The 101,198-nt window shown below is 37.5% G+C and overlaps 5 protein-coding genes across 5 annotated transcripts; 2 read left to right on the top strand and 3 right to left on the bottom strand.

Annotated features, from left to right (window-relative positions):
• The first annotated feature begins 12,813 nt into the window (after positions 1 to 12,813).
• Positions 12,814 to 17,582, top strand: aip (aryl hydrocarbon receptor interacting protein). The gene is made up of 7 exons (XM_022758537.1): positions 12,814 to 12,957; positions 13,520 to 13,702; positions 13,786 to 13,974; positions 14,720 to 14,896; positions 15,030 to 15,171; positions 16,060 to 16,289; positions 16,433 to 17,582. The coding sequence occupies exons 1-7, from the start codon at positions 12,859 to 12,861 to the stop codon at positions 16,436 to 16,438; spliced, it is 1,026 nt and encodes a 341-aa protein (XP_022614258.1). The 5' UTR covers positions 12,814 to 12,858; the 3' UTR covers positions 16,439 to 17,582.
• Positions 17,583 to 17,953: 371 nt separating this feature from the next.
• Positions 17,954 to 22,971, bottom strand: cdk2ap2 (cyclin dependent kinase 2 associated protein 2). Its single transcript, XM_022758539.1, has 5 exons — positions 22,904 to 22,971; positions 21,698 to 21,853; positions 21,100 to 21,191; positions 19,498 to 19,618; positions 17,954 to 18,686 (listed from the first exon to the last, which is right to left on the bottom strand). Exons 2-5 carry the CDS (start codon positions 21,750 to 21,752, stop codon positions 18,619 to 18,621), a joined length of 336 nt encoding a protein of 111 aa, XP_022614260.1. The 5' UTR covers positions 21,753 to 21,853; positions 22,904 to 22,971; the 3' UTR covers positions 17,954 to 18,618.
• A 20,605-nt stretch (positions 22,972 to 43,576) lies between these two features.
• On the bottom strand, positions 43,577 to 58,886 carry gpr83 (G protein-coupled receptor 83). Its single transcript, XM_022758597.1, has 5 exons — positions 58,641 to 58,886; positions 57,855 to 57,980; positions 45,330 to 45,463; positions 43,704 to 44,294; positions 43,577 to 43,637 (listed from the first exon to the last, which is right to left on the bottom strand). Exons 1-5 carry the CDS (start codon positions 58,884 to 58,886, stop codon positions 43,577 to 43,579), a joined length of 1,158 nt encoding a protein of 385 aa, XP_022614318.1.
• Positions 58,887 to 64,194: 5,308 nt separating this feature from the next.
• On the top strand, positions 64,195 to 69,900 carry ankrd49 (ankyrin repeat domain 49). The gene is made up of 3 exons (XM_022758551.1): positions 64,195 to 64,268; positions 66,060 to 66,300; positions 69,164 to 69,900. The coding sequence occupies exons 2-3, from the start codon at positions 66,067 to 66,069 to the stop codon at positions 69,638 to 69,640; spliced, it is 711 nt and encodes a 236-aa protein (XP_022614272.1). The 5' UTR covers positions 64,195 to 64,268; positions 66,060 to 66,066; the 3' UTR covers positions 69,641 to 69,900.
• An 18,422-nt stretch (positions 69,901 to 88,322) lies between these two features.
• Positions 88,323 to 92,186, bottom strand: LOC111231396. The gene is made up of 4 exons (XM_022758471.1): positions 92,134 to 92,186; positions 90,244 to 91,073; positions 89,716 to 89,970; positions 88,323 to 88,576 (listed from the first exon to the last, which is right to left on the bottom strand). Exons 1-4 carry the CDS (start codon positions 92,184 to 92,186, stop codon positions 88,323 to 88,325), a joined length of 1,392 nt encoding a protein of 463 aa, XP_022614192.1.
• Positions 92,187 to 101,198: the final 9,012 nt, after the last annotated feature.

Genomic DNA, 101,198 nt, shown 5'->3' with positions numbered 1-101,198 from the left:
TAAGGACAAATATGTTATATATATATGACAGTATACTGAGGCATAAATAGTTATAGTATAATAAGGCATAATAAATCATAGTATAATGAGGCATTAGGGTCAACAATTAAACTAATGTCCATGTCTCTGGACTGCAGGCCCAGAGTTTGAACCCAGAACCTTCTCAATGTGAGGCAACCATTGTAATACCGTGCCACCCCATGACAAACTCATAGTGTAGTAAGGCAAAAAAAACAAAACATCGTAGTATAGTAAGACATATGAATGTCGTGGTATAATAAGGCATGAAAAGCAATAGTATAGTAAGGCATTAAAAATAATAGTATAACAAGGCATAAAATAGTCATAAAAACGTCATGAGGCATAAAACATCGTAAATAGGTCATGGTATATTAAGACATAGAAATATAAGAACATAATATGGTGAGGCATAAAACGTCATGTAGACGTCATAGTACAGTAACGCATAAAACATATAAAAGCATGAAATGTCAAAAAACATCAAAGTATAGTAAGGCATAAAAATGCCAAAAAACGTCATTTTATAAGAAGGCATAAAACATCATTGTATATTAATTCATGAAATGTAATAAAAATGCCATAGTATAGTAAGTTAAATGTTTAAAATGTTAAAAAAAAAATAAAAAAACGTTATCGTATAGTAAGGCATAAAATGTCATTGTATATTAAGGCATAAAATATCATAAAATCGTATTAGTATACTAAGCTATTTAACGTCATAGTTTATTAAGGAATAAAAATGTCATACTATACTACGGCTTGAAAATATAAGTAAGAAATATAATGTCAAAAAAACATCATAGTATACTAAGGCATAAGAGGTCATAGTATATTAAGGCATGAAACGTCAAAAAACATCATAGTATATTGAGGCACACAACATCATAAAAACATCATAGTATATTGAGGCATAAAAGGTCATAAAAACATCACAGTATGGTAAGAAGTAAAACGACTTAGTATAGTAAGGCATAAAAATGTCAAAAAACATTATACTATATTAAAGCATAAAAGGTCATAAAAACGTCATAGTATGGTAAGGAATAAAACGACATAATATAGTAAGGCATAAAAATGCCAAAAAAACGTCATAGTATAATATGGCATAAAATGTCAAAAAACAACACTGTATAATAAGGCATAAAAATGTCAAAAAACGTCATAGTATATTAAGGCATAAAAGGTCATAAAAATGTCATAGTATGGCAAGGAATACAACGACATAGTGTAGAAAGGTATAAAAATTTCAAAAAACGCAATAGCACAGTATGGCACAAAATGTCAAAAACACATCATAGTATATTAAGGCATAAAAGTTCATAGAAATGTCATAGTATGGCAAGGAATACAACAACATAGTATATTAAGGCATAGAAATGTCAAAAAATGTCATAGTTTAGTATTGCAGAAAAATGCAAAAAAAAAGTCATAGTATAGTAAGGCATAAAACGTCAGAAAAACTTCATGGTATATTATGGCATAAAAGGTCATAAAAATGTCATAGTATGGCAAGGAATACAACGACATAGTGTAGAAAGGTATAAAAATTTCAAAAAATGCAATAGCACAGTATGGCACAAAATGTCAAAAAAGTCTTAAAAAGCTCATTGTATAGTAAGACATAGTATAGTAAGGCATAAAAATGCCAAGAAATGTCATACTATAGTATGGCAAAAAAAATGTTAAAAAACGTCATATTATAGTATGGCATAAAAACGTCAAAAAAACATCAGAGTATATTGTGGCATAAAAGGTCATGAAAACATCACAGTATGGAAAGGAATACAACGACATAGTGTAGAAAGGTATAAAAATGCCAAGAAATGTCATAGTATAGTATGGCATGAAATGTCAAAAAAACATCACAGTATATTAAGGCACAAAAAGTCTTAAAAACCTCATTGTATCGTAAGACATTAGACGACATAGTATAGTAAGGCATAAAAATGCCAGGAAATGTCATACTATAGTATGGCATAAAAATGTTAAAAAACATCATAGTATAGTATGGCATAAAACATAGAAAAAACATAGTATATTAAGGCATAAAAGGTCATAAAAATGTCATAGTATGGCAAGGAATACAACAACATAGTATGTTAAGGCATAGGAATGTCAAAAAATTTCATACTTTGGTATGGCATAAAAATGTTAAAAAACGTCATAGTATAGTATGGCATAAAATGTCAAAAAAACATCATAGTATATTATGGCATTAAAGGTTATAAAAATGTCATCGTATGCAAAGGAATACAATGACATAGTGTAGAAAGGTATAAAAATGCCAAGAAATGTCATAGTATAGTATGGCATAAAATGTCAAAAAAAACATCACAGTATATTAAGGAACAAAAAGTCTTAAAAACCTCATTGTATGGTAAGACATTAGACGACATAGTATAGTAAGGCATAAAAATGCCAAGAAATGTCATTTTATAGTATGGCATAAAAATGTTAAAAAACATTATAGTGTAGTATGGCATAAAACATCAAAAAAAAATCATAGTATATTAAGGCATAAAAGTTCATAAAAATGTCATAGTATGGCAAGGAATACAACAACATAGTATGTTAAGGCATAGAAATGTCAAAAAATTTCATAGTTTAGTATGGCATAAAAATGTTAAAAAAACGTCATAGTATAGTATGGCATAAAACGACAAAAAAACATCATGGTATATTATGGCATAAAAGGTCATAAAAACGTCGTAGTATGGCAAGGAATACAACAACATAGTGTAGAAAGGTATAAAAATTTCAAAAAACGCAATAGTATAGTATGGCACAAGATATCAAAAACACATTATAGTATATTAAGGTATAAAAGGTCCTAAAAACCTCATTGTATGCTAAGACATAAGATGACATAGTACAGAAAGGTATAAAAATGCCAAGAAAAGTCATACTATAGTATGGCATAAAAATGTCAAAAAACGTCATAGTATAGTATGGCATAAAACATAAAAAAAAAAAACATAGTATATTAAGGCATAAAAGGTCATAAAAATGTCATAGTATGACAAGGAATACAACAACATAGTATGTTAAGGCATAGAAATGTCAAAAAATTTCATAGTTTAGTATGGCAGAAAAATGCAAAAAAACGTCATAGTATAGTATGGCATAAAATGTCAAAAAAACATCATGGTATATTATGGCATAAAAGGTCATAAAAACTTCATAGTATGTCAAGGAATACAACAACATAGTATGTTAAGGCGTAAAATGTCAAAAAATTTCATAGTTTAGTATGGCAGAAAAATGCAAAAAAAACGTCATAGTATAGTATGGCATGAAATGTCAAAAAAAATCATGGTATATTATGGCATAAAAGGTCATAAAAACATCATAGTATGCCAAGAAAAACAACGACATAGTGTAGAAAGGTATAAAAATGCCAAGAAACATCATAGTATAGTATGGCACTAAATGTCAAAAAACATCACAGTATAGTATGGCATAAAAATGTTAAAAAATGTCACAGTATATTAAGGCATAAAAGATCATAAAAATGTCATTGTACAGCAAGGAATCCATACACATAGTATATTACGGTACAAAATGGCAAAAAACATCATAGTATAGTATGGCATAATAATGCAAAAAAAACGTCATAGTATATTAAGGCATAAAAGGTCATAAAAATGTCATAGTATGTCAAGGAATACAAAGACATAGTATGTTATAGCATAGAAATGTCAAAAAATGTCATAGTTTAGTATGGCAGAAAAATGCAAAAAAAACGTCATAGTATAGTATGGCATAAAACGTCAAAAAAACATCATGGTATATTATGGCATAAAAGGTCATAAAAACATCATAGTATGGCACGGAATACAACGACATAGTGTAGAAAGGTATAAAAATGTCAAAAAACGCAAAAGTATAGTATGGCACAAAATGTCAAAAACACATCATAGTATTTTAAGGTATAATAGGTCTTAAAAACCTCATAGTATGCTAAGACATAAGATAACATAGTATATTAAGGCATAAAAATGCCAAGAAATGTCATACTATAGTATGGCATAAAAATGTTAAAAAACGTCATAGTATAGTATGGCATAAAACGTCAAAAAAACATCATGGTATATTATGGCATAAAAGGTCATAAAAATGTCATAGTATGGCAAGGAATATAATGACATAGTGTAGAAAGGTATAAAAATTTCAAAAAACGCAATAGTATAGTATGGCACAAGATATCAAAAACACATTATAGTATATTAAGGTATAAAAGGTCCTAAAAACCTCATTGTATGCTAAGACATAAGACGACATAGTACAGAAAGGCATAAAAATGCCAAGAAAAGTCATACTATAGTATGGCATAAAAATGTCAAAAAACGTCATAGTATAGTATGGCATAAAACATAAAAAAAAAAACATAGTATATTAAGGCATAAAAGGTCATAAAAATGTCATAGTATGACAAGGAATACAACAACATAGTATGTTAAGGCATAGATATGTCAAAAAATTTCATAGTTTAGTATGGCAGAAAAATGTTAAAAAACGTCATAGTATAGTATGGCATAAAATGTCAAAAAAACATCATGGTATATTATGGCATAAAAGGTCATAAAAACTTCATAGTATGTCAAGGAATACAACAACATAGTATGTTAAGGCGTAAAATGTCAAAAAATTTCATAGTTTAGTATGGCAGAAAAATGCAAAAAAAACGTCATAGTATAGTATGGCATGAAATGTCAAAAAAAATCATGGTATATTATGGCATAAAAGGTCATAAAAACATCATAGTATGCCAAGAAAAACAACGACATAGTGTAGAAAGGTATAAAAATGCCAAGAAACATCATAGTATAGTATGACACTAAATGTCAAAAAACATCACAGTATAGTATGGCATAAAAATGTTAAAAAATGTCACAGTATATTAAGGCATAAAAGATCATAAAAATGTCATTGTACAGCAAGGAATCCATACACATAGTATATTACGGTACAAAATGGCAAAAAACATCATAGTATAGTATGGCATAATAATGCAAAAAAAACGTCATAGTATATTAAGGCATAAAAGGTCATAAAAATGTCATAGTATGTCAAGGAATACAAAGACATAGTATGTTATAGCATAGAAATGTCAAAAAATGTCATAGTTTAGTATGGCAGAAAAATGCAAAAAAAACGTCATAGTATAGTATGGCATAAAACGTCAAAAAAACATCATGGTATATTATGGCATAAAAGGTCATAAAAACATCATAGTATGGCACGGAATACAACGACATAGTGTAGAAAGGTATAAAAATGTCAAAAAACGCAAAAGTATAGTATGGCACAAAATGTCAAAAACACATCATAGTATTTTAAGGTATAATAGGTCTTAAAAACCTCATAGTATGCTAAGACATAAGATAACATAGTATATTAAGGCATAAAAATGCCAAGAAATGTCATACTATAGTATGGCATAAAAATGTTAAAAAACGTCATAGTATAGTATGGCATAAAACGTCAAAAAAACATCATGGTATATTATGGCATAAAAGGTCATAAAAATGTCATAGTATGGCAAGGAATACAATGACATAGTGTAGAAAGGTATAAAAATTTCAAAAAACGCAATAGTATAGTATGGCACAAGATATCAAAAACACATTATAGTATATTAAGGTATAAAAGGTCCTAAAAACCTCATTGTATGCTAAGACATAAGACGACATAGTACAGAAAGGCATAAAAATGCCAAGAAAAGTCATACTATAGTATGGCATAAAAATGTCAAAAAACGTCATAGTATAGTATGGCATAAAACATAAAAAAAAAAACATAGTATATTAAGGCATAAAAGGTCATAAAAATGTCATAGTATGACAAGGAATACAACAACATAGTATGTTAAGGCATAGATATGTCAAAAAATTTCATAGTTTAGTATGGCAGAAAAATGTTAAAAAACGTCATAGTATAGTATGGCATAAAATGTCAAAAAAACATCATGGTATATTATGGCATAAAAGGTCATAAAAACTTCATAGTATGTCAAGGAATACAACAACATAGTATGTTAAGGCGTAAAATGTCAAAAAATTTCATAGTTTAGTATGGCAGAAAAATGCAAAAAAAACGTCATAGTATAGTATGGCATGAAATGTCAAAAAAAATCATGGTATATTATGGCATAAAAGGTCATAAAAACATCATAGTATGCCAAGAAAAACAACGACATAGTGTAGAAAGGTATAAAAATGCCAAGAAACATCATAGTATAGTATGACACTAAATGTCAAAAAACATCACAGTATAGTATGGCATAAAAATGTTAAAAAATGTCACAGTATATTAAGGCATAAAAGATCATAAAAATGTCATTGTACAGCAAGGAATCCATACACATAGTATATTACGGTACAAAATGGCAAAAAACATCATAGTATAGTATGGCATAATAATGCAAAAAAAACGTCATAGTATATTAAGGCATAAAAGGTCATAAAAATGTCATAGTATGTCAAGGAATACAAAGACATAGTATGTTATAGCATAGAAATGTCAAAAAATGTCATAGTTTAGTATGGCAGAAAAATGCAAAAAAAACGTCATAGTATAGTATGGCATAAAACGTCAAAAAAACATCATGGTATATTATGGCATAAAAGGTCATAAAAACATCATAGTATGGCACGGAATACAACGACATAGTGTAGAAAGGTATAAAAATGTCAAAAAACGCAAAAGTATAGTATGGCACAAAATGTCAAAAACACATCATAGTATTTTAAGGTATAATAGGTCTTAAAAACCTCATAGTATGCTAAGACATAAGATAACATAGTATATTAAGGCATAAAAATGCCAAGAAATGTCATACTATAGTATGGCATAAAAATGTTAAAAAACGTCATAGTATAGTATGGCATAAAACGTCAAAAAAACATCATGGTATATTATGGCATAAAAGGTCATAAAAATGTCATAGTATGGCAAGGAATACAATGACATAGTGTAGAAAGGTATAAAAATTTCAAAAAACGCAATAGTATAGTATGGCACAAGATATCAAAAACACATTATAGTATATTAAGGTATAAAAGGTCCTAAAAACCTCATTGTATGCTAAGACATAAGACGACATAGTACAGAAAGGCATAAAAATGCCAAGAAAAGTCATACTATAGTATGGCATAAAAATGTCAAAAAACGTCATAGTATAGTATGGCATAAAACATAAAAAAAAAAACATAGTATATTAAGGCATAAAAGGTCATAAAAATGTCATAGTATGACAAGGAATACAACAACATAGTATGTTAAGGCATAGATATGTCAAAAAATTTCATAGTTTAGTATGGCAGAAAAATGTTAAAAAACGTCATAGTATAGTATGGCATAAAATGTCAAAAAAACATCATGGTATATTATGGCATAAAAGGTCATAAAAACTTCATAGTATGTCAAGGAATACAACAACATAGTATGTTAAGGCGTAAAATGTCAAAAAATTTCATAGTTTAGTATGGCAGAAAAATGCAAAAAAAACGTCATAGTATAGTATGGCATGAAATGTCAAAAAAAATCATGGTATATTATGGCATAAAAGGTCATAAAAACATCATAGTATGCCAAGAAAAACAACGACATAGTGTAGAAAGGTATAAAAATGCCAAGAAACATCATAGTATAGTATGACACTAAATGTCAAAAAACATCACAGTATAGTATGGCATAAAAATGTTAAAAAATGTCACAGTATATTAAGGCATAAAAGATCATAAAAATGTCATTGTACAGCAAGGAATCCATACACATAGTATATTACGGTACAAAATGGCAAAAAACATCATAGTATAGTATGGCATAATAATGCAAAAAAAACGTCATAGTATATTAAGGCATAAAAGGTCATAAAAATGTCATAGTATGTCAAGGAATACAAAGACATAGTATGTTATAGCATAGAAATGTCAAAAAATGTCATAGTTTAGTATGGCAGAAAAATGCAAAAAAAACGTCATAGTATAGTATGGCATAAAAATGTACAAAAAACATCATAGTATATTATGGCATAAAAGGTCATAAAAATGTCATAGTATGGAAAGGAGTAAAACGACATAGTACAGAAAGGCATAAAAATGCCAAGAAAAGTCCTACTACAGTATGGCATAAAAATGTTAAAAAACGTCATAGTCATAGTCATAGTATGGCATAAAACGTCAAAAAAACATCATGGTATATTATGGCATAAAAGGTCATAAAAATGTCATAGTATGGCAAGGAATACAATGACATAGTGTCGAAAGGTATAAAAATTTCAAAAAAAGCAATAGTATAGTATGGCACAAAATATCAAAAACACATCATAGTATATTTAGGTATAAAAGGTCTTAAAAACCTCATAGTATGCTAAGACATAAGACAACATAGTATAGTAAGGCATAAAAATGCCAAGAAAAGTCATACTATAGTATCGCAAAAAAATGTTAAAAAACGTCATAGTATAGTATGGCACAAATCATTAAAAAAAACATAGTATATTAAGGCATAAAAGGTCATAAAAATGTCATAGTATGGCAAGGAATACAACAACATAGTATGTTAAGGCATAGAAATGTCAAAAAATTTCATAGTTTAGTATGGCAGAAAAATGCAAAAAAAAACATCATAGTATAGTATGGCACAAAATGTCAAAAAACATCATAGTATATTATGACATAAAAGGTCATAAAAACGTCATAGTATGGAAAGGAGTAAAACGACATAGTACAGAAAGGCATAAAAATGCCAAGAAAAGTCCTACTCCAGTATGGCATAAAAATGTTAAAAAACGTCATAGTCATAGTCATAGTATGGCATAAAACGTCAAAAAAACATCATGGTATATTATGGCATAAAAGGTCATAAAAATGTCATAGTATGGCAAGGAATACAATGACATAGTGTCGAAAGGTGGCATAAAGTCATATGCATAAGGCATAAAAATGCCAAGAAAAGTCATACTATAGTATCGCAAAAAAATGTTAAAAAACGTCATAGTATATATAGTATGGCACAAAACATTAAAAAAAACATAGTATATTAAGGCATAAAAGGTCATAAAAATGTCATAGTATGGCAAGGAATACAACAACATAGTATGTTAAGGCATAGAAATGTCAAAAAATTTCATAGTTTAGTATGGCAGAAAAATGCAAAAAAAAACGTCATAGTATAGTATGGCATAAAATTTCAAAAAAACATCATGGTATATTATGGCATAAAACGTCATAAAAATGTCATAGTATGGCAAGGAATACCATGTCATAGTGTAGAAAGGTATAAAAATGCCAAGAAACATCATAGTATAGTATGGCACAAAATGTCAAAAAACATCATAGTATAGTATGGCATAAAACGTCAAAAAAACATCGTGGTATATTATTGCATAAAAGGTCATAAAAATGTCATAGTATGGCAAGGAATACAACGACATAATGTAGAAAGGTATAAAAATTTCAAAAAATGCAATAGCACAGTATGGCATAAAATGTCAAAAACACATCATAGCATATTAAGGCATAAAAAGTCTTAAAAACCTCATTGTATGGTAAGACATTAGACGACATAGTATAGNATAGTATGGCAAGGAATACAACAACATAGTATGTTAAGGCATAGAAATGTCAAAAAATTTCATAGTTTAGTATGGCAGAAAAATGCAAAAAAAAACGTCATAGTATAGTATGGCATAAAATTTCAAAAAAACATCATGGTATATTATGGCATAAAACGTCATAAAAATGTCATAGTATGGCAAGGAATACCATGTCATAGTGTAGAAAGGTATAAAAATGCCAAGAAACATCATAGTATAGTATGGCAGAAAAATGCCAAAAAACGTCATAGTATAGTGGGGCTAAAAAATGGTAAAAAAATGTCATAGTATGGCAAGGAATACCATGTCATAGTGTAGAAAGGTATAAAAATTTCAAAAAATGCAATAGCACAGTATGGCATAAAATGTCAAAAACACATCATAGCATATTAAGGCATAAAAAGTCTTAAAAACCTCATTGTATGGTAAGACATTAGACGACATAGTATAGTAAGGCATAAAAATGCCAAGAAATGTCATACTATAGTATGGCAAAAAAATGTTAAAAAAAAACGTCATAGTATGCCAAGGAATACAATGACATAGTGTAGAAAGGTATAAAAATGCCAAGAAACATCATAGTATAGTATGGCATAAAAATGTTAAAAAACGTAATAGTATATTAAGGCATAAAAGGTCATAAAAATGTCATAGTATGGCAAGGAATACAATGACATAGTGCAGAAAGGTATAAAAATTTTAAAAAACGCAATAGTATAATATGGCACAAGATATCAAAAACACATCATAGTATATTAAGGTATAAAAGTTCTTAAAAACCTCATAGTATACTAAGACATAAGACAACACAGTATAGTAAGGCATAAAAATGCTAAGAAAAGTCATACTATAGTATGCTATAAAAATGTTAAAAAACATCATAGTATAGTATGGCATAAAACATAAAAAAAAATCATTGTATATTTAGGCATAAAAGGTCATAAAAATGTCATAGAATGGCAAGGAATACAACAACATAGTATGTTAAGGCATAGAAATGTCAAAAAATTTCATAGTTTAGTATGGCACAAAATGTCAAAAACACATCATAGTATATTAAGGAATAAAAAGTCTTAAAAACCTCATTGTATGGTAAGACATTAGACAACATAGTATAGTAAGGCATAAAAATGCCAAGAAAAGTCATACTATAGTATGGCATAAAAATTTGCAAAATGTCATAGTATAGTGTGGCATAAAACATCCAAAAAACATCATAGTATATTAAGGCATAAAAGGTCATAAAAACATCATAATATGGCAAGGAAAACAACGACATAGTATATTAGGCATAAAAATGTCAAAAAATCTCATAGTTTAGTATGGCATGAAAATGCCAAAAAACGTCATAGTATAGTATGGCATAAAATGTCAAAAAATCTCATAATATATTATGGCATAAAAGGTCATAAAAACGTCATAGTATGGTATGGCATGAAACGACATATTGTAGTAAGGTATAAAGGTGCCAAAAAACATCATAGTATAGTATGGTATAAAAATGCCAAGAAATGTCATACTATAGTGTGGCATAAAATGTCCAAATAACTTCATAGTATATTAAGGCATAAAAGGGCATAAAAACATCATAGTATGGCAAGGAATACAACGACATACTATGGTAAGGCATACAAATGGCAAAAAACCTCATAGTAAAGTAAGGCATAAAAAATGTCAAAAAACCTCACATTATAGTATGGAATAAAAAAGCCTTTATTCCTTTCTCTATAAAGTGCATGGATACTCTCTATTTGATCTCAGTTTGCAGTTACACTGTCGTGGGACTGTAGCCTGATCTTATGCATAGACGGTATTAAAAGACCCAAACACAACTTGATTATTTTTTTCAACTTTTTATTTTCAGATTTCCATCATAATAGTAAGACATAAAACATCATTAAATCATCATTGTATAATAAGGCATAAAACAATATAGTATAGTTAGGTATAAAAAAACCAAAAAACCTCATAATATAGTGTGGTTAAAAAATGTCAAAAAACGTCATAGTATATTAAGGTATAAAAGGTCATAAAAACATCATAGTATGGTAAGGAATACAACAACATAGTATATTAAGGCATAAAAATGCCAAAAAACCTAATTTTATATTATTGCATAAAAACGCCTCCTGTATTCCCTTCTCTATAAAGTGCATGCACCCTCTTCATTCGACCTCAGTCTGCAGTTCCACTCTGGTGGACATAGTATAGTAATGCATAAAAATGCCAGGAAAAGTCATAGTATAGTATGGCATAAAAATTTGGAAAATGTCATAGTATAGTATGGCATAAAACATCAAAAAAACATCATAGCATATTAAGGCATAAAAGGTCATAAAAATGTCATAGTATGGCAAGGAATACAACAACATAGTGTAGAAAGGCATAAAAATGCCCAAAAATGTCATAGCATAGTAAGGCATAAAACGTCATAAAAACATCACAGTATAGTAAGGCAAAAAACATCATAGCATAGTAAGGCATAAAATGTTAAAACGTCATAGCAAATGAAGGCATAAAATGTCACTGTATAGTAAGGCTAAAAAAAAGTATTTTCATTTAGCCTATTTGTAAATTAATTAAACGTATTTACAGATAATCTGTGGAATTTGTTTGTGTAACTTCAAATCTGTTTTATATTTGAAAGATATTTTTGTGAATTTGCAAATTTATTTTTGTATTTGTGGTATGTATTTGTTTCATATTTACAGATTACACATTTACGCCCAGATTGTCGATCTGTTCACAGAAATAATATTTAAACAAATCTACCTCCATAGCAACAAGTATTCACCCAGAGTATTGTTAATTACCATCTGCTGGTTTTCTAATGAGTTAACACCTCAGTGTGTAAACAAACTAAGAGCAAATTACACTGTATGAAAATGGACATGAACCTTGAAAATTAAACTTGTCGCTTGATATAATACATGTACTCCTAATTTGTACTTAAAAGTAAGATACAGTACTTGAATAACATTCTACTACTGGTGATGTAGTGTGCCTCACCAAAGACGTGATGTATTATGTAAATTCCCGTGAATTATTATGCAAGTTAGTTTAATTTAAAAAATGGTTTCTGTTATTGAAAAATGAGTCGCGGTCCCCAGCTTCTACTGTATTTACACTTAAACAGTCTATGCGTAGATGGCGCTCTGAGGCCTGAAGTGACGTCTCACGAAGCGACTAGCTTCGGCAAACACCGTCATCTGTCGTGAACTGCGACTCGGTGTAGGATGGAGGAAGAAGCACGCAAGCTCCTCGAAGAAGGAATAAGAAAGAAATTGGTCAGTCCTGGTAAAGGAGAGCTGTCCACCTTCCCCAATGGAACCAAGGTAAAACACAGCGTCAACGATTTAGAGGGTTTAGTCTCACCCTCTGGGTTAGTTTAAGATATACGACGAAGCACGTTAGCTAATGCTATCACCAGTTGTATCTTAGCTAACACAAGCTGTCATTTACCGATTAATGTTGCTATAAAAACGTTGTGCTTGTATACAGACGCCGCTGATACGCGTCTGAGCTACATTGCTTTTATTGTGATTTTAAGGTTAGATTTGATTATGACTGTTGTTTTAGCCAGGTTAAATTTTTTCTCTTTTTTTCATCTGATGGAAAGACAGGGGGCGGGACAGGATGACATGTGTTTATGGTTTCTGATTCGTCAGCATACTATGTCAATCAAATATCTGCTTCTGTGGTCGGTCAGAATATGCTGGCGTGTAGACGTTCTCTAGACCTGTCTGAGAAGTGGTGATTGCTGTTTTGTCTCAAGTAAACAAGCAATCAGCTGCATCGATTGAGTGTTCTCGAAGGGGCGGTGCCACAATGCGCATTTTAACCGGATAGTTCTTTTGAGCAATGTTTGATTTTCATCTCCAATATCTGCTTTACCAGGTGGTCTTCCACTACCGCACCAGCCTCTGTGATGGTACAGTGCTGGATGACTCCAGAAACATGGGGGCCCGCAGCAAACCCATGGAGCTCATCTTGGGCAAGAAGTTCAAACTAGCTGTGTGGGAGAGAGTGGTCATCACCATGAGACAAGGCGAAATTGCAGAATTTACCTGCGACACCAAGGTTTGTGAGACCTGGCATGACAGGGTCAATATCTTCTTCCTCCTCAGTGCTGACTTTTCCCTATCTCTCTCCTCACCCCTCAGCACACCGCACTGTACCCACTCGTATCCCAGTCACTGAGAAACATCAGTGCTGGTAAGGACCCCCTGGAAGGCCAGAGGCACTGCTGCGGCATTGCCCAGATCCACTCCCACCACTCTCTGGGGCACAAGGACCTGGATCAGCTTCAGGCCAGTCCACAACCTCTTGTCTTCGGCATCGAGCTGCTGGAGGTGAGCAGGCAGGGGAGAGCCAAGAGTTTAATATAGCTGGTGGTATTCAGGGAAGCGTCGTTTGAATTTTTTCTGTTATGGCACAAACAAAAAACCTGAGTTTTGATACAAATACTTACTTTGAGAAATATTATTGTTTTTGTACAAAACCTGTTTTTTTCATGTAACAAAAGAGGCAAAAAATGTCAAATGTTGTCTAAAGGAAGGGAGCTGTACAAGAACTTTGTCTAAATAAAAAGAATATGGATATAGATTAGGAAGTATTTCTGTAAATTATATAGATACTTAACAAGTTCACAAGATTACAAATATGACCAAAAATGTGATGCCAGCATTTGGTACCTGACATATTCTGATACTCTGATCTACGGACACATTTAGCTCAATACCAACTAAGTATTGAATTTTGTTATCAGCCCCATTTGCATTACATGAAAGGTATTTCTGATATTTACATACACACGGGTGAAAAAGTATTGGATACACCTCTCAATATAATGCAGTCCAATATGAGATCACCATCATGGTCTCAAAAATTGGTATTGTCCTAGGTGAACAACTCTGTGACACAGTTTCAGCAAAGTTTTCTAAGCTTATAAATTGCATTAGATTGTAAAGGTGCACCTTAAAAAACATTTTAAATAATATATATGTACCATACAAGAAACTGCTACATGCTACTACAGTTTTACTGTCCTACAATGAAAGCGCAGCTGCCACTGAGCTCCATTTTCTGCCTGCTCAGGTTCTACCTCCCGGGTCATTCCAGCTGGATGTGTGGGCTATGACAGACGAAGAAAAACTGGAGTTTGTGCCTCAGATCCACGAGGAGGGCAACATGCTCTTCAAACAAGGCCAAATTAAGGAGGCCACAGACAAGTACTACAATGGCATTGCCTGCCTAAAAAATCTACAGATGAAGGTTAGGGAACAGCTAATCCTTTGTTGTTCAGTACAGTAAACATGAATACACTAATGAAATGCCATTGCACATTTGCAAACACAATGCAGTCAAGTGTCTCCAACTCTTCTGTGGCTTTTTTCTCTTCTTTCAGGAGCATCCTGGAGATGAAGCATGGGTAAAGTTGGACCATATGATCACACCACTGCTTCTCAACTACTGCCAGTGCAAGTTACGACAGGGCCAGTACTACGAAGTCATCGAACACTGCTCATCCTTGATCTTCAAATATGAAGGTAAAGCTGGGTTGTTGGTGCTGCACAAGTGCCAGCAGAGATGAAAGATTTCTGTTGCTACTACAGATTACAATTATTTGTAGTTTCAAAGAGGGAGAAGTTTATTTGGAATTGGTATAAATTTGAAAAAAAAAAAGTTTGTGAAGAAAATATGAAAGAGTATGCTGCTTCATTTTGCTCTCCACCACCATCATCATCAATACACCAAATGAGGGAATGTCTTTTCTAAGAATGGTGTTCATCCCTCCAGTAGAGTTCACTGAAGCTGTTGGCTGATGATAACCCAATACCTTCCCATGATATTTGGTTACACTTTACATTGCTTTTTCCTTTACTTTTTCATACTTTCTAGACATGCAGCAGTTGTTACATACTGTATTTGCATTTGTAAAACTAGTCTAGCTCTTGTCGTAATTTATACCAAAACTTGGTTTTCAACAGCACAATTCAAAATTAAAACCAGTGAAGTTTACTTCACCGTTTTGTAGTAAAGACTGTAAAATACTCTATGAAAAGTAAGTGTATTTTGATGCATGAGTTACCATATTTACTGCATATTTTAATATTAGATTAATATTATATATACTTAATCTAAACATCTGATTGTCCCATAACTTGTCTGTCCTCTCTCTCATACAGCAATTAAGTTATGTCACTGTTTGAGTCTGCCATACAAGTGTATTGTAATGTATTGGTTGTACCATGTGGCCTATAGAACGCAAAACCTGCACTATTATAAAAAAGTCTTACTTGCACTTACTTTCATCATCCTGGAAGTTAACATCACACCTCATATACAGTATGTTGTGAATAGCCATGTCCCTGGTCTTGCTCTCAACTTAAATGTGTATAATTTGTCATTAATTTACTCCCTCTCCTTCCGAACAGATAATGTGAAGGCCTTCTACAAGCGGGCCAAGGCCCATGCTGCAGTGTGGAACGAGACAGAGGCACGAGCAGACTTTGCAAAAGTGTTGGAGCTGGACCCTTCTCTGGGACCATCTGTAGCCAAAGAGCTGAGAGCCATGGAGGAGAGGATCCGCTCCAAAGACAAGGAAGAAAAGGGTCGTTACAAAGGCCTGTTCAACTACAACGCTCCACCAGCCACTGCCACCACAGTCAGTCTAGTTTGAGTTTTGTTAATTGCATCTATCCCATTCATGGACACAAACTATTACATTAAAATGAGAGACGTGTTTGCTATGATATAATGTAGAATTTTAATTTATCTTTAAGTATCTCATCCTCTTTCTCCTCTCAGGGTTGAATCTGTCATTGGGTTGGAAACAAGAGGATGCCCGTGAATTTCAAGATGGAGGAGAAACAGTATGCTGCTGGTGTTTTAGTTTTATCCATGATGCACCTAAGACAAACACTCTGCCACCCTGCCCTCCATGGTACACGCAGAAACATTCTTACACACTGTTAGGTTGTGACTCACAAATGCACTTGCAATTCACTGAGGTGCAATTTGCATTCCTGCCTTATTCCTCTAAACTCCCCGTTTAATTGTGAAATTCAGTTTTTGATGAGGATATGCTGACATTATCAGGCTGACTTTAATGAAAATTCAAAATCCCATGGTAACATTAGGTCTGCACTGGCCAGCAACTACGTTAATTCACAGCATTGTGGTCTTCAATATGAATGAACTCCAATTTCTTACTGAGCTTAAGGTTTCAGAAATGTTAACACTCTTGGTGAATAACCTGCTCACAGTAAAGGGCTACATTCAGAATGATACCCTTAGCAACGGCTTTCTCAGCATTTGTTGAGAGATTTTTCTTTTTTTAATGATTTAATTATGAATTTATCAGTTTGTGTTACGTCATTATATGGCAATTTATATAGCAAACACCAATTTTCCACAATATTAAACAAGTAGCTTACGTATTTAACGTTGTATTGCTTTCTCTGAAACATGTGCAGAGCTATTGGACAATCTTAAAGTACTCCTAACCGTAGCCCAGCAGGGTAAATTTACTATGAATTCCAGACAGAAACGCTCTCCCTCCTGAAAATCAGTTTGTTTTGCACAAGGAACATCATGTACTCAACATGCACACCTCTGCCTTGCACTGTCAGACCATGTTTTCTATCTTGCTCACAGTAGAAGCACTGGAATAAGCAGGAGGAGACCACCATCTCCTGGGAAACCAAGCTGTCTGTGACAATCATTATATAACACACACACTTTGCTTTCTCCTGTGTACTTATTTCATATATGTAAGAAATACCATTATGTTATTTTTGTCAAGATGTACTCAGCAAAACCCTCAGTATCTCTTTTGACTTGCTTAGAAAGAGCCAACTCTTCATGTGAAGCAGTGGGTCATTAGCCTCACCTGTTGGAACTGAGATGCTATTGAGGTTATGATTATGTAACTGAAAATAAATTTGTTTATCCCCAACTTTGCATTTTTAAACATGACACCAGCCGACAGATACTTTGAAACACAAGGCTAATCAGTGTCCTCTTGCACTGTAGACAGGTAATCCTGTGTAGAAGACTCAAAATACTAGCACAAGGTCAACTTACTGTAAACTTTTCAGAGCTCTCTCCTATTGTGGCTTTGGTTTGGTGATGAATACTACCTGAGTGCCTCACAACTGTATCAAAGCAATTTCCCTGCAGGGATTATTAAAGTTTTTTGGATTCTGATTCTGAGTCTACTCAATAAGCTTAATGCACCGTAAAATTTGCAGTAGGTGGACCTTGGGAGTTTTTGTCAAAATACTATTTTCAAAGTCAACAATGAACATGAAACATGAAAAAAGTACTTTTTTTCTGTTATTTAATTAAGATATACATACCGAACTGCAAAAATCTGGTTTACAAAATTTCCGTACTAACAAATTGACTTGAGATGTACAGAGTTCTTGGGATTGAGAAACATCTAATGTGTGTGTGTTTAACACTACAAAATAATGATGAAAACAAAGCCAGGGTGAATGGAAACAGGGTATGTTTAAGATGCTCAGAAAATATTAAGTGGTTGTAGAGTGATGCTCAGAATAGAAACTTAGACAAGTGCAGTTTCAACATTGATTTCACCATTTAAAAAAAAAAAAAAAAAAAAAAAAAAACTTTTTTTTATGTCAACTGCCATTACTGAACAAATACTTTAAACATTCCCATTCAAGGTCTTTACCCACAACTCTACTTTAAATTGTGTTGAAATTCCCCACACTCATTTCAAAATAGATACAAAACTGCAAGTTGCATACACCCCGCACATCACAGAAAGTTTGTGATTAACAAAAATGGGTGTGGTGGAATGCAGGGAACAGTAGAGACAAGAAGGACATAATGCACCTATAAAAAGCCAGCAGGGAACAGGCAAAACAGGGGAAGGTGGGGGGGTAAAAAATGGTTGTAAAACAGACGATAAAGAGGGCAGGCTTCTACAGGGAAAGATTGGGGGGTGAAGGGATCTGTCAAAAAGGTTATGTGCGGGCGCTTCTTTCCGTCTCTGCAAGACACTCCCTGACCAGTGCACGGGCATGGATTATACCTGAACAAGACAAACAGAAGGTGCAAGGTGTTAAATCAACAATTTTATATCAATGAGATGATCTGCAAAAATAATTTGCAATTTTCAAAATCTTCTGCCCGGGTCCACCTCAGCTACAAAAATCTAAGTTATCCAAGACAGCCATTACTGCTGAAGTAGCAATAGGGCAGCCCTTAATCAAGAAAACTGCAGGTTGAGTTAAAAGGCAAAAATATGTTTGATTCTATTTCAATTACACCGGTCCATTAATTCTATACATCAAACTTAAAACATTTAATGTTTTACATGTTATATGGTTTGTGCATGAACATGTTCTATGGGTTTGCCAAAAAGTGATCCACAGGCAAAGAAATATAAGTCTTCCTTTATACTGAGAGCCCCAGAGAAGTCTAATTCCCTGTTGGACCTCTCACCTCACAAACTGTAATAAAACTCTACAAAGATATCGAAATAGACAGATTATTGTCCTAACAAACAATGCTAGGGGTGAATTATTTCAAATTCACATTCACTTTTTTTTTTTTTTTTTTTTTTTTTTTTTTTTTTTTTTAAACCTAAAAGCAAAAATATTTTATATAACAATCATATTCTACACAGAATAAAGTCTGTGTCAGACCTGCCTTCACCAAAGAGCAAAAAAGGAGGCTGATTTTATTCCCAGAAGTCAATGGCCAAGGTAATCACTCTTTCTGGAGTACAATAGATATATATTCTCCCCCCTTCAGCACTTGGATGTACTAATCACAACACACAAAAAAAACTCATTACCTGTGCTGACAACAGATATGCGTTTTTGAAATGTAAAACATACCTCTCTTTAGCCTCTCCATAGCACTCTTGCTCCCAGCATATGTAGGCCTGATCTCACGGCTCATCTCTTCAATGACAGACAGAAGCTCACTGTAGGTGGACCCTTGAGACACTTTGACAGGCTGTTTGTGTATTTTTTTTTTAGAAACATGTCATTTTGTGGGTGGGGGTGGGGGTGGGGGGAGAGAAAAAAAATCCATTAAGACAGGTCACAGCACAGGTGAAGAGAAAGATGAACGAAAATTGTTTCTCTTGCCAATACAATATAGTGTGATGTAAACTACAACTGTAACTCAGCACAGGGCCTGGGCATCTTTATCTTCAAGACACTGATTAAGTCAAAATGATACTATGTAAAACTCCATCACCATTCCAATATTCATGAAATTATTTACCTTACAGACAGTAACATAACTCTTTCCATCTAATTCTTCTTACACTGCCATGCTTGCAGAGCTGTACCAAAATCTATTCCTCCTTTCCCCTGTTTTAAATTATTCCAACAACATTCTCAGCACTCCCATGTAGGTCACATGCCTGCAGCCTTCCAGCACTATCAACCTTTAATGTGCTTCACGAGTACAGCGGAAATGTAGAGCAATAGTTAGAAATGCATGTTTGGCTACTACAAGTACTTTAATTTTTTTTAAAAATCAGGTAAGTTAGCTGAAGCAGATTCTCTGTTCGATCCTGTACATCTAAATGTTGCAACAAGTTCAACTCAGCTCTTCTACGTTACAGAATGAACACAATGGCTTTGTTGGTCTGTGCATAAGTATGAAACACCTAACATTTAACAAGTCCTGTGCTGCTGCAAATGAAGGAAAGGTCCCTCGTAAAACCACCTTAAGTTCAGAAATAAAAGGTGGTTCACAATTAATGATCAGTTTGAAAATAACAGCTGTAGGTGTGTTCAGCCCACCCATGGCCAGAACATTTGTTTGAAACATTTGAACTTTATACGCTAATATGCAATTTTCTTAGACATCTTCAGTTAATATGCTTTGCAGGTATCATTTAGTTTCCACTCTAGTACAGACTTTTATACAAAGTGTCTGACAAAGCCATGATGTCAAGAACAAGTTCTACCTTTTAAACCACATAAAGAATACTATGAAGAGTGGTTTACTTTTATGTACAGATGGGTGACAAAGGGAAAACCTGAAAAATGAGTTGAGAAACCAGATGCAATGTCCCCATCCATAAGACACAAGGGGTCACTGAATGGTTTGATGACTATGAAAATGATGTGGAATAATGTGAAAATTATGCTATGGCTTTCACAGTCACCAGATCTAAACCCAAATGAACACCTATGAGGGATTTTGGACTGATGTGTTAGACAGCGCTCTCCACCGCCACCATCAAAACACCAAACAAGGGAATATCTTTTAGAAGAATAGTGTTCATCCCTCAAGTAGAGTGCAGAGACTTGTAGAATTAATGCCAAGGCACATTTAAGCTGTTCTAGCAGCACATTGTGGTCCAGTACCTTACTAAGACACTTGGTTTTTCACTTTAATTTGTCACCCATCTGTCTGTATGTGGTATTTCCAAAGTATAAGACACCAGAACAGTATGGATAACTGTACTGCAAACATACCTGCACAAAGCCCATGGAGGGTGGGCCAAAGTCACTGAAAGCTGGCCTAAAGTTGGACGATGAGGGGAGAGATGGAGAGGGCACAGAGGAGCCTGAACAGAAAAGGGGGACAGATATATCACACTATAGCTGGAACTTGAAAAACAGAATGAGAAGAAACTTGCCATCTGAAACATTTTATTTAATCTTGGAAAGGAATTAGCAAAAAAAACCACAAAAAGTTTCCCTGATACTCCCTGATACTGATAGCCATTACTTTTTACATTACTTTTACTTTTCACACCTCAGACATCTTTACCACTTGCAAACCATGGCTACTTATCACAAATAACATACAATATGAAGACAACCAATTGCGTCATGAGTATCTTCGGTTTAGCTATCAGCTAGTTTAACTATTATCACAGCATGATAATGTATTGTAGCTACTGTTGTTGTATGCTGTTGTGTGGTTACTTGCAACATTGACTGGGCTATCACTGATTTATAATTATTTTCCATCACCATGGTGTAAGATGTTTTAAATCCTTAACATGGAGAAACAGCAACTGGCCAATAATTGCTTGAACAACATTAAGGCTGAGTGGTCTCAGAGTACCTGGAGGAGTGTGGTTGGAGCCAGATGGCGCAGGAGCAATGGGTTTGTAACTCATGGCGATGTCAGCAGGCAGCTCCCCGTACGACGCGCCACTTCCTTCGGTCCCGTCAACCCGGTGCTTATACAGCTTTACTGGTGGTGATGAGCTCCTAAGAGCTGATGAAAAGGAGATACACAAATAAAAGAAGATAGTATGACATTTATATTCATCCTCAGAGTAACTGGAAGGAGGCTACAGTTTTCAGTTATCAAGGCAGTGAATATTCAGAACTGAATATGCAAAACTCAAGCACATTGGCTCAATTTTTTCTCAAGCACTGAGGGACTGCCACTGTGGGATACACAATAATCTAAAAAGACAGCTCAGTATCTAACAGCAATGGGCAAGCCTTGATATATTCCTCAGTCTCTTAATTATAGGCATACACACATCACATCTGTCTTTTTCCACTAAGACACATCAGAGAATTAAGATTTGTGCAGTTCAATTTGTTGAAGTATTTAAGGGGTGTTGCTCTGCCACTATAGATATCGATAACAATTTTTTTGGTCATTCTACAGCCTGAAATGGCTTGTTCTTTGAGAGAGGTCAGAGGGGAATGGTGAACAGAAAAGCATCTCAGAATGAACAACACGTCGAACCCTGAGGCAACATGGACCAGAATCTCAGAGGAATGTCTCCAACATCTTGTAGAAACCATGCCACTAAGAATTGAGGCTGTTCAGAGAGCAAAGAGAGGCCCTACCCGGAATTGCTATGGTGTTCCTAATTAAGTGCTCACTAAGTAGGTTTAGCAAAGACAACCTTTCAATGAAGGCAATCTTCACTTGTCATTCAAATCTGCCAGATATAATTTCTGATGAGTGAATATGAATTTTAAGTGGTTAATTTCCGGAATACAAAAGGCTTTCGGAGCGTGGATGTCTGAATGTGATAAGAAAGATACAAAGGGAGCCGGAGGTGCTTAATGGCACAAAAGCTGACGTTAGCTTCAGAGGAAGGTGTCGAGCTAACTACTACTTGGTAACGTTAGCTAGATTAGCTAACTGTCGCCGGTTAGCATAACATCAAAAGTACAACGCAGAAAAATAGTCGTGAAGCAGCGGTGATATTCTACAAACAGACAGTGAACAATAGAGAGGTTATCTACACTTGTGACCATTGAGAACACTACAAGTGATTCAAAAGAGTGGTATTTTTTTCACCTTTTTAAGGAGAGTTGAAATCCTCCGTGGACGCGAGTACTGGCTCTTCCTCTGTGTGTGAGTCTGCGCAGAAGAGATGTGTAGTGTAGTACTGTTTTTTATACTTTTACTGCAATGTGATTGGCTGATGGTGTACCCTATGACGTCTGTTCCAAACGGTGTCGTCACAGGGAATCGCCACAGCAACAAACATAATAAATAAATAAATAAAATAATAAATAAATAAATAAATAAATATTGAGAAAAGATATCTCATGGTTAATGATAGATATTTATCCAAACCAGAAATGTCTCATTGTGGGTCAGTATCCCAGCAAATGTTACCGATACGATGCTATGTTAAGCGTACATCTGGAGGGGAAAAATCCTATTATCTTAAAAAAGAAATAACAATATGTAGTAGAAAACATCTCTTACTGGATTTTAATATCTTGAAGAGTACTTTTAATCATTGGATTCAAAACATTTCAATTTCAATATGTGCTTTCCTCCACTGTAAATCTGATATTTGCATGTCAAATGAATGTTGAATGATGTTTTGCATTTCTAAAAGAAAGTAATTTTTTTCCCTACCAATTAAGACATGATAGAATGCATTCAGAAAGTGTTCAGACCCCTTCAATTTTTCACATTTTGTTATGTTGCAGTTTTATGTTGAAAAGAAACAAATAAATAAATAATGAACACATTAATGCATCAATAACTATAATCCAAAAAAAGATAATATACATTATTTTGGAACTGATCATTTTCCATAATTAGTACTTTAAATTTATTTTGATGCTAATACTTTTGTTCTTTTATTTTAATAAAACTTTCAATGCAGCACTTTAATGGTTAACAGATTGTGCAATCTACATTATTTATTTCCTGGTGAATGCCATTTTTCAAGCCCCTCGATGGTTTTTCAGGCAAGTCTACTTCACATTCACTTGCAAATTACATGCTGTACCTTTTGAATTTTTATATGCATAAATAAAGAAACCAAATGAAACAGTGTGTCATTAGAAGAGGAGCATTTCTTCCACCACTGGTGTATGGACAAGCCTCTTGTTTTGTTAATTCATTTTTTTTTAGCTTTCATTACATTTAAAAAAAAAAAAATGTCCAAAATGTGCTTTTAACATTTTACTTCAACTAACTACTTGAAGTCAGGTAACTTAATGGTGCCAGATTTTCTTTTGTCCACCAGATGACATGAGGAGAGAATTTAGCTTCCATTCATCTTCCCTGCAGTCTGTGACTGTATGGTAAGGAGAGGGGGATATTTCTGCCCATTTCTAAGTAAGACCTTAAACATGATTCTGTATTTATGTGCTAGTTTTCAGTGTTAGTATGTATGGTGTTAATATACCATAGATGTGGTCTCTCTTTTATCTGCCACCCTCTGTGCTGGATTCATAGATCCACGATGAAAGGAAATGTTTCTTTAAAATGCATCAGAAGAGGGCAATTAACCTTACTTTGAACCTTACTGCAAAGCAAAGCACTTGAGTTCTTAATTTTTGTTAAGATATCATTCTTGTTTTCAGCATGGAAATTGTTTCTAAACTATTACGCTGCAAGACTTCTTAATCTGTGCATGCCATTAGCCAGAGCAGGGTTATGCAGTATAGAGACAGAAAGAGAAGGCACCACACACAAATTTTGTTGTTGAGTGCAATAGAAAAACATTCAGCAGGGGTGCTTAAGGTGGTAACATAACTTTTTTGAGGGCTGGCACCTGCCTGCGCAAGAAAGCAATAGTTGTGTTCTTGTAAGTTTTGTTTCTTTTCCACACAGATTCTTAGTAGATATCAGCTGCAACAAAAAAGTGAGCAGAGACCAAATAATATAGTATATAGTATAGTTTTTTTTTTCTCCACTGGGTGCAGGGTTAGCTATCTGATAAGCTAGAAGATAGTAAAGGTTTTATTCAAAGATACTTATGCATACATTTGCCTCAATTTCCATAAATTGCAGACAGGTATTTGTCTCACCCCCTTGGACACAGGCAGCTTAAAAGCCTTCGAAGATGTGTCCCTATTAAAAAACAGAAAACCTCCATGACTCATATCTACAGTATTTCATATTTCAGAGCTCACTTTAAAGCTTCACAATGAGAGCAAAGAAATTTCTTGATTGTTCATATAACATGAAAACAGAAGCAAGGAGGAGGTCACTGAAACCCAGATGATACTTTGCTGCACATACTTGGCTGTCTTTGGAGGTGACAAACTCTTTGACAGGGAATGAGACAGAGTTGAGTGAGAACAAATGTTGGGTGATTTTACTAGAACCATACAGTTCTACCCAGTGTCAGGTACTGGTTCTTTATTGTCCTACCTGGTGCCTTGATTAGAGGTCTATAATAGCACTATAGTCAAAATGGTTTGTTAGAACAGTATTGGAAAATGCTCCATCTAGAACAGTAGATGAAGACGTATCACTGGATGTATCAGAAATGTCACCAATATCACTTTTTATTCAAACAATATTGCACAAATATCAGTGCTTTATTAATTGCAGGGTTAGTGAGTATACAGTATTTAGTAAGTCAGTTCAGTATATGTTCAGCCGGTTCATACATCACAAATGAGAGGATACAGGTGGTAATGGCAGCTCAATACAGGGCTTTCTTAAGTGTCTGTGGTGATAATCAATTATATACAATAATGCGGTTTGTTAAATTTCATCAGGTTATGCTATAAATCATGTTGATTCATGTTGTGTTTTAAAGTCTTGTTCCACATGCCCCTTTTTAACTTTGAGCACAGAGGGGAAAAATTCAAGCAAGATTTTGTGATTGTGAAGCACATCTGGACAAAAACTATTTCTCTATGAATACAGACTCAGTAAACGTGGTTCATCTTATTTAAATAGACATAAAGCTTTAGAGAGTGCTTGAGATTTTTTCAAATAAAGTTTTGTCACTATGGGCTGCTGCCTTCCAGTTAGAACAGTTAACATACTATTCTGACTCACAGGTTGACAGTCGCCTTGACACTTGCAAAGGTATGATTACTGTAGTTAATGCACTCAGGTCAGTTTTTCTTCAACCAGTACATCACTGTATGCTGTTCTGACAATGTTCTGAAAATGTATTCAGTTTACTTCAGACCATCACTCCAATATAGAATATGAAATCAAGTATAACCAGCCATTGTATTTTTTTTTTTTTGTATTATTTACAGGACTCTTTGTTCTTCTTGTGTCTGTAGGTAGTTTTTATGACTCTGGCTGTATGTTTGGGGTCATTGTCTCATACTGCAGAATGAATTTGGGACAGATCAGATACCTCCCAGATGCTCTTGCATGTTGGATAAAAATCTAAACATGTGAAGTGCCATAACATTTGCACAGTGCCGTATCTCTGACCATAAAAAGCAGAATTCCAGCTTCTCTCTCTTTGTCCATACTTTTACCTAATTATGAAAAACAAGAAGAAAAAAAATCAACAACACTGACATATAAAAATACAAGGAAAAGTGAAAAAACAAACAAATAAACTCCAAACAAAGAATTCATTACAAAATATTTCACACTTATAAGATACTATTACATTTACTCTATATCCAACTATGACCCAGATCTTCATTCCAAACATCACTGTATTTTGAACAAAGATTAAATTGAGTCCAGATTTCTCCATAAACACTCAGTTTACCCTGAGGTATTGTTACTTTTTCTAACTTCAAACACATGTATTTTCAATTTTTCACTTTTTTCAAGTTCACAGCAATAAGTAGCTTTGCTTAAAATATATAAATATTTTTTCCTACTTTAAAAGATTATGAAAAACAAGAAGCGAAAAATTAACAACAGTGATGTATAAAAAATACAAGAGAAAGTGAAAAAAACAAAAAAAATAATTACAGAGCCTATCTTTCACACTTACTATACAACCAACTGTGGCCCAGTTCTTCATTGTTCTTCACCATCACTCATTTCAAGGCAATAGTGTTTTATTCATGGGATGGACCATTTCGAAAGGTTAGGTAAGCTTCTCTTGCTGCTCATGTTAATATGCATGTACAAAAGGCAAGAGGGTTAAAAAGTTGTTAAAAAGGATGTGACAATACTTTCACAGTATTCATAGGTAAACCTATCTCACTGCACTGCAGAACAGAGAGGTTCAGGAGATCCTTTGTTCCCACTGCCATCAGGCTATACAACACCTAAGCCAAAGGAAGTGGAATAATATAATTATTATTGTTTATTTATTATTAACTGTTTTTATTATTATTATTATTATTATTATTATTATTATTATTATTATTATTATTATGAACAATGAACTAATGGACACATGAATGTCCCCTAGGGGACATCTATCTATCTATCTATCTATCTATCTATCTATCTATCTATCTATCTATCTATCTATCTATCTATCTATTGTATAATCTCATTTTCTGCAATAGCGAACCTTCAATTACATTGCTGTTAGAATAACAAAGTTGTTTTGTCATGACAGTGCGTAAATGATCCTGTCATCTCAAGAAAAAAATAACTTGCTCCCTCCTGATAGTGAGATAATGAACCCAAAGTCATGAGAAAATGTATTTGTTATCCTGAAATAATGGAAAAAAATTAATTATGGTCTCAAGATAATAGGGAAAAAAGAATTAAACAACTGATGGCCTCTTGTAGCCTCCATATAACATCACTGTACTGGTTTGACTTGCGTTCAGCTACCAGACTCCTTATCTTACAGGCTTAAGTGTCAATAGGCAGGGAGGTTGAATCAGGCAAGTAAAAAGTAGAATTGACAGCAAAGACATACTTTTACATTAGAGGGAAACTCACTGGAAGCAGTAGTATTAATGGTGGATAGGTGACAGGCAGCTTTCATAAATCCAAAGCAGCGATGTTGCTCTGTTCCTCTCAGATTCTGTGTGGTCGTGACATGAAAGCATTTTGTTTGTGTGCAGCAGTCTGTTTAATTTTGTTTTCAAGGCTTTGAGTCTTGCTCTACTGATTCAACAGAGAAGACTCCTCCATGTCCTCAGGCTAGAGCCAAAGAATCAAAGGGAAAGGGATAGTCAGAGGGAGAAAGATGCATCTGTTTTGCAGTAGACAAAATTAGTCAATGGGTTTAAATCTATTAGTTTCATCGAGGTAGTCATACTTTCTCATTTTCTTGGGGCAGACTTCAAGCAAAAGGATTCTTTGAAATAGATCACTGATATTTTGAATGGTGAGAAACTAGAAAAGGCAAAGAAATTTGACATGGTCCCAGAAAGAAGATTATAAATTGAAGGATTTTTTTGGGCAGACCTAGAGTGTCTTCTGAAAGAGAAAACTGGCTGAGCTGTCACACACATGAGTTCTGAGATTATACTGACAAATGAAAGATTCATTTTGAGGTCTCATATCTTACAATGTAACACTCAAAGTGTAATTACCAGTGGCAAGAGGTTTGAGCTTTGTGGTCTGCAGCAGGAATTATGCATGCAGGACAGGAGACTAAACCAGCGATGGTTTAAAGCCATTTATAATGTTTTTTTCACAGTGTAAAAGGAAAGGAAAGGCAGAGCAGATCCATCAGGTTGTAGTACAATATAAACATGTACTCATAAGATCATAAAATGACAGAATCTTCATCTGTGGAGCTTTTAAATGAGTATTATCAAAGTCCAGAAGTTACAATATGTAATATGTATGTACAATATGTACAATACCTGTTTGCATATATTCATTAGTTTTGGTCTATTTAGGGAATGTGGTAAAAATAATAAACAATGAAATAATAATATCAGACTTAGCCTTTAACTTACTAATAATAATAATGATAAATAGTAAATATGTATAGTGTAATTCATCATTACATCATAATGTCATACACAAGCTGCATTTCTTTATCAATAGTTCATAAATGCATCATGCATTCCTGAGTAAAAAAAGATGCATCCACATCTCGAGAGCCACCAATAAACAGTTAGTGCTCCCATTTTGATTTTCCAGTGAAGGGCAATACAATATTGTGCTTGTAGAATGCAAAGTTTTATTCCTGAGATTTTGACTGTTACAGTCATCAGAAAAGATAAAAAAAAACTAAAACAGAAAAATATTTTTAACACTCTGACATTTGGCATCTTGGCATACCAACCTGCAGGTTTCCCTAAATCCATGGTAGAAAAAGGTGGGTTAGAAAGGTTAGATAACGATACATTTATTATAAAGCAGAAAGAAATGCTGACCATGACTCTTATTCATCTTGTCTCAATTCATAGTCACCAAGAAATATCCCAATAAAAGATTAAGACATATATCACAGTATTCTGGTGTAATAAAGAGTGTACAGACAGCAACAAAAATATTATTCTTTGGACAGTACAAAAAAAGCCCTGAGACATAAAATGAGATAAATAGATAAATATAAAGGACAGCACAGCACACAGAATGTCTGAAATTTATACAAGAACAGAAATACCAGGTTTATATTATGGAGGTAAATAATAGAAGAGAAGGTGGATAGGTGTGTTGCCTCTCAGGCTGTGCATAGTTCTGGTAGACAAGGTTACCAAAGTACCCAGATGTGAGACATTATTCTTTGATCAATATATTCTGGATAGAGGGAAAGCTGCTTAGAGAACACAGGCATGAACTTGTTGCTGTGTTTTAATGTGCATTAAAGTAAAAGCTATGTTTATATTCACTATCTTAAAGTGGCTATGATCTATTTTTTTTATAATAACAGTGTAACACATGACAATGTGAAAACAATTAGATGATGTGAAAGAGGTTACTGATGTTGAAGAACCTACAGATAATTACAGATATCAATGATTATCTGAAAAGCTGTAAAAACCCACTGTACACTACTCACACATCAACAAAAAGCTGACAGGCACAATTAGGGGGTAGCTCACGGCTGGTGAACGTAATGGAGCATTTAGCAGCTACAGAGCCAGATATTTCTCTCAGGACCAAACACAGAGCTAAAAGAAAGTAGTAGTAGAAAGTAGTAGTAGTAGTGTGTGTGTGTGTGTGTGTGTGTGTGTGTGTGTGTGTGTGTGTGTGAATATAGTGGTCAGAAACACGACTCCAAATGACATCTGTTACATTCAAGCCTTTGCCAAATGAGTTCACACAATGCTGATTAATCCAATTAGCGCTAATCACTTTATGTTTTTCAGTACCTATACCAGAATTTTAAATCTGGTGTCTGTGGCGACATTCCCGTTCTGGGGCACCAGTAGCTAGTCAACCAGCAATGACTAAGGAAGGAAGCTAATGAAGAGAGAGATTATATCTCCGGAGACTGAGTAGGTTACAGCAACTAGAAGTATGGTAGAGCCTATGGTGGAAAAACCTAGGAAGCGTCCAAGAAAATGATCTGATGCTCCAGGTAAAAAAGAAACTCATTGTTGTTGTTGTACTGCTTTTGGTCAGGTTGGCAGTTGTAAAACATTTGGGGTAGGGTGTGTAGCTCTTACATTCACTCTACCTAAATGATGGATAATTGTCTTTGAACTAAGTGTGTGTCAACAGTATTTTTGTATATTAATCTCACTGCCAGGAGGGGATTAAAAAGTTTCGTGCTGCAGGTTTCAAAAGTGAAGAAGTTGTGAAACAACTTGTTTCCACTGCCCTCAAGTAGCGGATTCATTCTCTCCATTTAGACAATTAGGGGAAATACTTATTCAACTATATTATTTCAAAACTTTTTCAATGAAAACTCCAAATGTTCAGTGTTGTTCTTGGCAGGGGACAATAATGTGATGGTTGATCTAAATTTCGCAAATGCTCCACCATAATTCACTTCATCTGACTTCATTATCTGCGAGTATCGTCATCTCAGCAAGCATGTCTCCTGCTTTTTTCAGCTGCACCATTTTCACTCCTGCTTATCTCTGGCGTGTCCAGTCCTCATTTGTTCTCACTTAAGCATATAACTTAAATCAAGGTGGTGTTTTAACTTCTTTTAATCTTAAAATCAAAATTTTTTACAAGTGTTTTGGTATCTTTCTTGAAAATTGGTTGTAGTGTAGTAAATTACTACTGTTGTGAATGTTTGTGATTCGGGGAGACGGTGCTTCTCCGCTCAATAGTCAGGACACATAAACACACTCTGTGGTCTTGAAGCTGAAAGTAAGAGCTGGACACGCTCCCAGCACCATCACTATTACCCTGTCTTATAATAAAAGAAACAAATCATCAACAATTACTCTCTAGCTTTTACCCACTGTTTCTATGTGCTTTCATATTGATGCTGAAAAAAACATCAATGTGTTTTCAAATGGAATTTTCCATTATCTTCTTTTTTTTGGGGCTTTTTGTGCCTTTAATTGACAGGACAGTAGACAGACAGGAAATGGGGAGGCAGAGAGAGGGGGAATGACACGCAGGAAAGGGCCGTCTGAAGCGGGAGTCGAGCCGGGGGCCAGCTGCAGCTGGGGCGCCTGCGTAACCCACTGTGCTACGCGACGCCCCTTCCATTATCTTCTTATAACCTCAGCAAGCTAGTGTTCAGAGTCAAAGTGGCCATAGAAACATAGGTGCTCTGTGGTTTTGTGTGAGGTGTTAAGTGCAATTTTGAGGAAGAGTACCGCAATGTATTTAATAGATGATTTGCCAGTTTAAATGCTAACCCACTGTATCTTTGATTCAGCCTACCAGCTTATGATTTTGGAGAGACCACGGTGAATGAATGTCAATGAAAACACTAAAAAAAATTAAGGTAATTTATTTCTCATTTCTTCTAAAATACCAATACTTTCTTATTCCACATAGGTTTTTCTCTTCCACTGTACCTAATGTAAGTACAGGTATGTACCTGTTTCAGACAACAAAATTACACTGTTATTGTTATTATTATTACTGTTATGTGTTGGTGTTATCCCATTTTCTGCCTTCATACTTCTAGTCCACCACATTTGAGAGGCATGTGTTGTAATACCCCTACATTTATATAAGAGCTTTAGTTACTAGTTACATTGCAGATTCTGATTCTGAATAGACAATAACATTAATATAAACATGTTAGTTTCAGCAGCATTTTAAAAGGCATATTTACACATGGCAGAAAAAAATTGAAAAATTACCGCTTTGCAGGTTGTGTGCCTCCGTCAACCAGCCATGTTGAAGGAAATATGGTCACAATCTCTCCTTCCTGCAGTACAGCATTGAATAATGGCCAGAAGTGTTTTTGCAGAACTTATGACGTCACAATGAAGTTAACCTTTGACCTTGACATTTGAATGTACAATTTGTCACTTGATTTTATCCTATCCTACATTTCAGTTAAATTGTGTCATAAATAGTGTATGAATTTGTGAATCATGGCCAAAAACATGTTTTGTGAGGTCACAGTGTGCCAGAAGTAATGAAATTCACTCCAGGTGTTACTGATATATTACATTCACAAGAATGTGAGATCACCGTGACCTTGACCTTTGACATTTGACCACCAAAATCTAATTAGTTCATCCTTGAGTCCAAGCGGACATTTGTGCCAAATTTGAAGAAGTTCCGTCGAGGCGTTACTGAGATACTGCGTCCACGAGAATGTGATGGACGCACATACCAATGAACAGCAACCCGGTGCGGAGGCATAAAAAAGAAAAGCAGATGAGAAATGTTCACAAATGTCTAGAACACACAACAATCTACAGGGACTAAGAGATGATTCATGATAACTGCATATGACTGATGAATTACCCAGTGAGGTGCAGGCTGATAAGACAATAACAGTCACCCTATTTAAAGGGGATCTATTATGCTTTTCTGAGTTTTCCCTTACTTAAAGTGTGTTATATAGGTTTTTTGCATGTAAATGGTCTACAGAGTCATTAGGATCAGAGTTTACATTAATGGGAGTAACTGTGTTAGAGTAAAACCCCAATTTTCTCCTTTGTATGAGATGCCTCATTGGGGGTCCAGACAATCAATACATCTCTTGGTGCTGCCCAACTGCAAGCTGGACACCCCCACACAATGCACAGCACATAACTACTTAGAATAAAGACTTTTCTTTAGTTTTGTAGCCATGCTGAAAAGACAGTGTTATCAATTGCCTGCAGGAATCTGCTTCATTTTTCCAAGGTTCTCCACTGCTGCAAACATTATTGTGAGCCCACACTTCAAGGAGGACTGCTTCAGAAACCATGCACAGTTAGATGCTTCATTTTCACAACGGTTATTTCTGTAATTCACACTTAATGTGGCCGAACAGGGGGACACAGTCTGCATTGTTATTGTGGATTTGTGATGTTTACCTCATTACCATGACCTGATCATGTTAGTAAGAGGCAGCAGCAAAGATATAAATGCTTACATGTTCGTCAGTATTGACATGCTGTACCTCCTTAGCTCATATAAATTATTGATAATCTAATCTACCGCTGAGATCATTTTTCAGTCACTACATGCACTAAAGTTTAATTAATTCAGATTCACCACATTGTAAAGTTGAAGCGGTGGAGACTCCCTACCTGTCACTGTGTCTGTTCCTCCATTACTTATACTCCTTTAGTCCGGAAGTGTCCACACATAAAAAAAATCAAAAGGGTTTCTCATAAAAGTATTCCAGGTCATGAATATTGTCATCCGAAGTCTTTGCAGACTGTCCTCTTGATTCGCAATGCTCTTCATATTTCTTTCTCCTTCCGGCTGCGGGACAGTGAGTACGCTTGTTTTCCGCTCCAGTCCAGCTTGTGAAGGTGCATGGGGTCTGTCATCTTCTGCTTGAGGATCGGACTCGTGCTCTAAACGAAGCCGCCACAACCGTTTGTTTACACAAGACGTGCGGAACGTGTCATTAGGTGCCTTTGAGTTTGACTTCGGCTGACAGCGCCTGACTTGACAGTCAAGGTGAGTTTCCGGTGACTTCAGGGGCGGAGTATCAAACGACTGCGTCAAGTCAGACAACAGGCTACTTCCGTAGCGCGAGTTCACCTGTGTCACAGCAGCAGGTTTTTCACACAACTCACTGCGTAAAACTGAAGAGCTGTTCTGGTTCTTAATGTAAATATTATGAGCCTTACCCTCAATATGTGAATATATGTGGCAAACATGACTGTTCTGCAAAATCTATTCACACTGTTTACTCCCCCAAACAAATGTTCTTAAACATGTTTAGACCAGACACAAGTTTACATTAGACTTTTGACACATGAAATAAAATATTAGTAATGTTTTATGAAAACATGGAGGGGGATGGGTTAAGGTGTGTGGAGGGAAAGGTAAAACATTAAATACCTGCTACAGCAACACTTATAGGGAGATAACAATTTTTATTTATTTCTCTTTTATTGAGAACCATAGACTTGAGAATAAAAAACAGTGGCAACTATTTTGTCAGGACGTGAAAAGAACATAGGAACATTACTTCTTTTACAGTAACAAACTCTGATCTAAACTGTTTTACAGTTTTCTGTTTGGAAATGAAAACTATTGTATTGGTGTCCATATAAAAAGAAAAAGAAAAACGAGCTGTTAGAAGGAGGAGATCAAATAAATTGCTTTCCCTTAGATAGAGATAACCATGAAAGAGTTGGGGTGGACAGTATAAGTACATTTAATTGAGTCCTGTACTTTTTTTCAAGTATTTTTACAGGAGTATATTCTTTTTGGAAACTCCTGACCTTCACTCCAATAAGCTTAAAAGACTTATTAAGCCTATTGTAGGCTACTTTTGACTCAACATACTATGAAAGTAGCTTTTAGTCAGTTGAATGAACTTTCTTCTATTATGGAAAATGTGATAGACCATACACTGTGTCTACCACAGGAAAAAAAACAATCACAGCCAACTCACTGTCAGTCAATTTTGAACCTGTCACTGCCCTTACAATGGCGACGTTAGATAGATGAGGCAGATGATTCTTCACCAAAGAACATGGTCTGATCTGAAGTCTGTATTTGAAGGTTTAAAGAAAGATTAATTTAGTTTGAAATGTTTGCTATGTTTATCACGACCACACTTCATCACCGACTAAAAAAAATACGAAAACAAAGGCTCCCTCTTGTTTTTATGTCCATGTCTACAGTCTATATCATATTCTACAAGCTTTTATTCTCCAGATTCTACAGTCAATCAGTCAGTCAGTCAGTAGGTTGTTTCAGAGTCATCAGGTTCAATAAATGTGGAACAATACAACAATATGTTGACACAAAAAAAATTTACTTTTGAACACTCAAGTCTTTTAAAATCCAGTAGTCCAATGTTTTAACTGAAGTAAAAACTAAACTAAACAACTTTCACTTGTATTGGGGTCATATTTGACCAGGAGGATCTATGATCTGACTAAAGTAATGGAGCTGTGTACTTTGTTCACCTCTGTAAAGGAGGATCTGAAATTCTTAGAATAAAAATGTAGAACACAGCTTGTGTGTCAGTGAATCCTTCGGCCAATCAGGATAAAGTGCTGTCATCACAGAGGTGGTTCCCAGTCGGTGAAGCCGGTGGAGAACAACTGCAGCCGCCTGACTCGGAAAACTGAAGGCACCTTGCTGCCACAAGGTTTTAATGACCAAGTAAATCTATTTTAGTAGACACGAAGAATGAAACGATTACCACTAAAATGGCCATAATAGGTCCTCTTTAAAACCCTTTTAATATGCAGCTATGATTGGTGACATGACAGCCCATGTCACTGTAACAAAATTTCCTTTCTGGTATGTGAATTTTCCAGGTACACAAATCAAGCAATAGAGTATGACAAAATCTAAACAAGTCTGCATAGTGTTTCTTTTAAATAGAAATGGTAGGCTGCATGAGTGCTGTGTGGGAGGGAGAGGGCATGAGGTTTTCCATGGAAATAAATAACTCACTATTAAGTGGTTAAGCTTGGTTAACTTTTGGAATCAATGGATAGTGAACAGTAAAAAGAGATTTCTGATAGATTATTTTATTATTATCCCGCCACCGCAGGTCAGCTCAGAAACATGGTCAGAAGAAACACTAAGAAATTTCACTCTTGAAAGACATTAGTCTGCTGCAGCCTCATATTAGCTAAACTAATGCAATTTTGCAAAATGAGGACGTGGATTTTGTCGCCCATCTCTTACATTTTAGTCGTGCAAAGAAGGCAGAGGAGTAAAGATTACACTGAGCAATAGCTCCTTACATGTGTAAATAACCATGCTGTAGAGCACATTTACCTAACTGCTGCACTTAAGCCACTTGATACTTCTACCCTGTTGTGGCCTGAGGTTAAGATCTCTCTCCCTGCTGCATTTAAGGGAGGGGGAGCAGGGAGGGGGGAAGGAACAATAGGCTGAGCTTCTGAGTAGCAGACCTCAAGTCCTACCAGCAACTAAAGATGCATAAATGACGGAGCACAGAGTTCTATGATCTTTCAATGAACACTCTGCAACTTAGACAAGTGTACTGAGGGAATTCAGATTCTACAAACTTTCCATGAGCTAAACTCTATAGGCTACTAAGCTGTATGTTCAAGGTATAATCCCGTAGAAAGGGAGGTGCAATTGCTGGGCAGAAATACCAACATTTGGTGATGCAGAGTTTTTAGGGTGTGCACCTGGGTTGTTCAGAGTCACATCCAAAAGTATAAAAAGTCAGGCATTTTCATATTATGGGGCTTCTTTGATGATTGCTGAGAACTCTGTCAGTCCAAGGTTGGTTTGAAATAGCTTTTTACTTTTCGCTTTGCTTGAATTATTCTAAAATGAAGCTGTTTTCCTACTTAGACTAAATATCATCCATGTTTGATAAATGCCTTTAATCTGCTGATGAATGATTATTCCTTAATTATAGATTGCTTTGACATTATAGCAGAGAGCTGAGAGTTTATTACTGTATGTACTGTAGTCTTTGATCTGACTACAAACGTATCTGCATCCCCTTCACTCTCCTTTTTTCTGTACAGTCAATACTTTAACAACTGTGAACAGAAGACATGTAATTATTTTACATCCTATGTCTTAACATGCCTCTGACAACATGATTGTGTGCACTGACAGGGAAGCAGTCCTGACGAACAATGCAGCAGTGTATTTTTAGTGTTCACACATCCTTTGACATCCTTTTTTTATTGTAATTGCGGTCAGCAACACTTCATGTTCCTCTAACTACAACCACTACACAGAGTGACACAAAATATCCCATAAGTCTCCTTCATTTCAAGTAAAAACAAAACTTGTTGCTTTAGTGATGAATTGATCAAAACAAAAAAATGATTTTAAACTATTGCAAATAATTTGTATTATTATTATTATTTGCTTTTGTATAGCCAGCAACCTCAGCAATACTTTTTAAATCCTATTTCCATTTCAAGGAATCATGGGATACTGAGAAATAAAGTTTGAAAAAAAATCATCACATCTTGTTGATCTCCAGATTCTCAGCCAGCAGGTGCATTAGAGGTGAAGCAAGAAAAACATTGATTTGGTTTAAGTGCAACAACATTTTGCTAATTAGTTATGGATTGGCTGAATACAAAAAAGTTGTGTCCAAGCAGGGTGAGATTTAAAGACTGTCTTTCGCCCACATTGTGCTTGTTTAATGTAACTGTTGCTTCAGTAAGAAACAGGCAGATACAGGTTCATATCAAGCTTGCAGGTAGAGAGTGAAAGAAAAAAATGGAAATTTCAATCCACTTTATGGCAAAATGAACAAAGGATGAAATAATCTTTTTACAAAAGTATGCATGGCCTGCAAGGTTGTCAGACTTGTGTGTCTGTCTGAAGCAGACAAGTGGAGAGATCCTAGAAAAACACAGTAACTGAAACTGTGAACTTGATTTTGTTAGGTGCAAATGTTGCTAACACTGTGCAAATCGATGATAATATTAATCAGCTAAAACCTAATAAATGTTCTGCAACACACTAGTCAGCAAGGTATTTCATGTTTGACAATTAAATGATAATAAAAAGGAGCAGTGAGACAGCAGATGGATGTGATGAATATTAAAGCTAAAGTGTGAAAACTGGCGTGAAGCAGCCTTCAGCTGCAGCACTACTGGCTAACAGAATAAAATAATTAAATCAAAAAGACCACACATGCAATTATAGTGGTTAATAAAGTAATTACATTTCATACATTATGCACAATCTGGAACGCCATCATACTTCAGCCTCTTTTCTCAACACAATTCAATTACTGTGTGACACTTTCACTATTGGGTTTTACTATGTTATAGAGAATATTTCCATCATGTTTATTATATCCATTAGACCCCAAAGATAAGACACCTCCTACTTTTTTAATTGCAGAGTCAAGGTGAATTAGTTTTCAACAAGTGATAAGCAACAACAGCTTTAACTAGAATGGCACTTAGTAGAGCACATACCTCCACTAACAAACAATCCTACATTTCTGTCAGATCTAAATTGTACAAAGTCATAGATCTCAACACTACAAATAGGCCATGCCTGATTTGAATAGAAATATGTTAAAGTCCCTGAAATCTTGGCTTAAAATTTGAACAATTTCTCTATGACATTAAATTTTCATGAATAAATAAAAAAGTTTTCCATGTAACATGTTTTAATTAAGAGTTTTTACTATGAGTTTGAATTTATTAAGACTAATTTAGGCAGAAAAGCCATGTTCTGATGCCCTCTCTGGTTGAATATTTCAAGTCTGTTTCAGCCAGCATTTCTGATTGGTGTTGTCAGAAGTGTGCTCTGTTTTACCTGTAACCACACCCAGCAGGGGGTCCAGAAGTCGACCAGTACATCACTGCAGCGAGGTAAGAAGTTAGGTAGGAAAAACAAGACTTCATCAATCTGTTTCATCGGGACTGTGTGGGTGTGGCTTGATCAGATCTGACTGTCAGCGAATGAATAACCCACTCACTCTCAGATTCTGATTCAAACGTTGCTGAATCCTGGTTTGTGTACAGATGTACATGTTGAACTGCCCATTTTCTAGTGTTAAATAATCAAAACCATGATAACTGTAGAAGAAAATAGTGTGTTCGTGAAGGATCCCATCTCTAAGAAATTTTCCCGTAGATGTGCCTTAAGGAATGAAAAAGGTTGCATTCCCTTGTCAAACCGTCACGCCAGAGTCGCCATAATCCAAACAGACTCAGACTCATGACTCAGAGTGTGAGATGACTTAGAACATAAAAAAACTCAGGATCCGGGCAGCTTAAAGTCAATGGTAATGCACACTGTCTACTTGGCAGACCTTGGGCACCAGGCACACATCAGCCATGTTTGGCTGGATTGCCTGTTTTGCTCAGACAACCCTTTGCTTGAATTTCTGTATGCCTGTTTTTTCCCAAGTAAAGTCTTTTTACTTTTACATCTCGCTCCTGAGTCGTGTTCCTTTTCTGAGAACCATGATAATTTTCATAATGGCAAAATGCACTGCAGGTTAGTGCTTGCACAATCAAATGACTCATGGTGAGATTGCAGTGTGTCTCTGTCCCATCATCTCTCCTGGAATATGCAACTCCTACAACAGTGATTTTCTTCAGATGGCATTGTGTTGACACTGCCGGTCAGTATGACCTTCATCAGCTCATCCATTTGGCATTACCCACATTTATGCTTCCCATCAGTGACAGGAGTGTGTATTATTTTGAAGTAGACTGTCAGGCTGTGGGAGTCCTGGTGAGTGACCTGCAGCTAATTTTGTACTTTTGTACTAATTGTCATTTCCTTTGTGGAGGTGGGAACATCTAAGTAGTTGCAGGCAGGCCCAATTTGAAGTGAGGTTCAGGGGCATGGCAAGTCCCCTCATAAAGAAAATTAACAAAAAGATCCCTTGAATTGCAATCCACCTTTTCCATTACCCTTGAATAAAGGGTGCTACTTCTTCATTTAATTTCCAATATATCCACTTGTTTTATCACATTACAAATTTGCAAGTTTTACAACAGAAAACAGACTCTCACATTTTGTCTCTCCCTTTGTGCCCTGCTCTCTCTTTCATCCGTGTAGATGAGGGTAGAGACAATTTCAGCCTCAAATAACAGAGGATTGATAGCTTTAGACTTCAGACTAAATTGGGACCTGAAAACCTATTTCAAACCTACGAATTACAGCAAGACAAAGAAAGGTAGTCTCTCTCTTAAGTTAACCCATCACCTCCATCACTAAATTCAATTCATCCCATAAATACAATTCCTTCAAACAATACGAAGGCCTGTTCAAACCTGGCATTAACATGTATCAGTGATCCGATTACAACTACACAGCTTTAATTACATGCGTGAATGACCCTAGCCCAAGATGCACTGAGGTGTGTGCAGCCCATTGATTTACTCAGCCCTTCCTTTTGTTTTGTAGGTATTTGGTCATAAAATCAAAGTAGGCTATTAGACAAAGTGAGATTTTAACATGACAATGGCACTTGATGAAAAGTCAACACAAAAGAAAAAGTCCACCAAAGTCTGTGTGATTCATTGTCTGGGAACCATAAGCATCTGTACAAAAAATCATAAGAATCCATCCCCAAGGTTGTTGAGATGTATCAGTGAGGTCCACTGGGTTGGACTGACATTGCCTTTCTTAGAGCATGAGCTGTTGGCTTGGACAAAAATCTGCTGCCATTAAGTTTCCTTTCTCATGGTTTAACTGTTGCAAAACCGCTGGGTAACTTTGCAGCTCTGTGTTTGTGAGATAAGTTTTTTATCCTGACCAAACATGCTGCCGGGATGCTATAGAATTGCATGCATCATTCAACAGGGCTCCTGGGAAAGATTAGGCCAAGACCCCAAGGATGGTTGAACTCAGCACACTCTCTATACCCACCCCCCTTTGCAGTGTAATCTTCAGATCAGACTTTAGAAGGAACAAAGGGTCTTAGTGACTGGACATCTTCCTGTTTGTCTCCCACAACTATCATTCAGTGTTAATGACTTTAAGTGACAACGAAGTACAATGTTTCCTATGGTCAATGGTCCACTCAGAGTTTGCTACTGCTGTGGTCTTCACGTCACAAATAACATCCTTGCTGGGCATCGAGGATGCAGTTCTGTGATTCAAGATATGCCAATAACTGTCATGTTTTGACAAGGTTCATAAAGGACCTGGTTGGATGCCAACCCCCTCTCTCCACAAGCTTTATTATACTTGTGCATCTTATTGTTTGGCAGGTGCCTCAGGTCTTGATTTAAAGTTTAATAAATTATTTCACCCATTGATACTGGTGCAACAAAAAAAAAAAAAAACAGATGTATCTGTTGTTTGTTATCAGGCTGAAACATGCATGTGGATGTTGCTTACTCCACAGTAATTTTGTTTATATTCTTTCATTCACTTTGTAATACATAGTGCCAATGGGCATTAAATTGTGTTTACACACTTACATTCATTGTAACTGAGAGCAACAGTGGCAGTGAGCGGTAGGTTTTGCAGTGAAAGCTTCCTCATTGCAGCTCTCCCTGTGCTATTATGTGTACTGTATGGGACAAAAGCACAGAAGGGTCCCACCAATGTTTCTCGCCCTGCTTTTCTTATTCAGAGACGAGATCCATTCTTTTTGAAGGTGCATTGTGTTGGAAATGCATGATCTCTTTTTTTCCAGCACCATATATTTAGAATCAAAGTATATTTTTATTGCTCTATCAGAACCTTTGATTGTTCCAGAAAAAAGAAAAAAAAAAGTCTGAACTTTCAAAGCCCACGTTTACAATCACATTTAGTGATTTTTATTTAATATATTTTTTCTTGCAGAAGAGGTGCCGGGGAGGCAAACAATCACAAAAGACAGCAAAAATATTACAAATCACAAATATTTTAAGACAAAGACGAGCACACATAATATTATTCACATTCCTGAACCATCACCTGTGGGAGATGAAACTACCTTAACAGAAGATTGTGTGTTGCACTTGCAACTGATTCATTAGTTACGATGATAAAAATGCTTTTACAAAACTGTGCACATGTACAACCCACAGGCACATGTACACACACTTTACTATTTTCAGTTTCTTAGACATAAAAATCTAGTTTGCTCACAAGAAACACAGAACATTCACAATAATATAGTTTCAGTAATTTCACTGTCATTTTTGCTTTTACTGCATGATTGTGTAAATGTTACGTTAGGCGTGATTGTGAAGAGCCTGAGAGAAAGACTGAAGTGTCTTATTTCCATTTCATTTAAAAATGCTGGAGCACAATAATGTCCCCTAAAAGCTGATAATATACATTATATAATATATATTTTTCAACCACAACATTCTTTATTTTCAACTGTCATGAGGACATTCCACAAAAAACTATTCAGTGAATATGTGTAAACACAGTAACACAAGCAAGTTTTTGATAATCAGCTGATGTAATTTTCCCTCATTTAAAAAAAGATAATAGGCTATGAGAGTGTGGGGACAGAGTGCTGATCATACACCAGATCCTTCTCAGCTCAATGCTTTAGTTTCCTCATACTCCAGATATTCAGAAAGCCATCTGCAGTAAATTGCAGTTTTGCTTTCAACATTGGCTTGACCACCATCCAAGTTTCATTGGGCTTCATATTTTTCAGACCCGTAATGTGATGTAAGGGCAGGACGTTGCAGTGGAGATGGGCCCTGAACTTTCTCTGTCACTCTTTCAAAAGGAAAACATGTTTTTTCCTTTTCAATTTCTCTCTTTTTCTTTTTCAAAATGACAGTATTTAAGCGCACAAAATAGAGACATAAAATCAATATATTTTTCTATGTATACTCCACAAGCCCTCTGGCTAGATGACAGTGAAACAAGGAGGAGCAGAAAAAATGTATGAACAGTAGGACGGGGTTGAAGTCGCCTGTGGATCAATGTGAACATGATTTAATTCACATGTTCATACATCCACTGAGACGCTGTCTCTGTCGGCAGAATGGTAAACTGAAGTAAAATCAAACCTGTTGATACACTCCTTTTTAGACAGTTTCAGGGAGATTCTGGAGGATGATAGGACTTTGTTGCTACCCCGACAGTCATGCTGGTCTGTGAAGGCTATTGAAAGAAAAGAAACACACTGTTACATCAAGACATCAGCATCAATGCCTGATATTTCACAAGACATTTTTAGACAAAGAACTTACACCAGATTCTGTTGTGTAGCCTGATGGACTGTTGAGTTATTTTTCTAAGAATACACCATTGAGAAACTGCAGTCAAAGGAGCTTTATAATGAATTCATCATGACAAATTAACAAAAATCTTACATCTTACGAATGCTGCAACAGCACTAAGGCAATTTTTTTTTAAAAATTGATTAAAAGCTCCAGGACTACTACTACTACTACTACATGGACCTTGCGATGTGACTGTTTTGTCAACTGCTGTTTCCAAGGATGAAAATGTCAATTTCAGTTGTCAAGCCGACATGAAGGAGTCCTTAAAGTGCTGCAATAAAAGTGGAAATTTGAACATCTACAATTCCTGATGTAGGAAAATTGTGTGATATGATTGAAAGCTACAGCGGCAGCTGTTAAATGGACCCTGCGGTGAGATTGTTTTGTCAGTTTTTTAAGGGATGAGATCTGAATTCTTGACAGACAATGCTCCAAAAAAAGTGTGAAAAGTAGTGTGGAAACAGAAAATGCCACAGTTGATTACAGTTCCTAATGGGACAACATCACAATTTCTTCCAATTTGAAGCCATCACAAAACGCTATCTCCTCTCGTTACTAAAATCCTGTGTAGGTCCAGCAATACAGTAGTGAGATTTTCAGATTTCCTGTCCTCTTTGGAACATGATGAAATCCTGAAATAGGATTAAGAATCTCAAATACTGATGCCTGCCCCACCACGGTTTGGCAGATGTAGTTTTTCCAGTCAGCTCACAGCCACGATGGGCTCCACTGAGAGGATGTCAGTTCTCCCTGTGAGCGCCTGCCTGGCAGTGAACAGCACATGTGTATCTTTCAGGTTGTGGGACTGACTGGAAGAAGCGTGGCTCTGCTGTGAAGAGGCGTGGCCCGGGTCTGGTAAATCATGCCTTGGCCTCGAGAATTCATGGTTGTCTGGCCAGGCAGTCCTGTGACGAGGAGCGCAGATGGCTGCAGGACGGAGCTCAGGCTCCAGCCCTACCACAGCCCTCTGTCTCCTCCTGCACATGTCAAAGAGGAGCCGGAGCTCCTGGCGGAAGGTAGGATTCAGGCAGCAGTAGATGAAAGGGTTGTAGCAGGTGGAGCTCATAGCCAGCCAGTGAAAGCAGAAGTACAAGGCGTTGGAGGAGTGGATGGCCTGGCTGGACAGCAGCACCACATAGCAGTTGAGGGGGAACCAGCAGACAGCGAACACCCCGACCACCAGGAGCAGCATGGCCAATGTCCGCCGGCGCTTTCTTCTCTGCGTGGCGTGCTGAGCTGTTGTGGTGTCACCGATGGCATTGTGGCGCCACAGCCGACAGGCCACTGTGGTGTAGGAGGCAGTGATGATAAGGAGTGGCAGCATGTAAAGCAATATGAAGGTCAGGAGGTCAATATACTGCCAGTAGACATCTGATGGCTCTGGGAAGTCTGGGACACACAGGCTGCGCTCCTTCTCCTTACTGGTGAGGAGAATCACAACACAGAGTACGCAGATTAGTGATGAGAAAGTAAAGGTGAGAATAATCTAATAATAATCTAATAATAATCTTCTGTATCAATTATGCTGTTGATCAATTACTCGAGTTATTGTTTTGTCTATGAGATGTCAGAAAATAGTGAGAAAGGCTCATTCTAATTCCCCAGAGCCCAAAGTGACTCATTCATATTGCTTGTTTTGCCCAATCAACAGTTCAGAGTCTGTGGAAGGTGGATGGCGGGCGCACAGAGTGCATGGTTATCTCACCAGAGGCTGGTGTCCATCCTGACTCCTGACTGTGGTTAGGTTTAGGCAACAAAAGCACTTTGGGGTATATCGTGGTTTTGGTTAAATGTCAATAAACACACTGTGTTTCAAGTAACTATGAACTATTTTTTTCTGTATTAAACCAGATCTGCATTTTTCTCTAACCTGAACCAACCTGAACCTGTGAATTGTCAGGTGTGTTGGAGAAGACAATGGGCCGATTGAGGTTGAGCAAAAAAGCTCCTGCACACAGTGGAGTACACTTGCAATTGGAAAAATTCTATTGATGACATTTCGGTGCACATCAAGTTATTATAATAACAACCTAAGTCACTTTGGATAAAAGCCTGGGTAAATGTTAATGTAAATGTATTTCTTTACCCTCTAATCATCTCTACCACATCTGCTTTCAGAAATTTTGACATCATCAGACCTAATCAATTTTTCCCCCCACATTACTCAAGTCAATTAGCCCTTGAATGCTGTCCTTTAAATATCACTGTGGTCTTTTCATACTGTATTTTAGACCTTTATGACTGAGCAATCAACCACACAGCCATCACCGCAATGACTTCCAGGATATTCAAGGTGAAACAATGGATTATTCTGCCAGATTTACTTCATCAGCACCTAGACTCCAAAGATGCTTCACATCAAGTGAGTGGATTCTCATCGCCAAATGTTTCTCTGTTTCTAATCCTCAATAAATATGGTTCAGTTCCAATTGATCTCTCTTTATTGGAATGTGTACCTGTATGTAAAAGTCAGGAGTTTTTGGTAGATTGCGTGTGGGAGGGAGAAGCAGGTGGCCATTATCCAGATAACAGCAACCCAAACGCCACCTTGAGCTAGGGACATGCGAGGTCTCAAAGGATGTAAGATCACCTGGAAAAAAATCACCATACACAGATCAAAGTCAGTATGGTTTATGTGTCAGGGGAAGGATAGAAAGAGAGCCCTAAGTATTTAAAATTGTGAACAACAGAGATAGAAAAAGAACCCACCAGCATCTCTAAACTGAGAAAATAGGAGAGCACATATTGCCTGTTATCACTACTGCTGAAGGGTTAGCATACCATAGTTTAATCACTGAGATAAAGTCTTCAGATGGTGCCATTCCAGCCGGTCAGTGACAAATTGACACTATGGTTTCCTGACCATGAGGCTGAATCTGTAACATGAAGCAATTGATGGACATTATCAGATGGTGGTCCAAATAATATTAAATAGTTAATAAAGGCTGTTTGGTCGTTGTATACCAAATGAGGCAAATAGCACTCAAACTGCGTTGCCAAGACCTGAGAAGCTTGTTCTGTCCTTCTTTACCAAAGGAGAAATAACAGCAATATTTGAGCCAGTGGAAAAGGAAACTCTGAGCAGAGGGCCACACTGGGACCCAAAATGAAATATATAATTCTGGAGATAATCCATCCAGGCCTGGCAATCTGCCTTTACTCATTGATTTGATGACATTTCTTAGCTCTTCTAGAGTGATACGCACTTCTAATGAACACACTGCCTCTCGGTCAGCTTAGGTAAATTGTAAAGATTCACTACAGACTTTTTCATTATGAATCACCTGTGATTTATACAACTTTTGATAGAAAATTTGAAAAGTGCTATTAATATTTATTAGATCAGATTCTCAATTTCCTCTCCTTGGTCCTAATTGCTGAAATATTTGCACAATGCGACGAATAAAGATTTTTCTGCTCCCTGTCTTAACAGGCCTTTGATTCATCCAGTAAATTATGTCACCTGCGAATGTTTTCAGGTGAAATGTTATTTAGCATGCTTTGTTGTACTGCTGTAATTTCACTTTCCAGAAAAGCAATACAATATGTGACTGTTTTTTTTCCCCCTCAATTTGTATTTTATTTTGGTTTTAGAATCTTATACAGTGTAATACAATTTCTCATTTTAACACATTTCTCATCCAGTTTCCAGCGGCATTCATATTTTTCCACCTATCTTTTTTAAATGGTATGGATTATGTATGCATGTAGGTGTCATGTGGGAGGATGTAGCCACAAATTGTTCTCAAAGTATCACAAGTAAACACACTCATGATGGCCTTTACGTGTTGTATTATTGGCTCATTGCTCATTGATGTATTAACATCATTAACATTGAAAGTGCATTAGGGAGGGATCTTTTAATGGCCCATAAACAGGAGGAGTGTTTACAGCAAGACAAATATCTTTAAATTTTAATGTGGGTACTTAACTTTTGTTTTATGACAGACTTGAAAAAAATTTAAATTTATCCCTAAGGTTTGGACAGTGTTCCCTGATTTCTGATTTTTCTGAGTGGAGACCTTAAAGGGAATGCTTCTTCAAGAATGATTCTTGGTGGAAGACAGACCTTGCAGAAAGAAAAGCCTTCTGATATTTATGGATGAGAGGTAACTGTCATAAAATCTGGTTTTATGTGCCTGCATTTAATAGAATTTATTATATAAAAAAATCTAACTTTAAGGCCACGGTTGCACTGCTTCACAAATACGCATTATCTCTTTTTGTCTCAGATCATGATTTAATTAGACAGTCCAGCATTCAGTCATCTCAGAGAAGTAATTGTGGTAACCCTCTTGTTATAAAGGAGTGATTAATCTGCTGCCACAGATGGGATCACATGGATAAAACCTCTATTTTTCTACATTCACATAATAAAACCTTTTATCTTCCTTTATGGTTTTAAGTTAGCGAATAAAAAGAAGCATTTTCAGTTCCAGACCAGGGAACGGTTGATGGCGATATAGATGAAAAAAAGGATTGATAAACAACTAAACAGTGGGTAACCAATTTGCAAATGGCTGTGGCTTAAGGCCTATTTAATTAAGGTTAATCTTATAATGGTTTCAAGGCCCAAATATTTGGACTCTTACAGGCCTCACTGGTGATGTGACACAGAGTCACGACTCAACTGAAAACAAAAATAGTACAAGGTCATTTCCACCAGCAGCAGAGATCACATTAGGCATCAGATTTGTCATTAAAAGTTTGATACAAGATTGGTGTCTTGTATGTTTGTGCTGTGGAGGGGCAATTTAGCTAGTTGGAAGTACACCTGCCACTTGAGCTAAATATTTTGATGAACTGGTAAAATGAAACGCCACTAACAATTACCAAAACACAGGTTAGACAGTATGTGATTAGCATCCATTTTGCTTCACAAACCATTTGTTCATTTCACACATCAGACTGCAACATTCCCCAGACACCTGCACAACAAACCAGTCAAACGTCTCCATTAAGAGGGTTTTGCTCATGTGTTAGTTCTAATTATAGAAGCCTTTTGGACTTTGGTGCATTAGCAGCTTAAATGAAAACCTGCATTTACAGTCCTTTCTTTCAAATGAATCCTCTCACTCTTATCAGCTGTATTCTACAGTTATATTTGCATATGATGGTGGATAACTGTGTATCCACTACGCAAGTGAATGAGATGTGACAGTATGAGGTTCCAGGTGATTAGTACTGATGTACTAAAAGCGTTGGAGGAAATTATAATGCCCTTGCCAATGTCATTGTTTAACTCACTTCAAACAAATCTGTGTTCAAGTCACAATCTTTTACTCAGTCCTGAACCTTTACCTGACAGCAAATGTTAGCCAGATTGAACCTGTACTGCCTGTTGTTGACTACAGTAACATTAACAGGTACACCAACATCTCTGATTTCATCAGATGCCTGAAAAAATAACAATTCTCAACATTTCAAATTCAGCACCATGGTCAGCGTAAGAAAAGTCAAAATTAGCTCTGAAACTCAAAAAATTGAATGTAAACTTATACCCACAATGCAGTGGTTTTCTTCAGCTCCTAAGGCAACAGTCATAAATCACAGTCATGCAGCAATACACCTTCAGCAGGGAGACAAAATGATGAGTCATGAGTGTCTGAAATTTGTGTTTACTACTCACTATGAGAAGGTTTATCATGTGGAGAGTGTTTGGCGGTGATAATTTTTTTTTTTTTTTTGCATCAGGAGCTTTTTGCTCTGTAAACTTATTCTGGTACATGTAGTAAACAACAGAGCAATGCCAGACACAGCTATAGAACAAGATTGCAGTTTATAACCTGCACAGTGTCCTCACATATCTCCAGCTTAAATAACAGTGCTCACTACAGCTGTGGTGAGAGCAGCAAAGTTGGAAAGTCTGTCAGCTCATTTTCACCTTCTACCTAAATTGTAACTGTAAAATTGTAAAAATACTCCATTCATCTTGTGCCTCTATAAAACGATAAAGAAACTACAACAAGGCATTACAGAAGATTTCCATTTCCCAGACTTGTGAGGATGTCTTCACACACAGACAGATGTTGGTCAGCAATCTAATAAGTGTAGATCTCATTTAATTTGTCCAGTGCAAATTAAACAGGGAGAAAGCTGCTGTCTGCTATCTGGCCATATTTAAATGAATGTGGCCACTTTCTAATAAGGTGAACTTTATTAAGTTGCAAGTAATAGCTTTAAAATGATAACTAATCAGTTATTATTGCTTTGTACATCAGCAATAAAACAGGATTGAACTGGTCAACATTGTTGGAGACATTGTGGAGAGGCCATCGCTAAACAGGGGAGGGGGTCTGCGACACCATCTATCCCCCATCTACAATGTCGCCCTTTCATCGGTACCCAGGAGAGTCAACAACATAACCTCAGACGACTCTCAACAATCGTCATCCACCAGGGGCTCACCTGACCCTAATGACGGTCGTCCACATGAGACCACAACAATGGTCAGGTGAAACCAGTACTTTCACAGGTACTTTGGTGGACCCACCCAGAAGAGGTTAAATACCTGGGTCCTACTCCACTTTCTTGGTCAGACTAGTGCGGACTAGAGAGACCAATACTCAAGAACTGATGAAGCCGCTTGGATAAGAGGCGAAACGTCTTCCACAGACAAATACAAGTCCAGTTGCCTTCGATTTAAATTTGAGAGAGAGTCAACATTGTTGGTGTTCACTGGTGTCCAGTAAAATCACTGGTGAGCAGCGGGCTTCCTTGTCACACTTTTAGTTGACAGAACACACCAAAAGCCCATTTTGGTAAATACAGACCATCTTGTTCCTCCACAGGTTTATGGAAATGATGAGCAGCAGACTGGATTTTCATTTACTTCAAAGAAACAAACACACTTAATTCAAATACACTCTAAACCTCTCACCACTTCATCAACAATAATTTTATTTTAGTTTCTTTACACTACTTTGGATTGTGTGTAATGTGTAGTGCTTATGTGTCTCTGACCCTCATTTCTTTTTCTCTTCGCTCGTGTTTGCTTTGATAATTCTTGCTCAGGGACAACACTTTGGATCCAAAGAAAAAAAACTAACAGTTATTAAGGGAAGCTTTTTCCCACATCGTCTTTGTGGTGCTTGTAAGAAGACCATTAAATCTATAATGTTCTCTAGTTCTGTGACTGTGACACCATACAGTATAATGTATGGTAGTTTTACTCATGTAGTTCAGCAAAGTGTTTGTTTTTTTTAGATTTCCTTAGTTGTAACACTGATAGTAAATGCTTAGCTTTGCAAATAGTCATGTACGCAATGGCCTGTGTAATTGTTCAATGATACTGATGTCCATTAATGTAGATCTTTATTATTTGCTTATAATTTCAGAACCACATACAACTTCATATTCCACTTGTTATTCATCTGGTTCCTGAATAAACACCACTGGAGGCCAGTTCCCTCTTAACCAGTCTTTTGGTAGTTTTGGCACATCCCACACACCGGCTGCGTGATATGGACAAAACAAACTGCTTTTTTTGAACATCTCAGTGCCATCAGAGGATAAGATTTTAAATCCCCTGTAGCCTTATATTTTCAAGGAGCTGGTCACCTTGTGTCAATACAACATGTCTATTCAACAGATTCACCAGTCTAGGAGATGTAATGTAGACTGATTTTTTTGTTCTATTCAAAGATCAAAGATTAGATCCCTTTGGTCTCAGTAAGGAATTGATACTATTTTGCTTATTTTAATCTGATTATATTATTACCATGGTGAGATCCTCACAAAACATGTCCCATTTACCTGAGTATACAGCTCCAACAATGGTCTGGGTCTGATCTTAAAATCAAAACAAATGCAGCTTACATCTTATTTTTAATAATTTTTAGTAAGTGGTTGGTTGGTGAGATTCCATGTCCTGTGTAAGAGGTTATTCAGATGGGTGGCAAGAATGTGTCAACTGTTGGCAGCTTGTAGACTGAATTTGCATTATTTGGATTGCAGGATAAAAAAATAAAATAAAAGTAAAGAAACTAATTAATTGGACTGACACTTCATAATTAAATTTCTGTCTGCTGGTTTACTTTTTTTTAATAATAAGAAGTATTGTCACTCTTCAGTTTTATTTTATTTTATCTTATTTTATTTTATGCACTTTCTTACGTTGAAATGCAGATAATTCAATATTGAGGTTATGGTAATTTATGGTAATAATAGGAAATTAGTTTGACTTGGGGGGGGAGGTCACAAAGGATGTGGCATCACAAAGGATGTGCATGAGTCTAATGGATCATGTGTATGAGTGTGTGGACAAGAGTACCTTTTGGTGAGTTTCATGTGACATGAGGACATGCAATCCGCCACCCCCCTGGATTGAGCCCCTGCTGGTTGTGATGCTGAGGATTGTGCAATTGTTTTTGTAGCTGTAAAGAAAAATGTCTTCTTTTTTTTTTACAATATAGGTATTATAAGGTCACAACTCAACATTTGCTGTGTTATGGCACCTGATGTGGTATGAGAAGTGTGCATATGTGTGTGTTAATTATACTGTAGTATTGTCAATCTATTTAATAGCTAGTAGATTCTGTACTGGTTAAACAGTTGACAAGAATGTAATTAAGTCACTCTAGTCTTACTGTGGAGATGTGTTGGCTAGACCTAGCATTATGTCTCTGTAGTCTTACTGAAGTGTCCCTGAGAGATGTACTGTATATGTGTTGCAAGGGAACCTCTGCCATGTGACGGTACCTGGATGCGACTGGGTTTGTATTCAAATGAGTCTGTATCTGGAAATGTTTATAATATCTGTAAGGACATTTCTTTTTTTTTTTTAACCATAAAGCCATTGTAAGGTCATGGCCCAATTTTTACTGTGTGACATAGTGTCAGGTGGAGGAGTGGTGCTATAAAAGAAGAGGCATTGAAATTGGGTTTTTGTCATTTTACATGGTGTGGCTGAGAATGACCTGGTGATAAAAAAAAATGTTTTATTTGATAGTTCAAAGAAAAGGGGGCTTGATTTTAAGATCCTTGCAGTATAAACGTTGAGAATAATTCTAGTCAGGTTATCAAACCTTGACAAAGATTGCCCACCTACAACACCATCGTTTCCAAACCTCTCAGACATGGATGGTGCTACATCGGGCCCGCCAGTCAAAATTTACTGTCAAATCTACACCATCAGGTACAATTGTCTTAGACTCATCCATATTTTTTACATTCAGTGGTGTAACTAGAAAATCTTGCAGGGGATTTTTTACGAGGTGGTCCACTACGAGAAATAATATAAGGGTACAATGCAGTCTCTTCCATTTGTTATGGAGCAGGGTGAGGCTATTTTTCAACACATGTGTGAAGCAAAGATGTTCTTCCATCAGCAGTGAAGTTGTGAAAAAAGGTGACTACTGCCATGGTAAAAGTTTCATCAGTTATGTGATAATTTCAATGTTTTTGATCAAATCAGTTTCATGGTGTCCCACTCATACCCTCACAAGATGATGAGACAAAAAATGAGGATTTCCTTATGAAGATGACAAAGAAAATGTACCGTCTGGCCGAGTATGGTGAATCAGCACGGATGAACAATGGGACGAAGCTCGTGACGATGGAGGAAATTACTGATCCAAAGGATCTGTGACACCCTCTTCCAACACAAGCTATCAACATTTTGAAAGCAACCAGGTGTTTGAATATTGAAAATATCAGCTCTAAAAAAACATAAAGGAGGATCGTTGCAGCTGTCACATTAATCCCCAAAGCCAAAGGCAGCATAGCTGTTTATATGAGGTGCCTTTGTTTTACTACGAGACAAGTTTTGCATACATAAGTGAAAAGATTTTTGACTCTATGAGATATGCAACTGTCGCCATGTGCTCCATTACAACCATTAAGACATATACAAATGAATACCATAGAGCTAATTTCTGCTATTAACAGCATATCAAAAGAAGTCTGTTTTCTGGAGGTATTTTCTTGTGTTCAGGAATTACCTGCTATGCTTGTCGTCGAAACAGATCCTTTAGGAGGCACCCACTGATTAGTAATGTATGTTACAAAACACGGAGCCCTTGATAGTACATCTACATATCTTCTTAAGCTTAACTTCAGAAATGTATTTTGTTCTACAAGGCAAGTGCAAGAGTGTCGACACAGTATTAATATTCAAAAAGATCTGTCCTATCACTGTATATCAATAGTATAGTAATGACTTTGTTTGTAATGATCTAATGGTCTGTAAGTCTGTCAATCAAATTCAGCCTGATTTATATGCACATCTCTTTTCCAAGAGACACATGAGAACGAGAAACAATCAACAACCAACAAAACAAAGACAGCATAATTACACAATACAAAAAAACTAAGAAGCACTTAGGAAAAACAGTTACAAGACTCAGAAAAAAAAACATCACATGATAGAGATTTAAAATAACCAAGGGAGACAAGACTCTAACTTAAGGACAGTTTGCAAACCAGTTCTGCCAACATAAGTGTGTACAAAAGGGATATTGAAGGTTAAGAAGTTACTGTGTTACTGTGAGGTAGTTCGGAAGTTTCAGCAGTAGAGTTTTACAAATGATATTATTCGTGTAGAGAAAATAGTCAGAGACCAAAAAGACAGTCGACATTTCAAAGGGTTTATTCAAAATTTTTTTTTACAAATCCGTACATGAACAATGCTCAGTTTGTAAACATTGTTTTCTTCTTTCATATTAGTAATACTTATAATAATGATAATAATGCTTATAAATATATAATGCTTTACATAAATAAGAATGAAACAGTGCATTAAAACAAGGTATGAATGAAATAAGACAATAAAAAGGCACTAGATGATAAATATTGTATAAATGAAAATAAAAACCAGTTAAATAAAATAAAATAAGATAGAGTGTAAGTAGATAAAAATAAAACGAGAAAATACATTAATTAAAAATAAATTAGGAGACCTCTGTCTTTTAATATTCATCAATATTACGACTAGGAGAACTGGAACTTTTGTAAGCGATAATAAGCTGCCTCACCAAAGTGCTCTGCACTGAGTTCTGCACAATGAGTTCATTGTAAATTGATTTTTTTCATATCCATGATATATTTAGCATTTTCCTTGTTTCTTGTAGGTGTATGTTGCATTACCTCAGAAATAATGACACTGTATCCTCATCACTGTACAGATGTTGCTTTTCTTTCTGCTCATTAACTCCATCCTCAGGAAGTGATAGTGTCAAAAGTTTCCTTTTTCATCATCACCTTCTCTAACAATAGTTAGAAAACACTGTAAAACACAACTAGACTTTGTAGCTTTTTCATGCAGGTCTGTTCTGAGTCACAGATTATTTGGTATCTGGGCTTTAAAGTCAAGTAATAAGTATGGTATGGTATTATTAAAGATAAAAGAACAAGATAATTGGTGTTCGGATCAATGGTTCAACCGGCCTTACCCTGAATAAATAAATGCTCAGACTCCTGCTTACACTTCAGAAAGGTTTTGACATAGAGCTGTCTGATATCCTATTTCAAGAGCCCTTCGAAGCTCAAACGAAACCAAAACACCAGATGGTGCTCTTTCTTAACTAGTGTGTGTGTGTGTGTGTGTGTGTGTGTGTGTGTGTGTGCTCTTGACAAATTCAAAGTAGGTGTCAACTGAATCAAAATCTTTAAATATGATCTGGGGCTTGTGAGACTGTACAGTGGAGTAGAGAGATCATATTATCTGATTTTTTTTTTTCATGCTCCGTTTTGATGGTACAAGTTTTATTGTTTTATCTGTTTGACCACCAAACAGGGCATTTCGAGGCTTGAGACGTGCCGATGCCTTGTAGCTTTCCATAAACTGCTGCCTATAGTCGCATCCCCACATGTCTACTACATGGAGAACATGGTATCTTTTTAAGACTGAGATTTTTTTCGTAGAACTGTCTGTTCAATACCCCACATGTGATCTTACTGACAGAGTTCTCATGACTTCGGTTATGACACTTTTCATAACCATGAAAAACAAACCCCCCGCAAATTAGTAGGCAGTGTGTGTATTAGGTGGTTGAGCGCATGGCAAATGTCAATGCCATACTTGTTAAGCTAGAAACTCGAGTTACTGTATGGAAGCGTTAATGTATGTTTTGTGTTGGTCTATGTAACTACCATCATCTGTCAAAGCCATTATGCATCATTAGGCAAGAAATTTGTTCTGTAATTACAGTGTTGTACATTTGAAGCCAGCACACCCGAGAATTTCTTCGTGGTAGACCATGCATGCCTTCCTCAACACAACAACATCATTGACACCATAGTGATGAAACTCTTGGAAGGCAAACACCTGACAGATTAATACCACTGCATGAACGCAGTCACCATCCATAACTGTGCTGTAAAAGGATCAGGGTAGGGTGCTCAGTAAAACTCATTAGCTCTGGTGTTGAGAGGGAAATATCCTTTTTCTACATCATCAAACAATACAGCTGCAAGGGTCTTTGTTAAACACATGTAAAGAAATATAAAGGAATCAATCTACCTGTGCTTGTATGCCTGATCATACATAAGAAGGACCATCGTGCCTCCCAAGGTCAGGCTTTGTAAAGTAGCCTCCTGCAATCTGCACCTGTGCTACACCACTTTTCAACTCCGAATGTGATGGCACAGACAAAATTGGGCTCGTGTCTACCATCACGGTAACGGGACTGAAACGCTGTATGTAGCGTTCGTGTTTCGTGTCACCAGCCAGGACTTCTCCACGGTGGTGACACATCTCCTTCAAACAGACCTGCCCCCTCTGGTTGTGTGTCTTTGTCTTTCTTTCTCTATATACTATAATACGTCTCTTTGAAGTGTTTGTGCAAAAGCCAATTTCTCATTTTCTGAGGTGTAGGGATAAGAAAATGTGCAAGGCACCGTGAGAAAAACAGTTTGCATTGTATCTGTATTGCCTAGCACGTAGAGACAAAGCTTTTTCTTCTTATCTGATCATATGGTGTAGCGCTTTTATTGCAAGCTATACCACAAGCAGTGCTTATTGCTTTGAAATGCTTGGGCTACCTGCTCTAAAACGGGATATGCATCAAACTCATTGTCTGTTGTCAATATTGTCTGGATCTCACTGGCGAGAGGGGGGCCACATCAGACTGAGTGACTGTGTGGCGGTGACTTCCTCTATATTATTCAGAGGGATTTCTTTTAAATCAACTGGTTGTCTGACATATATTGCATTGAAGTGCAGTATTGTCCGCACCTGTACCACCTTCTGTTTGATCACCGGCAGGCTCTATCCCATCAGTCACTCATGACAGCCACTTTCATCATAAACATGCCCAGTCTTCTTGATTTAAACTGGTATCATTCTCTGGTTCACCACAAGGGGGACCATGTAGCGCAATCATGTCAGTCAAATCTTAAGTATCAGTATACTCCTTTATATAGTGTTCACTAATGAGCATCAATAATATCATTAACCACAACAATCTCAATATAAACTCAGTCTCTCTAGGATGTCATGGTCTGTCTTAATTGGTGGTAATGGACAAAACTGCGAAGCTCGCTGCCATACGAGTATCAACGTCAGAAGCATCATCAGCACCATCAAAGACATACCATCTTCTCTCTGCATGATGACGACCAGTAACTGATTTGCGTGATTTGTATTTTTCTTGGAGGCATTATAAATTCTTATATCTAGTACACAACCATGCAGCAACGAATGCACGTGAAACAAATAGCACACGAGATGGCAACACACAGTCTGCTCACCAGTTTGGCTTTCTGTGTTACACATCATCTTGTGCGGTGACTCATTCAATCTTAGATGTGTGAGACTGGACCGTCTCTTCAGTCCAAGCAGTGGCCTCACAGTCTTCTGGATGTTGCGTTGTAAAGTAATTTTCATCCCAAAAGAAAGCACTGAGCACTTAGAATTATTCTCTAAAACTGATCAGATCATAAAAATAAAAACATGTGAGATGTTCATTTGACTTACTGTCATTCTGTTCTCTGTTGTAATGTTTTAGAGATGTATGATATTTCACCACAGTTCTGGAAGTATTGTCATTGGCCTTATCATCATTGACCAAACCTGCAACACAAAAAATAAATAATTTGTTTAACAAAACCACATATCGTGTGGTCTTGCTGTTGTTATAGTGTTTCAGTTGTTTAGGATGAACTTCTTTTCTAACTTTCTCTCGAGTTGGTTCATTAAACAAATCTACACACATACAAAACAATTGATGTTTTATATGTTGAACATTTCTTAATCTATTACTTAACTTCAAGATAAACAGAAACAAATAATAACCCGTTGGCAAAAGTATATATAAAATAACATTCAGACAATAAATCACCATTGCTAGTAGAAGCTCTTTCAGTATGCACCTATGTCTTAAGCACAGCATGGAAAATACATTTCAGTCTTTTGTACTGTTCTTTTTTACATCACAGCTTAAAAACTAATTACATTAACACAATACTACAATACTCACCATATATCAGCATCATGATGACTCCAGGAAGGATGTTCTCAGTGTAAAGCCTTGTAGAAGTAGTTTGTCATCACAGATAAAGTGTAACATAGTGTATCCTTATAATACCGTATTGCTCTGTTTTAAAATACTCCCCTTTAATTGCTAGGTCATCGTCACAGGTCACACCTTTTCAAAAAAGACATGTCATTATAATGTCTCAGCAACACAACCAGCAGGGCCCCAGGGGTCACTGAAGGGCTCCAAAGGTTGCTTGATGACCATGTAAACTGACGAGTGAGTTTATAGTATATCATTAATTAGTGCAGTACCAGAATCAGTAGGAGTGGCTCATCTGATCGTGTTTCACTCACCATCATTAGACCAAGACAACCAAAGTCATAAAATGGACATTTATTCCAAGCTAAAAAAAAAAGACTAAAACTACCCTTCATGCCATAATTTCATGTATACATTGTTCAAGTATAAGTATAAGTACCATCACATTATACATCACATTATAAAACTATGATCCTCTCCAAGGACAGACGAGCATCACTGCTTCATCTCCTGATGATGACAAACCTGTCGTCGGTCCAGTGCGATGGCAGTCAGTGTGAGAGTGGAGACGTGCAGGGAGCAGTACTGCACAAAGCGGCTGATATGACACATTGTCCTCCCAAACACCCAGGTGCTGTTCACGAATCGGACCTGAGGGAGCACACGCATGCACACACAGTTTAGATCATGCACACCTGTCAACATCCCAACCCCAACCATCCATCCATCCATCCATCCATCATTTTATGACAACTAAAGCAGTTAAACACAAAAGACCTCTAAATTAATATTTAATTGGTAATGGGAATATGCTTCCAAAGTTATTGTTTCAAAGTAAGCCATACAGGGAAAAGATAGGACCTTGATAGATACATATTCAATTCATCAGTCTGTCAAGCACACAGGCACATTGCAGGAGAGTGGGGTGGGGGGGGGGGTATGGCTTGAATTTAGCACAGCTTGGATATTTCTTAAGGGTGGAGCAAAAAAGGAAAAGGGGGAGAAGAGAAAACTGTTGAATAAAAAAAGGACAATCTTTCTCCCACATTTTTTTTGTTGTTGATTATTTCATGTTGAAAATGTATTTTTAAGAGACAATTTTGAACAATATTTGGACACAGCCTACCTATATCCACAAACAAGCACTAAAAGTTTGAGCACTTTGTTTCTTGGAAGCATAAAGCAAAGAGTCTAACAGACCCTTTTGGACTGTACACTCTACATCTCCATTAGCCGTTGACTAAGTGAACAAAGGTCACGCAGGCTACCTGTCAATTTCCAAACACTATCCAGGGTGAGAGGTGGTCTTACCAAAGTGAAAGGCGTGTTGAGGACAGTGATGAAGATGTCAGCCACGGCGAGGTTCATGATAAACAAGCTCGTGGCGGACTGGTTGCGCTTGTTTTTCACCAGCACATGGCACACCAGTGTGTTCCCGAACAGGGAGATCACGATGATCAAAGAGTAGGCGGCCACCAGCAGCACCTTCACGCTCCCCTCCTGAGACTCCCCGCCGCGGCGCTTCTTACTGGCCAGAGAGCGCCAGTCCTCCAGCATCCCCTCGTCAAAGTCCAGGAGGAAAAAGCCCGAAGTGCGGTTATCCATCTGTGCCGAAACATTAAATAAATGCTCCTTGTAGGAAAATATCCTCTCTCCCAAAAGTGAGGAATCATTGAGTCTCTGTCCCGAACCTGCAGCTATCCTTCCAGGGCTGCCCATCCAGAGGACAACACATAACCAAACACACACAGCCCTCATTTTGTCAGTGTTTTCTTTTTTCTGTTCCCTCCTTTCTTTGTATGAACTGATCTGTGTGGTCAGTCTGTGCGGCTGCCAGTTGTGCTCCGTCTCTTGTGACACTGAAGAGATGCAGAGCAACAAGTTGCGTGATGCGACTGGCGGCTGCTGTTTTAAAACCTATGCGTGTGTGTGTGTGTGTGTGTGTGTGTGTGTGTGTGTGTGTGTGTGTGTGTGTGTGTGTGTGTGTGTGTAATCCCTCAAGTCGCCTCAAGATCTAATATTCAATAAAGCCATAAATATATTAATAAAATATTCCTCTCTAGTGATATGTTAGCTTTGCATTAATTGAGCTTTTCTATTTCTATTTGAAATGTTCAGGCAAAGTTATGGAAGTCCACTCTTACTGATTTGCAGTTCTAAAACTTATGATCTCGCTCAGTTTATTGAGTATGGTATGAGCAGCGCAGTTTGTTGTTTGCCTGCAGGGTGGAGCAGCTGTTTTGAAAGTCAGATGCTGCTTCATACCAGGGGGATCTGCTTGCATTTAGGTAGAAAACAAGGAGAAACTTTTGTCTCTTCTGAGCAGAAGATTCTGGTACATCTGCTTTGACCACAGAAAACCAAATGGACTGACTGACTGACTGACTGACTGACTGACTGACTGACTGACTGACTGACTGCCAATCAGAGCAGCTCATTAAAAAAAACAGAGGAAATTAACGTGAACTAGCTCATTTTAATCAGACCTTGAGCTGTACTCGTACAGACTGATTTCCACCTCACTCTGTGCTTGTTGGGCCTGTCTCTATTATTGAGTCGCAAAGTCGCCCCAGGCAAACACAGTATATGAAACCATTCACCCTCAGGCATGTATGCACTTATATATTATGTAAAAGTGGTTTACATCCAGTTTACGTGTCCTCTCTGAAGACTTCAATACATATGTGGATCCGTCAAGTAAAATACAGTCAACAAGGCTGGACCCACTCAAGGTTCTGGCTTCATCATGCAGTAATTAGTTTGTGGTAATCTGATTAATCACAGATGTGTTTGGTAAACCTTTATGCACCACTAAAGTGCAATATAAAAGGAGTACTCCTATGATTTAACATAGCACTTGGTACATCATTGTTGGACTGGACAGTTGAAAAAAGGATTAAAATTGATGCAGAAATTATATCAACTCTTTTAATTCCTTGACAAAACCATGCTGCCTACATTATGCACAGTGCAACTCAACTGCCAGCAATTCAGTCACAGATTAGGGTGGTCTTTCTAACTCCCCACCTTTAGGTTTTTTAACTTTCACACTTCTAGTCCTCAGCCTCACTTTGGTTTGAGGACTGGAGGGAACAACCTTTTTATCATGTTGTGCTCAGACTTTGCACAGCTCCCTCTGGAGCCACAAAAACACCTGTAAACAAACTTTGATGTATAAAACACTAGTTGGTTCCCCTTTAATGTAATTTAGGGTAATTGTTATTTCAGTTTATGTTGCACTTACATGGTGTATATTCAGTGACTGGTTGATCAAGTTGCTACAAATGAAATTACTAACAATTAACTATTATACATACACACTCGATGCACAGAAAATGGGAGGAATGGGAGGTCAGCCTGGACCCCCTGCTCATATTTACACCAGAGTTCCAAAGGGGCTTGATCCAGTCCTGATAGACAGCAGTTGTATTCGCATGTGAGTAAAGTTTCACAAATCAATTTTGCAATCTTTCTGCTGTAGTAGAAAATTAAAACCAGAATGATTATTGCTCCTCTCTTGAGCTCAGACCCTGGGCTGCCAAATTCTTTAAATTAATGACTTATTTGATCACCTTTTGTAATAAATAATTGTGAAATGATTTTTGTAGTTACTTGATTTGACTGTAACTTTTGTCTACTAATAATCTGGTTGGTGGTGTGGAAGTGGAGAGTACTAAAATAGTGACAAAAACCAAACTCAAAGTGCAAACATAATGCAAAAACTCAAACACAAATTGTCTGTCATGGCAACCCATGACACTTGGAGTGATTGGTTGTGCACATCAGCCAAGAAACAAGTGCAGTTCTCTTACTGGACTGTGTTCTTATTTAGCAGGTTTTTAAACAAATATGCTACTAGAGGAGCCAAACTTTTTTTCCTGACTTTAGTTAATCATTGTAATGGGCTAATTTCTGTTTCATGTTTCTCGTAGGGCTTTCTAATGTGTTAAAAGGGAGGACGGGGTGGTAGTCACGTGGCACGTTTGCTTTACTGTGTGGTTTGAGCTTAGTTTAGCTTGATGTGAATAGGTAAATTTGATTGTCACAGAACAGTTTTGATTTGGTTTTAATTGGTTCATGTGAAGTGGTGGTGTATTCATAATTTACATATTTTGTGAGAATTCCCTCTTTTTACACATCACTCGGCAGTGGCCTCACTGATGGTTAAGCACAGGCCAACATTGTTTATTTTCTTAGATATCCTAGAGTTTCGAAGGAAGATCCTGAGGTCTAATTTTTCAGCGCAAACTTCTTTTACCAGAAGTATTATGATGACCAAGCAGCGGTGATTATTTAAGACAAAGACTTTGCCGATTGCTACTTAGTGTGGAAAATTATTCTGCAAACCTTCTGTGCTGTAACAGGTGCCCCAAATACGATGTGGATAATAAAATATATAATTTAGAATTATTGAGGAGGCCCAGATTCATGACAGTCATTTCTTATCACCATCTGAGTCACATCCTTAAACTAAAATGGCAAGTGAAGAAGTAATAATTTGTGTGAAAACAATGACTATAACAGTGTTAGAGTCATTCACACATTAATTCATTCACACAAATATCTGTTTTCTTGAGACATGGTCTTACATAATGGATGATGATAAAAGGAAGTGTGAGGACATGGGGACTTGTTTACTAATTATTTCAATAATTCATTATTTTTTTCATTATTTAAATTTTTTTACATTTTGGTCATCAAAAAAATTGTGTAGCGTGTTCTTCTTGTCCCCACAATGAAATCTGGAGTCACCATGGATCAGGCCCAGTCTTTAAGTCTATCCATCACACACAGTCTCTCAGACATCACTGATTGGATGTGATTTATAGAATGACTTAACACACATGATGAACTTGACGACGGATTTAGTTTACTGATAATCTCACTTCTTTAATCCATACAAAGACTAAAGTGTAAACAACAACACACACAACAATTCTTGTCCAAAATGTTGAATTGTTGCTTTAAGTTCTATTTTTGCTTTTATTGTTGTTGATTGTTTCCCTTTGCGAATCAACCTGGGTTTCAAAAAGTGACCTAGAAATAAAGATTATTATTATTATTATTATTAGAATGATGCATTTCTTTGCCCTATTCAACTCTGAATCATTGAATGGCAAGAATTTTGATGAAAGAGCTTCATCACTTCTCCGTATTTGGCTGATAATTAATGCAGTCTTCAAGTACAATATATGTTCCATTTTCCCAAGGACACTATTTATGATTCTGTTTTGTCATGAGTAGAAGGGATGTACATGCATTACATATGCCCTTCAATTAACTGAAGGGCAATGGCCCAACATCAGTAACCAAATTATTCCTGAAGTGTCTCTGAGTCCACGAGCATGGTGTTATGATGTTCTGACCATCCAGCAAGCGAGAAAAAAACATTAAAACAATAATAGGGATCAGAAGTATTATTTTGACTGCATCAGTACAACTTAACACTGTATTGTTATGGAGCTCTGTAGTTGCTATTTTAAATATAGTTTTACCAGCTCAAGCCCAGGCGAACATCAGATTATCAAGCAGCGCAAACGCCATGTATAACTCATTGCAATAATGAGTAGACACAGAGACATTGTGCTTACTTCATTACTGTGCTCCTATCCAACAGTGACGGAAGATGTGGCTCATGCAGTGACTAATTCTGATGACTTTTCTGGCTGGAAATGCAAATCACCTTAATGCGTTCCAAAAATCCAAGTTGTCCTCCTTTTCCTTGCAACATTTCAAAGGACCCTTTGTATAGTCTGCAAAAGGTTCAATTAGTTTCTGTAATGTTTTTTTCTCTATTGTACCACTGAATCTAGTCATTGTCAACAGATGACAACCACCCAGCACTTTTAATCATGCAGGGACAAGTAGTGCACCAGTGGCTGTTGCTAAAATTAAACACCACAGGGTTTAAAAGTAGATGTTTTGTAGTAGTAGTAGTTTTGCATTTTACTTGGTTTGATGGACATAAAACATTGCCATGTACATATGTAATATATATGGTTTATGTAGTAATTATAATGTATTTCCTTTTACAGGTAGACAAAGATGGTCTATGCACTGCATGAACAGATTAGCTAATTGTCATAGAATACATAAAAAATAACAAATCAAAGTTATTACTGAATTGTGGTTTTGCTGTTTATTTGGATGCATTGCCTTTGGGAAATTGTACCAGGATGTATTTATTAGGGCTTACTGGGTCTTGCAGCCTTTTATGTTTATGGATGTACTGAGTTGTAAATCCAGGGGTTATTATGAAAAAAAAAGCACCTGCAGAGTACGGTGTTGCAAGCTAGACATTCTGTTATTATGAATTTTCCGTCAATTTTCTGATTTACAAAAATGCCAGGCTGGTTCCATCAAACTGAGTGCATTTTATACTAATGTAGCATAATGTTGTCTAATTAAAGCCTGAGCCAGTGTCATTTGTTTGTTTTTTTGTTGTGGTGGAGCTCTCCTATAGGATTAACTCTCCATACAAATCTCCTTAGGACCACTTTAATGATGGGAAAAGCAGTGTTTTTACTTTACACCAATGTCGAGGTGTGTCATTTAAATTATTACATTGCGTTAATGGAAGTCTCCATCTACACTCTGTACACTCTTAGCAAAAGTGTTTTAATTGATATACTGACATAAAAACTCCAGCATGTTCATATAGCTTACTCTATATTTAGAAGTGATGTGATTTTCTTCCAGGCATCGTTTAGCTTTCGTTCAATGCAAATGATGGATGTCAGGTGGCAGAAACAGGCGGATACAGCGTCTAGATCACTAGAATTTAAGCCAACGAAGAAGAAAAAGAAGCTGCGCGTACTTATGGGTAGTCGAGTCTTTTGATAGTAAATCTCACTGAAGCTAACCTGGAAAACAACTACGTATCCCACTTGTCTTCGCTACAGTAGTCCGTGGTTTGTTTTGAACCGGCAAAACTGGAAGGTGAGGGTAAAATTATGTTATGTTTTATTCCTTTAAGTCGTTAAATGACAGAGATGCTATTGGGGATTATAAGGGCTATTAGGCTATTAGCACTTTGGTTAAATCTCCTGACTGAGTGAGAATAGATGCGGTTCTGATACGAGAAATGCTAACCAAATGTTAGCCTCAACAGCTAGGCTACATGTAATTTCATAGAACGTTGGGCAGAATGGAACATCAATGTAAAATTCAAACATAGAACCTTGGGCATTCTGTAACGTCAATGTAAACTTAAGGCATGGAATCGTTGGACAGTAAATTGAAAAGTGGCTTAATCAGTTTTGTGAATTCAACCATACTTACAACTACATTAAGTCAGGTGTATTTAAATATAACGCAAATATCGTCCCGTAAAGTGTCATCATGTATCAACATCAGAGATAGCAGGACTATCTAAATAAAAATCGTTGTATACAGTGTATGATTACCGTACATTCACGTCTATTCATGTCAAGATAATTAACGTACGATCCACAAAAACTCAACAAAGTTGTTTAAAAACACTTACCGCTGTTCTGACGCTGTTTTCTGAACACTTTTCAACCGTCTGGATGAAATAGTATTTCTCCCGCTGAACAATGTAAAGGATTTTAAACAAGTTCCCACAGTTGCAATTCTGTTTACTATACAGGCAGGAGAGGAAAGGAGTGAAAATCTTTCTTTTCTCTTTTTTAATCATTCTGTGGACTGAATGCTGTTTATTCTAGAGATAAGCAAGTGTTTTAAAACGAGCTCTCAGGGTTTGCAAACATCGCCAATTAACCTTCTCTTAGACAAAATTATCTCTTCTCTCTCTCTCTCACAAACTGAGGCTAGCAGCTAGCTAAAACTAAAAGTAGCTACACCACCATTACTATGACAACAGCTTTGCAATAAACCACATCCCTCTTATTTTGAGACTGGTTAATAGGTGTGTTGATTCAACTTAATGATCAGTTTGGAAGATGTGGTATGTGGTGCTATTTAACTCATTATACTGAGAGGTGTTTCTAATTTGTCCCTTATCGATGTAAATAGATTGGACAAAATATTACAGTATGCATGTCATGCTGGTATGCTTATCATGCTTATCATTCCACCTAACAACAGTTGTGTTTGTTTGTACAATGCAAAATAGAAAAAGAAATGTTAAAGGTCAGGGCAAAATCTACAGTTGCAAGTGTGCTTTTTCTGTTTATCTGCATTATTGTTTGTTTTTTTTATTAATCATTTGGTCAATAATATGTCAGAAACTTATGAAAAATTTCCATCACTATTCTCAGAAACAAAGTAATCAGATAGCTTTTTTTGTCCAATCAACTGTCCAAAACACAAAGATATTCAATTTAGAATGATATCAAAGAAAAGCTGAGAGGCTAAAAAAAAAGTACAGGAATTTCAGATAGTAGGGCCTTGATAATGTTTTAAAACAAGATTTTAAAAGCCCAGTGGTCTTGCCCTCTTCAGAATCAAGGTAACCAATGACAACTGCGAAACAAAGACATCCTGAGGCAGTTCAGCTTTTCATGGACAGTGTTAATATTTTAAATGCCTTTGATATGCTTTTCTTAAATACACTAGACATAGAATATTAATCAGGAAATTGAAATAATGTGTGTGTGTGTGTGTGTGTGTGTGTGTGTGTGTGTGTGTGTGTGTGTGTGTGTGTGTGTGTGTGTGTGTGTGTGTGTATTTCTTCTTCATGAGTTAAGTCCATATATCTGTCCGATTTCTTTTTGTCTTTATATATCTTGCATTCTCTGATAAAAACAGAGCAGTGATGGAGTTTCCTGAAGATTTTAATCAGCTTGAGCTTCTGAACACACATGGACATTTGATCCCCCGTGGGGCCAGCAGCCTGTGGTCTGGTAGCAAGAATAATGAGGAGGAGGATGAGGAAGAGGAGGAGGAGGAGGAGGAGGAGGACCACAGCGAGGAGTGGTATCTAGAAAAGGAGGAAACTCTCAAAGACAAACCAGCAGAGCTCATATTGTGGGCAGCGGAAAACAATCGCGTAAGTGACCAAAACTTTACTTGATTTGCTGCGGCAGTGCTAAGCAGGGGATAAATTGGGTCGGAGGTTGAGATGACTGCCACAGGGTTAACCCATGCAGTGTATTATTCTCAAGTAGCCCCATTTTTCCACTCTCTTTGCTGACATTGCCACTGGTTTTCCATGAGCACATACTGCCATGAAACTACAGGTCAATGTCTCTGAAAAACAGCCTATACTTATTGTTAATGAATACATAAAAGATCATTAGTAAAGCCAAGTAACAGATTCAGCATCATAGTTTATGACCACTTGGCGGGAATGATCTAGAGTGTGGAGGGAAATATGATGCTACCCACACATCTTCATACAGTCTTCATACAGTTCATACAGCATCTCTTTTGAGCTGGGAGGAAACACACAAAGAATAAACATGTAACCTCACAGACACAGAAAAAGCACTGGTGTTGTATGAATGCAGGACCTTCTAACTGTACTAACAGCTTAACTGCTATGCCAAGAAGAAGTTAATCTGATTGTTTGTTGAAAAAAAAAAAAATTACTAATTATAGAGGAAGCTGATAATTTTAATTGCGAGGGGGGAGTATTTATTTGTCAGGTCTGGAGGTCGGAGGAATGCAAGTAGTAATCACTTAAGCCGTTTAAATAATTTCAGCATATAGGCCTTCCAGCCTTTAGTGTCATGACAATTTTTAAGTTTTTAAACTAAAATTAAGAAGGGTGGGGTTGACTAAATATGACTGAGACTAACATGGATGTTTTATCTCAGGACTAAGACCAAGAATAAACCCTCAAAATAGTTGACAAAATTAACAGTAGTATGGACTGGCCAAAGAATACTAATTTTGCTCAAGCATTTTGCAGAGAATTGGAACATATGCTTCTACCACTGATCAAAGTTGTATCTTGACATAGCGTATTGTGTGAAGATGGTGGTTGTACTGACAGGTGAGCTCCCCAGTCACAAGGATATACAGCGCAGCCCTCATCCCTGCCTCACTCACACCGACAAGCACAAGAGTGTGTAACCACATGCAATTAATATGTAATACTGTAAGTAATTTGGATTTTACTTGTGTGCCTGCTTTTGTGATATTATCAGTTTATTGCATCTAATAAAGAGCTATTAGAGCATAATAAATGTGTCTGTGAGAGACTGGCTGCTATGAATGCTGATTAGGTATAAAGTACGCAGAATTGCTCCTTGTAGTCTTGCTGTCCAATGACAAGGTCCAAAAACCTACTGTGTTTGTTTTCTGTAGATTTACATGAAGAATATCAAAGTGTAACAAAAGCTGCTTTTATGCACAGCAGAAGCATCCTGTATTACATCCATAGCCTTCTCACAGTACTTAAGGAGTACAGTGCCAATTTCGTAAACATCCAAGAGAAAACTTTCAAAGATGACCATGTAATGATATTAAATCAAAATAAATTTTGAACCTTTAGAGCAGAAGAAACCTCAAATAAAACCCTGTCCCATGCAGCAAAGTCAACATTTAGTTGTAAATAAATGCAGAAATTAGACTGAGGAATGGAAAAGCCATGCGACTTTGCATACGAGGCAATAAATAAACAGAACATTTGACAAAAAACAAACACATTTTATTCACCCTGAAAGTTTTCAGTGCCACTAACATTAAAAAAAATAATGCACCCTGTGGATAGTTATTCTTCACATGGTAAAAAAAAAATCAACCTAATTTAATCAGAATTTATCATGTACATGATAACTGTTTCCATGTAATCATTTACCTTAACATACAAAACGTTAAGTGATCATATTAATTGGATGGCGATAAAATCTCATATTATTCAAAGTTGTTTATTTATTTCTGTTACTATTTATTTCTATGATGTCTGTTGTTTGTTTCTGTAACATATACATTTGCGTCAGTCTGTGATTTGTGATTTGTTCGGGCACTGTGACTTAATTAATTCAGACCCACTAGTGTCTTCAAATGACTTGTTAGGTACAGTATATTTTTCCTCTTTGGTATGATTCAGGCAGGATAAGCTGAACTAAATAGTATTTTTTACTTGTTATGTCTTTAATTCTAGGGAAGATTGATTTGTTTAAATTGAACATTTCTCACCAAAACACCCTTGGTATATCTTTAAAGCATTACATTACAAACATGTTGAATGTGTTTCCTTCAAAAATACATTCACCGATTAGGTTTTTGTTATGTTACCTTCATTTTTTGTGCAGAACCCATTGGCAGTCTTCTCCTCTTTTATTGTCACACTTTGACCTGTTCATTACTGCTAACACCTGTTGACATGCCGTACATTACTGACTCTGTAAAGAGATCAGTTAAAGAAGTGCAGCGAATAGTAAGTGCTAATTAGACATGGTTTTAGGGGTGTTAGGCGAGGAGGTGCTCTCAGTAGAGATGAATCTTCAAGAGATTCTCCAAGATAGAGAGGGACGCCCCTGCTCACTTTTTTGATGATTGATTACTTGTTTAATTATTTAACTGGCATTCTCTTGTTTAATAGTTTGACCTTTTTCTTGACCTTTTTAATATTTCCAACAAGGGTTCAGGCTTGCCTCCCTCTCAGATGGTCAGGCTTAACAGTGTCTTCAGTGCAGTTTTCCTACAGATGGAGATTTTGCTCTAAAAATACTGATGTATGTACTCACACAGAATAAGCATGAGTGGGAAACCACAGAATTTCTCAGACTAGAAGATAATGCAGTCTTGAATTTTTTATTTACAGAGAGGTAAAAATTACCCACATGAATGGCTCGAACAGGATTAAAATTGTCAGTGTTGAATAATAATTCCAATTGCATGACCTCTTCAAGTAGTAAGTTTGTAATTTCGTGACCCTGAGCATATCTGTGGTTTTCCTCCAGCTTTCAACAGTCCATAGGTTGTTAACTGCTGATCCTTTGCTGGTGCACTGCTGTGATGAGGATGGTTACACTCCACTGCACCGTGCAGCATACAGCGGCCATGTTGATGTTGTGTCTGCTTTACTCACTGCCGGCTCCAAAGTCAACCCTCGCACCATCGACGGCTGGACGCCCCTTCACAGCGCCTGCCGCTGGAGCCGCGTCACTGTGGTGAGTTTCCTCCTGCAGCATGGAGCTGAACTGAACGCCCAGACCAACGGTGGGCTCACACCCCTACACCTGGCTGCTTCCCACACCAGCTCCACAAAAACAGACTCCGCACACACCTTAGAGCTGCTCCTCTCTCAGCGACACCTGAACCCGGGGCTCCACAGCAGCAGCATGGAGACGGCTAGTGAGGTGGCCCGACGTAGTGGTCCACATCACTTCCTGTTTGAGATGGTAGAGGACTGTGTCAATGTGGTAGCAGTGTCATGAACAAAATCATAAGTGCAAATCAATTCTCACATTTATTTTATCAGTCTGGACAGCAGATACATTAGGGCCACAGCTATGTCATTATCGTATAATCCTCCATTTATAAGTTTGATTGTATCACCTATAAAATGTAATTTTTTGGTCCAACCAAAAATCTTTACATTTAAGAAGCTGAAGCCAGCAAATCTATTGCATTTCTGCTTAAAAATCTAAGTTGTGTTGAAGTCCTTGGTCATCATAATAAATGAACGCTGTAGTTACATTGTCTTGCATTATTGATCTTTGAAAATCTGCTGTACACCTGCTTTTCTCCTCAACTGTTGTGGGGTATAGATTTAATAATTAACTACTTCAATGTTCTTTTTTCAAACTAGACTTGCCTGAGTTTTCATTTATTTTTCGCGTAAGGTATCACTATTATATTCTGTATTTAGCATCTATTTGCAAGCTCTTCATACACGTCTATAAAATAGCCCTCTTTTATTCCAATGAGCCACTTGAGGCAGAGGAACAAATGCAGCAGCTACACACCTGAAGCAGCTTTCTCATCTTGTGAAGGCTTCACAGATTTTACGTTAAGTGATATTTCATCGACTACTGACCCTGTTGGAGTAAATTGCCATGATCCTTAGATGAATGGAACAAGGTAAGTATTCAAGCATAATCACACATTGGTGTTTTGAATACAATAAATTGTGTTTTGTTGCAGAAATCGTTGAGAGTCATTGCAAGCAGCTGTTCTGTCCTCTGCTGAGGGGTGTGCGTTAACACTTACTGTTACACTGTAGCAAGGTACTATGTGTACTGTACCTTGAATTTGAAATATGTGGAGGACTGGTGTAAATGCCACAGCAAAGTATAACTCTGCTGTGGAAAGTCAGCCCACATTTAAACCTTAGATGAACCCAGAATATAGTCACTGAATGATGCAGATAGAGTGAATAAAATAACAGTTTTGCGAGAACAAAATCAGTTCAGGATAATCTCTAAAAGCAGCCCTTGTTTCACAAAGCTTACCTTCAGGGTGAGATTAGAAAATAATCACTTAGAGAATCTCAGATGACTCTGAAAGCAAAATTTTTTTTTACATTAATGAAGTACAATTTTTCTTAATTGCAGAGTTATAGCTGAGGTTTTTGTGGATGTCAACACACAGCTGATGTCACTGTGTAAGTAGCGTCTCATTAAACTGTCAGGTGTCATGTTTGAATATCAATCAAGCAAAATGATAATCTCTCGATTTTCCTTCTCAACAGAAATCTGTTGTTTTCTTATACAATGATTATTTCAACATTAATTGCAACTGTTTTACTAATTATTTTCTTGGTTCATCTGAAAATAGTAGAGATCTATCGCTTTTTGCAGATGTCAAAGTGATGCCTTTCAGTGCCTTTTTTTCATTTCATTCATCCAACACTCATTCACTTCATAAAATCCACATAGTATATTTGAAGCTGGAGCCTTCAAATATTGGCCTATTTTCCCTGTAAAAACAACGTAATAGTTGCCGATTAATTTTCTGACGATCAACAAATTGATTAATCAACTAAACACTTCTGCATAAAAAAAATCATCTTTTTGACCTGACAAACTACAAATGGGAAGGAAATTATGTGGTTTGGAAACAGGTTCCTATGACATCTTGTCATAGTGTCATCTTTTGTCCACACTCAAAAAAACTCACATTTTGATGTCAAAATACAGTGATGATCAATGCCATGTCATGATCATGTCTTTTCCTGTAATTGGAAACCTCCTACAGTGTTCTGTTTAGTCAGAGAGATTCTATTAATTTGTTTATTCATAGAAACAAGGACACTTGGTCACCAAGTGTCTGTAAACAGCTGATTTTCATCATCCACCCACTTTTTTTGTCAGTGAGATGTACTTTTAAACGACAGCACTGCAGGGTGGTGCTGGTCCATGGACAGCTTGATCTGAATAGATAAGTACTGGTATTTCATGACTTATACTTGTGCAGAGAGGAGAGAGGACAGCACTTCAAGTAAACCCATTCAATGTTTTGTTTCTGCTGTCATCAATCACAGTCACAAGACACTGCAGCCTGTATGTGAAAATTTTAGATCAAAGGCAAAGATAATACCCTGTATTTGAGGGTTTTTTAAGTCACTCTTTTGCATGGACATGGTGATTCTGAGCTGTTTATCGTGACTCCTGTCAAATCAAAATATAAAGTAATGCAAGTAATCCTAGCCTGCAAGATTAAATTAATATCAGTGAGCAGTGTCAGCCAGCAGCTAATACTGAGTGCAAGGACAGAATAACAACTTCAGAAAACAAGGCTTTTTTTTTTTGTTAAATGTGAAAACAAATGTCAGGCTCAAATATCTAACCTTAGGTGATGGAAACACAAAATAAAGACATTCCTACCTGCAGGGAAACTCTTGCCTGCGGTGGAGTTTCATGCACCCCATTCTTCTCTCTCAGAGCTAATGCCAAAGTCATTTGCAGAAAGCACCTGCTGTGCAGCCGCAGACTAAAAATGTAATTTCATTGTATTTAAGAAGGGAACTTACATCAGAACATAAAATGACACTGGGTTGTAATGCTTCAAAGGGCATTATAAAGCACATGCAACAACACAACAAATATCGAAATCAATAAAACAGTTCAATATCTATAATAGAAAAATAAACACAACAGATGACAATAAAAAATGAAATGAAATAGCTCAACATACATAGTGGATAATACACACAATATATAGAAAAAGAAGAGAAAAGGTCTCAGTATACAGTATATAGTGTGCAATGTTGTGTAAACAGAGTGGAGTTCAGTATAGTGACTTTGTAATTTGATTACTTCAGTAACAACAGCCAACAAGTTTTTAGCCAGTTTAAGTGAAAAGTTACAGAGAGAGAGAGAGAGAAGTTCTTGTCACCTGGTTAGTTTGATTTGTGCCTTTGGCCTTTGCTATATAATTCACAATTCAGAGAGGAGAGTCAGCCTGCAGGTGGATGACCTGGGGTCATACAGAATAGATTATCAGGTTTTGGACAAATTTCAACTCAGACTGTTGAGTTTTGACCCACCTGCAATTAAATTAGCTGTTTATTCCACCTTTACGTGTCATCGTCTAATGTCTAGTGTAATGTAATAAGAGTGGTTGCAAAATGATTAAACTGGATTAGATATAGATTCAAAGGCATCTGCATCCCAGAAGAGTCCGTAGCTCCAAGCGATGAGGTGACAGGTAACTTTAAGTCTTCTTCTCTTTCAGACATCTCTGCTTGGAGGAGATGCAAATATGTGAATGTAAGAACTGTCCCCAGCTTTCTGAAAACAGTATTTTGTAGTGTTTATACTTAATCCACAATTCAAATGCACTGATAGAAGACAGTTATTCTCTGATCAACATATGCAAGCTTCAAAGTCAGCTCTAACAATGTTGCTGATTGTCTTTTTCCTTGTGCTCTTGCAGAAAAATATTTCAAATTAGTGTCACTAATAGGTTTGACATCCTATTGACATGTCTTGAGCGTCATAGTGCATATATCTACCTTTGGGTGTAAATCTAGCAACGTTTTGCAGCAAGTAGCAGTAGTTCTTTTCCCTCCATCTCCAGTGCAGTAGTGGGTCAGATAATCAGTTATATCTACATCCCTAGTTTTGTGGAGACTAACTGCACAGAGGCTGGTTCTGTAAAGTGACCGCTCAAAATCATGCTTAAGGTATACAGTGTGTGTGTATGTGTGCTCTTTGTGAGGACCAATTTGACTCTTGAGAGTGAGGACATTTTGTCTGTGAAGATGATGAAAGTCCTCACATCTTCAAAGGGCTGTTTGAGGGTTAAGACTTGGTTTTAGGGTTAATGGTGGAATTACTGTTGATTTATGTTAAGCTTGAGAAAAGGGCTGGAGTTAGTGGTGGTGGTCAAGGTTCAGGTTATGGGCTAGAGAATTCGTTATTTTAATATTAGCAACCTTAAGAGTACAGTGCAATAATACAAGTCATCTTTTAGGACTTGCATTACCAGTTGGGGTACTGCAATTAGCTGTTAACACAACATTCACGCCTTATAAAGCTTGCTGTTTTAGCAAGTTCAATGGGTTTATCTTTTTATTTTATTTTATTTTTTTGGCTGGACCGCTGCAGCAGGGCTATCCCTATAATCATAACTGTCTGTGACTGCCTGAGTGATGGAGTTCAGTGATCATAGTTCCACCATTGGTCAGCCGAATACCACGTGACTGAATTAGAATTTGCCTATTGGCTGTTGCTTTTTCAAAATGATTTGGTGTAAAGAAGTTTATATTGGGGGGGCGTTTACAACCTGCAGTGTTGCCAACTTAGCGCATTTGTTACTAGATTTAGAGACCTTTTTCAAAAAGCATCTAGCCACAAAACTTGCAACTTTTTGGACAAATCCTGGAGAGTCGCCAGTGCTGCCTCTCACGTCTACGCTGTTCAATGAGTGGCAGTGAGACTAAGCAGCGGTTTCTTGCCCAGATGGAGGTTGTTTGCTCTGTAAGACATAAAACATATTCTGTCGCTTCTAACTTTCTCCCTGAGTAATAATTTTACAAGTACCTATACCCAAAATCGCAGTACAGTCTTTGTCTTTAATTTATGTGTTTGGTGATTTTGTCAAATGACGTCATGGTTTTAAGATCAAGATTTTAGCAGCAGCAGCGTAGGAGCTTGGAAATGGCTTGGAAATTAACATGTAGTCTTAATGGGCCGTGTTAGTCACTATTTCAAACTTTGTTCCATTGTCCAACAAAAGAAACAGAAAAACATGTAAATAAGAACAGCTTCATTGGAAATTGGGCTGTATTAAAACACTGTATATGTCAGCATAGAGAGTGGGAGAGAAGCAAACAGATAAAGAGCTGAAACCAGCTGATACCAGGCAGATTGAAAATAGGACACCTTGATTTCACGGCAGTATTCAATTTCGCACAATGACCATACACGGTAAGTTGTTGACCTAGTCTTGTTTTTTTTCTGAATCCAGAAACAATGCTGATGAGAGTGAAACTAAATGGTAAAGTTGCCGGCTGTAAAACCAGCTGAAAGATGCTCTCTGTGGTGTGGAGAGGGGACTTCAGAGTTGCGGGACAATAATATGTGGGTTCATAACTATAGAATGAGTGATTCCTTTCACATTACACACAAGTCATTATTATGTCTCAGCCAAGGAGGTCGTTTTTCCACCAATGCCTGTTGGTTTGTTTGTTTGTTTGTTTGTTTGTTTGTTTGTCAGCAGGAAAAAGTACTGAGCCAATTTGCAACACGCTTGTTGGAGGGATGGAGCATGAGCCATGGAAGAGGCCATTCAATTTTAGGGCAGATGTGATTAAAAGGTTGGATCCAGGACTTTTTTTTTATAAATCACTTTCCTTGTGAGATTGGGCATTTTTAAACATTTTCTTTATATTTCTCAGGAAATAATGTATAGCACCGCTACACTCTATAATGTGCTTAAGTGTCTTCACTCACCTTAGGCTGGAATGATGGGGTGTTTGGGTTCGATTTCTTAAGGTAGCAATCACGGAGGGTTACCTCTTTTGAGTGAATTGATAAATGCTCTACTAATGATTACATAACATGTCAATCTTAGCAATACATATATTCACTTCGGTTAGTCTATATTTTAAATAACTGATCCCAGACAACTCTTAAAAATGAAAAGGAACAGATATTTATTGTCAATATTTTTAGGAGTATATAAACAATATTAACCTATACTATTGAGATGAATCAAACCCCAAATTCAGATAATTAGACCACTTTAAAATAACAACCAATAACCTACAAAATAATATTAAACCAAATTACCTTTTCCAAAATTAGCAAATTAATAAATACCTCTGGAAATAATAATAAACAAAAATACCTTTACAAAATGAGTTTATCAATAAATTACCGCAAAATACATGTAAGGCTATAATAAAAAAAAAAATCAAAATTGACCTATATACCAAGATATCGAAACACAAACTTAAATGTCTTGTCTGTGGCAAATTACTTAGACCTCACCCCTTTTACACTATTCCTCCATAACAGATTTACATCAAATACATAAAACTCCACAGCCCACATGCGCGCACACACACACACACACACACAAAACAAAAACGTTGCAGGCCCGTGTGCCGACAACATCCTTATCTTCAGCAGGGCAAAACACAAAGTTCAACTCACCGTTTTGGCGGCAGTCCTTATAACTCCGATGAGAGAAGTTAGATGGCAGCGGCAACGCAGTCTTCCTCAGGATGCACACCAACCGCTTTTTCCGATCAGCAATGGTGTCCTCTGACCTTGCAACTAGTAAACCTTAGCATAACACCGACACACTACGGGAGTCCTGCCCGATTAGCAATGGCGTCCTCTGGTCCAGCGACACGCCGCCTTCAGTTAGCACAGACACACTCCTGCAACGTGTTACTCGAATCAACCGTGATTGAGCAAGACCATGGCTGTCCACCTTTCTTCTGTTTACACACACTTTCAACAGCTGTTTTGACCTAGTGTTTTGTCGGTATTTCTCCTGCTCTGCGTCTCTCTCGCTCCCCTGTCTCCGTCATCCCGCCCTCTACCACACCTCTGATCAATTACCACAGGTGACACAGACTGATACCTGCAAAAACCAATCAGAGAAACTACAGACACTTTAGTTTACTAAAGTTTGCTGCCCGTATTGTTTAGAACGGTTATTTTAACTATTTGTTTAACTATTTACATCATGTCTTTCTTATTTGTATGATGCTCTACTGTGTGCTTTTCTAGTTTCCATTGCTATTACAAAAATCTTGATTAGTGCAACAAGGGTACAACCATTTAAAACTATGATCCAGTGAAAGCATAGCCTCATGACTCAAACAACAGATAACAGACACCGAACATCAAATAAACATATACACAGTAAAAACACATTCAAGCACATTTAATGTGTCTATATAAAAGCAGGTAAAACCAGTTAAAAACTGTTTTAAGATCTTCAGGCTGACTGGAAAGGCACTATCACCCATTGCACGCACCCTCAGCCAGCGCACCAACTCAGCTGCAACATGTATGTTAGATGAGGCAATGATTAGGTATATTTATGCAATTATTTACTTTGCGAGAAAATGGTTGATGAAGGGTTTAACATTTAATCAGTGAGGCAGCCACTGATTCAGTTCCAAAACATTCACCCACTCCCTTACCCATCACAAATTAATCCTTATTCTAGTTCAGACTTGATCACATCGTTGGGTTTGTCACCTGCAGCTCCTGGCACTGTAAGGACACCACATCCTAGAGACTCGCAGGAGGAGTTCAGGAGTGCAACCAGTGTCTTTTTTATATACCTTTCTTCTCAACATAATTATTTCAGCTTTTGTCATTCTTCAGCTTATTCTGTGTCACTTAGTGCATGTAGAAACATAATCTGAGTGAGACAACCATTTCTTTTTAAAACACAGCTTTCTTCCTGGCCTTTGAGTTTGCTTAGGTCAATAACTGGAGAAGAGTGACAGCGTAAATATCTCATAAATGCTTTAAAAGTAGTCTTTGTTGTTTTTCAGCCAATTAAAAAAAAAATCAAAACAGTAATCATAATATAATCACTTAAAAGGCTTAGAGACAGCGTAGGCATCATTAGAGCTAGTTTATGTAAACAACAATGTGTCTACCTTGTATTATAGTCCTTACTGAAATGGGCTAAGTGTGTGTTTCCTCTAAAACTAGGTATAAGGGAAAGAGAGTAAGTTAAGAACAAATGATGTTAAAATCACATATCATTTTGTTCACTGCCACAGTGAGAGATGTGTGTGGTAATTGGTGTTATTGTTTACACTGAATGTATGTAGCGAGTGTTCCACATCTGGAAAAAGAGCTGTTGCTAAATCCTGATCAATGTTGGCATGTTTAGTAGTTAGTCATATTTAGTATTGAATCTTTGAGCTAGTTTGAACTAATGCCAACACATCGTCTTTTACACAGTTTGTCCTTCATCGCTTTTCATTGCATCCTGGCAATCACCATGACAGAAGTCACAGAACAGACTTTATGTTGCCCATAAAGTTGGAATAATTTTGTTTCCAGACACAATCCTCTGTTTATTCCTATTTAAATGCATCAGTAATCACTTTTGACCAGGTGCAATGATTACATTATGTGTCCCCATTACTCAGGTGAAATGAAATAAATCACATTGTCACAATCATTTCATGGAAAGAGGTAAAAAAATATTTTATTCCAACTTTATGAGCAACAGTGTGTATATATATATATGCCTTTAGGTTGTTTCTTATTATGTTTATATGTAATTGTAAACAAACTTTTCTTCATGAGATGGGGAAAATATTATTCCACCTTTCGCAATCTACGGACAAAAAAAAGATAATTATAATGCTGTCTCTGTTCGTGGTAAAGATTCTAACCTGATAACAAGCACTTTAAGTCAACACAAAGTATATGTATGTAGAGTTAAGAGCAAAAATTGTCTGTAGCGCATATTAATGTTCACAGATAGTTGTTTCCCCTGCAGACTATTATTTATTTTTCTAGCCAATTTAATGTAATTGCTGCCGTGAATAAATCATTCCTTGTCATGGTGTACCAGCATGTTATAAAACCTATGTGAACTGCAGTTATAAAGACCTAGCTTCCCAAATATGTCATTTGAAATGTGATTTTTGGATCAAAGGAATAGTTAGATATTTTGGGAAATACACTTTAGATGAGAAGATTGATATTACTTTAATATCTTAGCTTAGCTTAGCATTAATACTGCAAGCAGGATGACATGGTTAGAGTATCTTGGCTGTGTCCAAGTTTAAAAATAACACCAACCAGCACCGCTAAGTTCACAAGTTAAGATGTTTTATAACCTTGTGTATCCAACAACAAGCAAGAAAAAATATCTTTGCTTTGAAAATGAGACACAGCCAATTACCTCAGCTGAGATTTCATGACGATAGCTCTTAGAATCTAAGAGCTATCGTAGACTTAGATAATATTTGTGGAAGGACAGGGCAAGCAGGAATAATCGTTATTTCATTTAAGGCATGTTCTGTTATCAACATTAGATTTATAAAGCTGAGGTTTAAGGTCAAACAAACACAGGTGTATTGTGAGGAACATACAAAGTTGTGTGACATATTTGTGAAAACCCACATTTCACCATAGTGACGCAGAGCTGCAGCATACTCCATGACACAAACGCAGTGTGCCAGAGCTGGACTAATGATTTTTTCAGATGTATAGCTCTGGATAGTTTTCTTAACATCACAGCAAGGAATAATTTTCCCCTAGAAATTACATTTATACTGCAGGTAACATAATTGGCTGGCAGTTGATGAAGCAAGAGGGAGAGTAAAACCTTGTTGTGAGTGCAAAAATTCAGCCCCATATTGACAGCAAGAGGAGTCTCAGGGAAATGACAGCAATGTGGCTGTGGCTGCAGTGTGGGTTCATTTAGGTGTCACTAGAAAGCTGGTTTAACGCTGGTAGAAAGAAGAGTCATTAGGCTTTGTGGTCCAATTCTGTCGGGCTCTGTTTTCGTGGTTTGTGTGTGTATGTCTCTGCAGTCATTTTATTAGTTGCTGCTTTTGGAGAAGGTGCTGCTCCCTGCACTTTTAAGTCCACATAACAAAAGTTGGTACAGATAAAGCACAAAAGTTCATTCTGAGCAGCATCTCGCAATCTTCATTAAGCAAACGCTATCTACCAACTAAGACTCTCAGATGTTAAAAGTAAAGTCATCAAGTAGACCTTGATTCAATGGACATACTTTAAACCTGCAATAACTAATAATTGAGCTCTGTTTTTGGTCTCCACCAACTCTTGAGGGAAACGCTCTTGAGCTGCTAAATGCTTCACTATGTTGACAAACTGTGCCTGTCAGCATTTGATCAGTGGTGACACTGCATTCATTGGGATAATGATGTTTCTTGCTCATCTAAAAAATGAAAAGTAAAAGAAGACCACAGCTTATTGGACCAAAGTCAGGGAAACTGCTTTCATTGTCTTTCTGAATGGTACAATGAATTTCCTCAGGAGTGGGTGAGAGTTCATTAGAGGTATATAAAAAGCATATTTGTCACAGTGCTCCAACGATATAGATGTCTCACTCCTCCAGACTATGAGTCATGCGACCTTAACTCAATCGTCTCATATGAAGACTGCAAACAGGTTCAGATATTGTTTGATATGACTTTGAAAAGCAAATTGTGAATTTTCATTAACTTTACAAATGTTACAATATAATATTTTTATATCAGTGCAAAAAGAAATTGCTTGAATATGGAAAATTAACATTACCTTGGAGAAGTCATGTCCCTAAGATTATATTTTGAAAGCAGAGTCCCAGTATCTTCTGGGTTTATGAAAGAAACACTGTCCTCTGAGTGTAGTTTGCACTTCATCCTGCCACATTTCATAAATCAACCTAATAGTGGTTTCATCTTTCACTGCAACCTAACTACCTCTTATATCTAACTGTATTCACTGGGAATCCATGTCAGAATTCAAAAAATGTAGATTTTCACAACTTTTTTTAATTGCTTACATTGCTACGTATAATCTTCTTTGACCACAGTAATTCTCAAGGGAAGGAGAGGCTGCTGGCAGTACTGAAGAAATTGCAGTAAACAGAATGGCTAATTAACACAGCTTCAGAGTAGTGTGTGACTGTGTGGGTGTGTTCATGAAAATGTATGTTTGAAGGTATCTAGGGGTAAGTCAGTTTGCTTTTTTTCCACCTGCACATACACATACAGGACCCTCCTAGGAGAACATATCAGTAGTAGAAAATCACAAACATTTAATTGTGTTTTTGTTCCAGTTGGTTGCCTTGGAAAACAGAGGTAATGTGAAAGCTGAATGTTAAAGCACGACAACATAACCAAGAAGCCTGCGAAATACAACAGTGTGATGATATCTCTTAAATAACTGAGGGGATAAGGGAGCAAACACTTGCTTGAAAAACTGTTGTCAAGATATTTTTTCCTGCCATATAATACATCCACTTCAGGTGTTCAGCATGAATCTAAAGCCATGGCGGAAGTGACGAGAATACATTCAGAGCCCCAAGTTACTGAAATGTCAGTGAAGCATGCACATATCTATCTATCTATCTATCTATCTAATCTTATCTCACATTGGCAGCTATTCAATCAAAATTCTCTAGTGGTTTTAATCAGAAATAGTAATGTAAAGAATGTTCGTTGTCTGTATATTGAACCAGGACTAATCCATTTGTTTATTAAATCAAGCCTAATGGCGGCTAATGGCTTTTAATATACTGCACTACCTAGAAGTGTCTGATGAACTTTTTGTTTTTGTAAATCCTCCTTTTCTTACACAAATAACCTTGACAGATACATGCTTTCCAATTCCTGTATACCATTTTACTCCAAGCAAGATAAGTGTCAAATTATGTCATTTTCTTAACCAATTTAGCTTGCTCGGGATCATGGCTCCTACAAGCCAGCTCCAGTATGCATCAGGTAAGAGGTGCAGAGATTCCCTGGCCATTTCCATCTCAGAGCCAAACCAAATCCATATCACACAAAAACAAACAGATTCGACAGATTTATTGGCATGAACACGGGGAGAAGGGGAAGGTGAAAAGTCTAAAAGTAAAAGACTGCAAGCTGGTTCTGGTGGGGGTTCAAATCAAGGAACTTCTTTCTGTGAGATGCAGTGGTAAATAATAGAAATTCTTATCACCACAATGTAAAAGTGACTGTCACACTGTCAGCAAAAGGTATGCTGTAGTGAGATTATATTTGAATCTTTCTTTTATAACTGGCAGGCAGAGTCTGACATGAGCTCATGAGCTGTTTCTTGCCATCAATTATCTGCTAACGTGCTTGACAGCAAGGCACTTGTGATCTTTGAATTCACACATCAAAGGCATCATATAATGTCAAAACCGTTCGCCTGAGTGTGTCATTTCTATATGATGGCAATGTCAGCCAGTTAGTTGGTTGGCCAGTCAGTCCGCCACTTTGAAATATCTACTGGAAGGATTGCCATGATGTTCACTACAGGCAGTCGTGGTCTCAAGAGAATGGATTTTACAGATTTTTTTGATCTCCTGACTTTTCAACAAGCATCATGATCAGGTCAAAGGTTTCAATCATCTCTCGAAATATCTCCATATTTACTTGATGGATTTCCATGAAATTTGGCACACACATTCAAGATTCATGTAGATGAATTGTAATCACTTTGATCTTCTCACCGCCAGGTCAAATTTTCAATTTGTCCAATACTTTGGTTCATAGTATTGATGACATTCTCATCAACCTGAGCTGCACTTTGTCTTTAGTGCTTATTACCAAGACTAACCCGACTAAGATGGTTAACATGGTAAACTGGCCACTGAACTTCCCCATGTTATTGTCATTGTAAACACGACATGATGTGGTCATAGGGAATTAGCTGAAAGCACTTCAGTAGATTCACGAGTCTACAGCAACGCTCGTAGCACAACTTCAAATGTGTTGCAGAGAGCCTGGTACATTTCACGAAGGAGGTCTGTGAATGGAAATCCTGGAACATAGCTGTTTTCACAGATTTCACATGCTTTGACTGCTTGTATACCTGCCTGCTGACCTGCTCAGTGCCCACCTCAGGAAACCCACATTCTGTGAAAGCTTCAATTAAAGACAGAATTTCTGGCCCTGACCTTTGACACTAGACAGACAGTTCTTATTTGAATCCCCAGTGGCTGCTGACCTCTCTGTACTATTGTGTCCATGTATAATAGTGAGTATATAGTTGTAAATGGCCTACATTCTTATATGCAGCAGGGCAAAGAGCTCAGTCACACATACAGCATGTTCATATACCAGTGCTGACCATTTGCCACTGTTAACGTGTGGGTGTTTTTTTTTTTCTTTTTTAAATCCACATCTTAGCCATCTCAGAAATTTATATCTGGTCTGCCTCTCTTCATCTGCATGCCCTCCTCTGTAATTGCTTCAGACCCCTGAGGAGAATCAAAAATTTCCCTCCTTAGCATGATTAAATGTCATTAAATGTCAAGTTTTGTGAAAGGTAGGACTGCAGGCATGCAGTCTGTTATTTGTGCAGCCTCACAATACCGCTTTTACTGAGTAAATATGAAGCTATACTTTTATGTCTTCTATAAAATTATTATGGTTTGATTATGACGGGATGATGACCCATTTTGTCCCTTTACTACCATCTTCTGGATAAAAGGAAAAACAGCAGCTTGTCCTGCATTTTTTTAATTAACATTATGTTTGGAAATGCATATACAAATAACCGCAATATAGATATTCCTGAGATTATAAGCAACATTCTTTGACAGTATTCACTCTCAAAATATGAACACCTCAGTCTTTCTTGAAAGCTCTGACATTTAATTTGGAGAGAGACAGGAATCTCTTAAATGCCAAGGTCCTTAAGAACTTTTGCTCCTACAAAGCTTTTACATTTGAGTGTAAACACATTCAGCAATGCTCATTAACACAAATATGTATTTGCTGCAGCTCTTAAGTTTGTTTTTGCATTCACCTTGTTGACGGCTTTTGCTGAGAATATTCTACATTCATAAATCATAGAAAATAGAGGAAGATAAAAAGGAGTTCATCAACTTTGTCCCTATGAACAGGGGACCCTGGAAAATGTGAGTCCATATGTAGTGTTGCTGCTGGAGGAGCCAGTTGTGATAAGATTGTGTTATTTTTAAAAAGCACAGAGAATATAGAACCTCAAAACAAAAAGGGACATCACGCAGGGATTCCTGCTGTTTAGCAGCCAGCTCATGCTGAGTGAAGACTCTGAGCTTGACAAACCTTGGCAATGATCAGAGGTGGTTCGAGCTTGTATGGTGCAATGGGAAAATACCGCCTTCAGGCCCCCCGCCCTAGCTACAACTAAAGACACACTATTCTGTGCAAATTGTAATTTTTTATTAAACAAATTATCATATATTTAGTTGTTTTTTAAGTTATGATAATTTATTTAATAAAATATATGATGATACTGTAAGATAATGACTGCAGCATGTTTGAAAATATTTCTGTAAATTTCTATAATATTCCTGTGATATTATACCCTTAAGTATTCTGATAATATTTCTGTTAATCTGCTATAATATTACTGAAAATATTCTTGTAACAAATTATCATAACTTTTAAAAAATAAATAAATGATAAATACCAATTATATACACTCATAAAAACCAAAATAAAGTCACAACAATAGAAAGAGTCTCTGTCCCTCTTATATACACACAAAGTACTAATCTGCACAAATCATTCATCCCACAAATGGATGAACAAGAGAACCTAGTCATTATTATTATTATTATTATTATTACACAATTCTAAAGCCTGACTTTTATATACAATCATAAATACCAAAATAAAGTAACACATCTCTCTCTCTCTCTCTCTATAGATCTATATAGATCTATATATATGGATATATAGATACACGGTGGTGTGCAGACTAGTTTATTATTCGAAACGATTTCACAGTATTATGAATGAATTGTGGTTTATTTGGCAGCTTTTCCTGCTCTGGCTGATTTTACTAATTGCATAAGTTTTTTCCAGAGATAGAAGCGCAAACTCCCCCAGCCCCCTTCCCAACTACACCGCCTCTGAGAGTGAGAGGACGAACTATAAATGGCGTCTGCTCTGACACGGTGACATGACGTCATTAATGTGATGCGCAAATGAGCGATAGCAAACCCATCGCGCAAATGTTTGTTTTTTTTGCAAGCACCCCTTCATATCAGAAACTCAGATGTCAACTGAAAACAAAAGCAGCCAAAACGCCCCTCCAGCTAGCTAGCTAAGCTGCAGGGTTCACTTGTATGTATACCTGTTCAGTTTCCTCCTCGTTGATCCTCGTTGGAAATTCGCACGGAGAAATCGAAGCGAACGGACGAAGTTTCGTGAACGCGGCGTTTGAAATTTTTATTGTTTGAGTTTAGTTTTGTTGTTTTTGTTTTTGCTTTTCCACATACACAATCACATTCACACACACACACACACACACACACACACACACACACACACACCAGTGTGATGTACCTGAGGTTCGATCCCACGTCTCCATGTTGAAAGTCGGCGTCCTTCCTCTCCAGACCAGCTTCAGCGCTGGTCGATGCTCAGACTCGGAATCTGACTCACCTGTAGCAGGTGTGGATGAGCCGTACCAAAGCCTTGTGTAGAATTCACACTGAAACGTGGCGTAGGCTACGCACGAAGATGGAAAGATGCATACACACCAAACAAATTTTTTTCTCGACCTTTATTTAACCAGGATTGTCTTCAAATGATTCCTGGCCAAAATGTCACCACATTCATGTCATAGCCTATGAACCAACACAGAACAAACGTTCACAGAGGGAAAAAGAATAAAAAACAACTGTACAATTTATTAACTAAACATTTCCCAACAAAGAACTCTAACAATACATTATTGCACTTAAACACTTAATTGCTTAAATATTCCTTGATTCCATCACAAGCAAACAGACCTTAACTTTTATTAGACACAGGTGGGTCATATGAAGTTGTATGCCAGTGTCTTCACAGTCTTGAAAACTGAGTTTTCAAGGCAGTATAAGTCACCCAAAGATTTTATACATAGACCAAACAGTCTTCGTTTTTAGACTCTATATAGGCTGAGGTTGAAAAAAACTGGATCCTACAGGATCCTCTCAAGCACCCAGTTTGTAAGGCAGGGTTTCTATGTTTTACAGAGATAAGGCCTGATAATGTCATCAGGGTCATTTTCTCACACTTTTCAGAGCCACAGAAGGTTTGAATAGTACTCATGACAAGTAAACTGAGCTCTATGTGTAAAATCAGTGGAGCACCCCCTCATCTGCTGCTACATAAGGTTGAATGCTCTGGAAAAAACTGAAATGTGGACTGCGAGATTTTCATTTTCATCCGCAGATAAAGAGAGTGAGATGAATTGCCATCGTGTGACCATGAACTACAGACCTCCTAATGATAAAAGGTGTTGTATTAAATGCGAATGACCTCCTTGACTTTTTTCCAGCTGTTCCCTGACCATTCGTTGATCATTTTGACACCTTCAGGGTGGATGCTGTGACCTTTTTGGTCTGGTATTCAGACAGCTCATGTTGTCTGTTCCCAGTGCTCTTCCAGTTTCTTACCTTTGCTGTTTTTTTGTTTGTTTTTTTTTACCTTCAGTGACAGTTTACATACAGGAAACTTAAGGAGTACGATATGTAACAAAGGTACCCAGCTGGAATTGATCTGGGGACATTGCAGTTCTGTGTCTTAATCACTAGGTCACCAGTTTCACTAAGGTCATAGTCTGTTGCAGGTCATGTCACAGGTAACTCCAGTCTTTCTCTTTGGAAGATGCCGATCTTCAAATCATATTAGAAACATCCTGTTGTTCAAAATATGATTTAACAACATCTCAGCATTCTCGAGGGCTTTTGGCTGTCAGTATTAGTCTGCACAAGTCTGCCTGAATTAAAGTGTTCAGCAGAAAATGTTACATATTAACATAGTTTCCTCCCTCTGAATGAAAGTAACTACAGACAATGTAGAGTTTGGTGTTGCTGCAGATGACAGATTCATGGCGACTCTTGCTTTCATTTGAGAAGTCCCAGATTGAAAGTGTAGACAATTAATTGTAGGTATAGAGCACCAACAGCCAACTAAGAAATATAATCATAAAATGCTTTCTCAGGCATCTTTAGATGAGTCAGACTATCAGTACACAAATCCACTCAACAGTTTCACATTCAGGAGAGAACGTTTTCTTTCTTTTACCTGGAAATCTACTGGTATTCTCAGAACTATTCCTCGCACTGCTTTCTCATAACTGTTAAGGGTTTATGAACCAACACAGCCATCTAGTGGCTTTAATGCTGAACTGCAAGTGGGATACAAAGTTGTAAATACTGGACTCAATTACATAACTTGCAACACATTTTACAATAATATAAGCGTTTTACATTTAAGTAATGACTTCCAAATCCCTGCGATATTTTCACCAAAAAGAAAAACAATTCACTTTTGGCAAAAGAAGGCACTGAAATAAATAACCACAGCACAAAACATAGAGCTTTAAATTTTTATAAGACTTATAAAAAAAGAAAAAACATAACACAATAACCAAGGCATGTCATACATTGTGTTTTTTCTTTGTTTCTCTGAGGAGTATTTACAAACAGGCTTATGTACAGATAGCAATAACTCAGAAATGGAAAAAAAGCTACATATAGTCTAGCACAAACAACCAGTTAGCATAATGATAATATATTTGTTATGTACAATGTAACTGGCAAGGCTAGAGCAAGAAAGAACATAAAGATTCTGCAAAAGGTTTAAATAACTTCAAGTATCTGTCTTGAGGTTTCATGGAGGTTTTAGTCCAATGGACGCAGATTTCCAGAAACACTGAAGAGAAACCAAAAATCTGGTCGAGCTGCAAACCATGTAGTGTGGCTGGGAAAGGACACAAGGAGCTCTAGCCGTTGGGGAAGACGAAAACAGACAATGCAACAAACGTGGCGACACATAACAATCACTTCTCAGATAAATGCCCACTTTTTTAAGAAACTTTGAACACAACCATGGCAAATCTCCTCTCCACATATAAAGTGATATCCAGCTTATTGGCCTATAGCACCTTTTTTTACTTCTCTGAACAACAAATGTGCAACAGGCAGAAAAAACAACAAACAATAGGAAACATGAACATACTGTTCCTCAGGGGGAAATGGTAGCTGTCGACATCTTGAGTGTCTGTTTATGGGAAAAAGAACGAGGACAGTTCTTAGAGTATGTTTCTTGGACATTGTAGTATAACTAACCATCTTAGGTATTCAAAAGTAACTTCATAACATTCTGATGCCATTTAATTGTTTCTGTCATGAAACCCACAACTCAAAAACAAATTATCGTAATGTGTAAAAAACAAACAAACTTCATAGTAACTGCAAAAGCGTAACTCATTCCTCATCTAGTACCTTATATGTAAATTAAGGTCCAAATATATTGAAACCAAAGTCAGAACTGCACAGTCAGCTGTATGAAAAGATGAACTAGCTTGTTTGAGGCTATTCTTCTAGGTTAGCGTTAGTTAGGCCTACTCTAATTATCAAGCCACTATTAAGAAAAGTGTGGCCCAGGCACAGGCCATTTGTCCTATTAACGTCTCCAAGTGCATAAAACACTAATGCTACTTCACGACGTTCATATAACAACACTGTAGGGCTCAGTTGCCTCCCTTGTTTACATTTCAGTTTAGTGTATCTGTTATGGAAGGAGAAAAACATATCCATATACAACACAACACAGGCTGCGGCCAGTGCCATGGTCTCCGAAATCCCCCAAGGCATGTCTCAAACGGCACCCATCCAAGTGCACTGCTTTTGACAAGACTTGCGCTGTAACCCTTAAAACAGGAGCACCATAAAGACTCTAGTGTCATTTTTTAAGACCTTAAAGTAGAGCAGCGAAATAGTGAATTGAAATTTCTGTTCCTGTTTGGCTCAAAATAAAAATGCCATCAGTTGTCAAATTAGAAGCCATGTCAAAAACAAACAAATTTATGACCGTCCTCTCAAAATTAGTGCATTTCCTGGGCAGCAGGGTACCATTTGAGAATCTGCTCTGATCAGCTGCTCCACAGACGTCCCTCTTCCAGCCCCCCTCCCCCCCTCCCTCCCTCCCTCGAACACTTCCCCCTCTCAACAGACAGTGAGGGGCTGTGGTTCGTTTTCACGCCGCTGGTTTTTCTTCAACAGCTGAATGCGGTTGTGGCAGTAGAACTTGATGGCTCGCCAGTCGCGATGGTTGCTGACCAGCAGGGGACACTGCTGCAGGCAGCGCTCACAGTCAGCTTTGGCAGGGACTCGGAGCTCTGTGATGTTTCGGGTTAGGTGCTCCTCGACTGCTGCACGCTCCGCCTCCGACCAGGGTCGCTTCAGAACGCCTCGCTTTCCTACAAGAGAGGAGAGATGAATAGAGTTACAGATTACATTTTCTTTTAGCAGCTTCTCTTCTGCATGAGGCTGGTGAAACCTCCAGTAGGACCCAAACCATTCGCAAGTTCCATTTCCAAGCAGAAAATGTTCCATATGCTTCATGGTTTTCGCAGCTACATCAGCCTCGTAGTCAGAAAGCAATACAGCTATAATATTACTATTAGAATTAGGCATTTGAGTTTCTCATAATGTTAATGTTTAAATGACACTGTTAGAACACAGTTTGACTCTGACTGAGGAAGATCTAGGCCACCTCCAATCAGATCTAGGTCACTTTCAATCAAGTACTAAGTCCCTAGCATTTCTCAGTTCGTTAACGTATATCCCTTACTTTTTTAATTTCTCAGATTTACAATTAATGAGAAACTGAAATCACCGTACATCAAAAATGTCTTGATCTATAAAGAATAGTTTGCATCTCCCAACATAATGTCTTGATTGTTTTTCATGATAAGCAGAGGATCCAGACCATGACAGTAACATTTGCAAATCAATCTACATCACTCAACAACTAACATGGCAGAATGAGATCAGTGGATGCAGCAGATAGACATTTTTGTTAAATGGGAAATTCTGAGCTTGTACATATTATTTTGTGTCTGTTGTATGTGTTTGCGACAGTGTGCATATCCTGCAAGTCCACCAGTGAACCTCCCTGCTGGGATAAACATGTTACGGTACACCTTGTGCTTCAAACTTAAATACTGACTAGGAGTCTGTCTGACGAACCAAAGAGCTTGAACTGCCTTTGTTGTAATTTTTCGCCTCTCTTTACCTTTAAGTCTCAGCTTGTACACACAGAAAAAGCCAGGGAGACAACTAAGTGTGCTCTGCTTATTTTTCTTTGTCTTTTTTCTCATTTGTTAAAGTATGTTTGTTTTCTCTTCAGTATGTTATTATTGTTGTGTTTTTGTTTTTCATTTCATCATTTCATTCTTTCTTTTAATCTCATTTTCTTTGTTTTTACCTTTGCACTGCAATGTCTTTTAATCTCACCTGCACATTTTTCTTAATTTATTTTGTTGTTTTCCTACAATTTGCTTCCTGCAGCTCTGTGTTTCCTTTTGTTACACTTTTATTTGAAACCCAAACAAACCTGATTTGGGCTGACCTGAGCCTCTCCTGCGGTTTGCGGGTGGAGGTGGAGGAGGCAGAGGGGGTGGCTGGGTGTTTTTGAGCTTCTTTGGTCGTCCCACCCGCCCGTTGTTCTTGCCCTTCCTGACATACAGCAGGGTAGGTGTAGGGTTCGGAGCAGGAGCAGGAGCAAGAGCGGGCACCTCTGGCTTCTCCTTCACCTGCTCCCCTTCAGACTCTCCTTCTGAGTATGAGTCTGCAGAGTTTCCTGACATAACTGGAGAGAGGGAGGGGGAGGAAAGGTTGGCAACAGGTTAAGAAAGGAGTGGAAAGCAAAAGCAGAACTTCATTTGTCTCATCTGTTACTAATCTCCATGTTCCCAATAAAACTCCATTCACACACACATACAGAGAAACTGGAAGGAGGGTTATAATCCTTTTCCAGCCAGGGTTTGTTTGACATCATTGAGGAAGGGAAGATACAGCTTGTCTTGGACAACAGAACAAAACATCAGTCCCACTCATTCGTTCAGCCATCCATCCACCTCACCATCCAGTTCCAGGCAGATGTGGTTCAGGCTCATTCCTCTGAACAGCACTCCATCCCTCTCTCCACAAAGCACGACTCGGCCCACTCTGCCCATCAGGCCTGGGTCTTGGCCAATTCCAGCACAGTTCTGTGTCACATGGTACTCCCTTTCAAGGAAGTGCTCCAGCCTCTCCACAGCGCTGCCTCCTGGCTGCCCAGGTTCCTCTCCTTCTCCCAGAAGCAGCAGCTGGGTTAGAATTGCTACCTGGCGCCGTACCCTGGTCTGGGTCAGGGCACGGGGATTGCGGGTACCACTGGAGCGGGCCAGGCTCCGGAGGAGATCAGTGCCTCGCAGTGGTGTGGCAGGGGAGTGGTAGGGCCTGGCGAAGACATATGGGTTTGCGGGGTCAACTCCTACATCCTGCCGTGTCTGCAGGAGGAGCTCCAGGCATGGCTCACAGTGAGGGGGGAGGATGAGGGGCTGGACGCGTCCACGCTTACCCTGGACCCCAACTCTAGGGAGATGAGGAAGCACCAGGCGCTCAAAGGGGGACAGAGATGCCTCCAGTGGGGTGAGAGCTGGAGGGGCGCCAGGTGGGACAGGAACAGGACACTGGGGAGTGACACGGGCCCGATATTCAGCAATGGACAGCTTGGAGACCTCACACTCACGTCGCCGGTTGTACAGGATTAGGAGAGCCAAGCTGGAGTGGCAGAGAAGGCGCCAGGCCTCGGCTGACTGCAGCTGCCGAGACAGGGACAGGAAGGCTGAGTGCTGCAGCCGTCGAAGGTACAGCACCAGAGAGGACAAGGACGAGAGCAGAGGCAGCATGTGGTGACGCCCCGAACTACTGAAAATAGAGAGACAGTGAGTGATTAGTTCATTATTTTAATAGTTTCATTTACCTTACAAGTACTTCATGCATTGTTTGTTAGAGTATTTTTTATAACCCACTGGCATGTTACTACAGAGCCAGGCAGGTACCACAGGTGAACTTTGAGATTATTAATGTGCATAAATTAGTTTTTCTTCTTAGAGCTGCAAATAACAATTATTTTCATGATTTGATTAATCTAAATTAATTGTTTTGTCTATAAAATGTCAGACAATAGAGAAAAATACTGTTACAATTTCCCACAGCCCAATGTGACATTTTCAAATGTGTTATTTTGTCCGACCAACAGTCCAAAACCTGAAGATATTCAGTTTACTGTCATGCATGACAATGAAAAGAATCAAATCCTCACATTTGAGAGGCTGTAACCAACCAATGTTTGTCCATGTAGTTGGTTATTTATTTTCAGTCAATTTAGTAATCGCTTAATCAATGACTCTTTGCAGCACTAATTTGTTCCAGCGATTTAGTAATTCATACACTGTGAGCATGTGTTTGAGTTGTGTGTTAAGTTATTGAAGCAGCAGGAGGTTAAGTTACAGGTTACTGTGTCTAGGTGGCAAAGGTGCCAAAATAACCACTGAACTAATTTCCTCAAATTCAAAGTGTAAAGTTAGCACACTAATTGCCCTTATCAACACTCTGTTCCCATACCATTTTGATGATGCATCGTTTCAGCAGTTTGCTTAAAGCATTGATAATTGTCAGGAAATAGACTAAATGTCCCACTTTGGTCTAATAACATTTTACTCTGATTTTGGCCTAAAACTTGTGAATATACCTCAGGGTTTAGCTGTGAACATGATGTTGTGTTATCTTTGGCGTCTCTCAGTAATTTTTATGCAGTAATGTATGAAGTAGAGATCAGAGAACATATGAAGTAATTGCAGGATACAAATGATTAATTTGTGTTGAAGAATTATCAAAAAAAAAAAATGCCTAACACCTGTTCCACATGGTACACACTCACAGTCTCACAAATTTGCTCACAAAGCAGACAAAGACCTCATGTTACCTCAGCAAGTCTTTGTCCTTATCCTCTGTCCCACTTTCATCCTCCACCTCCATCACTCCATTCTCCTCCTCTTCCTCTTCTTCCTCATCCTCCTCATCTTCCTCTTCTTTTGGTGGCTCCATCTCTTTGGCCGACTTGCTGCTGAAGGACTGAGGACACACCACCTCTATATCCTCCTCTTCTTTGGGCCTCTTTACCTCCACAACCTCCACATCTTCTTCATCTTCGTCCTCCTCATCATCGTCCTCCTCCTCCTGTCTGTCTTTCTTAAGCCTCCTCATTGCTCCCTTCCTGGACTGTGACACAGCCACAGGGGGTGGGCTCCTCTTTAAGACAGACACCGGCACTGCATTCTGTCCTCGTGGAGGACTCAGCACAGGTGGGGTGGAGTTCCTTCCAGAGGAGGCGGGGGATTGGTTGGCTGCTGTGAGATTGGGTGGAGACATAGAGAGGTCCTGGACGCCACTCTGTGGAAGATCAGAACTGCGGCTCTGTATCGAGACCTGTGACGACCTCGAGTGCTGCTGAGTGTGTGTGGTTTGAGTTGTAGTCGGATTTGTGTTTTGTGCATGCAGGCGGGGCATCTGTGTGTAGCGCTCAACAAGGGCAGAGCACACCTCTGGTTGGTGGGCGTGGTGTTTGTCTAAGTGGCGTCCGAGGGAGCGGAAATGGCGTCCACAGTACTCGCATGTTTGTCGCATGGAGTCTATGGACACTCCTCCTCTGGGGACGCCTGCGTTGACGTTGCTCGTGCTGTTGGAGCCCAAAGGAGCTGGAGCTTTGAACAAAGGCTTAGTTGAAGAGGAAGAAGACGAGCAGGGAGGGGAGGACTGTGCGGGAGGGTGGAATGAAGGGAGCGGACGGTTGTGATGAGGAACGCTGGCAGGGGAGACCGGTGGTGGCCGCCCAGGTGGGATCCGATGGGGGGTCTTTTTCTTTGAAGGAGTGCCGCGACGTTTCTTGCGGCGACGTAGTGCACGCCCTCGGGGGCTGGTGTTGTCCTCATCCCCAGCATCTGAGTCACTGGCATCAGAGTGGGAGATGGGGGAGGAGGAGGGGGAGAGGGACCAAGAGGGGGTGACGTACTCCTGCTGCTGCTGTTGCTGCTGCTGTTGCTGCCGCTGCTGGGCTGTCAGAGAGAGGGGCTCATCCTCCTGCAAGTGAGGGGGGGGAGAACATCATGGGATTTGATTTTTGACATTTTTGCTCGACAACAATCACTTGTTACTTGTACTTAATGTGTCGTTTTGCTGTCTGAATAAATCTTGCTAACCTGGATCTTGATGGCCTTGCCAGAATAAGACCACTCTTGTTTGGTTTTTGTTCTTTGATGAATCAGATTAATTCCACTTCAGAAGTTCTCCATATTTTCCCCTAGTCACTTCTGGCACCCCTTCTGCAACACCTCAGCCCCCAGTTTGAGCACCATGGAAATAATGATTTCGCTTTTTAGTTATTTTTTCAAACTCATTACTTTGTTTTCTGCACTGTAAGTTAGTTTATTATAGTTTACTATAATTAACGTCAATGTTGACTTTAGTTCATGAGCATATTTAACTTTTGTCAGTCTAATTAGATTCTCAGTCAGGAGTGTTATTAAGTTCCAAAGCAATAAGCAAAGGGTGACCGTCACTGGCAAAAGAATCAACAGTGAATTGTCTGCACATGCGTGATTTCCCTTTCACAACATATAGTGTGTGACAGGAGGCAGAGAGACAACAGACAGTAGTCTGGCACTAAGCATAAGCAGGTTAATGTACTAATGCTGTTTTACTTTGAAGGAGTTAAACTCGATGACATCTTAACACACGTAATCAAACAGTTATCCAGAAGAGGGGGAGGAAGACTTTATGATAATGATTATGTTGAGTCCCACATCATGCTGTCCACCCACATCTATACAGGTGGTACCCTGCAGGCGCAGCAGTGCATCACAACCACATCAACAACCTGAGATGTGCAGCTTTATTTTAAATTCTAATGAAGATCATGTTGCCAAATTCGTAAGGTTGAATTTTGGGAAAACTTTGTCTTAAATATGCAATTAATAATTCTGTGAACACAATAATGACATTACTATCTCATTTTAAGTTATAAGTTTGCAAGTAACTTGTAAGCAAATAGATTCCTGTTTACACATCCAACAGTGAGAGAGCAACATTATCATTCATTTGGAGTTCATGTTTCTGGCCACCATGTGACTCTAATTCCAATATTAACTTTGTTTTTTATGATCTCTGCTAATTCCTGAGGGAAATATCTGGTAAATATTCCAGTATTTTTCACCAACCAGTCTGTCTGCCCTTTGGTGCTGAGCAGGTAGAGTACGGTAGGTTTTTATTGCTTTTCCACAGAAAACAGCTGCCTGCTGCAGCCAAAAACAAAATTTTGACAGTGGTGAGAGTGAACCAAAACAGTAAAGTTTTGAGTTTTGATGAAACTCACTACAAAGCTTCATAAAGCTAAAGGGAGCAGTGGATTCAGATAATAATTCTTTGAAAGTTCATTACAAATGATCCCTTTCACGTTACACATTGTCATTTGATACGCTGTACTCATAATTATATTGATTGCAGTCAGTTTGAGATATATTTATATTTGTGCTGATAATTAGAACTCACAATTTTATATTTTTTACTTTTATCCAAAAAACCTGGATTCCAAGCTTAAAAAAGTAACTAGCTCATTTTTAAGGGAAGTAATTGTGGAACATACAAAATGTTACCTTCCACAAAACTAGGTGTAAGGTGGGTTACATTAGTGTGCAGTGTCTACTTGTCGCTTTTTAAATAATAAAATTGCATGCTTTCAGGGAAACAGGTGATGTTTTTGTCTTACCTTTTTGATATTGTTGTTATTCTCAGTGTCAGAGTTACACTCGTGTTGCGCTGGAGACACAGTACCACGGAAACCCTGTGGGACACAGAGCACTCACATTAAAACAGCCGGCACACTGCTCATTAATGTTTGCCATCACAATCAGCCTAAGCCGTCACTCAGAGAGAGGGAGAACACCCCTCCACAGTTGGTAGTGAGCACAGAGGTTGATTAGGAATCTGAATCTTTCTCTAACAAGCCAAACAAAAGAAGTGAATTAAGATATACTTTCAAACACTGTCAACATCTCATCAGTCATAAACATGGGGTTATCAATCAGGCTGGAATACAAAGAACAGAACAAATCAATCAGCTAATAACGTAAACCTAAAATGGTGTGTTTTAGACTACATCTCCCCAACACTTAAGATATTCAAATAGGTTACCCTGTAACCCTGGACCCATTTAAACCTCTGATGTCAATTTCTCAATTTTGTCAATTTAATTTCCTGAAACAGATTCTGGTATCTTAATTTTGTTGAGTAAATTGATCCAATCTAATGATATCCATTAAAGGAACAGATGTCATGTAATAACCATGGTTACTGTTGCTAAAGCACTATAGGTAGAGAGAGAGCTGGAGCTCAGCCATCACCATGGTAACCCCATGCCTTGCTTAGCTGTGTGTGTGTGTAGCATGAATCTGTGCGCAGTAGATAGTGTGAGTGTGTGTGTGTGTGTGTGTCAGAGTGAGTGTGTCAAGCTGATCAACAGTGTGTGAATACACATATGGTTGCCTATCTGAAGTCATCAGAGATATGCACAGTGTATTTCTATACTTATGAGGACCAAGTAGCCAAGGACAGATAGATGAAGAATATTGAAGAGTGAGATAATTACCTTGCCTTGACCTACTGAAGGATCAGAAATTGGATCAGAAATTGAGTTTTGGAGTTGAGGTTAAATTTAGGTTTGGTTCAGGTTAGGCTAAGAATTAGACAAAGGTAAGACAAATTAAACTGGGAAATTAAAAAGTGTAAAATGATTTTGGGTGGTTTACCGTGAGGGAATAAATGTGCTCAAATGTGCTCACGTGTAATAACAGAAACGTGTATGTGTGTAGTTTTATTGCATCTGTTTTTGAAAGCACTGACCAGGTTCTCTCCCCACTCTGTCAGACTGTAGTCCACAGTGATCTCCTCCCCCTTGGTGATGTCTCGGATAGCGATAACGACCAACCGCACCTGGCTGCCACAGTGGACCTCTCGGATGCGGCAGTTGGGGGATGGAGGGAAGGAGCTGGCTGTTGGGGCCGGAGCAGAGGCTGTCGGAGCTGCCGGAGCTGTGGACGCAGGAGTCAGAGACGGAGCATGGGCTGAAGTCGCCGTGGCAGGGGCAGGAGCAGGGACCGGTGTTGGGGTTGGGGCTGAGGAAGCGGCTGGAGCTGGTGTAGAGGCTGAGCAGGAGCTGGTCTTGGACCCGGTGGAGACTTTGTCATGAGCCTGCTCTGATGGACCGCTAAGAGGTGAAGAGAGTGGGTGATTGGAAATAAAAATCACTGCATTCATCAGACAACATGTTCTGTTTGTCTATTTCTATTCTATTCCCACAACATTCATTTTTTTCATTCTTGGACAAGAAAGATATTCAGTTTTCGTGTAGACTGAAAATTATTTGACAATGATTTTTATAATTGAATAACAGTCTCAATCATTTGTGAAGCAAAAATATCAAATTTCTGTTTCTCAAATGTGAGTGTTTGCTGCTTTTCTGTTTTATTTCACTGTAAACTGAAGATATGTTTTTTACAGTTGATGGGACAATAGCAATTTAAAGACTTTACCTTGGCATCTGGAAATTTCGATTGGGATTTATTACAGTTTCCTGCTATTTTATTGACTAAAGGAGGGATCAGTTATAACTGGCTAATGAAACACTGATGAAAATAAGCATTATTTGCAGCCCTGGTATTTTTCTGTTTTGCTATATGTTCACTGTGAGTACATGTTGTATGTCAAGGGGCCATATATCAAATGTTGGGTCAAAGGTTCATACTGGGTCTGAGATCCAGGTTTGCTCCTATTCCATGACTTCACAAACTGCTCTTTTAGGCATTTTTCAATCAAGGTAAATGAACAGTAGTGGTAGAACTGTAATGTTTTATCTTTGTACAGTGCAGTGAAGACTGAATGAGTTGAAAGCAAACACTACACTCATACAAACTCATGCCAGTGTTTCAGGGCAGTGATTCTCAATCCTTGTCCAGTGATGCTGATTTTTTTTTTTTTATCCTACTGGCTAGTCAACTGCATTGTTGTGACATCTCAGGTATAAATTACTCTGATTATTAAACTAAAATGAAAACCTATAGGGTTGGCAGATCCTTAAGACCAGGAGTCAGAAGTGCCTCTTTTAGACAAAAGGTTCTCGAATGCTGAGTAAAGATCAGCAAAGTGGCCTTTAGACATGTCTCAAGGAATTGTTTAACCATTCATAGGCCTGCATACACACTGATGTCGGTGCAAAATGTTTAACTTAATATGCAAACAGCAAAAAAACTACATTCTACTCACAGCAATTTAAAACCACACAAATCCTCACTCACCAGTTGTTAGGTGCAGGCTCTGTGTTGTAGAAAGGCCCATCCAGTGTGGGCCGTTTATTCTCTGCTGCCTCCTTACGATCACCTATGAGCACAGAAACAGTCAGTATAAAAGGATTACATACAAGTATGCAGGGACACAAACACATTCACACAGACACAGAAACACAGAAACACACACACACACAAAGGTCATCACCCCATCTCCTGGAGCACACACACAGGTGCACATCACAGTGCGTACATAGGCAAGCACACACACATACGCACACACATGCACAAAAGTAGGTCACACTCACTTGCATACGCTCCACCCCCATACCAATCACACAGACACACAGACACACAGACACACACACACACACACCCACACACACACACACACACACACACACACACACACAGTTGATGGCAGTAAGAATATGGCGTGCAGATATAACACACGCAAACACACACCTTGACTGAAGCTGTGTTCAGGCACGCTCTCCTCCTCAGTGTGTGTTACAAAGACTTTCACGGGTGTCCCTTTCCTTTTCCTTCCACAGCCGCGCCTGCAGAAAACACACACACACGCAATTATCATTTAATCAATCAGCCTACTGGCCAAACTTCACATCAATCAGGTCAGAGAGTGATCAATAAGATGATGGCCACCTAATAGATCAATTGAAACTGTGTTTAGCCCTCCCATATAAGTAAATGAAATACCAAAAAAAAAAAAAAAGTAACAAGACGCTGATTTTTTAAACTGCTCTTTACTGTTTATGACTGGGGCATGAGTAAAATCTACTGCATGGTTTAGATTTTACATATTCTCCACTGATTGACATAAAGGGAATTAGTTTAGTCCAAGCTCTGCAAAGCTCCCTTGACCATACTGATTTTGAAACTTTGCCATCTTTCCTCACCACACAAGGTTTCAGAAATTAAAGAGAGCTCAGCACAAGAGTACACTTGAATGTTCATAAAATGCCCAAGAAGTTTTAATTTAGAGGCTAAAAACGCCCCCAGTAATTAGGCATTTTAACCTTTCACATTTATTTTACTGAGCTGTCAAATTTTCATATGTGAACACTGTCCCCTATGGACCATCACAGGAGATTCTTTGCAGTGCATTTCTAACCCTTAACCCTTAAAGAAATGGAAGTAATCATTTAACTTTTTCAATCTCAAGGCTGTATACGCAGTCTGAACCACAAGAAAATGTTGCCACTACATACCACAATAAAACAACCACTATCATATAAATGGGACTGGGTATCTTTGAATTTGTGATACTAATGCTGGTCACTGATACAAAACCAATTATTATTTTCAAATCCTCACCTAGAGTAATATAAACATTTTTTTCTACAAAACATTTTTTTATATTTCAGATAAATTTATCAAATGTTAAGAAACACAAGCAGCCATATAACAACTTAATAAAAAACCTTAATAAATACAGTCTAAAACTTGTAAAGTTGTGATTTAAATCAGAAACCTTCTGATCAAAGAATAGGTAAAGAACAGAAAAACTCACCAGACATTTAATACCAGCTTTCAGGTTTAGATACACATCACTACAGACACACTTTGGTCAGCACCAAAAAAGTATTGAGGTTCAATACAAAGCCCTATATTTAAATCTCAACAAGGACGGTGAACTGGTTAGCCCATTTCTTTGATTAAACACACTAGCACTATATTATGACTTAAGGTAAAACAAATCCCACAGGTCAAACTCACTTCTAACTTGCAAGTATGTAATGCTTCGTAGTTGAAAATAACTTCCCTTGAACACAAATTAGCACTTTCAGCAATGTTACGGTTCAAGGGCCAGACAGACAACAAACTCTGTTTGAACATTATTGAGACAAATCAACATACCGAGTCCAGCTTGATGTGATGATTATGTAAGCAGTAACCTCTAAATAATGACCACACTGACCATAGTACGAGTCTGCCATCTAGTTAGTGTTAACAGTCGAGTGCTCTGACCCCTGGATCACCACTGAGGAGTGTGCCATTACCCCAGACAGCTCAAACGCAGCCACCTGTGTGAGCCTAGAATGGCCAAGCGAGATTATCTTCTTCAGACTAAATCCATGCCAAAACCGCCACGCTCGAAAAAGCCAAACGGATCCTGCCTCTGCTGATTCTGGGCTAGTTCTGTTACCACAGATCTCAATATTGTTTTCCGTCAGTCTATTTTTTACTCGCATGACATTGGAGGCTCTTAAAACTAGGCCATAGGAAGATCGTGCTTTGGATTTTGAAGTGTTCATTACTGTCTGTGTTAGTGTGTGTGTGTGTGTGTGTGTGTGTGTAGAGAGAGAGAGAGAGAGAGAGAGAGAGATAGAGAGAGAGTGTGTATATATGCATGCAGACAAGAGAGAGAGAGAAAAAAAACAGAGGAGAGGAAGAAAGGAAAGAAGAAAAAGGGAATAGGAGAGAAAAAAAGTGAAGCAGCAGAAAACAGACAGAGGGAGAAAAATAGGAAAAGGGAGCAAAAGAGAAAAAAAGACAGAGAGAGAGAACAGAGAGAGGAGAGATACTCATTCAGCAGAGATATCAACCAGACCCACTGTCTTTGTATTGATCCACTCCACTCCCATCTGGACTCGTGATACTGTGCGCGCATGTCTGTGAGTGTTTAAGAGAGTGTGCAAGAAGAGTGTGCACCTGCATTTGTGCTCACATATGTGCAAATCTTTCTTCTCCTCATGAGAAGCTTTGCTCAACAAACCAGAGCCTTGGCTTTGAAAATAATATACTCAAAAATCAAACATGATAATGACCAATAAGTCATGGTAAAACTTAAGCATTTAAATACTTAAGTGTTAGAGAAGATCTACCTCAAAAAAATATCACAGTGCTGACAGCACAAATAAGACATAGATCAAACAATTTGCTTCAGAAGTTATCACAGCACTGTAAAAATCACATGACCACCATGTAACACATGGCTCAACAGTCATGATAATATGCTGAAAAGATCCTCAGCAACCAGCATCCCTCAGCAACACACACTGGTGTCAAACACACTGCTGTGTTTTTCTGATGAATATATTGCTCATTTATATAAGAAACTGAGCTCAGTTTTAGGCCTGTACACACAGGGCTGCTTAATGAGGCTAAGGATACTTTATTTATATTGGAAAAATTATCTTAAGTCAATGTCCACTTACTAGACTTTTACTGTAGCTTTCGAATATAACTCCCTTACAAGCTTAGGTAACGAGATGACAACTGAGCAAACTCCATCTGCTGATTAAGAAGTGAAAAGCGGTTGAAAGCTCTGTAAAAACCCAGTAAGAGGTAACATTATTTTGTCAAATCAGGCCTGTGTTCAAGGCAAAGAGCCATCTTCCACTTTCATGCATTGCTTCTAACTAAATTTGTCAAACATGTAACACAAAAACTTGAAATTCATTAGCATTTATCTACAATATGGTTGGATATTAATTTGGATGACAGGATTTTGTAAAACTGTAACATGATATAGTCACATTGTCACAATACAACTCCATTGACAGGCGGTAAGCGATAGCACTGGATTTCTTGCCCAACCCAACTGTAGAAAAATAATATTATTAGAGAGTCAGTTGTACAACAATGCTGCAACAGTTGTTCACACTTATATTACTCACACAGACAGGCTTAG

Source organism: Seriola dumerili, unplaced genomic scaffold (assembly GCF_002260705.1).
Source record: "Seriola dumerili isolate Sdu_G_001 unplaced genomic scaffold, Sdu_1.0 BDQW01000301.1, whole genome shotgun sequence".
Classification (NCBI taxonomy): Eukaryota; Metazoa; Chordata; class Actinopteri; order Carangiformes; family Carangidae; genus Seriola; species Seriola dumerili.
Note: the sequence above shows the minus strand (reverse complement) of the source record. Positions and strands in the feature narration are given on the sequence as shown.

Coding starts and splice junctions, on each gene's coding strand:
- gpr83 (XM_022758597.1), bottom strand. CDS start 58,886: ATGCTGGAGGACTGGCGCTCTCTGGCCAGTAAGAAGCGCCGCGGCGGG. Junction 44,295..45,329: donor CTCCTGACTTTTACATACAG/GTACACATTCCA, acceptor TCTCCTCACCAG/TAAGGAGAAGGAGCGCAGCC. Junction 43,638..43,703: donor CCGGGCCACGCCTCTTCACA/GCAGAGCCACGC, acceptor GTTCACTGCCAG/GCAGGCGCTCACAGGGAGAA.
- ankrd49 (XM_022758551.1), top strand. CDS start 66,067: ATGGAGTTTCCTGAAGATTTTAATCAGCTTGAGCTTCTGAACACACAT. Junction 66,301..69,163: donor GGGCAGCGGAAAACAATCGC/GTAAGTGACCAA, acceptor GTTTTCCTCCAG/CTTTCAACAGTCCATAGGTT.
- LOC111231396 (XM_022758471.1), bottom strand. CDS start 92,186: ATGGAGGTGGAGGATGAAAGTGGGACAGAGGATAAGGACAAAGACTTG. Junction 89,971..90,243: donor CATCTGCCTGGAACTGGATG/GTGAGGTGGATG, acceptor CCCTCTCTCCAG/TTATGTCAGGAAACTCTGCA. Junction 88,577..89,715: donor CTCAGGTCAGCCCAAATCAG/GTTTGTTTGGGT, acceptor CCTCTCTTGTAG/GAAAGCGAGGCGTTCTGAAG.
- aip (XM_022758537.1), top strand. CDS start 12,859: ATGGAGGAAGAAGCACGCAAGCTCCTCGAAGAAGGAATAAGAAAGAAA. Junction 12,958..13,519: donor CCTTCCCCAATGGAACCAAG/GTAAAACACAGC, acceptor CTGCTTTACCAG/GTGGTCTTCCACTACCGCAC. Junction 13,975..14,719: donor TCGGCATCGAGCTGCTGGAG/GTGAGCAGGCAG, acceptor CTGCCTGCTCAG/GTTCTACCTCCCGGGTCATT.
- cdk2ap2 (XM_022758539.1), bottom strand. CDS start 21,752: ATGAGTTACAAACCCATTGCTCCTGCGCCATCTGGCTCCAACCACACT. Junction 21,192..21,697: donor CTCCAACCACACTCCTCCAG/GTACTCTGAGAC, acceptor TTTTCTGTTCAG/GCTCCTCTGTGCCCTCTCCA. Junction 18,687..19,497: donor TATGGAGAGGCTAAAGAGAG/GTATGTTTTACA, acceptor TGTCTTGTTCAG/GTATAATCCATGCCCGTGCA.